The sequence below is a fragment of the Pipistrellus hanaki genome, assembly GCF_964339955.1.
Source record: "Pipistrellus hanaki genome assembly, chromosome: 1".
In the NCBI taxonomy this organism is placed as follows: Eukaryota; Metazoa; Chordata; class Mammalia; order Chiroptera; family Vespertilionidae; genus Pipistrellus; species Pipistrellus hanaki.
Window position 1 is genome coordinate 33918551 of NC_140503.1, and position 144179 is coordinate 34062729.

The following is a 144179-nucleotide window of genomic DNA, read 5'->3' on the forward strand; positions in this document are numbered from 1 at the left end:
TAAAAAGACAACTCTCTATGAGCAATGACTTCATAAGAAATGGTCTCAGAGCAGGTGAAGTGTATCCAGTGATATTCTTCTATCTGAATAATTGGTATTTTTTTACTATTGTCTTTGTTCTCTTTTAAATAACAAAATGACACACCTTCATTTTTTTAAGAAGAAATGAAATCAATGAAACTAACAATTTCAAAAAACAAAATCCTAAAGCAACTTCCTGAAGTTAGCTGGGAAGGAGAAAATTTCCTTCCCAATACTTTCTAATGGCGAGACATTTTCCTCCTTTGGCCAGGTCTAGAGTGGAAACCTAGCTGTGTACCTACCTGGAAGGTAACCATGGGGATGGCGACAACACTGGAGAGATGTTTTAAGTTCCCTTCACTCTGCAGGATGACATGTTATGTGCCATAGGCATACATATTGAATAATTTAAATATTTGTGTATTTTATTTTACTTGCCATGTAGTTCTTAATCCTACTAATCCTATCTATTATATATAAAGTCTTCAACATGAGTGATCTTATTTTGTTTCATCCTAGATGAAAGGAAAAGCATACATCAAATTTGAGGGCCATATGACTTAATCAAAGACTGAATATTAGAATATTGTTTTATTGCCTGTAATCCTGGAGCACCATCTGATTCCCAGGTAAAGTGCTTTAATTAACAATATAATTCTTTCTCCCTTTGAATCTTGGGGTACAACAGCCTGTTCTTTAACCCTCTTTTCCATTGAGAACGATGGTTAGTAGTCCTTATTGTATGCACAGATTTTGTTTGTAGATGTGGGGCCTCTGGGGAGTACGAGGATTATGGTCAAATGGTCCCCATTTCCATTACTTACTTTCATAACCTACCCGAAGACATGGACAGGCTCTCATATCTCCACCTGCGTTTGTGAGTGGTGCTGGAGAGAATCATATATTCCTATATAATTAAAGCCAGTGATAATTCTTGGCCTCCAACTTAGCTGGTCTGCAGCTGTCAGGACTCTACAATTATTTTATCTGTCTTCCAGGCTAGCGCCATCCCACAGCACCTGTTCTCAAGCACTACTTTCTTCATAATCTCCCTCTCAGCAGATATCCTTGTGTTCATTTCACTAAAAAATATTAGCTATTCTCTCAACTTCCACTCCCCTCCCATACCTATAAATGCATCTTTATCTGAACTTACACTTACCTCCTTCCCCCGAGTCTTACAGAAGGATAGATGGGCTGGTTCTTCCAGATTAAAACTTCACTCTTCTCTTGATGCCATTTCTTTCCGTCTCCCTTGGGACCTATCCCATCATTGTTTTCTCTTGAATTTTCAACGTTATCTTTGCTAATTACTGCCTCAGAGTTAATAAATGTGCTACATCTGCTACCATCCTTTCTCCATCGCCGTGAAGCTGCTCATCTTCAATAGATAGCCACTGTCTCCACTCAGGTGCAAGTTTGCTCTTCAACCAATCTGTTGGCTTCCTCCTCAGCTCTTTCACTAACAACTCTCTGGCAGAAGTCAACCATTATGTCCCAAAGGCTAGACCCATTAGACTCTTTACAATTCTCATGTCAATTTATTCCTCCAAGGCATGGGATCCTGCAATGCCCCTTTGGAAATTCTCCGCTTGGCTTCTGTCTTACCACTCTCTTTGCCCTTCTTCTCTGAACATTTATTCTCGGTTTTTCTTGATAACTATAGTCTATAATTAATAATAGTAGTAGCTAGCATACTAAAACATACTAAACATACTTATAACATACTAAAACGTGGCCTATCACGTTTTAGTATGTTATAAGCAGTAGCCCATTTCTTATAGTAACTCTATAAAGTATACAGCATGAATTGGTGGTTAGAAACCAGGCCAGAATTGGGTAACTAGCCTATTCCTGAGGCAATCACGGGAAAGGGGCTGAGTTTGCTCATATTAATTAGGCCTGTTTGAGGCTGAGAGTGAAATGAGCTGCTTCTGATATATATCTGGGAGTGAAGGAATGACTATAATAAAATTAGGGTTGCCACTTACCAGCTTCATGTTCTTGGACAATTTAATATCTCTGGGTTGCAGATTCCTTTTATTGAATGTGGATAATATTACATGCTTCTTATGGTTTTGGAAGGGTTAAAATAATTACTACATTAGAGTGTTCTGTACAAAGCACATTGTAAGCTTTCAGTAAATGTTAGCCAGTCACCCATTCCACCCATCCATCCTCAGCATTTCTGCCACTCCTGTCCTCGTAAGTTGCCAACTGATATTGTCAGTATCCTGCTTAAGCATCTTCAGTGACTCTCAATTGCCTAATAATAAAATCTAAACTTGGGTTAGGGTGTTTTGGATACAAATAAAGGGAAACCAATGCAATATAGCTTTGAAAATATAACGGAGTGAATTAGACCATGTAAAACACTACCAGAGGCAGTGTGTGAAGTTCAGGGTTAGCTGATTCAATGATAATACTGAGAACCCAGGTTTCCCCTCTCTCCTGCTATTTATAGCGTCCGCTCCATGCTAAAGCTGGTTTTCCTCATAGTTATAATATGGTTGCCATAAGTGTTTGGGGCTGTGTGTTTCTTGATTCGTGCTCAGTGAAAGGAAGGGAAAGGCTTTCAGTGACTTATGTGAATTTTTTCCCCCCAGAAACCTTTAGCAAACCTCTCTTGGTGTCTCATTGGTCAGATTTGGTCATGTGTTGTTCCTGACTCAGTCACTAGAAAGAGACTAAATTTCACTCCATATAGGCTCCCTAGGGCTAAGCGTGGGTGAACATTTTTGGAGGCATATGGGTGTGTGGGCAAGAGGTGTGTACTAAATAAAATTACCGGTAAGTTTCTGGAGTGGATGCTGGGAAGACCACATTCTATGTTGACTCCATAAACAAGATCCTCTTGATGATCTTGCCTTGAAGCACAAATTATTTTTGCCACGCACAACTTCAACTCAAAGTATTCAATTAATGATTATTGTATAGATGAATGAATGAACTTTGAACAGAACTACTGCTTGTAGTTCCCAAAATGTATAAGATGATTTTTGATCTCTTTGTCTGTGCTCATACTACTATTGGTCCTTGAAACCATCACCCCAACACACCTAATATTTCTCTTCCTGTCTCTCTTTGTCATACACACACACACACACACACACACACACACACACACACACACACGTCTCCTCATCATTTGCAAAAATGACTTCTCCCTCTTGTGAGTACATTAAGGGTGGGAATTATGTCTTTTTCCTTTTTTTATTTTACTGGTAGATGCATAATACATTATTCTGAATGTATGAATCAAAGATTGACCTTGCTCTACACCTTTTCAGACAGCAGATCTCTCTCTCTCTCTCTCTCTCTCTCTCTCTCTCTCTCTCAATGCCTTAAAACAAGTTTAATTATATAGGACTTCTCATCACTAGAAGTGTCTTCTAGAGTCTTAAGGGTCTAGTCATATATACTAGAGTGTTTTGCTTAAGATTATTTTCCTTAAAATAGTCACTTACAGAAGCATTTGTTATTATTAAAATGAATACTTTGAGGCAATGTAATCAATGACAACACCACACTCCACACACACACACATATGATTAACTGCATTGTTTGGGCTGTAAGTCACCTCAGCCAGAAGGAAATGATTTTTTTTTTTTTAAGTTAACATAGCGGATCTCATCAATGTGGGGACTGAATCTGTGAAACCATTCCAGGAAAGGGAAGTGATTTTGTAGACTTTGTTTGACAGCACATTAAAACACAAAGTATGCAAAACAAAATGCTTGTTTTATTACTTTTTTCCTGAATGAGAAAATATAGAATCAAGACATTAAAAAGCTAGGTTTCTAGAGCGCAAAAAAAACGTGTAATGCTAAGAATAGTGCTTCAGTTTCATTGGGTGTGTAGAGGGTTCTCTAGTCCTAATATATCATGGTTTGTTTCTCAATATGTATACAAAACTCTAAAACCTTAAATGCAATCATAGTAGGAAATAAAAAGAATATGGTAACCAAAATATCTGTAATGTTGTATGTATATACCGTGATGGAAGTCTCTGAGTAATCTATAAACTTCCAGCTTTTTCTCAGAGTTCCCATAGGATAAACCTTTGAAGTTCAGGGAGTGGCTAATGGTTCCTTTGATCTTCTAAGTCTTTTTGCACTTCAGGGAGATTGGAAGGAGGGCAATTTTGCTTATCACTGTACCTATTGTTAAGCAAAAGAAAAAGCAACTTCCTAGATCTATTGAGATAGGCGGTGCAGGTGAGGAATTTTCCCAGACAACTTGTCTGAACGGCTGCTTTTGGTCTATTTCAAGAGGTAATTCTGCCCAAGTTAACCTCTCCCCAACCCACTTCAAGTAACTACAGTTAGTTAGTAATTGCCTCTATCCTAGCCTTTGGTTGTGTGTGTGTTTTTTGTTTTGTTTTTTAATTAAATGTCATTTTTTGTGTACTTGGCATAATAAAATGTGCATTAATTTACTTTCAAAACCATTTCATAAGATAAAATTGTCTTCCCTTGAGAAATATGAAAAACTCTAAACATACAGATATTTGGGAAGTCAAATTTCATATGGTTATAGTTTCTAGTAGTATAGTTTCTAGATTATAGCCTTCTAGTAGCATCTGCATTAAAGGCCATTGCATTATTAAATCTATTCTGTAAAAAAATATTTTAAAGTGTATATGGGCTCTATGAACAAATATTCATGCCTATTCTTTAGTTTTAAAAGTAATTGTTGAAACAATTGCCACACATGAATTAATCTTATTATGAAGAGTTTTGATAGCTCTTGATGTTTTAACAAAAGTAACACATGTTTATTCTAAAGAGAAATACTGAAAAGTTTAAGGAAGAAATGATGGCCCTCAAAAATAATCACAATATATTTTTGATGCCTTTCCTTCCAATCTTTCTATTATGTAAATATGCATAATATGTACATTTCTTTTCATGGGAGATATTAACTTATTTTGCATATGTAGTTTGTGTACTTAAAAAAACTATTATTTTATTATTAATAATCACATTAAATATTTTTACTATGTATTAAGGATTATTTATAACTCTCTTGTGAATTATAATTTATTTACTCCCCTATTTTTAATGAAGATGTCTTTTTTTTTTTAATGATGTCTTTATTTTTCAAAGATTAGAAACAATTGGTCAATAATTCAGAATTTTTTTTTCCATGAAGGGCTTGAAAATTTAATTTGAAAAAAATCTTGAAATATATGCACACATACACATATATCTGTTAACTGAGGGCAAGATCGAAGGGTTCAGTGCTGAATGAAGAACTCACAGAATCAAAACATGTTTATCATTTTTATTTTAATATCCACTTGCATCAATTAGAGTGCCTCTTTAAAGAAAGTTTGGGGGAAGTTCAATATAATCAGACTCTTTCACTTATTCATTTATTTATTCATTCATTCAGTAAACATCTTTTGCTACCCTGTTAGGCATTTTAAGTTGCAAGGTAAACAAGGCCTATTTAGCCCTGGCCCTCCCAGAGCCTACAGTTCAGATGAAGAGAATTAAGCCAGAGATTTTAATGACATATACAATAGAAAGGACTATGTTAGAGAAAGCAGTGCACCTGGCAGTGTAGCTACATTTTCCAAATCAAGGCAACATTTCAGAGACTTGAAAAGTAAGCAGTGAGAGACAGGGCGGATCCCAGAGTATACCAGAGGCAAACCTTGGGAGATAGAGGGAGGGAGGCTACTTAAGTACTAGGAAGCTGAAGCCAAACCATAAAGAGCCTTATCAGCCACCATACAGAATTTAGTTTGTCCCTAGGGGCACTGGGAATCAGTTGAAAGTTTGCTCTTTGACGAGATCATTCTCACTGCAGTATGGAAAATGACTAGAGATGGGAGGTTAGGGAGACCAGAGATGTGTAGATAGGAAGACCAGCTCATTAGCTACAATCTAGCTGAGGAAGTCCTACAGCATGGAAGTGAAATTCTGTAATCACCCTTCTTTTTATTCAGCCATTCATCAAATTTAACTTCTGACCTTTTCTACCAACCTAACACATATTCAGCATGTGATAAGTAGTTGTTTTTTGGTTTGCTCTTTTATATCACCCGTCTATTTTTCTTTTCTTCCAAGGAATAGTGTTGGGAGAAAATTTATCCATCCTAAGGACCTCACCCACTCTGTGATCTAGGGGCCCCTCCACTTATCTACAATCACTCAACTGGATGCTATATCCTGAGCTAGCTGCTGAAGTGCTCGTTGTCTTTACAAAAGCTTTCTGAGCTTGCATAGAAAGTCCACAGAGAATTCCTGATTTCCATAAAAAGGGAAGTACCTGGATTCTATTCTGCTAAAGTTAGGAACATGGAGACTTCCCCCCATTATAACAGCAATTTATATTCAACATAAATATGTGAAAAATATAATATAGACACGTGAAAAATAGAGAAAAGAAATCACAGCGCTGTTCCCAAATGACAACCACTATAATATTTTGAGACATTTTATTTCAGTCCTGATTTTTTTAAAACTTAACATCATAATATAGAAAATTTTTATTTTAAACATTACATTAAAAATTTAATAGTTGTGAATGATTCCACTGTATGATTGTATTCCGATCTAATTCAACACATGGCCACATTTAGGTTGTTACTTATTTTATGCTATAAATTATGCTATGATGAGCACTTTGGGCATAAAATTCCTTGGGTACTTAAGATTGCACTCTTGAGTTAAATTCCTAGAAGTAAATCTAATAATACTTTTTTTTTTAAAGACTTTTATTATATATTGCCAGTTTGATTCACAAAAAGATGTACCAGATTTTTATTTTTACCAGCAACACTTGAAAGTACCTGCTTTAATTAGGCAACATTAAAAAGAAAATTTTGCTGATTATATAAACAAGAAATTTTTACAAAATAGTTTAAAATGTTAATAGTATATTTCTATCTATACTAATAAAAGGGTAATATGCTAATTAGACCAGGAGATCTTCTGGGAGACCGTCCGGACATACTTCCAGAAAAAGTCATGGTGGCAGGGCTGTGGCAGAGGGGCAGTCAGGCTGGCAGGGAGACGGGGGGGTGGGGGGGGAGTTAGGGACAAACTGGCTGGCAGGGGAGGCAGTGGGGGCGAGCAGACTGGCAGGAGAGGGCAGTGGAGTGAGAGGCTAACAGGGAGGCAGTTGGGGGCAAGCAGTTGGGGGTGAGCAGGCTGGCAGGGGGTCAGGGGGGTTATCAGGCCAGCAAGGCGGGGGGCGGGGGGCAGTTGGGTGCAAACAGGCTGGCAGGCAGAGTGGTTAGGGGCAATCAGGCAGGCAGGCAGGCAGGTGAGTGGTTAGGAGCCAGTGGTCCTGGATTGCAAGGGTGATGTCCGACTGCTGGTTTAGGCCTGATCCCTGTGGAGCGGGTATAGGCTGGGCTGAGAGACAACCCCCACCCTCAGTGCATGAATTTTGTGTACCAGGCCACTAGTACCAGTAGCTATAATAATTAGGTAAGTTAAAGTGAGAAACTGATTGCAAAAATATCAATACAGACCTATGCTAATAGACTAATTGGCTGCATCATAACTTGATAGTATGGGTATCAGGGTTTCAGTATTCCTTGACATTATTTTTAAAAAAAATTAATGTATTTACTTCTGTGTGAGTCCACATTTTCTTAACTTTAGGCCATAGTTTTCTATAAATTAATTATGAAATTTGAAAGAATAGAGTGTACACAAACCCAAACACTAACATTAACTTGTGATCTGTATGATTTCAAATGTATAGCTTTGAAATTCATTTATTAGTTAGTTAATTTTAATTGGTAAAGTTAAAAGTTGAATATTAAATTGTTAAAATAATGACTTAACTAAAAAAACACAAGAGGGCAATCTTGCACAACTGTAAAATATGTTTGCATAAGATAAAAAAATTCAGTATTTTTAATCAACTGTGATTTTGTTCATTAAACATTTAAAGTCATGTCATATTATCTTTATATTCACAATGATAGAAAGATGACTTTTCAAAAAAATGTAGAATCAAAATCCATACAGTAAATTTTACATGTATTTGAGATATAGTGTGTGTATGTGTATATATATATATATATATATATATATATATATATATAAAACATATTTTTATTGATTTCAGAGAGGGAGAGAGAAACAACAATGATGAGGGAGAATCATTGATTAGCTGCCTCCTGCATGCCCTCCATGGGGATTGAACCTGCAACCTGGGTATATGCCCTGAAGGAGAATCGAACTGTGACCTCTTTGTTCATAAGTCGTGCTCAACCACTGGTTGGGCTGAGTTATATTTTTTAATCCTGGAAAGAAATGAATCTATTTTCCATTGACTACTGCATATTACCTGACTTCAGTTTATAGAAAAGCAAGGAAATAGATCTGCTATAGAACAAACACTATTAATATGTATTTTATCCTGAACTCACTATATATATATATATTTTTTTTTTTTCAAAATGAAAATAATTTTTTTTTCTAATTAGGAATGTGTGATCCACTAAATCTCAATGAAAGAGACTATTTTTTAAAATAAAGAAAGTAATAAATTGCTAAAGGAAGAGCATGGTCTTATGATTAGATTGGGTAACATGTATGATCTTTTTCATACTTTAACTGTCTTTTTAAAAAATATGTTTTTATTGATTTAGAGAGAGAGGAAGGGAGAGGGAGAGAAATATTGATTGGCTGCCTTCTGTACAACCCCTACTGGGGACTAAGCCTGAAACCCGGGCATGTGCCCTGACCAGAAATCTAACCTGCAGCGTCTCAGGACATGGGAGGACAACCAATTGAGCCACATTGGCCAGGGCCATACTTTAATTTTCTGACACTTGAATACAACTATAATTTAGGTTAAATCGCTGGAATGAGAAAGTGGGAAATTTAAGACAATTGCATGTACTTTTGCATATGCAGATTCTCAGATTTTTATTTCATCTACAAAGCAAAGAGAGAGATAGCATCTGTGTCATCTTACTCCCCATACTCCCAAAGTCCACCTCAAACTAATATGGAGTTTAGAGTGCTAACCAAGATAGAAAAAAAAGAAATAGATTTTTTTTAAGCATTCTGGTAAGAGAAAGCCTTAATAATTCTGTGATCAAGTACCTGACTGGTTGTTAGAAAAGCAATATAGCATAGTAGTTAATCACATGGAGTTTGACTCTTCAGTTTCTTCCACACTAGCTGTGTGACTTTGGGCAAGTTCTTAACCAATCTGTGCCTTTTTTTTTTTCTTTCATAATGCAGTTATAATAGTACACATCTCATGAGACTTAAATGAATGTATAAAAATAGGAATATATATTAGATTGGTGTCTGGTACAAGATAAGTTTTATATAAATATTTGCTGTTAAGACTAAGAAAATCTCTAATGGAAATAAGAACCTAGATATCAGAATCTGAAATATAGATGGGAACCCTATTGGATTAATTGAAGAATCAGCAGAAAGAAGAAAATTTAGATAATAACCATTTTCAAGCTACACTTAGCTCAGAGTTTTCCCTAAGTTCCTAGGAAGAAGGAATTGACAATTAGCAATAGCAATTTATTGAATGTTGCAAGAGTTTTGCTTATGTTCACCATGCAGAAAAACAAACCTACTTTATCCTCCACTATGAAAAGTAGTCATTCTAAAGTACTCTCGTTTAATATTCATATTCAGAAGCCCATGAGGCCCCGTGCTATTATTGACAGGATCTGAACCATTAGGTATTATTTGAATGGTGGATTTATGATATGGGTTTTCCAAGAAAGCAAATGAGATGCGTAGCATCTTATAGAAGGAGGTACTTTAACAAAGCTTAGTTCTGTCATATGCCACATGACTTGCAGTGGAAGATTCTTCAAGTAGGTCATTTTCATATTATGAAAATAGTCTCTCTTCTAAAAAAACAACATCACACAACTGAAGTTAGAAACCCAAGACCTATGAGTTAGAAACCCAAGACATATGGGGGAACAAAAAGATTAACTGGATAAAGGGTTATCTCAGGGAGCTCACGATTTAATACAGAAAATGTAGACAAGAAGACATGCTCTTAAAATATTATGAGGCTGTAGGAAAATGCCAGGGTTTATCTTTAGACAGACTGAAATTAGGGAAGTTTTAATGAAGTAGGTGTCAAATGAACGGGGCCTTAAAGGACACATGTATTAGTTTCCCAGAGCTGCTGTAACAAAGTACTACCAACTAGGTGGCTAAAACAGCAGAAATTCATCGTCTCTCAGTTCAGAAAAATAGACATCCAAAATTAAGGTGTTGGCAGAGCCATTCCCTCTGAGATTCAGGGTGGAATCTTTCCTTGCCTCTTGCCAGCTTCTGTTGATGGCCAGCGATCCTTGGAATTCCTGAGCTTATGGCTGCCTCAGGCCAATCTCTGCTTCTGTCATCACATGGCTGTCTTCATATCGTCTTCCCTCTGTGCATATTTGTGTCTGTGTCCGAGTTTCACCTTTTTATAAGGGCATCAGCCATCATGGATTAGGACCCAGCCAAATGACCTCATCTTAATCTGACCATTTGCAAAGACCTTATTTCCAAGTAAAGTCACATTCACAAATACAGGGGCTAGAAGACTTCAACATATTTTGTGAGGAAGGGGGGAGGAATTCCATTTTAATTCATAACAATGGATGAGATTTCAATAGAAGAGAATTGGGGTGGGGGAGGGGTAAGGGTAGATATCCTAGGGGAAACGAATAAAATGAGTAAAGACTTGTGAAAAGGAAGCATAGGTCATGTCCACAAAACATCAAGTACTTTGCCCAGCATTTATTGATTTCAGAGAGGAAGAGAGAGAGAGAAAGAAAGAGAGAGAGAAAGAGAGAGAAACATCAATTATGAGAGAGAATCATTGATGGGCTGCCTCCTACACACCCCCTACTGGGGATTGAGCCTGCAACCTGGGCCTGTGCCCTTGACTGGAATTGAACCCAGAACCCTTCAGGCCAACACTCTATCCACTGAGCCAAACCAGCCAGGGCTGTCCAGCTTTTTGAGAGCATGTTCAAGTAAGGAAACTGGGGGAGAAAGTCCAATGCCCATTAGATTCTCCAGAGAATGGGCAATCACTGAAGCTTTCAGTTAGAGTGCCGTGTTACATCACTGGTGCCTTAGGGAGATTTTGCTGTAGCTGGGTGGACAATAAATTGGATGAAGAAACTAGTGGAGGCAGGAAGACTAGAGCACGAACTATCGCAGCTGCCTCAGCGAGGTCAGGCAGCACACAGTGAATTTGTAAAGACAATGGTTAGACCCTCTCTAGCTGGAGTACAAAAGTGCTGCTTGCTCTGATTTGAAATTTTTCCATAATCCAGAGGGATCACCCTGCCCCATCAGAAAAACTGCTCGACATATACTCATCTGTTTCTTCATCTGACTAGGTTGCTTTAAGAGTGTCGGGATTACACTTTGGCAAAGGTTGCATATGTTGCTCACTCTTTGGTAAGTCTTTGGTAGGCCTTTCTTTCTGCTTTTCCCTTAAGCATTTTCAGACTGACTCACCAAAGCATCTTGGGCCAGAATATTAGATTTGGGGTGAAAAGCATCTTCTTCTTTCATTTGATTAGGAGCTTTGTTCACACCTTTTGCTCAAAAGAGTATAAAAGTGGGTTAATGGCCAAAGTAAGCAGCACAAGCCAGGTAGATATTGTCTGCATCTGTGGAGGAAGCCTTCACCCACTGTTTACCATTGTGCTTGCCTGCCTTAGGCATATAATTAGAGAAAACAAGAGTCACCAGAAATAGGGGAAAGGTACCATTATATTTAGGAGCAGGGGCATTGCACATGTCAAGATGTCCTGCTTTCTGCTCCAAGGAGAAGAGGAACTGGATAGGAACAAAGCATCAGCCATCCTCTAAGACAGCATTTCCCAAAATGTGGTATGCGTACCCTCAGGGGTACGGGAAGAGTTTGGTGGAGGTACGCGTTGCACTGGAGTTTGGTGGGGATATGCACTGCACCATGCTTAGCTGCGCCTACTTCTACGTTCTCATGAGTATGAGGGGTACTCAGCGTTACAAAATTATAGAAGGGGTCCACATATGTCAAAAGTTTGGGAAACACTGCTCTAAGACTAGGTAGTGTTCCTATCTGGGCTGTTTCTATCAAGAGCCTCAAATACATTTAGAATCTTCTTGGCTCTTCTTTACAGAGAAAGCTGTTCTTGGCCACATCTTTCTCAGCAGTTTATCTTCAATGCCAAGTAGCCAGTTGGCTTGATCCCAAGTTGCTTCTGCTGCTAGAACATAATACAGTGTGCCAACGCACAGGTAGGGAACAAAAAGAGCAAAATTTTGTAAGCATGATATAGGTTACCCTGAGCATGCAATGCTGCAAGTAGTTGGCTGATAGTCAAAGGCCACACCATTTTAAAAGGAGGAAACCTTGAAAAGGCAACTTAAATTGAGAGCCAAATCTCAGTGTGAATGACTTGTTTTAAAGCTATTTTGTGTGTGAGGCTAGACACCGCGTATCTTTCTGTACAGTGTAAATGCTCAAGTTATGCAATAGACCCAAAAGCTATTGTCCATAATGGCAGAAGTAAATTCAGTAGGCTGAGTTCTAATCGCAAATATAGCATTTATAATCCAAAGGTGGTCCTGGTGCTAAAGCTGAATTCAAAACAAAAATTATGCTAAAAATATTAGTATCAAGCTTAGGACTCTTGATTATCTTATTGCTTGGATCCCCTACCTTTTCTTAATGCAAAGTTACAAATACTAACCCAGCTGTATTCGTTGCCCTCTCCAAGAGTTAGAAATCAGTTTTTCAGAGAGCAATTTGACTTAAGATAGAAATGGCTTTGTAGACACGAATCTACAATTTATTCATTTGTTCATCATTTTTAGCACCTTTCATTGGTGGGAGTTTAAGTATACCCTAGGGTCTTCAATTATATTTTATTTTATTCAATTATCTTTTAGAATAAACAAATGCATGAACATCTTAACAGCAAACATCAGTTTAGAAAAATCTATACAAGCCATGTTTGTTTGTTTTTAAAACCATAAATAACAACCATATTACATTATCCTTGTCTTCAAGCAATCTTGTTAAGCTAAGATTTAAAGTGACTTAGATTAAAAAAAAACAAAAAAAAACTAATGGAAATATATCCATTGTGGAGGAAGGAGTAGCAGATATAATAATATTTGAAAAACCATGAAAGTAATATAAATGAAAAAATTATTTATGAAAACAGGTAAATGGCTGTTTTTGCTAGTGGTCAAATTCTTGGAAAATTGAAGCTATTGTATGAAAGATAACTGTGTGGTTTTGCAAGCACTCTATTACTCAGAAACAGCAGAGGGTTTCTGCTTAATAGGCTGCAGGAGCCCAGAGGCAGCGGATGATAGTCATGGAAACACCATCCCTGGGACAACTGGGTGCTAGGAGGGGCAGTCAGGCCGCTAGCGCAAGGCAGAAGCAGACAAGCATGTTAACATGACCAGTCATGTCCCGGCCTCTCGGTGTAGCTACTTCTAAATTGAATTTTGCTTCTTGAGTATGTTTTTTCACTTGGGAAATTTAAAGAAAGACCAGCAAAAGAACTTCCGGTGTTGGCATGTTTTAGACACTATGTGGAATAAATAAGAATCCTGAGGACTCAGGCATTTAAATCGATTCATCTGCTTTATTCCTCAGGGCCTTGATGGTTTTTTAAAGCCTGATCTTGGTTTTATTTTGTAAAGTACTTGTTCCTCTGAAGTTTTATGTGAATGCTACCCACATAGCCATAAGGACATGACTTCAAGTATATGTGATAAAATTTATCTCTTGAAAGATAGTACTTTTGTAAATAGTATCTTTCCTCTTTTATAATGATAAGAATCTGGAAAGTTTCCCAAAAATATGTTTTTCTATGTCATGGCTTCCAGCAAGGATGATTATGCTTATTATACTTTACAAGAGGCAGAAATGGAAATTGTTGAAACAATTTGTTCAAATGATCTAACAAATTCACAATTGAGCTATAATTTAACCTGACTTGCTAGGTTTCTACCTTAAGGATTTTTGCTGCTGTTTGTTCAAATAAAAGAATATCGATTTTAAGGCAATCACAACTGAGATGTAGTTCATATTTCTAATAATTTTCTCAGTAATACTGTTTCATTTCTCACCTGGAAGTAAAAGCATGTGCAAATGTGTTTAAATTATGTATTTTGATAGTACAGTTTCTAGGTTTTCATAAATTAAAAAAAAAAAGATGGAGGCTTAGTCAGGAGTCAAAACAAGAAATTTAGGATATTAACATAAAAGGTTCTTTTTAAACTTTTAATTTCTTGGAGAAATAGTAAAGAGAAGAAATCACAGTCTCAAACAGATAAAACATAATATTGACACTAACTTCAAAAGTTAAACAAATACCAATATTTCTATCAAATAAATCAAAGCAATGGGGTTTATTTAATTAGCTAATTAAATTTTTAAATTTGAATTTGCAAGTTACCTTCTCCACTGACTAGTTCATTTCCTTCAGGTACAGTAATATTTATAGGCATAGATTATTTATGATGGATAATTATCCACATATATATATTTTACTAAGATAAAAAGGGGATAAAATAAATTATGCTAGAAAACCTCCTTGGAATACTATAAAATTACTAAGATTATGGTTAGAGTTTCATTTTTGTGGAGCAGGTAAAAACAATTTTTTTAAAATTACTAATTGAAATAATACACTTTTTGAGCAAAAACTGAAAGCAATTGCATAATTTAGCATAGATAAAAAAATAATACCTTTATCAAAAATTCTAATAGAAAAGTTAAATTTTATATTGATCTTAACATTAATAGCAAATATATGTTTAAATATGCATAGCTTATTATTGTCAAAACCCCTAAGCAATTGAAATGCCAGAATAATTCGAATGACCAGTCGTTATAACACGCATTGACCACTTGGGGGCAGACGCTCAATGCAGGAACTGTCCCCTGGTGGCCAGTGAACTCTCACAGCCAATCTCTTGTGGCCCGTCTCCCCTGGTCCCTCACTGCACCAGCCAACCTCCTGGCAGGCCCTGGTCGGCAGCCAGCAGCTGGCAGAAAGGCCCCAGCAGGCCCTGATTGCCAGCCAGGCCTAGGGACCCCATCCATGCATGAATTTCATTCCAGGCCTCTAGTAAATAATAACAAGAAAAGCATCTTGATAAACATAAAACATGGTAGAAAAACACTTAGATAAAAAAGAACATTTGTAGTTCTATTTTATCAAAGTGTTTTCATATTTATTATATCACTTTATTCTTGATTTTAAAATAATGACTTATTTTATCCCTCATATGTATTTGCATAATTAAAAATCTCTTTAAAAAATACCTTTCTAATGAAGAAAAACCAAACAGCCTCTTCTAATAATTTTTTAAAATTTAAATTAATTATCAAAAGTTGTTTGTTATTCACTTTTGTTTTACAGTCTCTACTTTCCCTTGTTTTATTCTCTGAAAATACTGCCACCTCAGGAAAGCATTTATCCTCATGATCAGAATTATTTTATTTTTTTCTTTCCTTTTCCAATTGAATAGGACTACTTAACATCTTCCTTGGCAATTATGGCATATTCTATTATACTACCAAACTTAGTGTTTTATAACAAGATATATTGTACCACTCATATTATTTCCCATAGTTCTCTAATTTGTATTTTTCATTCAGAACATGGATGAGAGATAATAAAGATTTAATAAGGAATCAAGTCTAAAATCAATTGTGTCTGCTTTATAATAAAGATTGTATCTGTTCTAATTTCCTTGAAGACATCAGAAATGCTATATTTCACATTTTTATGGTTTTATTATAACTTCTTCTTGGTTGAAACAGCTTTAAGTGTGTGGCAATATGTACTAAATAACTAGTATTGTAAGCAAAATATGTTATTTTCTTTCTTTTTTCCCCCCTCAACAGGTTTTATTACATAGCAGATAGGGTTCAACCCTTCTCGGCTGCTGCCTTCTTCATGGCTGCAAGGACATTGCTCAGCTCCTTTCTCTTCCTCTTGGCACAGATGTGTGTCCCCACCCTTTTCTTGATCAACTTCAGGGCCCTCTTGTCCTTAAGAGACCTCGAATAACGCATAGTGCTCTACTCAGAGAGGACAGAGCCACACACTTCTCGGATCATGTCCTGTAAAAACTGGACGTACTTGGTGAAGCACCCACAGCAGCGGCTATGCCTCAGCTTTCTCACATTCTTGGTCACCTTGTGGCCCTTATTGAGGCCCTGGGCCATGGGGTAGTTCTGAGCCATGGCTGCTACTGCTCAATGGCTGCTGGGGGGAAGGGAAGCAAGCAAAAAATATTCTTACGCCTTAGGCTCAGTGAATAGAGTGTCAGCCTGTGGACTGAAGAGTCCCAGGTTCGATTCTGGTCAAGGGCATGTACCTTAGTTGCGGGCATATCCCAGTAGGGGGTATGCAGGAGACAGCTGATCGATGTTTCTCTCTCATTGATGTTTCTAACTCTCTATCCCTCTCCCTTGCTCTCTGTAAAAAAATCAATAAAAACATATATTTAAAAATATTCATAACATACTATCAGATGAATTGTCATTAAATATCTGTATGAAACCAGAGACTTAACAAGATGATAATTTGTCTTATTTTTATGCTTCTTCATTTAATGTTTCCTTTGCCAAAACTAACATTTTGTTTATTTTTGTGACACTTTTACAGAGGCAGATACTTTGGAGATTTTACTTCTCCAGAAATATTGGTTTTTATAAACTCTTAGAACAGGTGTTGTGTCTACTGGCTTATGACAGGACAAGTTATATGAATTTATAATCTCATCAGTATTATAATACCAATTGTTCAAGATTTGTGCATTTTGTATTCTATATGTTCAGTTGTCTGGTCATACTCAGAAACTAGATTACCTATTACTTTATTCCTAAAGTCATCTTGTGTGGGAATTATACAGTTGTGAATTTTCATAGAAATTATTTGTGACTAATGATTACCTTTTGCTTCCATTACTGCCATTGGTGCCCCAAACATGTCTCATGATGGCTGTGATGGTCCATACTGAAGAATTGTGTGATTAACCATCGTTGAGACAAACACAGTCATTTTTGCCTGTTTCACATTTAATTGGACTCTATGAATGAATTACTAACCACATGTGGATTATTAAATCTACTGTGACACAGCTGTGCTCTTGACCCTTTCACACTATATTTTCTTAGCAAGTTGTGGGACTAAGCTATCAGGACACAATTTAAGAGAGTAATAGTTGCAAGGGTAGTCATTATAGTACCATAAACTATTTAATATCTTTATATGCTACAGTCACAGACAATATTTCAATTGTCTTAATTAATCCAGTGCCATTTCCATCTTGTTCAAAGGAGAAAATAGATCTCATGGGAATTCTTTTGACTGTTCACCTGCCACCAGCTATTAGCAGATTAGAACAAACATTGGGAAGTGGTATGTCATCTAAGTGAACAATAGCACATTTTTTTTTTTTGGCCTTTCTAACGTCAAGGGTATTTGAAGGTTGAATTTTGAAGAGAGTGTTTTATGAACATAAAAATAGACAGATACTTGACTGGAAGAAGGATCTTTCAACCACAGAACTACAAATCAGATAGAAAGCCTAACATGACAGACCAGTTCGCTTTGTGTCTGCTTTCTCAGGGTCCTGAGGGCCTCCCCCACACAGAGACATTTCCCGTTCAGAGAGGACTTGTTATAGAAATGCCCATTGGAATTGTGAACAGTGACCAGCAATTTTATCCTACTAACTGACATAGAAGAAAATCCACAAAAGGGAAGTGATGAAAGAGGTGTTTTTTTTTCTTTCCACAATTTTATATTCCATATAGTACAGAAAGATGCAGATTTCATGATGCTGTTCCTGCTTTGATAAATAACAACGTAATAGTAGTTAAATCATTTTATAGGTGATTCTCTGGAATTTTTCATGCCCCCATTACATAATAGGGATTTGCAGAAATCATGCAACTGGCCTTTATTTTCCCTTTCTATTAAATGGGAAGAATAATGGGTGCCTCTTTCTTATATAACAAGATGTTCTATACATGTTTAAGAAATGAACCCTATAGCCGACAGTTCTTAATATCCATAAGTAGCCCTAACCGGTTTGGCTCAGTGGCTAGAGCATCTGCCTGTGGACTGAAGGGTCCCAGGTTCAATTCCGGTCAAGGGCATGTACCTTGGTTGCGGGCATATCCCCAGTGGGGGTTGTACAAGAGGCAGCTGGTCGATGTTTCTCTCTTAACGATGTTTCTAACTCTCTATCCTTCCCTTCCTCTCTGTAAAAAATCAATAAAATATATTTTTTAAAAAAGATCCATAAGTATCTTATTATTCTTGACATCCATAAGACTAGGTGAAAGAAAATGCTTTCCCCCTCCCATTTAGTTCTTATTGTAGAAAGCAATGATATATATTTTTTAAGTTGACATACCATCAAAACTGGCAGGAGACACTCAAAAGAGTGGTCTTGTGAGGATTAGTATTACGAGTAAACAGTAAATGGATAATTAAGTTTGGGTTGTCAAAGGGTTATGTGGGAGATAAAAGTGCTAATTTTAGAGGCTGTGGCTCATTCCACATGCCTCCAGAAAAAGGAAGCTGCACTTGGGTTTAGTTATTACAGAAGGAATTATTTTTAACAGTTGTGTCATGCCTCGTTGTATAGTTCATTAAAAAAGAGCTCAAGCTGAAAGTGGAAGCCTGCGGAATAAAATCTCCATATGAATAAGCAGCCACACAGACACGGAAACCAGGGCTTTCCATGCCCAGCGCCCTGTCTTCCTGCCGCGGAGGGTGTTCCAGGGTCCAGGGGAGGAGATGTGGCCAAGCTTGAGCTGGACGCAGGTTCATCCGCTCCTCCACAGAGAAGGAACAACGTCGGGAGTTCGCCAACCCTGGTTTGGGGTCCCCCGCGGAGACTGCCAGTCGTTTGCAGGCTTTTGTCTATTCTTTGTGTACTGCTCGACTCAGCTTGAGCCAAAAGAATCAGCAGCTAAAGCCGGAGCCTACCTTTCTGCAAAGAGAGTAACGTTTGATGTGTCTGGACATTTTTGTAACTCGCCACTCCTACCCTGAGCTCCTGCTGCCTCAGCAGCACTTCTCACATGAAAGTACAAGCCTCAAAAAAAGGGTACCTTCCACGCACTGTTCCTCCCATCGAGGAGGCAAGCAGCCAGTCTTTTCTGACAGCTGGCTGTCCATCTGGTGTTTGATGTGGGGCAGAAAAGCACGGTGGGGTAATAAGGGAGACGGATGTTTCTCTAGGTGACAACCCGGAGTTCCTGAGAGCAGGCTCCCCCAGGCTCCCTGCCCTTCTGCCCTGCGGGCTTCCTCTCCCCACAGGATGGCAGAGCGGTCTCAGTGTAGTGCAGCCAAGCTCTCTCTATGGACTCACCTGGCTTTTTATTGATTTGCAATTTCTTGATCACAACAAACGTTTCAGTCACTTTGTTATGCTGTTGTTAGGCTGTTATGCTGAATGCCTTGGAAACGTTTTGTGTGTGTGGTTGTTTTTTGTGTTTTTGTTTTTCTTTTTTAAACTCCCAATCTTTTTCTATTTTTATTTGTGCCTGAAATTCTCCTTTATTTTTATTCATTTGTGAACATTTCCTAGCCTCTCTGTTCGGGAAAACGAGGTGGAATGTGTATGCTAGACAAAAAAGTGGTCACCTGGCCAACGGTTGGGCCAAAGATAGTATTTTAAAACTTTGATAACCTTCAGTTTATTATGTTTGAAATTTATAAATAGTTCAAATATCAGCATAACATTGGTATATTATACAAGTCCAGTTTAAGAACTGTTGAGACAGAAATCTTCTCAAACAACTACATTAAAAAAAATTGTTCTTGGTGTCTACAAACATATTTTGCCCTTTTGACAAGTAATAAAATGTGAATAAACATGAATTATTCAACTGTTAGAATTGTCTGAATTCTCTGATTACTGTGAAAATGACTACTTTTAAAGCAACGTGAATACCAAACTTACAAAAAATGAATCATGTATACACTTTAAACATAAAAAATATTTTAAATTTCATTTTCAGTCTTAGCCTGTGATCTGGAGATAAGTATTACTTAGAATTGATGAAAGAGAAACACCCAAAGGCTGTAGCTTGAAAAGGAACAACTCCTCTGAGTGTGATTATTGGGAAATTTATTACAGGAGGAAGGAGAGGGGCAGCGCAGGAGCAGCCATTGTCTTTGGGATGGATGAGCATTTTGCTGCAAAGATGTCACCAGCCTTCTTTCTCTGTTTCTTTCTATTCCTCCTCACACTCTCTGCCCATTGGCAGTGAGAGCACAGCCATCATTATTAGCCATGGCCTGGCATCTAGTCTCAGAAATCCTTTCGTTCATGAGACAGGAGAAAGCAGTCCAGAAATGGCCAAACTCAGCCAGGTCCATCTCTTCCCCACCTCCTCCATTGAAAACCCAATGTTTTTATCCTTTCCCAGGAGACAGAAGGAAACAATGGATTGGATATTCTTGCTGATTGGGAGGCCAAATCGGCTGGATGTTGGGGGATAGCAAAACTGAAAACCTGCTGTGTTTGCTATCAACATGGGAAAATGACTGACAAAATTTAAGGTTTCCAGTAAGTGAATTGAGGATACTTCTTGGGTGTAGGGACGTGCTGCTTGCTTTATTTAAAATGAAGGGGGAAAAAAATCTTGTTTTAGGAAGCACAGTTTTAAGAGGCCTAATGAGGCATTATAATATGTAAGTAAGTAGTTTGAAAGGTAAATCGAGGAAAGGCATGCAGTGATTCCTGTTCCCTGTGCTCTGGTCAGAAAGCCTGTATTGTCTGCATCTACTAAGCAGTTCACTAGTTTGCCCCATCATCCAATAAAAGCTGAAAGATAAAGAAGCAAAAACAAAACAAAACAAAACAAAGACCAAGAAAGCAGAAAACTTACCACCACCAGAGATGTTTTTCTTCACATTTTGAATTCTCTCCTTAAACTGCCTTGGTCTTTTATTTACTTTTCCAAATCCTCAGGTAAATTGCTTTTAATCCTTTGTCCAGAGTTTTTATTTCTATTCAGTGGGAGAGATCAAGTTAAACATAGAGTGTGATTATATGTATATGTAAAAACATATGATTACATATAATACTTTTTTTTTTTTTTAAAGACCAGAAGGTCAAAATTATTATCTTGGCTCTTTTGGACTGGTGAGATTATGTGTTTTCCCTCTGTTTTCTATTTTCTAAATGTTTCATAGCACACCTTCCTCAACCCTTCAGGTTTAATCATTTTCTTCTGAATCTTTGGTTAGCTGAGTCTTTTCTAAAGGATCATGTTGTTTACAACCATTAAAAACCATTAAACTCTGTACCAGCTAGATTGCTTTCAGCTGCAAGAAGCAGAAATTACCAACTCTGTGGCTTAAATAATAATGAAATATATTTCCTCACATAATGAAAAATCCACAGGAAGGTAGCTGCAGGATTGGTTGACTCTGCAGCTCTATCTTATCACCTGCCATCCTGATGCTCGGCTGTGGCCTCCAGCCGGTTTCCTTCGTGGTTGCACAATGGCTGCAGCAGCGCCAGGAATCTCCTCTAGACATAACACAGAGAGCTTAAAATGAGCCACCTCTTTCCTTGAATTAGTGTTTGGTTTGGCTGTAAATGACAGAAACTCAAAATAAGAGTAGCTTCAGTGTGGTACATTTTTTATTCTTCCATACATGTTCTTCACTCCCAAGGTCATTCATGATCTCATGTGGTTATTTCACCTCCAGCTATCACATCCACATTCCACAGAGCAGAACAAATAAAAGGAGAAAGAGAAGGTAAAGGGCACTTGTCAGTTACCTAATGAGGAAGACTCCCGGGAGTTGATACACTGCATGTCTGCTTTTCTCCTATTGGTCAGAAGTTATCAGGCCTAAATGGGCTACAAAAGAGGCTGAGAAATGTATTCTTTATTCTGGATTATCCACGTACACAGGTGAACTTTCTACTACTATGGACTAAATGGAACATAGTGGGGAGCAACAAGCAGTCACTGCCACATGCTTGTTCCTCTCAATAAACGTTCTCAGAAGCCATCAATAGATGTTCCTTTTTGTTTTATTGGCCAGAAGAGTATTGCATGCTCATGCCTGAGCCAAAATCCTGCCAAAGGAATGGTAGCCCCATAATTAGCTTATGTCAGTCAAGATTTGCCGTCTAGGCTTAGGGTTAGGGCCATCCTTCTAGGCAAAAGGCAGATGGCAAATAGATACCTGAGCAAAGTCAGAATTCTTAGGGAGGAGGACAGGGTGTAGGAAAAGGAGGGCCCAGAGTGAAATTGGTAGGTATACTCTCTGTATGGAGTACAATAGTGTCCATGTTCCTGATTTCATTTTAGGTGCTATTGAAATGTTTATCTGTTATAGCTCCTGTCACTGCCCCCATTTCTTCACAGCTGCGTATGTTGAGGATGAGAGAAAGGAGTGGAACAAAGGCCAATAAAATTCAGTTATGCTAGTGGCTCCCTCAATATGTATACTCTCCTTCTACCTAAGAGTGCATTTTAATTAAGTTCTGAATGTTGAAGTTATATTTATTCAGAAATACAGATCAGCATTTCTGGGGGGGGAAAAATGTGTTCCTATCTTTGGCCGACTAGGAGTATCCCTAAAGAGAATAAAACAGAGCAAATAAATTGGCATTTATAATTTAGGACATTTTGTTAGTCACATCCACTCTCAATCATTTTTTGGGGGGGAAAGAAGCCAACATATAAAAAAAGGATGAAAAATATTAGATGGAAGAAAATGATGATGAATGAAATCGGCGAAAGAGAAACATAGGGCATGTATGTGAGAGGGAAGGAAGAAGCTGTGTGATTTTTTTTTTCATGTTGTGTTGCTATGGTAATGAAGCAAAATTGGGCTGATATTACTCTGTTGGTTTTTTGTTTTTTTTTTGAGGGTCCAAATATGTGCAAGCAATGATAAATATAAATGCCAGAAAGATGATGCGTTCCATCTGTACAACCCTTATATTCTCTTCTTGTAGTCAAACTACCAAAAGAAAATCAGGTTATTGAAAAATTAAATCAGATAAGATTTAAATGTGCATGCAGCCTGGTCATTCAGGTAGATCCCTCTCTTTCCTGGACAGTTCAGACAGTCAATTTCCAGTTTTGCTACCATATAATTTACGCTATATAGTTTACTTTCTAAACACACTTTCCAGATTACTTTGATCGGAATTACGGGGATTCCTAATCGTGGTTGGTTTAAGTCACAGGTGTTTACAAAGTCTTGGTAAACATACTTCCTCAGATGGTTGTTCGTGTTCACTATATGCAGATATCACTGAGATACTGAACAACTGTATTCTTCATTATCACCGTATTCATCAATGATCTCTGTTGGATTGAGCATTTTAGCAGGGAGAACTAAAAGGGTTCAGTCTATTTACTAAAATAAAAAATAGAAATTTAACTTGAAATTATTATTTGCTGGATAAATATTTGTTGAATACTTACTGGGGGGAAAAAAAAGTGTAGTAAATCATCAAACCCAAGAACTATAGATTTCCTTAATAGTATGGAAGAGCATTTTAAGATTGTGGTAACCGTCACTGACATCTCCTGAATTTTTTAAGGGGATAAAAGAGGTTTAGGCTCAAGAACCTAAACCTTGGGCCACTGTAAAACTACTTGCTTTGGGACTGTACAGAGGTGGTTGTGGGCAAGTCAGCTGAGCATCACCTGAACTGAGACATTCCAGGAAGTTGTGAATATTCAGGTCTCAGTCCAAGGAATCACTCAGGAGGGCCATGGTCCACCCTAGGCCTGGTCAGTATCATCTGTGAGTTTCTCATGATCCTGTACAGACCCACAATCAGACCAAATATGTGACCTTTGTGGTCCAGACTGGATAGGGAAGGAAGTAAAGTTGGGAGGAGGCTGCTACAATGCAGAAACGAGCAAGGGACTGGGGACCGGAGTCGTGGATGAAGGTGAAGATTAGGTGAAGTCTGTGTGTGAGATTGAGAGTGCTGGAGATAAATGTGGGGTGAGAGAAGGCTGTGATGGGAGTTTCTGAGGTGGAGGAATTCCAGAAGGATACATTTTCAGGATGTATTCATGAGAATGAATTCTTGTTCAGAAGGTAATGGTGAAGGGGTGCTAAGGGTGACTTTGCATAGCACTGTTAAATCCCTCGGGACATAATCCTTCCATGAAATGATCCTAGAGGGGCTGCCAATCAATCTAGTCCACCTTCTTGGCCACAGAGTTGGGCATAGCATCCAAGCCAATAAGAATTCTTCCAAGGATTTTTCAGTACTTCGTTAGGCAAATGGGTGGCAGAGAGAAGAAGGACGTTTCTCTCTTGGGCACAGAACAGTGAGTATGTGGTCCTGGGACCTTGCTTCTGTTCGCTCTCATATCTGTGTCTCGGCCTCTAATCTCTCCTTTAGCTTCTAAAATCCCTTTAGACAGTTCCATCTGAATGTCTCCTTAACCCACAGCCCAGACAGCATTCTTTTTTACCAACCCAAATCGATCTTCATCAGCCATCTACACTAGAACATCATACTTAACATCTCCCTCTTCCTCACCCTGAAACCCAATCAATCACTAAAACCCTGATTCGGCTTTATGAATATTTACAAATTACTTCCCTTCTCTCTATTTCTACTGCTATGGCCTTGGAACAGATCCTTATCACAAGCTCTTAACTGGTCTTGCCACCAGTCTTAAAAATTCCAATCTGTTTCTTCCTGTTCCCACCGGCCCTCACCCTGAGTAGAATGAGCTTTTTCCTTCAGCACTTCAGGACTTGCTCCTGTTCTCTCTGCAGTCTTTTCTCTGGACACAGCCCTGCTTTCCAGCCACGCTGAACAGCTCACAGTTGCCTGAACCATACATGTGTTTTTCCCTGCTCTAGGCTTTAGCTCAAGAGCTGCTTACTTTGCCTCAAATACACTTTTCTTCTTCTTCTTTTTTTTCTTGGAGAGCTAACTCCTGTTTATGTTTTAAGATGGGACTTGAGTGCTGCCCCTCCGGGCACCTTTTGGTGACGTTTTTCACCATTGCCTCCCTGGTTGAGATCCTCCTGACATGCTCTCACAGCACTGTGGCAGATGTTAGGTGAGGACTCGCTGCCCTATATTGTGAAAACAACTCTGTGTGTCTCTCTTCCCCACTAAGCTGCAACTCTTGGAGGGAAAGGCTTGAGTTTTATTCAAGTCTGTATCCCATTTCTTGGCTGGGAGTCTGACACATAGTAGACCTTTAATAAATACCTAAGGACAAATAAATAAAGGAATAAGTGAATCCTGGGAAAACGCATTGCTAGCTTTGGTTCTCTGATTCTACGAACCTGTTTTCTTTTTGAGCAATGATGATTCTATGGAGCACTCCTAAATCACTTCTTGTCTGAACACTGCATCTTCATTAAAATTTATTTTGCCATTGAACTGGAAAAATAGTCCAATGTCTTCATTTTTACAGATGAAGAAACTAAGGCAGAGAAAGGAGCAACACACTCAAAGGCTCACAGCTGGGAGACGCCTGGGCCCCTGTGTCTTGGACCCAGTACTTGCTTCCCAACAACTAAGCTGCCTGCCTGGAGCAACTGAAATTTCAAGTACTTTTGATCTTGTTTCTTTGAGGAATGTGTTCAGTGCTTCTAGCCTCAGGAAAGGAACACCCCCACCTGCAGATGACTCTCAGTAGATATTTTGCTTCTATTAAAAGAATTTTAGTCCCTATTTCAGGCCAGAGAGTTACATAGAGTTCCTTACAATTTGCCTGCCCCTGACCTCCTCCACACACTTCAGAAGCTCTGAGGAGGGAAACTCAGCTTCTCCTCTTCTCTGTCTGGGGGTTTGAACTTGGCGCTGAGATAGGACTGACTTGGTTGGGTAATGCACCTCCCTGTTAAGTGTTTAGAAAAACCATTCACAAGTAAGTCACGAATCAGAAGCATTTGGTGCTGGAGGTGGTGGGATGGGTGTTCAGAAAGTAAAGTGCAAAGCTGAGAGATGTTTCCATGATCATTTTGCATAATAATTTAGACTCCTTTTTCAAGCCAAATCTGGTTTTAGTGCTTGTTTCAATTTCCTTCTTTCTTCCATTCTCTGTCTTTGCCCCATCTGCTAAAATTACCTCTCCTGATTTTTCTCCAGGTTAGTTCTCTGATCACTGTACTCACTGCCTGTGGAATTTACACACAGTTAGCAAGTCAGCTCGACTGAGGTTTTCAATATTTGATTCATTTGAATTGCTGGATTCAAAACATTGTTGGGCTTTTTACATTAATTTTTAAATGAAGATGCTTTATAGATGGTTAGTCTGTCAAATTATTGCCTTTTGTAATTTCTACGATGTTTCATGTTTCTTCTTGCAAGTGATTGTTTTGGATATTTGCTCTCCCTCCCAAAAAAGGAAAATCGACAGAAAAAGCCATAGCCTGAACACTAAGTGGCAAACCGATGACGAACTTTCCAATTAGCAAGGCTTTTATAGGTTCTACTTTGAACCATAGATTGCATACTGTGTGTGTATGTGTGTACACATATATGTACTCATCCGTATGTATTTGTATACAAATGTGTAAGTATAGCCACCATGCATGCTTGTTGGGGTGTCATATCAAAGCACCCTCAGAATCATTCTCTACTCATGACAGGAACAACCTCGAGCTCTGAGGAAATTCCTAGGAAGCTTTTTTGTGTCAAGTATTTATCACAGAATTTTAGCTTTTTAAAAAAGAGGGCCCTCTAGATATTTCCTAATGAAACCTTTGAAACAAGGTCCTGTCCACTTACAGTTGAGAGATAATAAAAATCGGACTAGGTAATGAACCTGAGCTTTATGATTACACAACAGAGAAGAAATGGTTCTGGAACTTGAACCTGAGCTTTATGATTACACAATGGAGAAGAAATGATTCTGGAACTTGAATTCCACCGCGGTGTTGCCTGCCAGGTGGAGTCTGAGCACCCTCACATGTTCCGGTCCCCCTGCCCGTCCTTCCCTGCAGCCTCCGGGAGAGCCTCCCAAGCAGCCGCCAGCTTCCGGTAGGGGTTGCTGTTGTGTAATACAAGGCCCATTGTTCTCACTAGAATTTGGTTATCGTTTCAGATCATTTCCAACCTTTGCCCTTTCCCAGGATTTAATCTGTTTAAATTGATATTGGTTATTTGCTCTTGAGTTTACTGTGAATTTAATCTTATGTTACTGTTTAATACATTAAAGTACTATTTTGGTTGCTGCCGCTGCACCGATTAGCATTAATTTCCCCCAGAATGTGTTCAGAATGCAGTGAGTTTGTTTTGGAGAATGTATGATAATTTCATTGCTTTAAAAACAGTAAAATATTTAATTACTTTATTAAAATGCATGAAGTGAACTTTGATGAGATCAGTTCTGAAATCAAACTAAGACTTTCAGAGGAACTAAAATACTGGCTTTAATATACAAACTTTGCCTTTAAAACTTTTATTTTTCTGCTGGTAGAGATGCATTATATTTGCATTTTTGAGCCTGAATAATTCTAATTCCATTTTTATTGTACAAACCCAAGAGGAACATTTACTTTGTTTTCACTGATTAGTTATACAATCATTCTTTTCAGATACTGCATGGACCATCAACCATAATATTATATTCCTTGCTAATACATTTTGGCAAAAGTATTTACATGAAAACACAATACATAAATGTAATGACTTTCTCAAATGAGTACATTGTTGCCATGAAGCAATCACCTTTATTTTAATACAAGTAAAATTCATTAAAATTTTCTCAATTAGCAAAGCGACTTTTCCAAATGAACTAGTGAAGGAAAAACATTGTCTGTTTTATCCTAACCCAGCTGATTTGCCTTTATTACCAGACGCCTATTTGTGGAAGGGAAAAAAAAGAAAAAAGTGTTTAATTTTAATAAACTTGATGCAATGCTGACTCCCAGAGGATTAGGTATGGTTCTGATATACTTAGTTTCTTTTTGGTTGGTTTCAAAGTAAAAGTTAGATTTGAAAGCAAAATCCTTTGAAGCAAAGATACTACCTTCAAGACTCTCTCATGTTGAAAGAAGGAACTTGGAGACCCAAATGAATAAATCCTTTGAATTGCAAAACTTAATTTTAACAAAAAAATATTTTATTTTTCCCTTTCACTAAAATGCTTAAATCCCATCATAAGTCTAATAACCAGATTCTGGCATTTGACATAGTCAGTTGAGTTGAGCCTTGTATCTATAAGTACAAATGTAGCTTTTAGGGGACAAATACAATCACCTTTGAGTTCACATTTATGTACTATAGATTTCAGATTAATTTATCTTTACTGTCCCTTTCTAAAGCAATTTTTTTTTCTAGTGTTGGTTATTCATTTTATGTGTAGAGTGAAAACATATTCTCCCCATTCCCTTTATATAGGTTTTAAAAATGACACTAGCTATGCACACACTGAATGACTCAGAGTGTGGGATTTAAAATCTGTTAGTTATTCATAATAAAAATGCAAAGACTAAGCAAGAGTGCTAACTATCCTGTATATTTATGGGATTCCTGCTCTTAAAATATTGAATAGCACTGAATCTCATTTTTTGAAGGAGTACCCATTTAGCATTCTTCAGATGGATTATAAAATGTTAGTTAAATAACATTGCTAAGGGGAAAAGGTTAAAACTGAAAATTCTAATTTTTAGTTCTGTTTTTCTAGGATAAGGGACAACTAATATAGTCTCTGTCTAGTAGCAAGGTGTTAAAATAAAGTTTACATTAATCCTGAGGTAATATCTTTCTCTTTCCCTGGTATTAAATAACTTTTAAATTAGGGGAGGAGGGGAAAGTCCTAAAATAACCACAAGGATAAATTAGGGGTATGTGACATTGTCTAATAAAAGGAATCAGGCTCCTTGGGAAAATGGCTGCTTATAGGGCTGAGGCAGAGACTAATTAAGGTGAGCCTGGAGCATCCTGTAGTACCTGAGAGTAAGGAAGTGCTCAAAACACAAAAACACAAAACATTAGGCATGTTAAAGAGAAATAGGAGTCAACCTAAAAGAACTATCAATGGACAAACTTGGAGCACTTCAGGCAACAAAATAAATAAGATAGTCATAGATTATAATCCAAAGTATAAAATAAATAGCCAGGAATCCACAATTGAACAAACAAATAATATATAAGGGAGAAGAGGTAAATCTTCTCTAAGGAAAAATTCCAAATAATTTATGTAGCTATTCAGCATTCGAAGATTTAAAATCTGTTAGTTATCCTATATAATAAAAGGCTAATATGCAAATCAACCAAACAGCAGAATGACCGGTTGCTATGATGCACACTGACCACCAACGGGCAGATGCTCAATGCAGAAGCTGCCCCCTGGTGGTCAGTGCACTCCCAGGCTGGGGAGTGCCATTCAGCCAGAAGCCCTGAGTCCAGCTCACAGCTGGTGAGTGCAGTGGCAGTGGCAGGAGCCTCTCCCACCTCTGTGGTAGTGCTAAGGATGTCCAACTGCCATCAGTTGGACATCCTGCGAGGGCTCCTGGACTGCAAGATGGCACAGGCCAGGCTGATGACCCCATCCCCCGCAACTGAGTGCAAAAATGTCATGTACCGGGCCTCTAGTTCCTAATAAAAATGCAAAGACTAAGTAAGAACCATATATATTTATGGGAGTCCTGCTCTTAAAATACTTAATTACACTAAATAATCACAACTTAACTCTTCACTCCTTGTGTCAGGGCTGTGCTTAGTGAATTGCTTCTGAGATGTAGCGTGGAGAAAAGCGATGTAGTGGCTTTACCATGGAGAAATGTGGCATCAGCTAGCTCCCCAGGTGGTCAGGGGGACATCACCAATGAGAAGCCATATTGATAGCATGGAGCCCTGATATGGATGTGTAAGAGAATGATATTTCACCTACATGGCCTAGTCTAACCATGATAACAAAATCAGACAAACCCAAATCGAGGCACATTCTACAAAATACCTAATCAGTACTTCTCAACATGACCAAAGTCATTAAAAACAAGGAGAACCTAAGAAATTGTCACAGACCGGAAGAGGTTAAGGAGACATGATAACTAAATACATTGTGATAGCATGTAATATGAACCTAGTACAGGAAAAACTTAATGAAGCAGAATAAACTATGGTGTTTACTTAATAGTCAAGTACTGACAATAACTTGCTGGTTATGACAAATAAATTGCTATAATATAAGATGCTAACAATAGGGGAAATTGAGTGAGGTGTGTAAGGGAACTCTCTATACTATTTTTTGCAAGTTTTCTGTAAGTCCCTGGGGGGTATTGTAAAATAAAAAGGTTTATTAAAAACAAAAGGTATTTATTAGTAAGATTGTATTTCTGTTATGTAGGATCTTGGTAGATTTTGGGGGAGTTGAGGGTGGGGAATTAGGAAAATGTGACTCAAAAACTACTCTTCCTTTGAAAAGCATACACACCCTAGCTGGTTTGGCTCAGTGGAGAGAGCGTCGGTCTGTGGACTGAAGGGTCCCGGGGTTTGATTCTGGTCAAGGACACATGCCCAGGTTGTAGGCTCGATCCCCAGTAGGGGGTATGCAGAGGACAGCTGATCAATGATTCTCTCTCATCATTGATGTTTCTATCTCTCTCTCCCTCTCCCTTCCTCTCCTAAAATAAATAAAAATATATAAAATAAAATGAAAAAGCATACGTGATTTGTAAAAAATGCTCCCATCCCATACTCATACCCATGCCCATTTCACCCACCTGTATCTTAGTGATTAATGTAAATTGGGATTGAAGAAGTTTATGTTTTATATTAAGCTGATGGTTAACATGATGGATGTGTCTGATCATGTGAAATATAGGCTAGAACTGTGATTCTGACTTAACCTAGCCTGACATCTGATTACTTTTGTCCTGTGGACTCCCTTTGCCTCTCAAATGTTTAGGATCCTCCGTTTATTGGACTCCCAAGTTTTTTTCTTAATTCGCTTCCTCCCTCCACCCTTTTTTGTGTGTGTGATGGAGGAAGGACCTCCTCCAAAAGTTACATAAAAAAGAGTTCAGAGGAAGCAAGTCTGTGGGATGCTGAATCTCTAAAAATGTCTCACGTGATATTTTGACTGAGCCTAGAATTACAGGATGGAAATTATTTTCCCTCAATTTTATAGGCAATACTCCATTCTCTTCTAGCTTCTTGTGTTCTCCTGAGAAGTCTCATCTGATTCTCAGTCTTGATTGTTTTATACCTAATCTATTTTCTTCCATTGGAAACATTGTGAATCTTTCCATTATTCTCTGAGTTCTGAAAGCTCATATTTATAAGCCTATTATAAGTCCATTTTTATTAATTGTAATGAAACTTTTCAATGTGAAAAGTCATGTTTTTCATTTAATTTTCATTTATCACTTTCATGAGTGTTTTTCTTGGTGATTTCTACCTTTCCATTTTTCCTGTCATCCTATTATTCAGGTATTGGGTCACCTATATTTCTTTAATGTTCTTATGATTACTTATATTTTTCATTTGTGTTTTTAAAAATATCTAATTTCTGGAGAGTTTCTCAACTTCTCTTCTAATTCATATATTGAATTTATAATTTCGATTATTATACTTTTAATTTCCAATGATTTTTTAAAACATTTCTGACTGTTCCTTTTTAATAGAACCTCCAGTTTCAGTGATGCAATCTTATATCATTTCTCTGAATATTTTAATGATAACTTTTAAAAAGTTTCCATCTCCTTTACAGTCTTTGTTTCCTCTAAGTTGCCACTCATCTATTTTTTTTCTTTTGTTCATCTTGTCTTTTGTGTTGGAGATTTTCCTTAGATATCTAAGGATTCTTACTTACTTAATAACAATTAACAGTGGATCACTTGCCTGGCTGATATGGCTCAATGGTTGAGCATTGACCCATGAACCAGATCATGGTTCCATTCCCGGTCAGGGTACATGCCCAAGTTGCAGGCTCCATCCTCAGTGTGGGACATGCAGGAGGCAGCTGATCAATGATTTTCTCTCATCATTGATGTCTCTATCCCTCTCTCTTTTCCTCTCTCTGAGATAAAAAAATAAAATAAAATAAAGAGTGGATCACTTAAAAGCTCAGTGAAAGTTCTTTGTTAGCCTGGGAGGCTTGATAATTATGGCTCTCACTGTGGAGTGGTTGGGTGGCTGTTTATGAGAATTCCACCTCACATCAGTATCTCTAGGTCATTTATCTTGGTGGGGTCATATTTCAAAAGAAGAAACTTTCCCACTCTTGTGTGGGTGGTATGAACCTCACTGTCTGCTCTCTTGGAGCCAAGTTGGGGAAGAGCACTGGCAGTGGTTTCAACATTTAGTATGTATACATACTTTACTTAATCCTCTTTTCAATATAGTGGCCACACTATTAACTGTTCCTAGAGCCCCCAGTCCAGAGTCCCCCCCCCCCAGCTATCTAAGGGAATCTGGCCCCAGTTGTCTGCCAGGTAGAAGAAGATGTGAATGCTGATTTTTTGCTTTCCCCACCAGTGTCTCTGGTTTATTAGGTAAGATCCTGTTGTCCTGCTTTCCAGCTTCCAACGTTTTATTGCTCTTATTTCCTTTGAGACTTGCGCATCTTTTTGTTTTTTGTGTGTTTTGTAAGGGTGTCAGAGGAAATGTGTAGGTTTAATCTGTCATCTTTAGGTGGAAGTTCAACATGCCTTTATTGACCACCTGCCTGGACTAGATTGTGCTGCAACAGCAGGGAATACACAGATATTCTGTTAGTAATGTAATTGAATCATTGTCAGGTCTCAGTTATGACCTGAAAATCTAGACTTAACCTTAGGAAGGACTGAGTAAATCAAAATGCTGATTTCCCCATGATCGAGAGCCAAATTAAATGTGGAAAGAATGCTGGTGGATGCAATAATTAGGACAGAATGAGCAAGAAAACTTTTATATAAATACTTTGTGTATTCAGATTTCTACATGCTGTAGTATTTTTTCCTTCTTTTTTTTCTCTATCACTGTTAGACCAGAGGAAATTAATGAAGAATATGGAAAAACGAATGATTTCCCCACTGCCACCCCTGAGCAATGTCCAAGACAGTTTTAGAAAAATAATTCCCCATGATTCAAATGTATTAAAATGAAAGCCACACAATCAAATGTCCATAGGAGCCACACTGGTACTATATTCAGTCACATCACAGGGAAATGATAGTACATAATAAGAATATATGGCAAGAATCCTTTGGCCTCAGAGTTGGGGTGACTGTAGGAAGCCAAAAACTGTAAAGAGAATGCCCTGAGGAAGTGAGTCCTTGCTGCAGAACTTCAGCCTGATGTTGCCTCTGGAAATGAGCAACCCAAGTTTTCTATGGAAACCAGAAACCTATAGTTTAATATAAAGTATGAAAATGAGAAATTAGAAGATGAAAATTAAAATATTAATATGAAATAATCCAATTTAAAGTTTTATTTATTATTATTTTTTAATCCTCACCTGAGGATATTTTTTCCCATTAGTTTTCAGAAAGAGTGGAAGAGAGAGGGAAAGAAAAAAGAAATATTGATGTGAGAGAAGCACATTAATTGGTTGCCTCTTGCCTGGGCTGGGGAAGAGCCTGCAACCAAGGCACATGCCCATGACCAGAATTGAACCTGGGACCTTTCCGTCCACAGGCTGATGCTCTACCCACTGAGAAATTGGGTAGAGCATCAGCCTGTGCACCCCAATTTAAAGTTCTAAAACATTATCTAATAGTTTTAAAAATGTTTAAGTACTGTACAAAGAAAAAATATTTGTAACCAAATTGAATTGCAGGTCTTTCATTTACAACCTATACCAGAGTCTTCATTTGCCCTGGGTTCACTTTTCAAGATCATATAGCGTTATTCATAATTTTCATGGCAAATGTAATCCCAAATGTTTGACGTTAATCTCTGGAGAATTGTTAAAATTGGGAGAGATGGGGGTGGGAGGTGGGGAGGGGGAGAGAGAATTACTAAAAAAAAAAAAAAAAAAAAAAAAAAAAGTCTAGAAATTCTGTAGGCTCTTTGCCTTGGAATGAAACTATTTCCTCATAGAGTTAACCCAATTCCTCACAACCAACCTGCATTCCCAAGGTGCTTCTGATCAAAATGGATCCTGTAATACTATCTAGCTGCTTGAAGGAGTGAAGAAGCTTTCTATCCTTTGATAGGAAGAGGTTGACAAGGTGTATATACTATTAGTTGAAAAAAGCAAAGTGGAAAACAATATGTCTGTCTAATGTATCTCTACTTTCCTCTACTTTGTATTAAAATAGAGGAAAGTAGAGATACCATTTTATAATAGCTTGTATATGCATGAAGAAAATCTTTAAGGTCACATAAAAAAATTAAGAATATTAATCTCTAGGGTGGAAACTGGGCAGATGGGACAATCTGAAGAGGAAGCTTTCACAATGTAACCTTTATTTCAGGCATGCTATCACTTTGGTGAAAAGTAAAATTTTAAAAATATTTTTTATTTCAATCATAAATTTCTATCCAATTAACTTACTGTTGGCTATGTATTGGGAGAGTCCAGGCAAGGTAGCTAGAAAGGCATGGCTGGATAAATCAGAACTTGTTTTTGTTCTCTGTCCCTAACTCTCAGCTCCTTGGTGTTGGCTGCAATCTCTCTTGCAGCAGATGGCTGCCCTGCAAGGTTCAGGAAAAAGGGCCATAAGATGCATGAGTCATAGGCTTATATTATTCTGATAGCTTGCCAAAGAGGAAGAGAAAGCATCTTTCCTTCTCTGGCAGTGAAGTCCCAAGAACTCTGGACCAACTTGGGTCACATATCCTCCTTGATCCCTAAACTTCATTGTGCCAGGAGGTAGGACACTCTAATTGGCCAGGCCTAGGTCACATAGGGATGGTGAGGTTGGCCTCACTGAACCACATAGAAAGAGGAGGAATATTCCCCCAAGCCAGGGGTGATAGGCAATGAACACATCCTATCTAATAAAGAGGGAATATGCTAATTGACTGCCCCGCCCTCAAAATGGCGGCACCCACAGCCACAAGATGGTGGCACCCAGCCCCCTCAGCTCCTTCAGTCCCCCAGTAGCCCAGGGCAGGCCCAAGGTGCAGGCAAGCCTTGGATGGAGGCTGCCCAGCCACCCAGGGCCACCCGAGGCTCAGGTAACCAGGGCCGGCCAAGGCTTGCTCTGTCAGCAGTGGCAGCAGGAGAGGTGTGATGGGGCATCACCTTCCCTGATCGCCAGGTGGTCTCCCACCCCTGAGGGCTCCCAGATTGTGAGAGGGGGCAGACCAGGCTGAGGGATCCCCCCTCCAGTGCATGAGTTTTTATGCACCAGGCCTCTAGTATCTACTACAATATAATGCTAAATGTGTTTAAAACCAGAAGAAACCTAAATTGCTCTGGCTCAAACCATTATGTCTAGAATTGCTGAAGAACTCACTGAACCACAAGATGCTAGAGAGATTGAAAATGACTGTTAACTATACAACAGTATGTTCTCCATTTACATGAGTTGTGACGTTGAAACTGGAATATGACCTCTTTCTCTAAGACCCTGCCTAATTAAAGTTGCTGTTACAAACTGATAAACACACTAGCTCCTTTCCTTCACAGACTGTTTATTCCCTTCTAGTATTAGTAGTTTTTGAGTCTAAACTTAAAAGATGAGACAAAGGAAAATTTTGGCCGAAGAACGAGTAATATAAGAAGCTCAGATACCAAAAATGCTGAATTAATCTCCACAAAGCTGCCACATTTTTAGAAAATAAAAACCTCGGGCAAGCTTATTAAAAAGTCATCTAATCTGATGACTGAAGGCAAAAGGGTGTTCAGTTAGCGAGTTACCTGACTCATGCATCTTGCAGCTTTTTCAGAACCTTGGGAGAACACCCCTGCTTCACGAGAGGACGAAGGTACACTCAAACATAGCTGCGCCACTTGATACCCTTGAAACATCAGTTTCCTCATGTATAAATGGAGATGATAAATTTGTTTTGCAAAATTATTAGGCGTTGTATTAGTGCCCTCTTGCTGTTACAACAAATTGCCATAAACTCAGTAGCTTCAAACAACACAAATTTATTTTCTACAGTTCTGGTAGTTAGAAGTCGAAAATAGGTTGGCAGAGGTGCCTTCTTTTTGGATTCCACGACCCACAGGCTGAGAACCGCTAGCAGGGTCGCCTAAGACCATCGGAAAACACAGATACTTACATTACGGTTCCTAACAGTAGCAAAATTACAGTTATGAAGTAGCAACAAAAATAATTTTATGGTTGGGGGTCACCACAACATGAGGAACTGTATTAAAGGGTCACGGCATTAGAAAGATTGAGAACCACTGCTAGAGGGAGAATCTATTTTCTTGTCTTACACAGCTTTTAAAGGTGGCCCAGATTCCTTGTCTTTTGGCCTCACACTCTGACTTTTGCTTCCTTTGTCTTATCTTCTTTTCTGACTGTAACCCTCCTACCTCTTTCTTATAATGACCCTTGTGGTTATATTGGCCCACGTAGATCATTAATAATAATCAAAATCCACACCTGCAAGTTCCCCTTTGCTCTATAAATTAACATACAGGTTTCAGGGACTAGGACATGGACATCTTTGGGAGGCCGTTATTCTGCCTATTACAGTGGTACAAGATGAAGTAATGTCTGTGACATTCTTAGCATTGTGCTTGCCACATAAAAGATATTTGACCAATGCCAATTTTCAGTTTGTAAGTTTTAACAATCCAGATACTTAACTATGCATTAATTCTTAGGTGTTAAATATCCTAATGGGGATGGAATACATAATGTTATAGTTGTAATTTTTTTTTTTTTACATTTATGAGCTCTGTGTACTGAACTTAGAAGATAATTTCTGTCCAAAAATAAAGGACAGTCCTCAAATGGAACAATTTTAAACAGTAAAATAGTCAACATGCAAGTTCTCTCCAGTTACTCTGTAACGAAGACCAAATATAACACACAGGTTGTGGAGAGTTTTCAGAGAACACGCAGTGTTCTAAAGAGTGTTACACCTTGATGGGAAAGGGGTTATTTCATTGTTATGTGGTAGGAGGTCAATATTTGGCCATATAGCTGTTAGTGCTTCAACAGATCTCCTCATTTGTATTTCCCAGGTTCCCAGGATGACCTAGTATTCCTCTTTTGGGGAGGGTCCTGCTGGCCCCAACCTGTACTCAGCACAGCCTACTGGCCCTTAATCAGAAAGGTGGATGCTGAATTTCTGTGTTTTTCTCCTGAACTCATTATACCCTAAGGCAGTGGTCAGCAAACTCATTAGTCAACAGAGCCAAATATCAACAATACAACGATTGAAATTTCTTTTGAGAGCCATAATTTTTAAACTTAAACTTCTTCTAACGCCACTTCTTCAAAATAGACTTGCCCAGCCTTGACTGGTTTGGCTCAGTGGATAGAGCGTCGGCCTGCGGACTAAAGGGTCCCAGATTAGATTCTGGTCAAGGGCATGTACCTTAGTAGTGGGCACATCCCCAGTAGGGGGTGTGCCAGAAGCTGCAGATTGATGTTTCTCTCTCATCAATATTTCTAGCTCTCTATTCCTCTCCCTTCCTCTATGTAAACAAAATCAATAAAATATAAACAACAACAACAACAACAACAACAAAAACCAAAATAGACTTGCCCAGGCCATGGTATTTTGTGGAAGAGCCACACTCAAAGGGCCAAAGAGCCGCAGTTTGCCCACCACAGCCCTAAGGACTTCACAATGGCCAAACAAGGCTCCCCATCACTCTGAAGAGGGTTTGTGGTGGCCTTTGAGAGCATCTCCAAAAGATTCATGAAGCTCAGTTCATATCTCAAGAAAGGTAAAGATTAAGGCTCTGCTAATCTTAGTGAAAAAATTAACACCCATGACACCCAGAGGGGTCAATCTTTGCAGTAATGAAGTTTATATTTGGTATGATGGGCCATCCCTGGTACGTGTTCTTTGTGGTTAATAACAGTCTTTGCTTAGTCGTCACTCTCCTAGGAGGGAATGCTAATGTAATACTCACTGGGTTTTCCGCTGCTGGCTGGGAATTATCGATAGGTCATAAATAAACCACCACCTCATAGGAAAGACAATAAGATTACATATACTCCTACAACCTCCAATTACAGTTAAGAGCAACAATTATAAGGTTGTACTCCTAGAGCCACCCTGGGGAGAAAATGAGAGGAAAATGTTCCATTAGCTTAATGAAGAGAGCACAGCAGAGTCACAGTTGCTTTTTCTCACTATTAGTACCTATGGTGTGCCCCAGCACAGGAGGTGCAGGGGAACAATTAAACTCTCTCTGACAATTAACCCCTACAATGTACGTCCCCTGAACCTGAAGGAGATATTTCAAAGGATCACATTTATATGTGTGTGTGTGTGTGTGTGTGTGTGTGTATTTTTTTTCACCTCTTCCCTATCAAGTTTGAGTGAGTCCTTTGCTTGTGGGAATGGAGGGAGTTGGGACCAAAAGTTTATTTCACAGGTGACTCTGAAGGATTGTTGGCAGGCTTGCTAGAGAGCACGCATGAACGGAATGGCACCGTGTGTAAAAGGCAGGGTTAAGAACGATGCAAGCAGAGGAAAGTTCATGCCAGCCTCGTATAGGAAAAGATGAGTTGGATTCATGTGAGTAATCTAGCTTCAGCGTGCCTATGCTAGGAAGGAGATCACCACAGGGAAGAAATGATACTTGTGAGGGCTCTCCAATCGCCGAAGGATGAGGTGTGCTTCCTGGAAGGCCTTGTGTTAAGCGGGAGATGTCCTGAGATTGGGGGCCCCATGCTCAGATTTTGGCTCCAGAGTTCAAGCTTGTTACATTCCAATTTCTTTTCTACACGATGGAGATTCCGAACCTCCATGGGTTACTGGGGGGATTAAAGAGAAAATGGCTAGGGATTCATTGATGAATGGAAAGTGCTTAACGGATGTTAGTTATTATTATCTTAGCTCAGAATAAACCTAGATGCTGAGGTTGTGTGGTGTAAGGAAATATGTGATAATGTATACTCTCAAGATTTCCTTCTAGGATTTAGGACTTAAACTGGATTTGGGTGGTGGACAGTGAAAAGTTACTTGATTGCACTTCCATTTAAGCAGTAGAGATATTTGTGCCATTTGAAGATGGCTGAATTGTTCTCCAAATTACTTATAAATATTTGGATAAATGTGGACAAACCAGGGGTCTCCCCCCGTCCCCATTACTCAGAGCACAGGGAGTTTTGCTTGAATCAGGACTCCATACACACAGCCAGATACTACTGATCTTGATCAGGCCAGTTCCCTCCTGTGCACCTGTCAGCACAGTACCTCTGGACCAGGACTGGTTCAGCCAGGAATCCTCTCTCTCCATCCTTCCCTGGAGTTCACACCTCCAAGAATTGGGCAACTTCTCAGGATAAACCCTCAAAGCACCCTCAGAGGGGTTTCCTGTATTGCAAACTTCCAACCTCTGCCTTTCAATACATTACTGATAGAAAGCCAAAAAAGAAAAATGGCAAGTCCAATAGCAGACTGTACCTTATTGAGAAACAGTATTCTCTAGGATAGAATGTTTCAAGTATTATTTATGCTCAGTGTCTTGATTTTGCTGGTGTGTCAAGAGGTTAGTTGACAACTGTAATTAGGCTTTAGATGTTCTGTGAAATTACTGTAGTTGTTTTAAAATCACTTACGTTGAGCCTGGCCGCTGGGGCTCAGTTGCTTTGGTGTCATCCCATGCACCAAGAGGTCACAGGTTCAATTCCCAGACAGGACACATTCGTGCCTGGGTTGTCGGCTTGGTACCCAGTGTTAAAGTGTGCGGGAGGCAGCTGGTCGATAGTCCTCTCTCAAAATTCAACAATAAGAATAACAACATAAAATCATTTTGTTTGTCTCAAGATACGGAGTTTGAGAAGAACAAGCACTGCTCAGTTACACCTTCACCTGTTCTTGTGACAGAAAGGACCAGGTCATGTCTCTTTCCTGAGTTGTGTGGGTGCTGCTATTCACAGCACTTGTTGCTGTTTTCCTGATTACCAGAAGGCTCACTCTCACCTCTGCCACCCCCTCTCTGTGACAGTTATGCATTATATTATAAAAATTGTTCACACTTCCACCCTCCCAAACTCTTCATCCTTCATTCTTCCCATTTCTTCTTTTTTCAAACTCCAAAGACTGTATCCCTGCCTGAAAGACTTTTATTGTTATGACTTCGTTAAATTAGCATTTGTAAGTCAGATGGTAAGCTGAAGGTTCAACAAAAGACCAAAAGGGAAAGTGAAATGGAGAAATTTATTACTCACAGGTCATGGAGGAGGGACACGGAATGCCTTGAGGGGCCACAGGGGTGGGGGTCGGGGGAAGGCAGGGTACAGGTAGAGCAAGCAGCAGAACCTGAAGCTCATCTTTATTAAGGTCCATGGGTAGAGCACTTTGGGGTTCCCCGGCTAAGACATGATCAGCCCATTGAAACCAAAAAGAATGGGGTTTGGGTAAGCTCCATGGGATCACTGAGAGAGTCATATCAAGGATTTAGATTTACCTTGTGACTCTGAGCTGTTATCTAGGGCAAGCACTTAAGGGAGGGGCTAGTGTCAGTTCAAGTCTCCTGCAGGGGCTAGTGTCAGTTCAAGTCTCTTGGCCAGACCAGTGGATGCCATGGCAGCAATACTATTGAGTAGCTTAGCTGAACACTCAATACCTACTTATTAGGTCTTTTTATTTTATTTTTTATCTTCCTTTACATAGGATGATCTCCATGGGAACAGACACTTTTGTTTTATTCATTGCTGAATTCCCAGTCCCTAATAATGCCAAATACAGCAGATGCTTAATTGATAGGTTAAATGAAAGAAGAATCTGTGGATAGAATTTATCAAAATCTTTGTGTGTGTGTGTGTGTGTGTGTGTGTGTGTGTGTGTGTGTGTGACCCAACCAAGAAAATTCTATAAGGAAAAGATTTTTATACTTCCATAACTTTTCTTCCTAACCATGAGCTTTGAAATCACTGACACACCATGTTTTCTCTATTATTAATAATTTGTATTCTCTCTTTCCCAAAATTACATGGCTACACATGGTAAGATTTAGTTTATGTAACATTTGGTACATCTACCTATCTATCATCTACTATCAGAAGCAAAGAAACTGAAAGGGACCTTAGAGATCATCAAGCATCTTGCCTTGTTCCTGCATTTTTCAGCTGAGGAAATTGACAATAAACAATGTAGTTGTGTCAGGCTGGTGTGGCTCAATGATTGAGCGTCGACCTATGAACAGGAGGTCAAAGTTTGATTCCTGGTCAGGGCACATGCCTGGATTGCGGGCTCGATCCCCAGTGTGGGATGTGCTGAAGGAAGCCATTAATGATTCCCTCTCATCATTGGTATTTCTCTCTCTCCTCCCTTCCTCTCTGAAGTCAATAAAAATATATATTAAAAAATAATGTAGTTGTGATTGCCGAGCTACCAATGCTGCCTGAATATTGAGTTTTTTGCTTTAATTTTATGGCAGAAAGATCTCCTGACTTTATAAAAAAGATCTGAAAAGATGCCCTCATCAGGATAGAAGCTCCCATAAGCTCAGGAGCCCTAACTCCCTGTTTGCAACCATAAGGTAGTCATTTCCTGATTACCAGAAGTGGACCACATGAGTAAGGAGTCCCTGATGTAGTATAATCTGAGAGGTAGTATGGTGGCCCTAACATCCAAAATACAGAATACTCCCAACGTCAGAAATTGCACCACTGGCCTTTGTGCTAAGTTTTACTCACTGCAAATCCTCTGAGTAGTGAGACACACACAGATTTCTACAACTTTTGTGGGGACACAAACTTCAAAGTGATCTCAGAAATCTAGGATGACAGGAGCAGTGAGATTCTAGGACTGGGAAGGAATCTGCTCAAAAGTAAAACAAAAAGGCTGAGGGTCCATTGCCCACTTAGCCAGCTCTGAATTTCCTTTCCAATCAAATGTTCTGCTTCGTTTTTTAAAAGGTCTTTAAAGTGTAAATAGTGGGGGTATAGGGCAGAAACAACCATGGTGTGTAATAGCACTGGGATGCAGGGACAGGGTTATTTAACAATTGCTAATTTTATTAATGGATAGCACCCTCGGAGCTTCTCACTAAGTGGACATTGATGGATAGGTAAAGTGGGCTTTGAGATCGGTGAGGGACCACTCTGGGGACCTGGCACAAAACAAAGCAGGTTTTGTGGGTGGAGATGGAATTGGAGCAGGAAGCCCTGTGTTGAAGGCAGGGTGGTCCTTCCTGACGTAGGCAATAGGAGATGCACTTTCTGGAGAGAAGGTAAGCAAAAAATGAAACGGAACAACAACAACAAAAAAAATGCAACGGTCATGTGCCAAGAATTCTAAACAATGTTAGTTATGAAACAATCCTCTTCCAAACGATCCCTTATTAGTCTAAAGTATAATCGGTTACTGAGGCTATTGTTGAGTTGAAGTAAAATATGTGGAAGTTTCATATTAACACATTTTCATAACTTACCCTTTCATAAACCTTGCATCTTGCATGTAAGTTAATTTGAAGAATTCCCAGTTACACCATTAGCCCCTGCATTGAACTCAGCGGCACCCATTTCTTTTCAGAGTAATAACCATGGTCGATGGTTGACGCTTGCTTTGAAGCCATTTCTATCTCCAAACTTTTTGGTACTACGTAATTCTATGTTTAAAGGGTATATTTGAAATTAACAGTGTAGCACAGTGATGTGAAAGATGAAGAAATAGGATTGAGTTACTTTGGTCATTCTGGGCAGATTTGATTACAGTAAGTGAAATAGCATGCTAACTTTGAGGTGTGATGTTTCCATTTGAGAAGTGTAAATTTTATTTCGAAGCTCAGATCTTTTACTAAATTTGATGTTTTATTGATAATTATGTCTTTTAAACTAACAAGTAATATTTTGTTTTAAACTAAAGAGAATCTTCAGTCAGGGATATGATTGAATTGTCTAAATTTTACCTTTTGCAGATGATTTAGTTTTATTCAAGTTTACTTATCATTTACTGTACTGTTATTATGCATTACTGTGACAGACCAATTTATAGGTATAAATTCATCTCCTTTTTAAAATATATTCATGTAATTTAAGAGTATTAGTATATTATTATTTATTTTACTTTGAAATTATTTTATTTTGCATTGTTACTGGCATGATTATTATGACGTATGTGTATACATCACATGTATGTATATACACACATATGTTATACAATATATATTACACACACTTATACACATATGCATTCAACAAAAGACAATTTTCACTATCTGCACTTGTTTCCTAGTTACCATTCTTATTGGTTTCATGATTATTACTGAACATATTGTCATGTGGAGGTGATTGGTCTTAAAAAATAACCCACTCTGGTTGTCAAATACTCTAGGTATGCCATGAACATCCACTATACCAAGATCTTCTCCTAGAATCTGTAATAACTTGTTGCAGAATTGCAAACATACCCGCACTTCGGTAGATTTTTCTAGTGATTACTAAGCCAGCGACGGGCTTTATAAAAACACGTTTACTTCCATTTTTAACTGTATCAGCAGATAAGAATTCTTATTATTGTAATTAATTTGCCTTTACTGGTTAAATTAACATTCAGCTTTTGGGGTTGCTGTGCAATATACGATACTATTTTACCTACTGTGTGTTCAAAGCAGTCTTGTCACACTACCAGCATGCTGCCATGAAAAGGCTTATACCAAATAGGTAAATACATGTCTCTTATGGATTAAAAGGGGGTAATTATGCCAGCCTTACTGCATTTGTGGGTGAATGGCTCAAAATAATAGAAGTGAAAGTGTCAGGAAATATTTAGCATTGAGTACAAATAATCACAAGACTGTCATAAGCATGAGAATGTGCCATTAAACACAATTTTCAGTTTCTCTTGATAGAGTATTCAAATTAGAATATAGAAACACATACACAAATGATCTTTATTTTTCTTTCATTGTAAGCAGTCCCAACCCTGTATACTATAGGTACAATTGCTATAATTTTCTTGTCAAAGTAGATCTTTGCTACAAAGGACTGCCAAATTATTATTTTTATTTAAAAATTTATCTTTATGCTTTATACAAACAGAACCCAAATAAATCCTGATATTGAAAATATTTGGCTTTCTAGACACATGTATGATTATGCTGTGTGAGGTGTGCTTATTATTGAGAATAATTTGAAAACAAACACACTAGACCTTGCAACTGAGCTTCTAAGTATTCTCTTTGGTTAACCACGTACTTACTCAATGATTCAGTCATTGTGTCAAATCTCTCTTTGTGAATGACCCGCAAGCCAGGTGGCATATTTTTCCAAATATTTGATTTCTTAAAATTGAGCTCCATGAACATAAGATGGTTGATTAGGTTAAGTAAAGTAGTTTTTATTTAAAAAGAAGAGGCAATTTTAAGGCTCATTTTCTTCTGTAGCTTCTAAGTTAGCTTGGAAGGCTTTGGCAAAGAAAAGTTCCTTAAATATTTTCTAGCTATGATGGCTTCAGAAGTCATCTCTTGTAATTTGAAAGACAACCTATTTAACTACATGAAGTGGTAGAATTGTTAATGTTAGTGTTATTTACTAAAAAGTAGTCAATGTTTCTAATGGCTTATATTAAAAAATCATTGATGTAAAGCAATGATTGGTAGAATAACAAAATTAGTTGTGTTTAAGGAAGAATGAAATGCTTAAAGTTAGAAGTCATGAGGGAAGTGGCAATTGGTTTCAGGATCATAGTAAATTTTCTCCAATCTTTGTCTCTTAAATTTTGCCTAGCACACTTATCAGTGGAAGGCTAATAACACTACTTTGCATATACAATTATTCTTAACCTTATTCCAAAATAACTTAAAGAAGCTAACAATAAAAGATATTAATAGTATATAACATCAACTAAGATCAATATAATAGGATAGTATAATACAGTAGGATACAATAGGACTAGAAATTGAAGCAAAGGGAAAATGAAGAGAATAGTAAAATGAATACAATACAAAGATAACAAAACATGCATATAAAAATGTTCTGGAAAAGGTCAAATAAAGGTCAAAATTTCCGCTCTGTTTTTAGTTACCAAAGCAGAGAAGAAAATCACCCATTTTAAGAATATACATGTGTGTGCATTTTCTGTGTGTGTGTGTGTGTGTGTGTGTGTGTGTGTGTGAGAGAGAGAGAGAGAGAGAGAGAGAGAGAGAGAGAGAGAGAGAGAAAGAGAGAGAGAGAGAGAGAGAGAGAGAGAAAGAGAGAGAGAGAGAGAGAGAGAGAAAGAGAGAGAGAGAGAAAGAGAGAGAGAGAAAGCAGGGGGGCTGATTAGTATAACTAGTTAAAAATCTAAATTCGACTTTGCCATTAACACAAACTTTTAGTTTCTCTGTGTTGTAGTAAATGTGGGGATTTAATACTTCTCTTTTCCTCATGTTGCTAGCACATTACAGAAAAATGGAGTGTAAATAATTGGAACCTACTTCCAGTTCCTAATCTTTTAAGAAAATAGAAACAGTGCCGGGACTGGTTTGACTCAATGGATAGAGCGTCGGCTTGGGGACTGAAGGGCCCCCGGTTCGATTCCGGTCAAGGGCATGTACCTTGGTTGCGGGCATATCCCCAGTAGGGGGTGTGCAAGAGGCAGCTGATTGATGACTCTCTCTCATCGATGTTTCTAGCTCTCTATCTCTCTCCCTTCCTCTCTGTACAAAAATCAATAAAATATATTAAAAAAGAAAAGAAAGAAAATAGAAACAGCTCATATTGTATTCCAGAGAAAGTCAAAGGGAATGAAGAAGAATCACCTATGTTCTATTCACTTTATATGTGCGGTGTCAGTTAATTCAACACCAGTCTTATGGAGTCAGATTCTTATTTTACTTACCAATGAGGACCTTGGGTCCAAGGCTTACTTGAACAGAAGTAGCATTTGAACTGTATCTAACCCCAAGTCCAGGGTATATTTTCCACTGCTTATTAACCCCTCTCAGAGTTTTATTGAAAAACTGTCTTAAGTGGCATAATGAAGTTATCTCTATTTCAAATGCTCTAAGCATCAATCTTTGACTTTCAAAAAGTCCAGGATAACCTTTGTGTACTTATATGAGTTTCAACCTTTGTTAGCAATATAGCACCTGAACTATTTATTTTACATGTATTCATTTTTAAATACAAGGAAACTTTATGTCACTATTAAAATGTTAATCCAGTGTGTTTGCTAGAAATAAAATGAAGTATAAAGAGAAGTAACTATCATATAATAGATATGACTCCATGCAGCCCTTAGGAATCTCTCCGGCACCACCAACTGGGCATGTTCAGACCTGGGAAGTCAGTAAGCTCCTCCCCTCCTTGGGTGTAGGGGCGTGGTCTTCAGCATGAGTTTGCTTAGGATCAGAGGGGCTCAGCTTTCTGGTAGGTGAAGGAATATGCCCACTGCTGTTAGGAAACCACAGTTGCAACTTAGAGTACTTTATTCAATAAAGTTAATTTGGGCAAAAGGGCTGGTAGAATGAAACAAAACCAAAATGTCCCTATTCTATGAGAAGAGAACAAATTATTTTCAGATCTTTTTAGCATTGCTAAGATTTAAGTGTTCTTGTTCTAAAACTTCAGATTTCTAGGAAGCTAATTTGACAATTCAAATAATGTTTCATTAAATCAATAAATCAAGTAATCTGATATCTAAAAATGTTGTCAACTAAATCAATATTTTCTATTATTCTTAGAAAAACTATTTTAAGAGAACCCAAGGGATCAATGGCTGGGACTTAAGGCATTTCTATTATCTTTCATATTATGAATTCTAAAAAAGCAAGCACTTAATCTTTACATTTCCCCCCCAGAGCTTAATACAATACATTACATAGTATATTACATAACAAATGTGTATGTCGGAATATTCTGTATTCATTTCCTTACCAGACATCAAATTCAGGTTTAACCTGGTTTATTTTATGAAGAAATGACTTGCACTCATAGTAATTAGTTACAAATGGCACACACCATATCTTGGACAATATAAAGAAAAGCCTTCCAGAAGTTAATTGAGCTCTATTAATAGTTGGTGGGTTATTAGTGCATTTGTTCTATGTTCCTGTGGATGAATTTCAGTTTTGTTCAATCCCATTTTTGGCAGAATATGACTATTTTTTTTCAAACCTTATTTGAATTTTGAGTAAATGTCTTTTCCATGAATAATGATGAGTTGTTAAACTTGAGCAAACCTTTATAGAACACTCACACCCACTTAATTTTATGGATGTTTTAACTCCAAGCAATAGAGTAGGCATTTTTGCAATATAATGCACAGCTGAATATTGAAAACCAAGGTCAAATGGACAAGTCATATAATTTTGATAATTTGACAGCATAACTAATTATAGACAGAACAGTTGCATGTAAAGGCCATCCTTAAACTTAGATATAGAAGGGAATGAGTATTGATTGACTACCTATACAGTTAGAAGTTACTACCATTTAATGCTTACAATAACCCTATGAAGCTGGGAGGAAAGTGATGACCAAAGATGGTAATTTACCGGGAACCAACCAGCTTGTAAATGGCAGAGCTGGGATTTGAAATCAGGCCTGTATGAGTTGAAAGACTGCATATTTCATCTATACCATTCTGCCTTTATGGTTAATGAAAATGTACAAATCAATCACAATTCTTGGATACTGGCAATTCTATTTCATCGGTATACAGAAATCACTGAGATGCTGTGGTGTTCTGGAGCGAGGAGGGTCGTATCAGGTCATATTATATTGAACAAAATCAGGATCCACTCGGGTGAACAGTGGAGAGCTCACAAAGCCATTGGACAGTGAGTTCCAGGAGGGAATTTCTAAGATGGGAGGACCAAATGCTTCAAAGTTCACTGAAGCATAACTGCAAAGATGTGACCTTTGATGGGCAGCCACTGCAGGCCTCAGCTGCTCCTGGCCTAACAGGATGAGCCAAAGCTCTGCAGTGTCTGAAGAGCAGTGTCATAGTGCCACATTCTCTGAATAGTGCCAGAGATGGCAATCACAGGGCAGAAATCACCTGTGCTGACTAAACCACTGTTTGCACAATGGACTTTTTATACAAGTGCATAACAATCACTCAGACATCACTGATTTGCTTTAGGTAGAAAACAACCTACTTTGTCACATATTTAGTATTTTGCTACTTTGCTGAATTAAAACTAAGCTTCTTTTGTGTTCTCAGGGCACTGAGAATATAACCATGCAAACATGAATGTCATCCTCAAGTCAAAATATTGGCATGAGGAGTGTTGAAAAGTTTAATATATATATATATATATATATATATATATATATATATATATAGTGTTCTAGAGATTGCATTTTTCTTGTTATACACACACGTGCATGTGTGTATGTGTGTGTGTGTGTGTGTGTGTGTGTGTGTGTATAACTGATTCAAGGCTAAGAATGTGTTCCAAGGTAGAAATTCTACCACATGTAAACCATCCTAAACAAAAATTTAGTTTATCAATTGACTAAGCATAATATACATTAGATTAACAGATTATATAACAGCTCATTTATATAGTTTCCTCATAATCCTATTTATACATCCTATTTTCTTCACTGGTAATAAAGAGGTAAATTTCATACTAGCACATGTGAACATGCATTCATAATTAGAGACTAAGGGAGGCAAAAGGGGGAGACACAGTGAGGAAGTACATTTTATAGGTAGGAGTGCCTCATATTTCTGTGTATACTTGGCTGGAAATTAAATATGGTATTTATTTTCCTTAGACGTTTATTTTTTGTAAGTTCCCAAATCTCAAACATTTGTTAGAAAAAATATTCCCTTGCATGCTCATACCAAATAACACTAGAGGCCTGGTGCATGAAAATTCATGTACTCGGGGGGAAGGGGGGTCCCTCAGCCCGGCCTGTCCCCTTGCACAGTCTGGAAGCCCTCAGATGAGAGGTGATCCAGTGATCAGGGGAAGGCAATGCCCCATCACAGCTTTGCTGCTGCCACTGCCAGCAGCACAAGCCTCAACCGCCCTGGTTACCTGAGCCTCAGGCAGCCCTGGGTGGCTGGGCAGCCGCCATCCGAGGTTTACCCGCACCTCAGGCTGGCCCTGGGTGGCTAAGGGGACTGGGGGTCTCTGGAGCAGGCATGTGGAGCAGCTGGGCCCGCCTGGGGGTGGGTCTGGCCTTGACACATACCTGCAGTCCTGGCAGGGCTGAGGGCACTGAGCACCACCATCTTTGAGGGGGGGGCAGCAATTAGCATATCCCCTTCTTATTGGCTATGGGTGCCACCATCTTTGCAATGCTATGAGGGTCAATTAGCATATCCCCTATATTAGATAGGATGTTCAGGTTTCTGGGATTTGCTTGTCAGGTAGACTACAGAGATATGTTGGCCCTAGGATGTCCTTTTTTTAATCTGCCTGGAGAACCTCAAGCACCACTTATTTGGACAATTTCTGTATTAGCAATATCTAGAACTCTCCTGTATTACAATGTTAATATATTCCAGGAGTTATACCATTCAAAATCAGGTATAATTGTTTTGTCTACCTAGGTCTGGAATTGCATATAATAGAAGCACAATAAAAATTTAACATTTATTATGAGCTTTTATTGACCAAATTAGAGGCCCAATGCACAAAATTTGTGCAAGAGTAGGCCTTAGCAGCCACAGCGGCTGACTCAACCCCTCCCTCATAGCTGTGGCTGCTGCCTTGATCCCAGGGCTGCAGCCTCAGCTTAGTCTGGAAGGACATCCAGGTCATTTGACTGTTCGGTCTAATTAGCATATTACCCTTTTATTATTATAGATTAGGATTTCCATTTCTTTTAAAATATATATATTTTTATTGATTTTGGAGAGGGAGGGAGGTAGAAACATCAATGAGACTCATTGATTGGATGCCTCCTACACACCCCTTACTGGGGATAGAGCCCACAACCCAGGAATGTGCTCTTGACTGGAATTGAACCTGGGACCCTTCAGTCAGCAGGCTGATGCTCCATCCACTGAGCCAAGCCCAAGCAAGCCAGGGCAGGGTTTCCATTTCAACTAGGTTACTCAGCAGTTTTTAATGCCAAGTCATGCCTTGTTTGTGTTTAGGCCTTTTAAATTAAATAAGATGGCATGTGCCATTTTAATATGTATAAGGGAATTACATATTATGGGTACAAAGCCACTGATATTCACATTAGTTAAAAAGTCCTCTTGCTATGTACGATTAGTTAACAAGTGATAAGTATCACTAACCACTTCTGGTTACTTCCTTAGCAAAGCAGAATTAGTGGCTTGCCATTTGCTTTTAGATTTAAATTTTTTTTTTTTTACATTATGGACAAAGATTGAAGTTCCTTAGGAAAATATTAAATATTTAAATATAAACTGATACACAGATAATTCATAACTTTAAAAATAACTTTTATAAACTCTTCTATATTTAATTAATATGATCCTCTGTAAATATATTATTGTAAGGGTTAATAAAGTGGCTGGTTAAAAGGTTCTCAGAGACTATTGCACGGACTAATAATCTTTGCTGTGACAGGATTTTTAGGCTGAAATATTTAAGATTATGATTTTATTGTTGGTGAATCTCAATTAGTTCTTCAAAAACTAGTCCATAAGAGATTACAGAATACCTGCTAAGAGACCAGGTGAAAAAAAAAAGAGACCAAATAAAAAATGGTACTTTATCTTCTCTATTAAGTTCTATACTTCTATAATATGAGTAATTTAAATTGTTCATTTTAGATAGGTGCAAGCTTAAATTCTTTCTGAATTTTTAATTAACTTGCCTATTTTATAATACTTACTAAATTTTTAGAAGTCAGATTGGCATGCATGGTTTCAACTGTTGTCTATTCTCGTAAGTTTTTATGAAGTAGCTTAAGAAAATTGCTCACAATTATCAAGCTGTTTCTCCAATGAACATATTATATATTCAATTACACACTCACTTCAGTAATTTCACAACTGTCTTCCTATTTGCTTAATTTTCAGCTGATTATTTCTTATGCACTGTAGTTTCTAGGGGAAAAGTTACATAAAGCATTTGGAAACCCTTGGATTGCTTCTCCGCCTTTTGTGAAAGATCAGGTGTGGAGATAAACAGAAGGTATATTTAATGAGTTTGGTTTTTTTTAATGAGATACATTTCCTGGGGACAGAAATCTTTAAGTAAGAAAGTATTAAGTTTGATATTTATGTATTTTGAAGACAATCGACAAACATTTAAGTTAAATGTTACTTATTCTCCTAAAATGTACAAATTATTTTTATTATCACTCATGCAATGTAATAGCAGGGAGGACAGTAGGTTGAAGTTGCAACAAGTATTCTTTCAACACTTCAATAAACACAACGTAAACACTCACTTTAATAATGTTTCCTTTGTTAACACCAAACTGCATTTTTTCCTTGCCTCTGGCTGAGCCATGACTAGCTGAGTAGCAACAGCAGAGTGCTGAAAGAATTTTTCAACAGCAATTTGCTTGTTCTAATTTACTTTTCAAGGTTGATGATCAGGATCACTATGTTCTTGCAAAAAGATCTATTTCTATTAATGTGATCCAACCATTCTTCTTGTTATCATACTTAATTCCCCTGGCAGCTTAAGTGGGTCAGATGTACCACTAGTGCTCAAGTTCTACAATTTTATATACAAAATGAAGGCTGATCTCCTTTAGAAACAAACCTATTATACCAATTGAGAAAGACAGGTACAGAAATGAGAAATTCAGATGTGAAACCTTTGCTCTTTAGATAAGAAATACTCTTTCTAGTCAGTAGACCTATGCAACAATAATGCCAGAACATCATCTATTCAATCCTAATTTTGTTTAAATACGTAGATCCTAAGAAGCTTGTGTTTGTTTGTTTTTATGAACACAATCATAACTCACCAACAAGATTAAGAAACAGAACTCATGTAATTTAAAAATTTTACACATTGCATATTAAAAAAGTAAAACTTATTTCAAATGTATTAATATTCTAATTATGTAATGGGAAGTAATGTTATTTTCTGTATCTTCAATAAATTTCAAAATAGCTAAATTTTCCCAATCTTCTTTCTGTGAGGGACTTTGTATTAGTTCCAACGTGTATAGTTCCAATATTCAAAGAGCCCTAGCTAAGTGATTTGTAAAATTCAATGGTATTATTTCACACTAAATAAAATAGGCCAGGAAAAAAAACCTCTTCCTTCAATCACCAGAAAATTAACAAAGTTAACAATATAAATAAAACAGATCACATTTATACAGGTTATGCTACATAAAGGGAAAAATCACAGGGTTTCAAAATAAATATTGCCATTAATTATCTTTTTATAACCTGCAGAGGGCACTCAAGTCCCTTGGGAGAAAAAGTAAAAATTTTAAGAGGGATAACTATTTTTTTACGAAACTATAATTTAAAAAGACATTTAAAGAAAACATACATTTTGACTTTAAATTTTAACGGATTATTAAAATATACAGATTTTCACATATCCTATTGTAGAACCAATTCATCAGGTGGGTTTCCATCCCAGGGCACCCATCAATTTGTAAATGCTAAATGCTGTGCATCATACATTAACACTACACTGCCAACAATTATGCAGATGAGCCAGGACCTTAGAGAAATCAACCTGGACCTCAGAGCAGCCTGCTTATAAGACAATAAACTAGTCATAGAGATATGGCCTTGCACTGCTCCAGGCTATATATGGACAATATTATCATACCCATAAATTAGTTGAAGGAAAAAATTAGAAGCTAGCTGAAGCTCATAAAAGTTTTAATCATTTGTAAGAGTGATCTCATGAGTTCTTTGGAAATTTTTATGTTAATGAACCTCTTCATTACTATTAACTAACACTGTGTTTGGAGGAAAGATATTTGGATTATTTCCTGACATGACACTAACATATTTCATAAGAAAACCCACCAAATCATACACACTAACATATGTATTATATACATTACATATACATGCGTGTACATATGGTTTATATAGATTGATACATATTTCAAAATATATTGCAATATTTTATTAGCTAAATATTTACTGTATAGTGAATTATTAAAAATTCTACTTTCTTAGCAACATAGCCTGGGGATCCTGCCTTTCATCTTATATTTTTTCTGATCCTCAATTTCTGTGATTAAGTAACTGGCTATCAAAAGATATTTGAAAAGTTTGGTTACTAAATTGAAACTGATATCCAGGAAAGTTAGAGGTACTTTTTTGAGTCATTGTTTCAATTTAGAAATTGGGTCACAGAGACTTTGGACCAAAATAATGTATAATTACATAAATACATAACTTGTATTGCAAACTGCTAGTAGAATGAACAATTATAAGCATTTAAAATGCTCTGTCTATAATAACATTAATCACTAATAATAACTTAAACTACATGTGGAAGAGATCTGCACATTTGATATCTTGCAAGATAAATTTTAATGATGTTTTTAAAGATGAATTTTTTGAGAAACCCTAGCACAAAACACTTCGTAAAATTTTATTCTTAAAATATTGTGGAAGATTCCAAAGAATATTTCAAAGGCTTAAAGTTATGGAAGAAGAGGTACACAGTTAAATGAAAAGGAAGGTAGAAAAATAGTAAACAATGTTGTGGAAAATGGTTAGTTTGATAATTTAAAATAATTACTTCGAAGCATTCTTGTAATGGCATCATTTACCTTTCTTTATGAACAAAAATCTTCATTCTGAAGTGAACACAATTACTCTTATGATGGGAACCTAAGTTGTTTCCTCAAGAAAGGACAAAGTTAACAAATAAAGCATTGAAATAAAAGTCTTAAGATGAATACTTATGTATTACATGTTCTGCAATTGGATTTACCACATAGCATGACCTTTTTAAATGGGAGGAGGCTGTGAAGAAACCATGCAATTTAATAAAACTGAAGGATTTCTCAACCTAAATTGTAGCGACTGCTTTGATTTGGGGGCTATCTCAGGGTCAATGAGTATATTCTCAAGTACATGAAACAAAACTAGAAGATATACTTAGAATGTAATCTTTCTTCTTTTTTTCAAAGCCTATGTTTCCTAAAATCATTGTTAGGCAAAGCAAAAAAGAAATGTTTGTTCTATTACGTAAGAAATAAACTTCATTTGGTATTCAATTGACTTTCTAACTTAGCAGACAGGACTTTACATCTTCAAATACTGAAAATAAATTGCATTCTTGGCCCTTGCTTTAAAAGGTTAGAGAGAATAAACGCACACCCTGGTAGTGTTCTAGTGATCTCCCTAATCTCAGTTGCACTTTGTCAGAACGAGGTAACTGGTAGTTAAGTGAAATACCCTAGATCAAAGGGGGATTAATCACCAACTGAATCCTTGCTGAATAAACCTGTCATTCAAGAAAATTATTTCCACTGAACTTAGCAGAGGATTGAAGGTATTTGCATAACAGGGACCAGCGTACTTCAGCCAGGTTAAAAGGTTCAGAATTTATCCTATGTTTAGCTTTTTGCCTCCTTTTCCTTTCAGCAGCATGGTACAATGGTTTCTAATCTGATAATACAGCTAACTATCTAAATGATGTCAGAACAGGAAAGTATTGCAAAGTTTGGATGAGGGATGGATCAATTTCACTTTCAGTAACTCCTAAATCTGATTTGTTGGAATTTAAGATGTAATCCTAAAAAAGTCCCTTAAACCTGAGGACTGTTTATTAACATCCCTTTCCTGACCTTTGTCTTAGAAACAGCCGTTCTGCTGTGGAAGCGGTCCCTACAGAGGCTCTGGATGCAAACTCCACCTCCTCCCTCCCAGGGGTGGTACAGGAGTCTGTGAATGGCTATAAAGTGGTTTGAAATACTATAATAAAAAGGAGAATATTAGCTGTTGTTATTAAGTACAAAATTGAAATATTATAATAAAAAGGAGAATATTAGCTGTTGTTACTATGTACAAAATTGTGTTTCGAGAGTCCTTAAATTATACAATACATAAAATCACAATAATTTCAACTCAAATATTTAGTTGGTGTAAAACACTTACATTTTATAAGACAGACTAATGTTTAACCAAGAAAACATTTTTAAAGAAATAATTCTCTTAAGAATTCCTGACAAGGCTATTTACTTCAAACCTGATATTTAAATCAATTATTTTACAGTAAGAAAGTTAAAAAAATGCCCACCTCTGTAAAGATACTGCTGTCTTAGAAAAGTTTTAAAAATATTGTTTAGAAAAGAAGGGTTTCCCCAAAATCATGAACCAGCTTTTCTGGAGCACATTTTCAGAAATTTAACAATTTTTGTACCGTTTGGGTCTACTGAAGAATAATTACCTATATGATAACAGATTTTATAATCATATTTTGCACTAAAAAGGAATTTAGCAATTTTGTATCTAGAGTAGGTCTGATACCATCCAAATCTTGGGAAATAGGTGCTCATATTCACTGCAAACACAAAACATCTTTCAAGTAAAAAAATGCAAAGAATAGTTATCAAAGAAAATGAATAAAATCCATAGTGAGATAATTTTTTAGAAAATGATTGAAGTTTTAACCCAAGAAAGGACTCTTAAGAGTGTCTTATAGCTTAGAATAAGAACATGTCAATCACGATTAAGCTTCTGGATCGGAATCCCTTTGAAATGCAGCTGTTTCTTCTTTAATTGTGGCAGTGGAGTCTGAAGAAAAGAAAGATCCAGCCTTAAAGATGAGTAAGGAATACAAAATAGCTCAGGATTAGTTGTGGAGTTCAAAGGTCGCTAATTACACTAAGGAGTTCCCAGACACAGGGAAAACATTAAACAGGTCACCTACCAAACGGGAAGCAGACTTTGTCCTCAGAAATTATCCCGAAGTGACAGGTTTCTAGACAAAATCAAAAGCATCACAATGTGTCCAGCTGATCTCAACGGGAGTTGGTTTTAGTTTTGTAGCATTATGTTAGAATGGAATGGCAACAGATGGCCTTAGGTTGCCCATGGCCCCACACTTTTCCAGTCCTCCCTAGATTTTCCTCAGGTTTCTAGAAATGTCAAATCAAAGCTTCACTGGTTTTTCTGATTGCTTATAGAGTTTGCCCTAGGGAATTATTATTCTGAATCTCTGCCTACTCACTAGATAAATGCCTCTTGTCTATCTTAGTGTACTTTGCTAAACATTTATACAATCAAGATGTCCCAATGGCTCCCTTAATATTAACATAAGTTAAATGGTAAGCTTTCCTTGAGTTAAAGAGGGGTCAAATGACTAAAGGGGAGTCATTTTTTTCTTTTTAAAGGAAGGTTTTTACTACTATGATGAAGCTAGACTAATAAGTTAAAGTCCTGATCAGGTAGTTATTCTATTTCCTGTGTTACTAAGGATAATTTTAAAGAGAGAACATTATGCCACGATAATGCCTTGCAGAAAATATGAGTTTATATTGAGGAGGATTGACCTTAAATGAAAAAAATCACATTTCAAATCCTAAATTTATATGCAATATCCCTTCAAACTACCATACCGGTAATTCCCTTTCAAGGAGTTAGCACCTTTTTCTAAGCTTTTCCTTAAGAGACTCATTAAAAAATAGAAACTAAGATATAATTTATTTGTATACTAACCTGTAATGTATATTTTTTCATAACACTTCTAATTCTGTTCCGTGAAAAAAAATTGACATGGATTAGGATTTGAGGATCTTGAGATTTTATCTTTTCATGAACGGTCACTTAAAGTCCAACTTGACAATGAACTGCTTTGAAAACAGAATGAGACATATAACTGTCAAGACAGGTAAAGATTAAAGAGTATGATTAGATGATTCCCGAGGAAACTAAGATAATGCTAATAAGAAAGCGATAATGACAAATTTAAAGAAAATATGCTATATAAATTTTTACCTGAACTTATTCATTAATGAACTTAATAAAACATGCAAAAAGCAATATAATACCTAAATTTATCTTTAAAAATTTGGCTGTACACATTAAGTGATCACAAAACACTATGCACATCTTCTGAAGATATACACCCCTCTTGCTGACACTCAAAAGCAAATTGTTATTGTGGCAGACAATAAGCTTATCTGAAAAGTAACTCTAGAACAGAAATAAATACCTTAACTAGAATTATGCAGATTCTTTATAAGTCAATTGGATAGTTCTGGTTAAGAACAGTTTACTGTTTAAAGAATCTGGCTTTGTTTTCATTGAATGCTTTGTGTGTTTTTTTTCTCAAGAGATTTACAGTTGTTCCTAATGTGGTCTCTGGCATTCTGTAACAACACAATGTATTAGAAGCTTGGTACTCAGGTTTGGAGCAGCAATCCATCAAGAGTGGCTGCCTGCAGGTCTGAACTGAAGAGGAACCTGAGCCTGTATCCACGAAGCTCAGTGGAGAAAAAGGGCTGCGATTGATTAGTCATGTCTGCCACAGGCACAGGAAGGAACATGTGACAGGGTAACTCAGGACTAGAATCACACTGGTTTATGCTCTGAATCATAGTTGAGAAAAATCAAAGGGTAACAAAATTGGAGACATTAGTCTTGAACGTACTTTTTTGCCGAACTATGTCAGACAAAAAACATCAAACAAGAGCATTTTTATAATTAAATCATTTAATGTTTTCTCATTCATAGGTTATATGCATACATATTAAAAATAAGATTATGATTTAATTTAGGCTATGTTACTATTGTACAAGCCTTATTTAAACACAAGATAATTACAGTAATAATGACCCATATGTCACTGGAGCAGGAGCTTTAGAATTCCAGATGTAATAGTCAGAAGAAATTAGTTTCCGGTCTGAAAAATAAAAGAGATAAGTTATATTAACAAAAATTCAGTAAGAGACAGGTATTTTAAAGTTGTGGAATACAATTATTTCAAGGAAGGCAATACTTTGAAATATTCATTTTAATTAGAGTTTTTCAAGGCATTATTATAACTCTTTTATCACTTCAAAAATTTGGTTTCACTAAAACATTAAAATAATCCATGTTTATTTATGTCAAATTAATGCTAAATCAGATACCCCTCCACCCCCCATTTCCCCTAAATTTTGTTTCTATGGATCATTACTTCAAGTACAAAAACAGTAGAAAAAATTTTATTGGTTTCCCTTTTGTAACCTCTTTACCAAGGTCCTGATTAGGATTATATAAAAATGGAAGAGTTAACACATAAAATACTTAGAACTGTTCCTTGCATACAGTAAGCAATACAGGTTAGCTATTATTATTTAAATTAATATTTTGCATTCAGTATTCCATAGATACATTCTAAAATATTGGTATGTTTGAATTTAGACAAAACCACTGGTTTGTCCAAACTGACATAACTATACTATGCTTTTACACACACACACACAAAAGCATTATGAAGACCATTCCACATATATCATCTCCTTAAAAAACAGCTCAAAAAAATGGTACCAGAGAAAACAGGAAAAACCTTAAGTAGATAGAGAATATGACAGTCTAATTAAATTACATAGAACTTATTATTGTCCTTAACAAGTAATTGCTTTAGAATCCTGGGGTAAATAATACTATTATTTCCATTTCACAGATGCAGAAACTAAAACTTTGAGAAGTTAACTAACTTGTCTAAAATTACCGATAACAAACTGTCTGAGCTAGACTTAAACCCTTGTCTGTCCAACACCAAAGCCCCTGTGAATAACCCCTGAAAATAAAAGTGTGTATTATAAACAGAGCAAAATAAATCCAATTTTAAAGTCCATCTCTACACCAATTCTTGCCCATCCAGATAATTTCATAAACAGAATAAGGCAGAGGACAATATGAAGTATACTCTTTCACAGAATAGGATCAGGCCAGAATTTTATAAATTGGGATTATTCCCTGATCTCTTTCAGTTACATTTTAATTTTACCTTAGGTAATAACTATATAACATCATTTTAATTCCCTCAAGTTAGTATGAATCTATACAACTTACGTGTGCTTATTTTTGGTTTTCCTGATGCAAAAACTTGAACTGAATGCTGATCCGCATAACACCCAGTAAGTGTGTAATCTAAGATCCTAAAATGAAGCTAGAAAAATAAGAAAAATGTACTTTATTGAGGTGAATCTTTGCTAAAAATAAAAGGTCCATTTTTTCCCTTTAAACAATTTTGGAAATTTACTTCAAAAAATTCACAAATTTTAAATCACAAATATTGAAGCTGAATATTTTGTGTGTGCGCACATGTATACATATAGACACACCATTTCCCCTTTGCATTAGGGTCATATCCTTGGAAGACTGGCATCATGAAATCCTTCACATATACTAGGCACTTCACTAATATGAACTCTGACCCAAACTGCAAGGTATCCTTATTGTACAAAGGAGAGAACTGAAGTTGAGATTAAAGCAATTAGAATCCCAGCATGTAAGTAGCTGAGCTGGCACTTGAACTCAGACTAGACTGATTACAGAGCTGATGTTCCTTCCTCTATGGCAGTGGTCGGCAAACTCATTAGTCAACAGAGCCAAATATCAACAGTACGATTGAAATTCCTTTTCAGAGCCAAATTTTTAAAACTTAAACCATATAGGTAGGTACATTGTTATTAACTTAATTAGGGTACTCCTAAGCTGGCCTTTGCTAAAAACTCAAGGGGCCAAGGGGCCGCAGTTTGCCGACCACTGCCCTATGGTGTCTGGTGTTCTGGATATTCTCTTCTACCTCTAAGGATATGTGGTTGTGATATGTTTAGATCATAAATCTTGTACATGCAGAAACGTATATAACTTCTACCAAACCACAAAAATACAATTACAAAAAGAGAAACACTAGTTTATTCTGGTGTTCAGAAGAAATGAAATGCTCTATTTAATTTTCCGGAAAAATTGAAATTTAACTTTTATATAACTAAGCTTAGAAGTCACCCCTTCTCTCACCTATAAAACAGTTATAAAATGTAATCCACAGGTCTTGGATTTTAATCGACAATATATGTCATCAGTATAAATGCCAATTATTATGTGGGATTCTAACAGCAAGGGCCATTAGTACCTTCTCTGAAAGCATAGCCCTGGTTGCCTGAGTCACAGTGATATGCACGTTAACTATGAAGGTTCTATATCTTATAGAGCTCCAGTAGCCTTGGTTCACTTCATCTTTGCTGCTAAAAGTTCCTGATTTTGCAATAACCTGATAACTTTTCTATACTTTTTTCTTTTATCTCCCTTTCTTGCAAATTTCTCCTACTTCCTAACTTTCTCATTTTGATTACCAAACTAACTGATCACTTGCATGGAATGCAATTTCCAGATCTTTGCAATGTCTTTCCTGTTGCAATTCAAATTATCTCAATAATAAAGGGCTTTTAATTGTTTAGCATAGTTCTGGATGCTGAAAGTTATGACAAGGTTGATTTCCAAAAAGCTATATATCATAAAAATAAGTCTATTTAGTGAACACAAATATGTAGTACATGCTTTTGATTAAACTACATCTGGTTAGGTGATGGAAATGAATAGAAAAGTCATAATCCCTATCTTTGAAAGACATACAATGTAGTAACTAACATCCCAGATTTTTTCTGAAAAGTATCTGGAAGCAGGAATTTTTATATTAATCCTTGAAACAAAGCTTGTGGACATAGTTGAAATTAAGACAGAAGAAATGAATGGCACAAGTGTACTTCTGACTTCAGAAGTACTAATGCTTTTATGTATGGATTTCTATCTCTCTTCTTTGATACTATTCTATTTAGCTTTTCCTGTTACTTTTTTGATCACTTCTTCAATTTACTTCATTGGTTCTTCCATATCTTTCTCCTTATTTTCTCTTATCTTTTTTTATTTATTTATTATTTATTATTTTTTTAATCTTATTCCTCTGACTCGACTATTTCTTCTCCATGGATAACTCCCAAATCCTATATATAGTTGAGCTCTCTTTTGAGAATCCTGCTCCAAATTTTTAGCTACATTCTGAACACTTACACTGGATACATTGCTATCACCAGCAATATTCATGATATGAAGCCTGCTCCCTCTCAACTTTCTCCACATCAGTATTTTTTTCTAAGTACTATATTGACCCGCTCATCAAATATTTATTATGGCAAGTATTGGACTAGATGTTGGTAGTAAAACAATGAGTGAATGAGACTCACATGGTCTCCACTCTCTTGGAGCCTCAAGTCTTGTTTAAATTACATATATTTTTAATAATACCGTCTTTGACTTAAAAGTACTTGTCTCTATATTTAATTAGTGACCAAGGCTTTATGTTTATTATAATTCCTAGAGCAGTCTCTTCCTGTATTCTCATCTGTTCTCTTTCGGTGACACTACAGGAACTCAGCATCATTAACTTATACCTTTCATCTGGAATACTAATAATAGAGCTAAAAAATAGTTTCTTTGTCTATAGTTATTTTTTTCCTTTTACCTTCTTCACATACATTCTAGCTTAATCTTCATAAAGTATCACTTTCTGAAAGACCACTCCTCTACTCAAAAAAATTATGACATTTTCTAATAAAGGAATAAAAATTAGAGTGGAACCCTCTACAATCTACACCTAAATCATGTACCCATCCTTATGTGCTACTATTGTTCCTGGCACTGGTTAAGGATGCTTTGTTATCCTTCAATCTTCTATGTCATCTCTTTAATTCATACAAATGTTAATCTTCATGGCTTCACATTCATGCTTATCTGGGCCTCAGAGTTTTGTTTAAATTCCATTTCTACTGCAATACTTTCCTTGACCACATTGATCAGAAGTGCTCACTTTGTCCTTGAAATACCAAAAGTTATTAGCACTGATCAATTGTTGACATGGATTATTGAAAATAACTCTAGGGGAAAAGGACTACATTTTACATTTTTGGTATACAAATTTCACATGTGATAGGGATACCTGTGCAGAAATAGATTAAGGTGAGGTGTTTAGGTCATACTTACTTGCATCACCTTAAAAAAGTTTTACAGTATTAACTGAAATAGAAAGTTACTAACACTAAACAAAAATAATCTCACAAAAATAAAAAAAAGAACAGCACAGACAAAAAGAAAAAAAAACCAAACACACACACACACACACAAAAAAACACCCCCCAGAGTTTTAAAAAAATGGCTAGAAAACATTAAAAATCAATTATTGGGTCGGCAACTAAGTAATTGCGGGTTTCACACATATATGGCTTCAGTTGAATTTTTAGGTTTGCAGACGTAGTACAAATGTAAAACACATTTTGTTATTTGATAGTTGGCTATTCAGCTGTTAATCAGTAAAAAAAGTTTTTTGATCTGTTTTGTAGTTTTCGTTTGGCGTTCGTTGAAAAATGGAAAATCAAAAGGAACATTTTCGTCATATTTTGCTTTTTTATTTCCGCAAAGGGAAAAACGCATCGCAAGCTCATAAAAAGTTATGTGCTGTTTATGGTGACGAAGCCTTAAAAGAACGGCAGTGTCAAAATTGGTTTGCCAAATTTCGTTCTGGTGATTTTTCACTCAAAGATGAAAAACGCTCTGGTCGTCCAGTTGAAGTTGATGACGCCCTAATCAAAGCAATAATCAATTCGGACTGTCACAGTACAACACGTGAGATTGCAGAGAAGCTTCATGTATCACATACATGCATTGAAAATCACTTAAAACAACTTGGCTATGTTCAAAAACTCGATACATGGGTTCCTCACGAACTGAAAGAATCACAGTTAACGCAACACATTAGCAGCTGCGATTTGCTAAAGAAACGTAATGAAAATGATCCATTTTTAAAACGACTGATAACTGGCGATGAAAAATGGGTTGTTTACAACAATATCAAGCGGAAAAGATCGTGGAGCAGGCCAGGTGAACCAACTCAAACAACATCAAAAGCTGATATTCATCAAAAGAAGGTTTTGTTATCAGTTTGGTGGGATTACAAAGGAATTGTGTACTTTGAACTCTTACCACCCAACCGAACGATCAATTCTGATGTCTACATTGAACAACTAACGAAATTAAACAATGCAGTTGAAGAAAAGCGGCCCGAATTGACAAATCGAAAAGGTGTTGTATTCCATCATGACAATGCAAGGCCACACACATCTTTGGTCACTCGGCAAAAATTAATGGAGCTTGGTTGGGATGTTTTGCCACATCCACCATATAGTCCTGACCTTGCACCATCTGATTACTTTTTGTTTCGATCTTTACAAAACTCCTTGAATGGTAAAAATTTCAATAATGATGATGATGTCAAATCGTACCTGATTCAGTTTTTTGCTAATAAAACCAGAAGTTTTTTGAACGTGGGATTATGATGCTGCCTGAAAGATGGCAAAAGGTCATTGATCAAAATGGGCAATACATTACAGAATAAAGTTATTTAGTTCCATGAAAAAATTGTCTTTGATTTTTAAAAAATCCGCAATTACTTAGTTGCCGACCCAAGATATATGTAATTTAGAAGCAAAAGAAAGGTTTCTAAGGGAGTGAGCCATACAAATACATTTACCTTTAAATATGCTGTGCCCCCAATACAAATGTGGTCAAATGGCTGCTTGTCATGGCTCTTGGCTCCAAAAGTTACAGTTCCAGAAAGACTAATTTCCATTGATTTTGGGAACTTCTGACCTAAAAACAAAAATATGCCAATCAAATATCGTAAATTACGTAGATTCTAAAGCAAATGGATGAAAAATAATCAATAAACAAAACCTGGCTCACCAATAATCCAGATCAATAAGCTTTTTTCTCGAAATACTTCGAGCTGGCCAAAACTAACTTTGTACTCCACGTGTGTGATTGGACCTCTTTAAAAAAGGACAATACAAAAAAACAGAAGAAAAAAAGATCACAGATATAGCAATTTTAAGAAATCTAAGTCAAATCTTGCTACTGTTACTTAATACAAAGGTAGCATAAAAGCATTTCTATATTCAAGCTGGCAGAATAGAGTAGAACAAATAATACTATATCTCAAAAAATGCCAGAAGCACAATAAACATTATGGTGATGACATATATTTCATTATTGATTCTAAAGATAAATGTAAAATAATATAGAATATTATTAAATGTAAAATAATATAGACATATTAAAACTGCAATTTTACTATACACTTTGCAAAGAACTATGCTGTAGAATAAGTTTAAAAGTAGAACTGATGAGAAAGTACAGTTGACCCGTGATTAACATAGGTCCCTACAACAGTTCAAACCTTTGTTGTCCACAGGTCCACCTTTTCAATCTATTGTTGGGAATCCCCAGGCGTGGAGGGTCAAGTGTAGATAAGTTTTTGAGGAGCCAAAAGTTACACATGGGTTTTCCACTGTGCAGGGTTGGTAGCTCAACCCTCAACTGTACAAGAGTTAACTGTAATCTTATGATATGATTGATTTAATTCACCAAATAGTCGATAGCAAGGCTTGTCTTATGTAGAAAGAAATTGCTAGAAATAAAGCCAGGAGTGAAACACTCTCTGAGAAAGCTATGCTGGCTTATGTTTATATTTATTAGCATGTTTAACCAGAAAAATAAAGACACATTTAAGGCAGAGATTATTTCTATCACTATGTTTTGGTTCAGAATCGGCATTCGTTTGAATAGCATTAAGAAAAATCTAAAAAGTAAGGTTAAAAACAAAGACAGTTCACTATAGGGCAGTGGAAATGTACTAAGGAAGGCAGAAATCATGGCATCATGTTATTTTATTCCTACCTATTGTAAAATGGTATATGAGCTTCACAGAATTCAAAATTATTTTTCACACTTTCATGAAGTTTTAAATTAACTGTTATTTTTAGTTGTGCTTCTTCCTCTTTTATTTGATAAAAGCCCAAAATTGGTGGGACAGGAACCTGGAAATAAACATATACAAACTTATATAACTGTCAGGTTAATGGGTTTAAAATATCAATGGCAATTGAGAAAAAAATCTTGCAATAATATATTCATTATTTAAAGATACATTGTTAAGGACTAATGGGTTACTCCAAGTTGTTTATATAATAGATGATGGAGCTACATTCATTGTAAAGGCAAAGATTCTTCCATCTCTTTCTGTTCTCAGAGATGAGAAAGGTGCCTGATGAAGGTGTGCAATTCATTTTTGCATTCTTTTTCCTACTCTTGCTCATCCAGGTCCCCCTCTTCAGGCTCTCTATGACCTGCCATTTAGGACAGACACTGACACTCTGCCCACAGTTCCTGTTGCCCCATCTGTATATTGTGACACTGCACCCCACACCCAGCTCAGCAGTAGCTTACCAAACTGGTCATCAATAATTGATTGAAAGGGAGACAGTCTGTAAGTTGGGGTGAGCACATCAATATTTCTAGTACATCTGAAATAAGAAATAGGAAGGACCTACTTTTACAGTGCACGTCCTAATACTGGAGGACATATGCAAGCTGAGAAAGCTAGGTGGAAGAGGAGAAGCAGGGATGAGACCGACAGTGTAGACCTTGAGTATAAAGTAATTTTAATTTCTGACTGTAGTTTCAGTAAAGCCTGGGTCTACTTCCTATCCTTGAATGACAATGAGATTGCCTTTTGTCTTCTCAAAAGTAAATTCACTTAAACTAGCTTGAGTAGGTTTTTCTGAACCACTGATTCACAATTATAAGAGACAAATGGTAAAGTGGGTTTTGGAATCTGGAAAATTTGGGTTCAAATCTAGGCTCTGCTACTTAGTAGTTATATGACCTTGTACAAGCCACTGAACTTCTCCGAGACTCTCCTCATCTGTAAAGTGGGGATAAAAATACAAAGGTTTTGAAAGTATTAGAGAAAATACATGTAAAGTGCCTAGGACAATGTCTGACACAACAGTTTTTCAATAAGCAATAAACAGCTATTAATGATATTATATATTTAATAACCACAGCTGCCAAGGATTAAAGGCATTTTTACAAGTTCGTGGTTCAAACCATCATTATACCAAGATCTTCCCTATGACTATAAACTCCTTATTTGGGAACATTAAAAAAAAAAACTCCATGACTTTGAAAACATTAAGTGGACACCAGATAAGAGGCATCTTATTCAAAGAATTGAATCTTCATTTTCATTCATCTGGTAAATGACTCATGAAAAGTTCTCCTTTGGACCAAATGTATGAATGATCTGCAAAGTCTCAACTTTTTCAAGGTTGTTTACCTGGGAAGTGTAGTAACATAAGTTGAATGACTCTAAAGGTGGAGTGAATGGAAATTTGTAAGGTCCACTGAATGCAGAATCATCCATTGTATCAATGCTACTAGAAGTCAGAATGGCAGAATCAAGAGAAGTCACACAAGGATGAACCAGAATATCCTGAAGTGGAGATCCATTGGTAGGGAGACTCAAGCTGATGGTAACATTTGGCATGATTCCTTCTAAATCACACTGTAATACAAAAGGAAAATTATTACCAAGATCTTAGAAGCAAACATCTTCTGGGCAAGACTTTCCTCAATTTATCTGAATCATTTTCCACAACGTAACTCACTTTTCTCTTAAGACATTGCTCTCTTTGCTGTCTGTTCTCGTTAGTAGTTCTATCATGCTCTCAGACACTCAAGCCAGAGACTAGGAGAGCCTTCCTGGAATCCTTTGCTTTTACTTTCAACCTTTAAAAAGCTATATTAAACCCAGTGACTTCTCTCCATTCTTGTTGCAAACACACTGGTCAGGACTTTACAATCTTGGTCATAGTCTTGTAAATGTATTTAGTTTTGTTTTCCTCTAACCAATCCACCCTCCATTAGTGTCACTATCTTAATGAAACATAATTTTAATTATACTGTATCCATGCTCAAAACCTTTCAGTAGTTTCCTCTTAGCTTTGTATTACTTTGAAAGCCTTTCATTATTTGGTTACCACTTACATCTTACATCATTTTCCACCCTGCAACTAATGCTGTAGACATAATGAATTCTTAAATAAATCATAATATCCTATACCTCCATGCTTGTTATGTGCTATTCCCTCCAGCTACAATCTTCTTTTCTCTTTGTAACTTCAGTTCATGTGATGCTTTGGGCCTTACATTCTGTATTGTCAGCTCCACAGCCTATCTCTGCAATGTAGAGAAGCCCAAGGTCTTTTTTCCTATGTGGTCTGTGTTAGTTTGCCAATGAGAGGTAATGAGAGACTTGGAAGGTAGAGGGGAAAAGGAAGTCAGTTTTCAAGGAAGGTCATGGAAGCTAGATTCGACAGCTTCACAGACCTCCGTTTTTCTTCACATCCTTAGTGTCTAGCACATTGCTATGCATAAGAGACACCCAAAAAATATTTGCTGAATGGATATAGTTTTCTAATTATGGAGTCTACCTTTGTTTTCCATTTTAATCTGAAATATTTTACCTTTTACATTTTATCTATTGACATATATATTGTGTATATATATATATATATATATATATATATATATATTCAAGAATATATGTGCTATAAAATGTAAATACTTAAAAAGTAGGCAGGCATATAAAAAGTACCATGCATAACTAGTGGCTTATAAAGGTCTTTCAGTGACAGTTACAATAATATCAATCACATTTGAAAATAAAAATGCTATACACTCTTATTATAATACTTAAAAAAATATATTTTAGTGCTTTAACTTCTATACCATCTGTCATTTTATCTCCATATGTGAATTAGCAAGAAAAAAAGTTTTGTTTTTTGACAGATATTTATAAAGATAACAAAGTATGCAAGTATTAATAGCAAATACTATTATAATTTTTAAACAATCAATTTATATACTTATTTAATTAGCTTCTAATATTCTTACAGGGATCAGGAAAATGCAGCCATTATGGAAACTACCAACAAATTATCCACTTCCTAAGCATTTAAAATAACAGATCACCAGTCATTTATTTTAGAAGAAATCTTTGTACCACCCTTTAAACCCAATCTGGCATATGTAAACGTGGGCTTTTAACTAGAAATTATAAAAACAGAAGGGTCCTAGGAAGTTGATTTTAAAAATAAGCAAAAAATTTAAGAATTAAGATTTTTTTTCCAAAGACATGGAAAATTAGCAGTAAAGTGGGGACTAGAACTTCAGTCCACTGTTTTTTGGTTATCTACCAGGACTAAGATAAAATGAAGATAATTACCTCCATTTACAATAGGCTTCAAAATACAACTTAGTATACTAAGCTTCTGAAATACTTAAAAAATGTTTAGCTAACATACAATATATACTATTTACATACAACTTTAAAGAAACATTTATTATGTGGATTAAAGTACAGCCATACGCTTTTTACTTTTAGAAGAAAGTTTTTTTGAAGAAAGTTTTCCATAATTTGTATCAGACAAAAAAATAGAAATCAATCTAAAATTCCAATACACAATAAACTAGGGTCAGCTTATTAATGAGCTGAGACATTTAAACACCATAGTATTAATTATTAGTAAATTATATATAACACTAGAGGCCCAATGCACAAAATTCATGCAAGGGACTCTGCCCTCGCAGCCCTGCCTTGCATGTTTGGAAGGTCATCCGGAAGGTCATCTGGACGGTTGTTCTGCTGTTTGGTCTAATTAGCATATTAGCTCTTCATTATATAGAATATTCCCTACTTATTGTCACAGAAATATAAGAAAAAAGATTTCAACTGTGTTAAGACTTACAAATAACTCACAAACACCTCAACTTTGGAGCTATTTATACTTCTAATAAACTTAATAACTGCTATGTATTTTTTATCATGATGGAAGTGAATTTAAACATATACATTCGTAAGTCACTTTAATGTAAAAGGGAAAAGGAAGACCCAATTTATCCCACGATGGTTCTACCTCTCTGTTCTTGAAATCTACTTTTATTTATAGTCAATATTAAGTTTGTGTAGTCAATATTAAGTTTGATATATAAAAGTTCATATTCTTAAGTACAGAGAATAAAGGAAGATAGAAAAATAAAGGTACCTGAGAATATTAATATCCACTTGTAAAAATTGTACTTGGAGGTTTTTATTTAGATCATTATTCAACATGGTACTGATCACTGCTATCTATTATTATTTCTGTTGACTTTTCCTACTTTCTAACCAGAGGACCCCATATTAACTCATTACTTGTTTAAATAAATCAAGAGCCTTTCAAAATGGCTTTTGATATTAAATCTGAGGTTTGTTTAGAGAAAACGGAAAACAGATATGGTGGTCTTAAAATATTTTCACAAATTATTTAACTCTTTTAAAAAGGTGAAGCCTAATTCCAGTCCTTGAATGCGAACCAGACTTAGTGACCTGTTTCTCAACAACAGAAAATGGTGGGAGTGAAGCTATCTAGCTCCAGTTTTGGTAATAAAAAATATAGCTTCTACTTGTGCCCCATGTCTGTCTGACTCTCTCTCTCTCTCTCTCTCTCTTTTAAAAAAAATATATTTTATTGGTTTTTTACAGAGAGGAAGGGAGAGAAATAGAGTTAGAAACATGAGTCATCGATCAGCTGCCTCTTGCACGCCCCCTACTGGGGACATGCCGCAACCAAGGTACATGCCCTTGACCGGAATCGAACCCGGGACCCTTCAGTCTGCAGGCTGACACTATCCACTAAGCCAAACCGGTTTCAGCCCGATGTCTGTCTCCTGTCTAACCATTTGATCTACAAAAAACTAGTCACTAAGTTGTGAGGACATTCTTAAGCAACATGTTGAAAAGTTCACATGGAAAGGAACTAAGACCTCCGACCATAAACTAGTCATTGTGAGTGAGATGTTCTAGCCCCTATCAAACCTTCAGGTGATTATTGCTCCAGCTGAAATCTAGACTGTAATTTCATGAGAGACTCCATATCGGAAGTTTCAACTAAGTTGCTCCTGAAATACTGACCCACAGAAATGATAATAAATGTCTTTGTTGGGACAATGGGGCAATTCATTATTGTAGCAAGATATAACTAAGGAATGTAAAAAGATAATTTTATCAAATTTGATATGAATTTAACATCTAGTGACTGCTGTTTATGATAAAAATCAACAATCTATAATAATCTATAATAATAAGAGCATAATATGCTAATTAGACTGGCCAGCCTAATGACCTTCCTGAAGTCCCTTTGGATGTCCTTCTAATCTAGACAAAGCTGGGGATTTGAGGACTGAGGCGGCGGCTGTGAGGACTGAGCCCCTTGCACGAATTTCATGCATCGGGCCTTAAGTGCCATATAACAATGTAAACTAAAATCAGTAAATGTTACTTTTCTCCATAGGTGTTAAATGGTGTGATAAAACAAGTACCAGAGAAAAATCTCACCTTGCAAGTGACAGTTCCAACTACTTGCCATGTATCTGCAATATCCTGTTTATCATATTGCATAGATTTTACTTTTTCAGTGATAGAAATAGAAACTTGTGGTTTTCCTTTGTATGTCCCAGCTTTCCAGGCTGGCTGCTTTTGTGGACGAGTCACAGAAGCAAAATTGATGCTATCCAACGAATTCTGTAAGTTGGCATCTAATACAGTTCCAAAGGGGCAAGCCTGTAGAAGCAGGTCAGGCAATTGGCTCAGCTTTGTATTTAGCTCAGTATCAATTCTTTGACTCGAGTAAAGAAAATCCTGTATCCCAAAAAGAAGCTCAAAGCCTTGTGAAATTGCACTAATGCTAATTAGTGCTGGACGAGGAGATAAAGTTTGTTCAACTAGTGGAACACAAGCATATACTATGCCATTCTTCAGAAAAGCAACAACTGGCCAGAGTTCTTCACCTCCCACTTTAAGTCCATACACAGATGTTTTATTGATGCGAGAACAGCTATCACGACTCTCCATGAAGTCCTTATCTTCACCCAATAATCTAAGTTCGAAGAGTAATGATTTAAGAAAGGGACCATCTTCAGGAATAGGCACATAACTTGTTCCATTGAAGACTTTGGCTCGTTTTTCAACAGTTGGAAACCGTCTGCAGTATGGAAACAAAAACATTAAAAATTATTCTTCCAAGTAAAATAAAAATGGAAGACCCCAAAAGCAAAAAACAAACTAAAAACTGAAGGTAAATAGTAATAACAAAATACACAGTAACAAACACATACACACCCACGAAAACCATAACCCCAAAAATGTTATATTGCTTGTTAAGTTCTGACTATAGTAACGAACTGTTGCATAGTTGGTATATTATCTCAAATGATAAAGTATCATTATCTACTACTAAACATAATTTAATAGTTTATTTTTTTAAATAGGTAGAGAATATGGTTCTAATTTGAAATCCTAGTCTCTTGGCCATTGAGATTCCCACTTGATAGGCAAGGAATGTGTACCTGGCCACATTTTAGGAATCTATAAGAACTTTACTTTCTGATCACAATTTAGTAGAGTAGGATCAAAGGAAGTGGTTTGATTTAACCCTCTACAATTTTTAGTTCACTAGTTGAGATGATAAAATTACAAGAGGAATATTCTATTCTATTTAACCTAGAGTGAATAACAGGTACCCCAAGTTTTCTTGCCAATCCCTAAAAAACAAAAAAAACATTTTAGTAATAATGGTTTACCTCTCTGGCCCTCGAAGATAGTATAAGGTAATAAAAAAATCTGAATAATCCTTTATGATTTGCATGCTCTAGGTTCAATGGTAAGTTACTAATTCATCCCCTTTTTGGGGGGTGGGAATCAGAAAAGAAGGTGGTTTTGTTCATTTATAGAAATGTTAGATCATATTTTCTTAGTTAAAAACAATATGTGCTTTCTCTATTCCTTACCTCTCCACAATCCAAACAAAATCAATCTCTTGGCTATTAACTTCTGTGTAAATTACCTAACTTCCCCAAGTCTTTTTTCTTATTAGTAAAATAAAAAGGTGGCTAATTCTCATTAAGTATCAAGAACACACATTGGCCAAAATAAATTTTTTTCACTAATTCTACTAATAAAACATTGATGTTTACTAATATTGTTTAAAATGAAAAATAATATATTGAAATGTATCAGTGTATTGGTGATCCTTATTCATTTACCTTCTGATGCATTTTCTTGGTTGAGAAAGGGAAAGATTTAGTTAGCATTCCAGTAATGTTGTAGGTGGATACCATTTCTTTCTCTGAGTCTCTGGATAAGAATAGTTGAGAACTTTGGACTAAACTCTACTACAAAACATAATTTAATAGTTAATTAAATTATTAGAACAGTACCTTACAGTCTAGTTACTTAAAGGATAATCAAAGTTCTTCTTAAATGCAAGAATCTAATGACTGAATGTAAACTAAGAAGTTAATCTGGGACCTTTACAATGCTTCAATGTATGCTCAATAAATATTTTTGTTGGATGATTCAACTTGCCATTTTGGATTTATTCTAGGCCTTTTCTAAAATGGTCCTACAACTATGAGGTACAATAACAACCTTAGTCAGACTTAACCTGATACTATTACTAGTATCTATCCGGACAGAAAACCTCTAAAATAGAATCTAAATGAAGTTTCTTTTGTGGGGTAAAAGCAGTTAGACACAGGAAAGATCATTTATCTTTTTAAATATTAAATTATGGTCATTATTGTTTGGCATATATGTGGGTAATATGTTAGAGCATATCTGTTTAGCCCTACCACTAGTCCCAACAAGTCAGAAAACTGAAATAATAAAACTTAACTAATTCATTCAACAATACAGAATAAGTGACAAATCAATTATTTGAACCAAACTTGCTGCCTCCATTAAGATGTTGAAGGGCTCAACTAAACATATCTGAATTTTCCTTCTGAAATATTCTGAGCTCAGTGGGAAAAAAAATTCTGAAAACAAGCATGACTTCTTCAAGGAGGTTATTTTTGATAAGCTACAAAGCCACAATTACAAATACAGTATGGTATTGGTACAATAACAGCCAAGTAGCAGAACTAAGACAGACCAATGGTTATATGGGAAACATAATAAACCATCAATAGCTCCACAAATCAATGGAGAAAATATGTATTGTTTGGAAGACGATGTTGGAAAACTGGCCCACTGTATAGAGAAAAACAAAAGGGGAATCCTAAATTAACACCATATCCAAAGGTGGACTATGGATAGATTAAAGATGTAAATATAACAAATAAAATGACAAAGTTAAGAGAAGATAATGTAAGAAGATATCCCTCAAAGTACTAAGTACTTTGCTTGCAATAAACTTAGTGATTTCTCTTCAACCAAGGGCAACATTAATTGGCAATAAATGAAGAGAAAATATCTGTAATAGCTTAAAAAATGACATAAGACCAGTATTTCAAGAATACACAATTAACTCCTGCACATTGACAGAAAAGAAAAAAAAACAACAGCAAGTCTCAAAGAAAAAAAAAATGAACGAAGAATATCTATAGGCAAGTCACATAAGAGGGAATCCAAAGGGTTAACATTCATTGCTACACAGAGAAAATCAAATGAAAATAAAATACTATTGTGGCAAAAACTGAAAAGGAAAGAAAGGCGATACAGGGACCCTCATTGCTAGTGAGAGTGTAGACTGGAGAAAGTATTATTCATTTGGCAATATTTAGTCAAAATCAGCTCAGATATGCCCCATATACCTTTTGAGGTTATCTACCATAGCACTGTTCTGATGGCAGAGTTGGAGGCAACCTGGGATACATCACTCCGGAAGAGGATAGGTAAATATCGAAGGTGTAAACCATGGATTACTACAGAGCAAGTAGAAGTAATGACTTAGACCTCCACTGTCCAATATAGTGGCCATTAGCCATATGTGATTAAACATGAAGGTAAACAATATTGAGTTCCTCAGTTGCTATAACCACATTTCAAAAGCTGCATGTGGTTAGTGGCTATAACATTAGGACAGATTTAGGACATTTCCCATGTCCATCACTGCAGAAAATTATATTGAACAGTGCTGCTCAAAATAACAGGGAAGCTTCTTTAAAATAATGCTGAGAAATCTGACAAATGAAAGGGAATGAAATCGAAGGAACAATGATATAATTTGAAAAATGAACACACACACACACACAAATACAAAGATAGCGACAAAGATATGTTACCTATGAGGCAAGGAGAATGGCAGAAATAAAGATACCCAAGAGAATATATTAAAAAAAAGAGGAATACTTTGGATAGAACAATGAGGCTAATAAACCATACTGGAGAATATTATTACCACCTTACTTAAGGTAAAAACAAATGTAAGTCTGTATTCTGGGGGGAAATGGTAAACTCCAACCTGATGCTCCTTAGTAACAAAAACTGTTTAGGTTGCAAAGCGGGAATCTTTCATGTCCACATTGCCAATCACTTTTCATTTAAAATCACTGTCATCTTTATTTGCTTCAATCTCACTTCACTACAGAGCTTTCCTCAGAAAAGAATGAATTTGTTGGCAATACATAAACTGTCAATAGCCACTAAGAATAAAAGGTGAAACAGATTATTCAATTGCCACCCACATTTTCTAAAGTTATACAGTACTCTTCGCAGTTATTTTGGTACATGTGGAAAATTCTAGAAATAAAACCAGATCAGCTTACACCATCTAAGAAAAAGTGAATACAATGTAATTTGGTACTTTTTCCATTTTCTTCAACAATTAGGAGAGTTAAACTATCTGAAATTTTCTAGGAATGAAACACGATATAACAGTCTGATACTGCTCAGCAAGGATTTTCCAGAAGAATGAGTTAAAATGCCATTGACTGATTTTTTAGTAGTGCAAGAAAAATTGTATTACGTGTTCCCTTCCTTTCATCTCCACATCAATACTAAGCAGGTGCAGTCATTTTAGACGTAGTACTACTAAATAACAGTTAGAAAACACACAATACTTAACATGTGCCAGGCATCAACCCATTTACAACACTATGAGTTAGTATCATTAACATATTCCTTTAACAGGTGAACTAGAGGTTAAGTAATTCGCACTAGGCTTCGGATCAGCGACACACTGCATGGCAAAACTGTGCTCCACGACCCATTCCTCCGACTGATCGTCCCGGAGGATTCAGACTCGCATTTACCTGGAGAACCTGACCGTGCCGCAAAGGGGAGTTCCGGGTTCGTGGCTTATGAGCCACACCGCTCGCTGAGCCATGGTACGCCGCTAGTGCATCAGGGCACCCCTAAGGCCGCCACGGAGGAGAGCGCAGACCTGCTTTCTCCGATGGGTCCTTAACAGAAGCCCGAGTTTCATTCCTCCGAGCTGCCTCCTGCCCCACCACGAACAGGTGCGGCTCAGCGGAGAAGCGAGCGCCTTCAGATGCAGTGACTTAAAAAAAGCCTCTGAGTCCGTCCCGGCCAACACAGGCCGCGACAGAGTTCTGCGAATCCGCACCTAGAATCCCGAGAATTTAAGAAGATTCCCCAGCAACCCCAGGACTGGCTTCCTCTAAATCCCACTTCCGGGACGGTGGCCCGCCAGGACCAAGGTTCCTCGCGCGCCCAGCGGCGAGCCTTCCCGCGGTGCGCCGGCCGCGCGCCCCTCCCGACTGCGGCTCCGGCGCGCGCGCAGCTCCACTTCCGGCGTCGAGGCGGTGACAATGGGAGCGGCGCGGGCGGCGCCGGGAGGCAGCTGACAGGCGTCTGCAGCTTCGCTTCATGGCCGCTCTCCTGCCCCGCCTGGGCTCGGAGGGGAGCTGGGGAGCCCGCGGCGTCCGGGGGCCGGAGCTGGCGAGCGGAGCGGGGACCTGTGCGCGGCGCCGCTGAGGCGCAGCATGTGAAGCCGAGACGGCGTCCTGCGCGAGGCGAGCCTCCCAGCCGGCCGGGATGGCTGCGACGGCCGAGCTCTTCGAGGTGGGTCCCGGCGGGGTCTTCGGGGAGTGGCAGGAGGCCCGCGGTACCGGCTGCGAGGTGGGCGGGCTGAGGAGCGGGCGTCCCGGGGCCCAGAGCACCCTCGGGAGAAAGGTGCACAGCGGACCGGTGGGGTGGCGGCTCCGGGGTCCGCCCGGGCGGAGCGTGAACTAACTGGGGGGAGGGTTGGCTGGGGGGCCGGGATGGGGTGGCCGGGATCGGCGTGGGGTGGCCGGCCGGGAGGGGAGCCTGCAGTCCTGAAGGAGAGGAGAGGAAGCCTGGGAGGCTGGGGTGCTGGGAGACGAATTCGGGGAGAGCGGTGGAGGCAAGGGCTGGCTCGGGCGCGTAAAGAGGAGTCAGGAGCCCCAGCTTGGGCCGGGTTGGGCCAGCCCGTCGAGTCGCTGGGACCCTCGAGTAATTTTCTCCGGACGGACGCATTAGGGCTCCTCCTTGTTTGTCATCACCCCCTTAGTCACTGGGATGGCGCTGACCTGCTAGCCCGTTTCCCCTTACTTTAGAAAAGGCCGAAGTATTGTTTTAGGTGGATGAGAAAGGCCTGTTTCTTAGTCCGTTAGACTGAAGGGGGGCCACACTAAAATGAACATTGCTGTGCCAGCCCCAGAGAACTGGTGTGTGTGTATTATGAAACCACCCACCTGCCGGCCAGAGAAGCCCTCACGCGTGAGACCCGGAGCATTCTGATGGGCTCCTGGAGAGTTTTCAGTCTCTAGAACTTAAAGTTTAATTTCGTGCAATCCATTGTGAGAAGCTGTGATGGGTGAGATTATAGGATGGGAAAACTCTAATGGGAACCACAAAACAATGAAGCGTAAAAAAGAACGGATCTCCTTTTGTGAAATAAATGGAAACGGAGATAATGAAGAAAGAGGAAGGAAAGACCCTTTTTGTGTGTGCTTGTGTTTCATATTGATGAACAAAGTAAGTAATTGAGAAAACTGCAGTTGACTAGAGAATTTCTGAGTGAAAAGTGGATCCTTTTTCTGTTTAAGGTTCAGCATTTTTTTTTTTTTTTTTTTTGGCTTAGAGTGCAAATGCCACAGTTTTTATAACTGGGAACTTTTCACATTTGTTACTGTTACTGTATTTCGGGTTTCTGTCCGCTTTGGATAGATAATGCTTTTGAGAGGAATAAGGTGCCATTGTTATAATAAGTTGGAATAAAAATAGTAAGTTGTGAGAGAAGGATCTATAGTTACAAGAAAGAATTTGGAAATGCTAATTACATTTCTTTAGATTTAAGTGATGAGAGATATATAGCACATTAACTAATTCTATCTGCTTATTGATTGACATTCTTTTTGCTACAAGCTTTTACTGTGTGTTGTTGGGAAAGGTACTAAAGTAGTTCTTTTACTTTTTACATCTTATAAAGTTAGAAAACTATGTATGAAGTTGAGATCTTTAATTTACCTAATAAAATACTCGTCTCGCTAGCTTTTAATAGAAAAGTTATTTTGTCATACAGTTCATCATGCATTAGTCTTTGAGTTGGTGAATATTGCTTGGCATTCCCAATTATGTCTCTTTTTTTCTTTAAACATTTGACCTTGAGTTCATATAACTTATTTGAAAGTATTTGATTTCTACTCCCATTGGTGGGAAGGGGAGAAAGAAGAGAAATACATATTTTGCTTTCTAGGGTCCACCATTTAGTAAAGTAGTTAAACCAAATTAGGGTTTAACTTTACTCAGTGACTCCAGTTATGTTACAGCTGGTAATATTTACTTATGATAGAGCAATGATTTTCAACCAGTGTACTTCTTATTGTAATAATTTTAAAAATACACATTTTTGTTGATTCCAGAGAGACAGATGGAAACATCAATGATGAGAATCATTGACTGGCTGCCTCCTGCACACCCTCCACTGGTTATCTAGCCTACAACCCCGCCTTGCGGGAATCCTGGTTCGTAGGTTGATATGCTCAACCACTGAACCACACCAGTCAGGCTGCTGCTGCAAAAAATTTAATAAGCAATACTTGACTAGTCAGGGGCACTGACCTCTTTTCCTGAGATTGTGAAAAAAAAGAAAAAAGAAAAATGACAACACAATAGCTATCCACTGTGAATGAATCAAAATTATACCTATTTTTTTGTCAGATCAGTAAAAAATATAACAATTTTTTGTTTTCCACAGAATTTTAGTAATTAGTTTATGTGTGCTGTGAGATGGAAAAGGTTGAAAACCACTGCTGATAGAGACCAGCAGGCCAGAGGATTCATAGAGCAATCTTAAACATGCTTATGGATCTTAACTCATGTGACTTTCTTTTTTCTGACCATATGTAGCTGCTTGTTTCATCATTATGAAAAACATTATTACATTAATAATTACAATGAAATGTTAATAGTCAGATTAAGAAAAATATTTATCTTTTCAGCCCTATAACAGGCTCTACTCTTGCCTAAGTTCTCATCCCTAATTGAAAATTGGTCTCTTTGCTTTAGAGGGAGGAGAGGGATTTAAAATACCCCACACACAAACCTTAGTCATTGCTGTTATTTCCTGTTCCTACTTCCATAGAATCTAGGTTGTAGGACAAGTCAGGGAATTTTTTCCTCTTGCTTCCTTTTCTTAGTCACAGCTGGGGAACGTGAGAAGCAGAGGTCAGGACCTAGTCAAGGATATTTTGTTTTTATGCATCCTGATTTTAATGCACTACCCTATTGCCCCGAAAATAAGACAGTGTCTTATATTAATTTTTGCTCCCAAAGATGCGCTAGGTCTTATTTTCAGGGGATATCTTATTTTTCCATGAAGAAGAATATGGCACACATTTATTGTTAAATGAAAATAAAGGAAATTTATTACCTGTATACGGTAGTTGTTAACACAAACCAGACAAACTGTGAATCCTACAGTATCAAGAATTTACTCATTTATTCAATGACAATCATGTCATCATCTTCTGGAACATCATCATAACAATCCAATTCCTGAATTTCCTGGTGAATTTCTTGTGACTCCATTTCTTTCAGAATCAGTGGACCAAATCTCTCATGTTTAGCCTAGGGGGGCCTTATTTTCGGGGGATGCCTTATATTTCACTCAGAAGGAAACCAGTAAGTAGGTCTTATTTTCGGAGGATGTCTTATTTTCGGGGAAACACGGTATTAAGTTGAATTGTGCATTCACTTTTCCATGTTGAGAGAGGTCAAATCAATGCAAAATTATGGTTTAAATTCATGAAATCCCATGTGTTAATTGTACTTCTTTTTAAAATATTATTGATCCCATGAGACTGCCTTTTTTTTTTTTTTTTTACAAAAACACCTTCATACAAAAAAAAATCAACTGTAGGATATTACCTTTGTTGACAGAAATGATTAGTAATAGATTATTCAGTTATTTTAATAGTGAGTATCCTGGAAATACTATTTTCTTCTTAGTTTCAGCCCTTGATGACAAATCTTTTGAAAGGATCTATGTGTATATTTTTAAATGAAACACCTCAGGATGGACATTTTGGCCAGGAATTCCTGTGTGGTTTGGAGTAATTATTCCTCCACATATAAAGAAGTAGCTGGGGCCGAAACCGGTTTGGCTCAGTGGATAGAGCGTCAGCCTGCGGCGGACTGAAAGGTCCCAGGTTCGATTCCGGTCAAGGGCATCTACCTTGGTTGTGGGCACATCCCCAATAGGGGGTGTGCAAGAGGCAGCTGATTGATGATTCTCTCTCATTATCGATGTTTCTATTTTCCCTCTCTCTTCCTCTCTGTAAAAAATCAATAAAATATATTTTTTTTAAAAAGTAGTAGCTGGGGGTAGTAAGTTTATTTTTTATTTTTTTATCCTATTATATATAATAAAAGCTTAATATGATAAATATCTGGTCGATGGGTCGGCTGTTCAATCAAAGTGTAAGATGCTAATGATATGCTAAGGCCACTCAACCACTTGCTATAATGTGCACTGACCACCAGGGGGCAGACACTCAACCAGTTGACGAGTTGCTATGATGTGGACTGACCACTAGGGGGCAGATGCTCTAACCAGTAGGATCTGGCCAATCAGGACTGAGTGAGACACCACATCCTGGCGCACTCCCATAGTTCCTCCCCGGCTGGCCAACCTCCTGCATCTTTCCCTAGCCCCATCATGCACCTGTGGGGTCCCTTGGCTTGGCTTTCACCCTCTTGCAATCTGGGACCCCTCAGGGGATGTCAGAGAACCAATTTTGGCCCTATCCCGCAGCCAGGCTGAGAGAGCCCACTGGTGTGCACCAGGCCTCTAGTAGTTACATATACATCAACATTTTGATTTTTTTATTTCCCTATCTTTCCCACCCACCTCCCCTTAAAAAAAACAGGTTGTAACATTTTAAAAACCAGCTTCACAGAAAACATCTACATAGGAACAGTGTCTAATACTTCAGTTACACTAACAGTATGATACTGTTTTAGTTCAATAATTTTCCACTAACAAACATTTTTTCTACCTATTACAATCCCCTTCTTTTTTCCTATAAGACAGTGTTTCCCAAAGTGTGGTTCTCATACCCCCAGGGGTATGGGAAGAGTTTGGTGGGGATATGCACTGCACCGTGCTTAGCTGCGCCTAATTCTACATTCTCATGAGTACGAGGGGTACTCAGTGTTACGAAAATTATAGAAGGGGTACACATATGGCAAAAGTTTGGGAAACACTGCTATAAGGTAACTAAGGCTCAGCAGAAATAACCATTAGGTTATAAGCATCCTTCTCTCTCCAAAAGTTGCTACACATTTATAGAATTTGTGATTCCCTTAATGCTTTAAGGTTTTGATGCCACATTGTAGATAGTGCTTAGTTATGGAGAATAGGAAAAAGCAAAACTAAAATAAGGAGGTATAAGATAAATCTTTAACAACCTATTTTCTGGATTCTTTAGAGGCTTTTAACCAGGATCATACATAGGTTTCAGTCTTTTAAAAATATATATATTTTATTGATTTTTTTTACCGAGAGGAAGGGAGAGGGATAGTTAGAAACATCGATGAGAGAGAAACATCGATCAGCTGCCTCCTACACACCTCCTACTGGGGATGTGCCGGCAACCAAGAACCTTTCAGTCCACAGGCTGACGCTCCATCCACTGAGCCAAACTGGCTGGGCAGGTTTCAGTCCTTATGGTGTGAAAAGATCTATGGTCTCATACATTTTTTTATGTTGACTTCTACATTTTGACTCATCTAATTAAACATAGTAAGACACATTTACAAGAGTACATATATTTCCTTGTTCAGATAGATCTAAAGCTAATTTATGTAGGAAAACAATGATACTAAAAAAGTCTAATAAACTTCAGGTTATATTAGACTGAGACTTTCCATAATGAGGTTCTTTACAGTTAGAAGCAATCCTGGAAAGTTTGCAGTGGATGGGAAAGTGTATTAAGTGCTGTGTACCAGGAAACATACAGACTGAAATTTTTTAATCCACAGCAGTTAGTACAGAAAACATAATTGCTCTCTCAATAATCCTTTCTCTTTGGTGTTTTTGAATGTATTTTATTTCCTCTTGACTAAAGTCTGGGTGCCAGAATGCAGGAATATATTTCTTATAGAAAGGTGCCTGTTTAATGCCAAATGGAGGTCTATCCATATAAAAGCTGTGAGGTAAATCATATTCCCACCATTTTCTTTTGTCAAATTATTCAATTTTAGCTACCTCCCTAAAAATGAATGTCAGAGAAGAATATGCTTAGGAAGGTACTGTTGGGAGTAGCTAACCTCCCACTTTCCACAATGGCTGTTGTGAAGGTTGGGTAAGAAAAGAGAGTAGTCTACCCTGTCCTTCCCATTAATCATTAGATACCTAGAATTAGAGTCTATTCAGTTGTTAGGCAGAGTAAATTGGGGGGAGAACTGACTGTGGAGAATAGCTTATTTCTTGCAACACTGTCCCTTTTGATGAATTCTCTATTGAAGTCCTTGTTTTATCCACAGGGTCGGTCAAAGTGAGTGCTCACAATACATATTCTCTGTTGTTGATTGATGGGCCTCTTGGATAGATATTCAGCTTGTCAGGACAGGACAGTTTGGTTGAGAAGGCATTCCTTTCTCAGGTCTGGGCTATGTAACTTGTACTACTTTATCAATCAGAAGTGTAGGAGATACCTGAGCAAATGGTGAATCTTTACAGTGATGTAGTTAGGAGTTTGTTAACTGCCTTTTAGAAGTCAGTGTAAGAGTAAGTGGTGTTGATGGGTTCAGTGAGGTTGTTTCCTTAACTGAAAAGTCAACCAGCCACAGCAACAACCAGAAACACATGAATCAGGGATCTGTTTTAGGAATTCAGGGATGGGAGTGGCTCTACTCAAGGTTCGGCTTAACTGTTTGGTGGCAAATTACAGTGCTCTAGTTAGAGTGTTGTGATCTCCAGAAAGTCAGCTGGGACTTGTCAGCGGCTTTTGAAAAGGTGGGACTCCACAAGAAGCCAGCAGTGGCCACTCAGGAATTGATTCCAGTTCGGGTACACAATGGGAGCAATGGGAGACCTATCTCTCGAAGTATATGGACCCGTGTGCTTGGATCTTAAGAGTTTAGCATGATATAACCAAGAATTAGGATTTAAAGGTTTCCAAGTAGTTGAGTATTTTAAAAGGCACTTAACCTCCCAGGCGAGACCCTCCAGAGGTGTCAGGTTGGGCACCACAGGGTCCTCTTTTTCAGAGGAATCCCACTCTTCCCAGAACTCTCATTTTGGTAGTTAGTGTTTTCTTCTTCCTCATTTTCTGATAACAATTGAAGCCAGCAAAACACTAACCCTGGCAAATAGAACAAGAGATGAAAAATACTTTCAACAAGATTAACTTGCCTATTGCTGAGTCTATTACACACACAGTATGTCTTAGGCTTGCACCACTAGCAGTTCTTCGAGATTATGTTGTATAGTCTTCACTTACATTGAAGACATCTCGGTTCTCAGGACCAGTTCGGTGTGTAAAAAGTTAGTCTCTTACCAGTGGCAGAGGTCAGAGTCTCCTTTATATCCTGGCTACCCAAGAAAAGAAGGGGTCCTCATATAGGCAAGCTGATTTTCTTAGTGTGGTCTCAGTTGGCCTTGATACTGTGAAGAGACACTGTGTCCTCTGTTTTGTTGTCAGGGATATTATATCTACTTGATAATGAAAAGAAGCTCAGTGGTTGGCTTCATAGTCAGCTGGTGCAGCAAATTTTGTGCAGGGGATGGTGGGATGAGTTTGTCAAGGACATCTGGTGTGCACAGATCTGACGTTTTCCATAAATGGGGCAAATGCCATTGGAAACTGGTGACTTACTTGTTGGATTATCTGGAAAGGTAGCCTTAACCTGTAAGTGAGAAGACATGTCTTTATTTTATTGAGACAGGAAAAACTGTTGGCTTTTAATTCTTCTGTCCTCTTATATTTTTATTATTTTCCTTTCAACCAAATTAAGGGAGCTGACATGCCTTTTTTTCTTTCTTTCTTTTTTTTTCTTTTTTCTTTTTTTTTTTTTTTTGCAGGGAGAGGGAGGTGTTGTAACACATTGTACTGGATCTATTTTGGTAAAGATGTTCTAAGAAAATATAAAAGTTTAGTTCAGTATCTCAGAAACAATGTTAAATTAAAGATTTCTGTTCCTGTTCAAGGGCTTGACATCTTAATTTTTAACAAATTACTACAAACCCCATGCTTTTCCTACAATTGATAGCATATATAAGGAGTACAAAATAAAATCAGTTTAATTGAACTATCAGTAACCAATTACTTAAAGTTGAATTTAATATGATAGTGTCTTAGCCTGTAGTTGTTTACTTCAGTTCTTGTTTTGGCAATTTTTGCTTTTAATTACTACTGTAGTAAAATAGAAGGTGAAGATACACGTTCATCTGGTTTATGAAATTCTAAAAGATTTATCTTTGGACAATCCTCTTGGGAGGACTTGGTCATTTGGAAGTCTTAAAATTTGTTAATTTTGGCTTGTAAATGCCTTTGTAGCAAGGTTGAGTATTAGAAAGTAAATTATAGAGATTCACTTAGTTTTATAAGCAGAAAGATTTTTGTTTAATTTTTTTTTTGCTTTTTTGTAACTTCAATTACATTGAGATCAGTAACTGATTTATCTTAAACTTTTGTAGTAATTTGATTGCCTCTGAAGATAAAACCTGTGCATTGTTTCCAGGACACTGTTCTCTCCTAATTTTTCCTCTTCCTGCACTGTTCTCTCCTTCTTTGTTTTTGTTTTGTTTTGTTTTTGTGTTTGTTTGTTTTTGTTGGATCTTTTCCCTTTCTTTCTTCAAATGCTATTAAGTTTCTCTTCCTTCTGATCTCATCCAATTCAGAAGTTTTAAATAATACCTTTAAAATCATATCTAGCTTCAGTTTTGTCCCTGTAATAAATACAAACTTATTTTTCAGACTTGTATATTTAACCAGAGGCCCGGTGCATGAAATTTGTGCACTCGGAAGGGGTCCCTCAGCCCGGCCTGCGCCAGGAGTCTGGGAGTCCTCAGGGGGTGTCCAACTGATGGCTTAGGATCATCTAAGCTGTCAGTTGGACATCTTTAGTGCTGCTGCGGAGGCAGGAGAGGCTCCTGCCACCACCACTGTGCTTGCCAGCTATAAGCCCTGCTTCTGGCTGAGCGGCACTCCCCTTGTGGAGTGCACTGACCACCAGGGGGCAGCTCCTGCATTGAGTGTCTGCCCTCTGATGGTCAATGTGTGTCACTGCTGTTTGGTCGATTTGCATATTCACTTTTTATTATATAAGACTAGAGGCCCGGTGCACAAAATTTATGTATGGAGGGGTGTGTCCCTCAGCCTGCCTGCTCCTTCTCCAATCTGGGACTGCTGGCTTCTAACTGCTTGCTTGCCTGCCTAACTTACCTGATCACCCCTAACTACCTCTGCCTGCCTGGTCACCCCAAACTGCCCTCCCCTGCTGGCCTGATTGCCCCTAACCTCCTCTGCCTTGGCCCCCGCCACCATGGCTTTGTCCAAAAGGACGTCTGGAAGATGTCTGGTCTAATTAGTACAGTGTTTTTCAACCGCTGTTCCGCGGCACACTAGTGTGCCGCGAGATGTTGCCTGGTGTGCCGTAGGTGCAGACAAGACAAGAATTTTATAATTTTTCACTATTTTGTTTACTTAATATTTCATAATAAAGTAATTATAAAATACTTTCTTTGTGTTTATTTGATTCCTATTCAAGAGAATTACTTTATATATAGTCAATATAGGCACAGAGTTAAATTTTTTAACATTTTCTAATGGTGGTGTGCCTCGTGATTTTTTTCATGAATCAAGTGTGCCTTTGCCCAAAAAAGGTTGAAAAACACTGAATTAGTATATTACCCTTTTATTAGTATAGATTGACTCTGTACTGGTGCTCCAGCTATGTCTGGAACACAGGCTGTTCCAGTGTTTTGTAATACTGGCAGCTACTGGGATATGTGGTTTATAATATGACCAGTAGGTTCTATGATCATGTCCTTTGCTGTAAAATGGGTTCATTGGTCTGATGTAATATGCAGGATCTCTCGCCAGGGGAACAAACTCTCCCTCTGTGAGAGACAAACCCAACTGGAGAATGTTTTTAATTTTGGTAGAATGAACTACTTTTTCACAGTGGAAAGGGTACAATCTAGTCAACTCGCCACCATGAAGCTGATCAGTTTACTTGGAGGATGGGGCTGTTTTAGGGCTTAGAGTTGGTCTCTGTCACTGTTAGATCTTTGGCTTTGACAGTAGCTGAATCTGCCTTGGTGAGTAGGACCTCATGTTGTTGGGGCCATGTTGTATCTGTACTATGTTTGCTCTGTCCATTGTGCTAATGCTGGGCAGAAGCTGGCTGATGTGAACTGGCAGAGGCATTTTGTCTTCATTGATTCTTTTTCCGTGGTGGATGTCTGTGTTTTAGGGATGTTAACAAAGGTCTTATTTCTTCATGCCCATTCCCAAATATCCATCCACATGACTCTGCCCAAGACTTATCTTCATCTACTTCATCTTCATCTATGTCTTCTGATAGCCAGGCTCTTGGCTGTTGTCTGTGAGTTCCATGTATATTCTAATCTCAGGTCAGTTCTCTGTCCACTCAGGAGACAGGTATGACCAGGTATGTTTCCCTAACCTTTGCCTATTGGGAAGATAGTTTTCTTGCCACTGAATTTCATGGCTTCTCCTGAATGAGGTTGTAATTGCAGCTGCTATTCATTTTCAGTAGACATATATGCCTAGCTAACTCTCCTTGAACCAAGCGCAGTATATTAATGAATATTGTATTATATTTCCATCTCTCAACTACCTACTGAGTTATAACAACTCACTCAGCAATTTTATTTATTTATTTATTTATTTATTTATTTATTTTTTTATTAAAAAATTTTTTTTATTGATATTTTTTACAGAGAGGAAGGGAGAGGGATAGAGAGTTAGAAACATTGATGAGAGAGAAACATCCATCAGCTGCCTCCTGCACACCCCCTACTGGGGATGTGCCCGCAACCAAGGTACATGCCCTTGACTGGAATCGAACCTGAGACCCTTCAGTCTTCAGGCCAACGCTCTGCCCACTGAGCCAAACCAGTTATGGCCTCACTCAGCAATTTTAATACTGAAGTTTGTGCATGCACTTCTATTTACTTATCACATACTATTGTTTTTTCCTACTTATTAGACTATGAATTTCTCAGTTTGTATTTATATATCTTTTTAACCCAGAGCTTAACAGAGTGCTTGATACTGGAAATTGTATTTTTCAGTTAATGTTTATCAATGAAAATGTTTTTTTTTTTTTTTTAACTATGATTTAAAAATGAAAAATTTTATAGATAAAAGTTTAAACTTGAATGACTAGCTAGTGCTACCAGCTTAAATTATATGCTAAGTGGGGGACAATATATATTTATTTGCAAGAGGGTAGTGTGGAAAATATATAAATAATTGTGTACTAGTCTAAAAAATGCATTATCAGCTGATGGTGATCATTTGAATATTTATTTATTTTAAATATATTTTTATTGATTTCAGAGAGAAAGAGATAGGGAGAGAGAAACATTAATGATGAGAATCATTGATCGACTGCCTTCTACATGCCCCCTAGTGGGTATTGAGCCCACAACCCAGGCATATGCCTTTGACAGAAATTGAACCCGGGACCCTTCAGTCTGCAGGCTGGCACTGTATTCACAGAGCCGGCTAGGGCTGAATATTTATTTATTTTTGGATTGGTCCTTCTAATATTTTTTGGTTTGTTTTCTAATTAATGTTCTTTTTTTTCATGAGAAAATTCAGAAAATAACTTAATTTTTTTCATCCTTCATTTTATTTAAAATTTTCATAACATGATTTTAATAGGAACATCGTGTTTCATCTTACAAGTTTACCATAACTTTTCCATAATGATTTCGTTGAATATTTATGTAGACAATTTTATTCAGCAAACATTCTATAAAAAGTTTTTATCTGTTTTTCCCTTAAAATTTTAAAAAGGAGAATTACTGGGTTAAAGGGTAAGAGCATTTGTAATATTGTTGATATTACCAAAATATTACCTCTTGCCTCCAAAAATATTGTACCTGTTAACATTTATAATAGTAATGAGAATATGAATTTCAGTTTACCCTCTCCTGCATTACATATTATAATTTTTGAAAACTTGGTAACTTTGTGAGGATAAAAAAAGTGAAAGTTTGATTTTTTTGTGAAATTGCATATTTTTTATGTTTCTTGACCATTTGTATTTCTTCAATAAATTGTTCACTTTTCTGTTGGGATGTTTTAACTGGTATTAGTAATTTAATTTCATTGGAAGTTCTCATGTAGTAGAACCTGTTTCATTTTTGTAGGTGTTTTTAAGTTATCTTCTCTGAAAAAATTTAAAAGAACATGTATTTTATAAACTAGGAACCTTTTGTGGCAGATGAATATATTGAACGTCTTGTATGGAGAACCCCAGGAGGAGGCTCTAGAGGGGGATCCGAATCTTTTGATCCTAAAAGGTAAGTAAAATTTTTTTTTCATAGGCCCAATCTAGTGCAAATTTGTGTTTGAAATAGATGTGACTATTGGAATTTCTTTTAATGTTCATATAAAGTGGTTTAAAAGACACAAGCAGCCGAAGCCAGTTTGGCTCAGTGGTAGAGCGTCGGTCTGTGGACTGAAAGGTCCCAGGTTTGATTCCCGTCGGGGGCATGTACATTGGTTGCAGGCACATCCCCGGTGGGGGGTGTGCAGGAGGCAGCTGGTCGATGTTTCTCTCTCATCGACGTTTCTAGCTCTCTATCTCTCTCCCTTCCTCTCTGTAAAAAATCAATAAAATATATTTTAAAAAAATAATGAAAAATAAAAGACACAAGCATTAGAACTTTGGTTGATTTCCCCCTTTACATTCCTTTTATTTTAGAGAAGGACTTTAACTGGTATGAGGAAAGGGGTTTTGTTACATAATAAGAATTAACATTTCTTCCAATTACTAGTAAATTAGAATTGGCAATAAAAACATGTTAAATGTGTTTGTTGTTTTAAGTATAGTTGCAAATTGGGGAACAGAAAGTCACTGAACCCTAGAATGCACAATATGATTTTTATGTTGTACATTTACCTTTTGACTGTTTCTTTGAAATTGGTTTCTATTTTGGAGGTTAATGGAGATTTTAGGTGAGGTTTTCTTTCATGTCAGAGATAATCCCTAACAAGATACTATAGAGAAGATGATCATCCTTAGTTCAATTCAAGTTTATTAATACATTACAATTCTAAATGAACTGATTACCGGTAGTTACTAAAATTAACCATAGGAGGATTGATACATATTCTTATTTTCCTTTATTAGGTTATTAGAAGAATTTGTAAATCATATTCAGGAACTCCAGATAATGGATGAAAGGATTCAAAGGAAAGTAGAGAAACTAGAGCAACAATGTCAGAAAGAAGCTAAGGAATTTGCCAAGAAGGTACAAGAGCTTCAGAAAAGCAATCAGGTAAATATTTAGCAAAGCAATGAATAATTTATATATAGACTATAATATATTTATTTCCTTTCAGCTTTTAGTTCTTAGTAAAAATCTAGTCAAAGGAGATTAATTGTTGAGGCTTCTCTCTGAGTTCTCCCATATCATGGGATAAAATGTTAATGGATTGTTATCAAATACTCCTGGCAGTGGCTTACTATTGAATGTTGGTTTGGGATCACAGTATTCCCTTCTTAGGATGGGGTGCTGTTCAGTATATTGTGGTCCTTGCTTCTCTATCATTGCAACCTTTCAAGAATGATGCTTCAGCAGACCTATATCTTTAAGGGCTCATTGTTAGCTTGGATATTCAGGTAGTCATTTGCATTCTCATTTAATCATAAAACAAAGTAATATCAGACTATTGCCTGGATCAGGTTTTTCCCCAGAGGAAACTTGGCCTGGAACATTTCACAAAAGTCATGAATTATGTGCCCTAATAAGAATTACGATGTAACTGTGGAAAAAGTGGGTGCAGAATTCTTCCTCAGTCCATTTTGGAGCAAAAAAACTAAACTGGCCTTGGGGCTAAGTAGATCAAGCTTCTTAGTCATTCTTCGGCTCCAGACTGAATCTGGAACCTCCAAACTCCTTGCACAAACTCCTGATCTAGACTTGATTGCCCTTTGTGTGTATATAAATGTGTAATTTAAGGAACCATGTTTAGCTCTGCTGCTTCCCAGGGACTATTTATTTTTTAGCATTAGACATTAACAGACTGATCTCTGCTCAGATTTCATTTACTTAGATTCCTTTATTTAAGCATCTATGGCCGTGAGAAGATATTTAAGGAAGTCAATAATTTACATAAGATAGAAAATATGTTTTAAGTAGTTAAATTGATAAATTTCAGATACTTCTAATGCAATTTTCCCTTCATAATAATAATAATGGTATTAATGGTTTAACAAGTTCTTGAGCCAATGTTCTCTACAAAATATTAGCTGTGTAACTTCAAGCAACTCAAGCTTTTCTTCTTAGTTTTTTCATCTGCATATAAAATAGATTGTTGGAAGGATTACATGAATAAATACATTAATATGCTTAGAATAGTGTCTGGCATAGAGGATGTCCTTAGTATATGTTTGCAGCTTTTCTCCTCAATTTAAGGTTAGGAAAAAACTGTCATACTAAATTACCATCAATTTTATTATTGGCAATTCTAAGGCATTCTAAGGTGCGTAATTTTTATCTACCAGAAGATAATCAGTATACCATGGGAAAGGGATATTCTAGGAAGTAATATACATTTTCCTCAGTAGAACAATTGTAATCATTTCTGTTCTCAAAGCTGAGCAAAAAAAAAAAAAAAAAAAAAAAAAATATATATATATATATATATATATATATATATATATGTACTTTAATTATAATATTATCATTGCTCCTTAAATATTAAAAATAATGTTTGTTAAATATATATTTTTTTTAATCAGTGTCTTTTACTTCTAACATGTTTTTAACTCTTTTTAATGTAATAGCAAGTGAGTTGTTCAGATGACTGGTCTCTTTGATACTTAGTTCATTGTTATCAAAACCATTATTTATGAGTTAAATGGTACTGGGAAACTTTGTTAACAGAATGAATAGTAACTAGTTTTGCTGTTTTATTGATTAGTAAATATATTCATGATAAAATGTGATTTTAATAATTACAAGGATAAAATTCTGTAATTTTGTTTAAAAATTTTCAGATTATGTGTTTATCTAATAGGCATGAATCATTTTTGTAGATCATCTTTTATGTAACTTTTATGTTATCTTTAGTTATCTTAGTTTGAGAGTAGTGATGAGTTAGTAGTTTAGTTCTGATACGAATTATAAGTTAATTGGGTGCTGTCATTCTATTATAAGTAAAAACTGGGTTCTGTCATTGTATTTTATGCTTATGCATATTCTTTTCAGGTTGCCTTCCAACATTTCCAAGAACTGGATGAGCACATTAGCTATGTAGCAACCAAGGTCTGTCACCTTGGAGACCAGTTGGAAGGGGTAAACACACCCAGACAACGGGCAGTGGAGGCTCAGAAATTGATGAAATACTTTAATGAGTTTCTAGATGGAGAATTGAAATCTGATGTTTTTACAAATTCTGAAAAGGTGAGCACTGTTGAAGGATAAAAGCAAATTATAGCATTAATAACAATGTTCTAATTATAAACTACAGTTGTTACTTTCCAGAGAAGAACTTCAAATCACTGAGTAGCTGACTTATTGTTCTGATGTATAAATTAGTACACTAGCATACAGATTGCAGATGAAGTTTTTATATTCTAATTTTTAAATGAATTGGCATTTTTTTTCATGAAATTGTCTAGTATGTGTGGTTTAGAAATGCTGAGGTGACTATATTAATGAGTGTTTCTTTTCTGAAATTAACTTTTAATATTAACAGAATTTCTATAGATTTTGAATAGTTACATTTCATTGGATGAGGATGATCTGACCTAATTATTGAAAAGTTGAAGTGGCATTTTTGTTGTTTTATTCACTTAAAGTGGGATATATGCAGCAGGATAATAGGAATTATTTTCATTTGTCTTGTTTACCCTTTTTTGGATTTATAAACTTAGAAGAAACTTACACTTCTGCTTTTATTAATTAGTTGAATTTTTCAGAGTAAATGAACTATAGGTTTCATTGGGAAGGTGATTATGGCATTATGAAATCTTAAGATTTCAGTGACAGAAAAGCAGATGTGTATGCTTTATTGACTTATTGGTGATACCCCAAATGCATTCCTGTTGCTTAAAAAGTTTTATTTGTTGAGAATTTAGAAGAAAATTGTTTAGGTGAAGGTCTGCTTGCATACAAGGGGAATATTACTATTTTCAAATATAAAAATGTTTTTTTACATATATATAAGGGTTTTAAAATAATTATTGCTTATTTTTTTAATAGATAAAGGAAGCAGCAGACATCATTCAGAAGTTGCACCTAATCGCCCAAGAGTTACCTTTTGATAGGCAAGTTTATTTCTCAAGAGATAATTTGGATATATGGTGTAATTTATAGAATAAACTCGTATTTTTCCCCTCTGTGATTTTGCTCATTAATTCAACAAGAGTGTATTGAGTACCTCTGTATAAGGTACAATCCGTACTAATAAAAGAGAAACATTAAAATTGACCATCACGCTGCTACACCCACCAGCCAATCAGGAGCGAGTGTGCAAATTAACCCAACAAAGATTGCACTGGCCACAGAGCTGGAACAAACAGGAGGCTTGGGTTGCCCCCCAGTGCTGGAGAAAGCCAAGCTTTCCTCCCACCCTGGCTGGCCCTGGCCTCTGCTCAAGGATACAAAGTTTCACTTATAGAAGATAGATAAATCTCAGATACCTGTTTCCAGCCGCCCCTGGCCTCCACTCAAGGAGATGCTAGAAAAAAAAAAAAAGAATAAAAGGGGCGCTAGGAGCTTGGGTAGCTGGGGGGGTGTGGCCAGCCTGCAAATAGCCATCAGCCCCTCACCCAGGTTGGCCAGGCACCCCAGCGGGAACCCCCACCCTGAAGGGGGTGTGGCCAGCATGAAAACAGCCATCAGCCCCTCACCCAGGTTGGCCAGGCACCCCAACGGGAATCCACACCCTGAAGGGGGTGTGGCCAGCATGAAAACAGCCATCAGCCCCTCACCCAGGTTGGCAGGCACCCTAGTGGGGACCCTAATCCTGAAAGGGGTGTGGCCAGCCTGCAAACAGCCCTCAGCCCCTCACTTTCATAATCAGGACGGGAGGAAACAGAGTTTAAACGTGGGACCACCCAGCTGCTTTTTCCTATTTCTAGATGAGAGTTCTTAAGTTTTTAAAAATCTGCGACAACAATGAAAAGCTGATGAAAGCTATAAAGTTTCTTCGTTTCACACAGATTGTTGTATACAATTTTATGTAGTTTTTATACTCATTAGCTTATCCGCAGTCTCTGGGGAGTTCAGTTTAAGAACCCTTGTTTTAGTTGAAAGGCTTAAGGCCATCTAAATCAGGTATTAATAAGTTTTATCCCAAAATTAACTTTCCTGAGATGGAAATTTTTGCATGATTTCCTTTGTCCTTGGAATGTCAGACACTTTAATAAAATATTGTTAGTAGTAGTTCCTGCATTGTGAATATCTGAAAGAAATATAACAGAGAATATATCTGTTATTCTTTTGGTAATACTTGGAAGATCCTCTGGTACAGGTAGAATATAAATGTATTGCTATATTTAAAGCTTGACCATATATCGCAAGCATAGAGAGTTCCCTACCCACAAAATATATTTTATTTTACTCTCAACTATGTCCTCATAAAGGATTAGCAGTAATGGTCATCTGTCACTTAGATATTATTAATAATCTCATTCTTGCCCAGAATGAGAGTAATGATTTTTAAAGTGACCCACAAAAATTTTTCTTTTAACTTTATCTCATTTCATACTTGTCCCATTTATTAAATGGGTTAAAATGTGCAGCCCATGATAGGTGCATAATAATTGTTGACTACCTCTCCCACCCGTCTCTATCCTTTCTATTATATGTTTCTATAAAACATGCATATACTCATCTCTTCCGTTTCTCAATTATACAATTGCATACTTCTATTACAGTTTTGTTTCAGCCTCTCTGCCAGTTCTTGGAGGTTAATATATATATCCTAATCAGATTTAGTTTTTTTTCACAAAGATTCACAATACCTTAAGTGCACTGTGTGATCTGCATGACTTTGATACAGTTATAGCTCACATAACGGCATTTTGGCCTTCCACAGACTGCATATATGATCCCATAAGCTATTGTAATAATGGAGCTGAAAAATGCCTATCACCTAGAGACATTGTAGCCATTGTGATGTAGTGCAATGCATTACTCATGAGTTTATGGTGATGCTGATGTAAACAAACCTATTTTGCTGCCAGTCATATAAAAGTGTAGCACATGAAATTATGCAAAGTACATAATACTTGATAATTATAATAAACAACTATGTTACTGGTTTATGTTTACTGTACTTTTTATCATTATTATAGAATGTACTCTTTGTACTTATAAAAACATTTTTCAGTAAAACAGTATGCCTGGTTACATTAGCAATGGCCTCTCGTGTCTCGGGTTTATTTGGTCTCTTGATGGCCTCATTTTTTCTTGTGGTTGATTCTTTTGTTGTTGTTGTTATCATTTTTTAATATATTTTATTGATATTTTACAGAGAGGAAGGGAGAAGGATAGAGAGCTAGAAACGTCGATGAGAGAGAAACATTGACCAGCTGCCTCCTGCACACCCCCTACCGGGGATGTGCCCACAACCAATGTACATGCCCTTGACCGGAATCGAACCCGGGACCCTTGAGTCCCCAGACTGACGCTCTATCACTGAGCCAAACCGGTTTCGGCTCTTGTGGTGGATTTAATCTTTTGTTTTGTATGGTAACATGCTATACAGGCTTGTAGTTCAGGAGTAATAGGCTATATACAATATAGTACAACAATTGAGAGTCAAATTTTTTTAAACTTAAATTTCTTCTAACGCCACTTCTTCAAAATAGACTCGCCCAGGCCGTGGTATTTTGTGGAAGAGCCACACTCAAGGCGCCAAAGAGCCGCAAGTGGCTCGCAAGCTGCAGTTTGCCAACCCACGGTACTAGGCACGTTGCTTGGTCCTTTTTCTGGCTTCTACACTAGTTTTAAAATAACTCATTTGTATATACTTTTTCCTTTTTAAATAATATTAATTGAACTTTTGGGAAAAAAAATCCCAACGGAGGGAAGAATATGCAAATATCAAGTGAATTTAAAATACCAATGAATATGACTAGAGGCAGTAGCTCAGTGATGGGCTGGCTGGATTGTTAGTGCCTCATACAATTCTTCGTTGTTTGACAATTGGTTATTCAATGTGAGTTTCCTAAATGAGAACCAGCCACCCCATCTGAATATCCCAAATTTACTTTTGTTACCTGGCATGCTTCCTGTCAGTACTATCTCCCTTTTGGCTTTGTCTTTTTCTTCCTTCCTTATTTTATGATCATATTTAGTACAGAGGACTCAAATCTATCCCCAAACTCAGTTTCCCCTTTCATTAATATTTTACAATAGTACCATTGCTGTGGTATATTTGTCACAACTAATAAACTTCATCATTGGTTTTTATCTTTCAGATTTTCAGATGTAAAATCCAAAATTGCAAGTAAGTGGGGTTCTATTTATTTAACTGTTTTGAACAAGCAACAAATTACTTGGGTAAAAGAAAAAAAATATCGATAGTAAGGGGAGAGATAGTGGATCATGTCATCCTTCCATCCTATCCTTGGCTTTGATTGCTTTTCCTTGAAACAAACATTACCAATTTCTTGGGTATTCCTCCAGAGTATTCTATAGGTAAATAAGCCTAGGACATAAATCATGTATATATGTGTAAAATTTAGTTCTATCATCCTCATTTATTTTAAAATAATTAGTAGCATTCTGTATAAATAGTTTTTACCTTTTGTTTTTAATTTAACAATGTATCTTGGAGATTATTCATAAAGGTATCTCTAGAGTAGGTTCTTTTTAAAAAAAACACAAATTAAGTTTATAATTCCTTACATAACTAGTTTGATTTTTGCCAATTTTTGTATTATATTTTAGGCAAATCATTCTAGGTCTCTAGACAGACCACTATAGTTCAGGCACCTGTGATAGCCCCATCACTGTTCATGAGGCCATTTTGTATAGAAGGTTCAAAGAACTACCTATTTTCCCAAAAGTGTTACGTTAAGGATGACACAGGTAGTTGGACTTCCTGCCCTGTATTTGATCACTATAGATAAGTCCAAAGTTCAGTTATTCACTCAGAACCAATAATAGCCTCAAGATATAGTGAATCAAATATTGCATATTATCTTAAGGTAAAAATTGGTATTGACTCCATTATTTTGTTTAAGGCAAAGGCATCTGAACTCAAAAATTTCTGTAATCCTCCTCACTCTTTCTGCACTTTCAAGTTTAAGATTTTTTCCTATCTCAGAGATACCATCTCAGAAATATAAGCCATTTATTGATTTCCCCCTGTCAGTTGCTTTTAAAGTAACAGTGGTAAATAGCAGTCAGACTGTGGGAGTTCAGCTGTTTTATTTGGGAAGATAGGGAAGATGTTCTTGTCTTGAAAATACAGATTTATATACCACAGAATAATCTAGAGTCTAGATTCATTGTAATATCTTACTGTTCGTAATTTTTCTAAAGAGGGCTAGATCCATAGTCATTATATTTATAAATAGTTCCTATACTAGCAAATAGCTTGCATACCTTGTTTGTCTCATTGACTTTCTTTTTATTTTTAGGTAAATACCATGATTTAGAATGCCAACTGATTCAGGAGTTTACTAGTGCTCAAAGAAAAGGTGAAATCTCCAGAATGAGGGAAGTAGCAGCAGTTTTACTTCATTTTAAGGTAAGTAGTAAAAATTAGTGTTCAAAGCTGGAGATTATATAAATTTTATATATTATAATCTCTGATTTTTCCCTATCATGATAATTTTTGTTTTGAATAATCTTACTGTACATTTTATATCTTTCTCTATAAGTTATGTTAAATTTTAGGTGTTTATTATTATTTAAATAGGGATTTTATGTTCTACTAGAGTTTCAGTGTACAAAATACGTGCACTGCGGGGGAGGTCCCTCAGCCCGGCCTGCACCCTCTTGCAGTCCTGGAGCCCTCAGGGGATGTCTGGCTGATGGCTTAGGCCTGGTCCCTGACTGCTTAGCACTGCCACAGAGGTAGGAGAGGCTCCTGCACTGCCACTGCGCTCGCCATCCGTGAGCCTGGCTTCTGGCTGAGCAATGTTCTCCCTGTGGGAGTGCACTGACCACCAGGGGGCAGCTTCTACATTGAGTGTCTGCCCCCTAGTGGGCAGTGCATATCATAGCGACTGGTTATTCCACTGTTTGGTCAATTTGCATATTAGCCTTTTAGTATTATGTTCTATAACATTAATATTTTATAAAGCACAAATATATATATTTGATATCATATATCAAGCTATGTATGAATTTTTATATAGTTTGCCATTGAAAGCCATATTCTTTTGTCTTCTTGATTTATAATGTATTATTCTTTTCAGTCAAGCATGTTATGAAATAGGTCAAAAGCAAGAAGACTTGATCTTAACCCTTTGCACTCCGAACCATTCTGGACATTGGCTACCAGCTACTCGACGCTGCTTTGCAGCGGAGTGCGTTGAAATAACTCAATTCCCCGTAATCACTAATAAACTGCAATGTCCCCTGAGAGGGGACATCCGAGTGATATGCTAGAATTCCGATGTCCCCTGAGAGGGGACAGCGGAGTGCAAAGGGTTAAGTATCTAGTGGAATGTAGGAACCACAGAGTAGGTAGAATGTGACTAGTAAAAGACAAGCTAAATCCAGAGGATCTCAGGTGATAATACAAAGGAATACTCTATTATAGAACTGTCTTCTTGGAATTTGAACTACAAAGATAATCTCTGTATGAGAATGCATTTCTGTAAACATAGTGCTTGAAGAAACAGTGTTTCCTTTAGTATTTTTTTTTTTTTTTTATTGATTATGGTCTCACATAATTGTCTTTATTTCTCCATTCCCATCCCAAATCCCTCCCTAGATATACCCCCTCCCCCAACCCCCGTTGTCCATGGCCACTGGCTAGGCCCATATGTATGCACACAAGTCCTTTGGTTGATCTCTTCCCCTTACCCCCATCCTCCCTTACTTTCCTCTGAGGTTTGAGAGTCTGATTACTGATTCTCTTTCTCTGGGTCTGTTTATGTTGTTCATTATTTCCTCTAGATATGTGAGATCATGTGATCCAAGAAATACCCTTGTAAGAACCTAAACTGCAACAAGCCATAATGGTTATGCTGAGAGGCAAATGAATCAGTCTGTAGTGAGTTCCTTTCTGGGCCAACAGTTCTTTTGAGTCCCAATTTCAATGCCAGATAGTTCCTTATGTGTACATGCCAGCCATGATATTTCAGATCTGGTTGGTGTACAAATGGTGGTAATGCAGGTCTGCCCGTCTCTGGTTTGGTCCTGGGAGTCCTTCAGCAGCCTGCAGTTGCTGACTGCTGGTATGCTGAGGTGTAATATGTTTCTTTATATTTATGTCGGATTAGGGAAATATAAGCCATTTGTTGAACTTTTCACTTAAGTACCATATCTAAGTATTAAGAATGGCTCTTGAGCCCTAGCTGGTTTGGCTCAGTGGATAGAGTGTTGGACTGTGGACTGGAAGATCCCAGGTTAGATTCTGGTCAAGGGCACATGCTCGGGTTGTGGGCTCAATCCCCAGTAGGGGGCATGCAGAAGGCAGCCAATCAGTGATACTCTCTTATCATTGATATTTCTATCTCTAGTTCCCTCTCCCTTCCTCTCTGAAATTCACACACACACACACACACACTAGAGGCCCAGTGCATGAAAATTCATGCACTGGAGGAGGGTGGAGGTACCTCAGCCTGGCCTGCACCCTTTCACAGTCCAGAAGTCCTCAGGGGATGTCCTTCTGATGGCTTAGGTCCAATTCCCCAGGGAGGCGACCAGATGGGTTATCAGTGGACAGGGCTGCCCCCTTCCCCCCACCGCCCCTCCACCGCCACTGCTCACTGTCCCCCTCCATCACCATTCCCTCCCTCTGCCTGCTGGCACACTCCTTGGCTGGCCTGGCACCTCTTGCTCGCCGGCTCGGCTCCCCACCAACTGGTCATTCTACCATTTGGTCGATTTGCATATTATACTTTTATTATATAGGATTAAAAAAAAAAAGAAAGAATGGCTCTTGAGAGACATTATACTTTACTAGAGGCCTGGTGCATAAAAATTCATGCAGTGGAGGCAGGGGGGTCCTTCAGCCTGGCCTGTCTCCTCTCACAGTCTGGGAGCTTTCAGGTGAGAGGCGACCCAGTGATCAGGGGAAGGCAATGTCCCCATCGCACCTCTGCTGCTGCCACTGCCAGCAGCGCAAGGCTCAGCCAGCCCTGGTTACGTGAGCCTTGGGTGGCCCTGTGCAGCTGGGCAGCTGCCATCAGTGGCTTGCCTGTGCCTCTGGCTGGCCCTGGGAGGCTGGGAGGCTGAAGGGACTGGGCGACTCTGGAGGCAGGCACTCTGCGTGGCTGTGCCCCATACCTGATGTTCTGGTGGGGCTGAGGGGACTGTGCCATGTAGTGGCTATGGGTGCCACCATATTTGAGGGCATGGCAGTCAATTAGCATATTCCCTCTTTATTGTCTCTGGGTACTGCTGTCTTTGTAGGGGCGTGATGGTCAACTAGCATATTCGCTTTTTATTAAATAGGATATTGATTACCTTACTTTTTTAAATGGCTGATTTGTTAATTAATTGGCAAAAAATCTCATTGTAATTAGCTTATTTAATTATTTAAACACATTGTATTTAAATGGATTTCATTTTTAAAGTAAATTTCCAGAATGTCAGTTAAATGCAGCTCTGTCCACATTCTTGCAAGGGAAAGCAAATGCTTTGAATTCAAAAGAGAACAGAAGGAAATACATATTTCTAAAACTTTTTCTCAAGATCTTGAATTTGTTTGTATGTGTGTGCGCATGTTTTAGAGTTGAAGGAGATGACTAGATGGTGATTGGGTAAAATGACTATAAAGAACTCAGATATACCTAAATTTTCTTTGAAGTCCAACAACTATTGGCCATTCATTGGGACACAGACATAGCTTTATTACATTACATAGGTATACTTTCTTATTGAGATTATTATTATAATGTAACAGAACATTGATAATATATTTCTTTCTTCTTCATAGGGTTACTCCCATTGTGTTGATGTTTATATAAAGCAGTGCCAGGAGGTAACATAACAGTACATTTTTTGGATTTCATTTTATTATATGCTAATTTGTGTTTTAAAAACCATTTAAAAATTATGTATTCACTATGTAAAATGCCTCTGTTATTTAGGGTGCTTACATGAGAAATGATATATTTGAAGATGCAGCAATACTCTGTCAACGGGTGAACAAACAAGTTGGAGATATCTTTAGTAATCCAGAAACAGTACTAGCTAAACTTATTCAAAACATATTTGAAATCAAACTACAGGTAATTTTAAACAATGACTATGTATTTCTTAAAGCAATATCTGATTTTTGTTCTGCGTTTTAAAAGTTTTTTTAAATATTAGTTTACTGTCAAATGACCATAGGAATAGAAATCTACTTATTCACTGAAGGGGGAAAGGAGTGATAGTGTCATGCTTTTTAAAACATGTATTGTTGCCCTAGCTGGTTTGGCTCAGTGGATAAAGTGACTGAGGGACTCTCTACATCAATGTTGCTCTCTCTCTGTCTCTTCCCTTCCCTTTCACTCTCTAAAAAAATCAGTGGAAAAGATCCTCGGGTGAGGATTAACATCAACAAAAACAGAAAAAAAACAAAAACATGTTTTGTTGAAAAAATATTCTAATCACTTAAGTGTCATAAGAGCACATGTTTGAATTTTGTTTACCAGTATGTAGTAGTATCAATTGTAGTAACAGGTTATACTATGGTAGCCTCGAATTTTTATTTTTATTGGGTCCTCACCTTGACCAATAGATGGCATTTGTGAAGTTGAATAAGAATTACAAATGCAGTCTTTAGAATTTTTTATAATATGGTGCTAACATGAAAAGAAAAATAAAAAACCACACAGGAATTTAATTTATAGCCTATATTCCCATAGCATTATATTTTACGGCAACATTTCCTAAACTATGTTTACCGCTGGATTAAGATACATTAAATATGTTTGTTTTTAATAAACAATTTAGGGCTTTTAAATAACCTTTAAAAGTACTAATATCTATTTCTCTAGAAATGGGAGTGAAATATACAGCATTTTCCAGTCTTAGAGTAATGCCTATTGATGTCTCAAGAGACAGTAATGTTACCAAGACCACAGATTGGTAAATGCTACTTTAAGGAAATGCTTATATTGGTATAAACTCAGGTTTTGTTTGTTGTTGTTGTTGTAAATATACTTTATGAGTCAGGATAAGCCATTTTCAAGAAAAAAGGTATTTTGAAATTCTTAATGCTTATTCCCATGACTGATGTAGATGGACTAGTAAATATAGCGGTAAAATTTTAAATCTATTTTTTTATTGGTATATTTTCTATTAATTTCCTTTGCCATTGAATTGTAAGTCAGAAAAGTTTAAGAATGTGGAGTTAATTTCAGAAAACTACATCTTGAGTATGTATTTTAATAATTACTTAATTGACAAAATGTTGACTTTTTTTTTTAGAGTTTTGTGAAAGATCAGTTAGAAGAATGTAGGAAGTCTGATGCAGAGCAGTATCTCAAAAATCTCTATGACTTATATACAAGGTATATTTTTAATTAATATAAAATCATAACAGATCTTAGATTTTAATGTGTTTTTGGAAAATGGGGAAGTATTCAAGTATTTTTGAATAATAGTTTGGCTGATAGCAATGTGTCTTTTAACATTAAGTACTTGGCTTATAGACTAGTATTGTACAAAAGTAGTATGCTTAGAACATTAAGGGTATTTTGCTTTATATTAATGCATTCTAATGAAATATAAAGCTTTGTTTACATTGTTTGAATTAAGACTTGAGAATTTTGTTTTTAATTGTAAACTAATTAACTGTTCTTTAATTTTTTTCTCCAAGAACTATTATAATTATATTTATCTGCAGTTGAAATTTTAGAAATTAAGGAAGTTACAAATTCTTTTTTTTAAATCTTTACTGTTGAAAGTATTACATATGTCCCTTCATTTTCCCCTTCAGCCCACTTCTGCCAGACAAATTCTTTTAAAAATGACAATTTCAGCCTTAAGTCTAATATGAGAATCTTTTTTTTTTTTGTAAAAGACAGTGTTAAACTTAGAAATATATGGAGTTTTTACCCAACCCTATTGTTATTCTTCAGTCATCACTTTGAGAGGCAAGTTTTGAAAAATAACCACAATCCAAAAGTTCTTATAAATAACAACATTATTATGAGTCTATTTTCAACAATGAGAAACAGAGATTTAGAGAAAAGTCCACATGGACAAAGACCAATGAGAATGAACAGAGAGTAGACCCCCTCAGTATTCTGACTCCTGTACCATGTCATGAATGGCATTAGAGCATACTTGAAGACTTTCTGCCACTTGTTGCCATTTCTAGACTGGTTGGTTGCCTTAGTTTCCTCTCCTAAGCCATCACTATCAGTTTATGGCAGTTTCAAAACCATAATGTTCAAAATATTCATCCTACTTTATATATAATCCTATGTAAGCTGCTTTCTGCATCCTAATAAGTACATTCCCAAGCTTTAAGAAATGGTGGTTTAACATAGTAAGCTATTAAATTCACATTGTAAAAATATATATATTCCTTACTATTGTTATTACACCTAAAATATATATTAATCTTTTTTCCCCCTCTTCCATGAAAAGAACCACAAATCTTTCCAGCAAGTTGATGGAGTTTAACTTAGGTACTGATAAACAGACTTTCTTGTCTAAGCTTATCAAATCCATTTTCATTTCCTATTTGGAGAACTATATTGAAGTGGAGATTGGATATTTGAAAAGCAGAAGTGCTATGATCCTTCAGCGCTATTATGATTCAAAAAACCATCAAAAGAGATCCATTGCCACAGGAGGGTGAGTGTTTATGATTAATAAGACTAAAGATATTAAGAACTTTATTATATTTGGACAAAGTTGTCAAATATTGAGTCATCAGAATTTTCTATGAAGAACTCTTTTAATCCAGTTTGTTTATAACATCGATCAAATCCCTTGAACCATATGTTAAAAATGACCTAACATAATATGATTAAAATGTAAAGCAGAATACCAGTACTATAAAGAGTTCTATAGATTTTTTTTTTTTTAAATTTCAAACTCAGTAAAGTATTTCAGGTTATTAACTAGGAAGCAATTATTTTTTTGTTAAATATTACAGGTGTGAACAAAAACAGTCAATATATAGTTCACATTTTAGGTACCCTGAGCTTTCTAATGACTTGTACATATAATTATTTAATTAATATCTTAAAACTTGTGATTATTCACACACCAGAAGATAGTGATTTGCTGAAAGAATTGGTGGCACCTCAGTAATCCGGATCTCAACTATCTCAACTATATTTGGTTTTACTATGTACATTAAGAGGGATATCTAGAACCCAGTTGATTCTAGGATGAAGCAGAATGACTTCTGTACAGCCATATAACCAGGGTTCAGAGTCCATATATATACACACTCAAGTCAGTATCTTATTTCCCAGTTTGTTGTATATTAAATAATGATCAGGGGGAGGTTATAATTAGGAATAAAAATTGACAGCTGAAAGGCAGGAGCAAGTAAAGGAAAAGAAAAACTAAAGAACAAACATTTTTAAGTAAATTTAGTTCACAGTAGTCTGGAGCTACATATTCTAGGATAAAAAAAAATCTAACCTAATGATACCACCATATAATAAATGTTCAAAGTGACCCTTTTGTTGTTAAGGAAAGCTAAATTATGTTGAACAACTCTTGTTTAATAATGAAGAAATGTTTATTGGCTTTATTATAACTATTATATTTAAATTGTTTAATATATTTTTAAAATATTATATTTTAAATTTTATTTTAAGCAGAACCATTTAGTTATCTGGAATACTAACTTATTTGGAGTAGCCCACTTCCTACAAAATAGAACAAGGAGCTTTTGGCTATTGAGTCAGAATTGTAGAGCTGAAAGAGCCTTTGGAGATCATAACTCTAAATCTCTTAATTTTTCAGGTGAAAGTCTTCTGTTTAGAGATTTAAGGCTCACTTCTCTTCAGAACTAATAATTGGAATTAGAACTTTTAGATCTGGCTATTGGTCCATTTTTTTTATTGTTGTTGATGTATACTAACTTTGAGAGTACTTGAAATGAAAATCTATGTATAGTGAATTATTCTTTTTTAATTGGTTAATATGATGCTCTAGTATTCAAGATTTGAAAGAGAGAATTAGACAACGTACCAACTTGGGGCCAAGTATCGATACTCATGGGGAAACCTTTCTATCTCAAGAAGTGGTGGTTAATCTTTTACAAGAAACCAAACAAGCCTTTGAAAGATGTCATAGGGTAAGAGTAATTGTAAATTTATTTTATTTATACATAGTTGTGAATTTTAAGTTTTGCCTCATTAATACTAAGATATAAATCTGCTGTCTGATTAGGAAGAACAATTTTTTTGTAATAAAAATATATAGGATTTTTGTTTTAGAGAACAAAATTACTTTAAAATTATTAGCAGTGCATTTACAAAAATGTTACGGTATGATACACCTAGGTGGGTGATGAGTATATTTGGTACAGTAATATATTTAATTTTCTGAATACTGGAAATATGTTAAAATATTTCTAAATATAGTCCAACATATATCTCAGTTCGTCCAACATGTAGCTGTCAACATACAGGGTGGGGCAAAAGTAGGTTTATGGTTGTGAGTAAATGAAACAGTTTATTCTTGTGTTAATATTTATTTATTATTGTATTATTTTTCATACAAACAACTGTAAACCTACTTTTTCTGTATCCCATAATTACTGTTTGAATCATAACAGCTCTAAATCACCACCTTCTGCCTGGTAATTCACAAGATTAAAATTCAGTTCAATTCAAAGCAACCCAATCCAACAAATATTATGCATTTACTTTGTTTCAACTGCTGTGTTAAACATTGAGGATATAAATATTAGATATATACACTACTTTTTAATAGTATGGAGAAAGAAATTGGACATGTAAAGAATTGATGTAAAGTATGTTTGCACTACTGTGACCAAAGAGGAAGCAACCAGTTCTGCCTGGTTAAGGAATTGAGAAAAAGGAAAGGTTTCATATGTGGGTTTACTATGTGCATAAATACTTTATGGCAGAAACCAGTTTGGCTCAGTGGATAGAGCATCGGCCCGTGGACTGAAGGGTCCCGGTATCGACTTCAGTCAAGGGCATCTACCTTGGTTTCGGGCACAGCCCCAGTAGGGGGTGTGCAGGAAGCAGCTGATCAATGTTTCTCTCTAATTGATGTTTCTAACTCTCTATCCCTCTCTCTTCCTCTCTGTAAAAAAATCAATAAAATATATATTTTTAAAAGAAGTATTTTATGGTACATGCATTTTTATATTTTATTCTCACCTCAAGACTAGGCTATAAATACAATTCATATTTTCCTACCTTACAAATGAAGAAATGAGGCTTTGTAGGGTTAAATAACATCTCAAAAGTTCACTCAACTAGGAAGCTAGGATTTGAGCCTTTCATATTTTATAGCACATCAGTTTATTGATTTCCCCATTCCATCTTCCAATAAAATAAAGAGTGCTTTTTGTTTTGAGTATTGGTGGCTCAAACTTTTTTGACCATACCCCCCAATAAGAAATGCACTTTACATGTCAGCTCAGAATATGTGTATGTGTGCGTGTGTGTGCATGTGCATGTGCGTATTTCATGAAACTATATTTGGTTTTACTGTGTACATTAAGAGGGATTTTATTATGCTTTACTTTCTATTGGTTCTCCCTTCTCTCTTTCTTCTCACAATCCACTAGTGGGATTGCAATCCAGGTCAGAAGAACATTATTGATCTAGTCTAAGCCAGGAGAGTTGTAGGGAAATATGGAGCATTTTATGTATGTGATAGAGGCAGTGGAAGTGGGAAAGAAGAAGTGTAAGTTATTATTTTGATACCTGCATACTGATTACATCTTATATAGAGTTGATTGCTAAAAAAAAAAAAAAAAAAAAAGTTTCCTTTTTTTTAAGGTAGACTTGAGGAGTGATGTATTTGTTTTTTGTTTTTAAAGCTCTCTGATCCTTCTGATTTACCAAGGAATGCCTTTAGAATTTTTACCATTCTTGTGGAATTTTTATGTATTGAGCATATTGATTATGCTTTGGATACAGGACTTGCTGGTAAGTATATTTGGGCTATAATTTGTATTAAATTCCTTTGATCCTGCTAGGTTAAATTATATCATGTTTTACATATATTCAGCTCTATGTTGAATTGAGTTCACTGCAATGAATAATGCTTTTTGAGCTATAATACAAGGATTTGTCAGATGCTAAAAGCTATACAAAAACCCAATTCTCTCATATTGCTCACATCAAGCAGGACAGGTTAAAATTCCAGAAGTGAAATGACCAAAATATATTACAAATTCTTAAGAATTCTATACATGTAAACTCTTTTCCTAAAGGGTTTTTCTTTCCCTAATTTACACTGCTCCTGGCATGTATGACTATGCCAGATTTTCTGCACATCATTGAATACTTTTATTGAAAAATTAAATAATTTAGTAGTTAAAATAGGAATACATACCTTAATTTTCATGTCTTTCATGAATAGCAAGGATTAATATTTCCTACTTGTATATTGATTTTACTTTTTTCTCTTATAAGTTTATGTTGGAGCCTTTACTTTTCTTATCAGTGGGTGATTTTTTCTTTTGTGGGAAATTAAAGCACCTGTGATTTTCATTTTTAAAACTGAAAAAATCATCATCCTATAAAGATCTCTAGGTATTTTTATATCCTTATTTTCTGCAAATATTTTTCCTCGTCTCTTATGCTTTTTATTTATTTTTTTCCCAAAGCTTTATTTGTTCTTAGATAATACAGCATATTTTGGATTTTACTTTTTTAAAAAACTGAATGTATTGTGGTGACATTGGTTCCTAAAATTATATCGGTTCAGGTATACAGTTCTATAGAACATCATCTGTGTACTAGAGGCTCAGTGCATGAAATTCTTGCACTTGGGGGGATTGTCCCTCAGCCCAGCCTGCACCCTCTCCAATTTGGGACCCCTCGGGGGATGTCCAATTCACAATCCGGGACTGCTGGCTCCTAAACACTTGACTGCGTGGCTGCCTGGTTGCCCCTAACCACTCTGCCTGCCAGCTTGATAGCCACCTAACTGCTCCCTGCCGGCATGGTTGACACCTAATTGCTCCCCTGCAAGCCTGGTCACTCCAACCTGCTCTCCCCTGCATGCCTGGTCCCCCCCAACTTGCCCTCCCTTGCTGGCCATCTTGTGACAATGTGGGGGTGACCATCTTGTGACACGAGGATATGAGAGTCAATTTGCATATTACCTCTTATATAGGATTGTATTGTGTGTTCATTACCCCAAGTCAGTCTCTGTCCATCATCATTTATCTCCCCTATAACCTCTTCTATCCCTCTTCCTTCCCCCACCCCCAACTTCTTCCCCTCTGGTAATCACTATACTACTGTTTGTATTTGTGAACTTCTTTTTATTTTTTTCTCTTTGCTTAATCCCTTCACCTTTTTCACCCAGTCCTCAATCCTCTTCCCTTCTGGCAGCTGTCAATCTGTTCCCTGGAAACAGAAGTATTAGGGTTAGAGGGACCTTAGAATTTATCTATTACTATTACTCTTTTATTAAAAAAAAAAAAAAAAAAAAAAAAAAAAAGAAAAGAAAAGAAAAGAAAAGAGGGCATTGAAATTTGGGAACAGTTAGCTATCTTTTTGGGGACCAGAATGTGGAGTAGCCTGAATACTATACTGAAAATTTATTTTGGCCCTAGCTGCTTTGGCTCAGTGGATAGAGCATTGGCCTGAAAGGTCCCAGGTTCGATTCTGGTCCAGAGCAAATGCCCAGGTTGTGGGCCTGATCCCCAGCAGGGGGTGTGCAAGAAGCAGCCAATCAATTATTCTCTCTCATCATTGCTATTTTTATCTATCTCTCCTTCTCCCTTCCTCTCTGAAGTCAATAAATTACATTTAAAAAAATTTATTCTGTGAACGGTGAGGAGAATAAATATTTTTGAGGCAATAGTGGAGAATATGGTTAGTAAAATGAGTAAGCTTAAATATTTTGCTGTTGCATAAAAAATAAACAGATTTGAACCACAAAGCTAGTTTAAAAATTATTTTAACTGTTATCATAGATAAAGAGACCTGGCTATAAGAAAAATGGTAGAAGTGTATTCATGGCTTGAGTGATTCATTGGGCACAAGAGAGTGGGAAAAGGAAGGAACAGGTATAGTTTAAGATGATGCATTGATTGATTGATTTTTTTGGTTTATCTTAGCAAATAATGAAGATTGTAGATGGTGAAAATTTGAGCATAAAAACTTTGGATTAATTTTGTTATGGTTATTAACAAGTTTAATTTTACTTTTCTATGAACAAAAATCATTGTTTTTTTTATTAAAACAGCAGTTACTTTTATTCATGTTGTATATACAAAAAACTACATTTTTTTTTTTTTTTTTTTGCCAAAATGAACTTCTTAAAGTATGATTCTAACATATACACACATGCCTTCCAATTTTAGGAATTCCTTCTTCAGATTCTCGCAATGCAAATCTCTACTTTTTGGATGTTGTGCATCAGGCCAATACTATTTTTCATCTTTTTGACAAGCAGTTTAATGACCACCTTATGCCACTAATAAGGTTAGTCAAATTTTCTTTGGTATTTCAATAAATATAATATTCTATAATTTTTTTAAATATTAAAAGTAATACATGTTCATAGTAACAAAAAAGGTGTGAAATTAAAAGTAAAGGTCCTTTGCCTTCTTCTTTGCCTCTTATTTTCTCTTCTGTGGTATTCATTTTGATTTGTTTGAAAGACTAAATCTCATATCATAAACCTATATCTGATGTGAAAGAAGGTCTCTAGCTTGTACCCACTTGTAATATAAAGACATTCAACACAAGAAACCAAGATGGCAGCCTAGGTAAGCACCTAAGCTGCCGCCTCGCACAACAATTTCAAAACAACAACTAAAAGACAGAACGGACATCATCGAAAACCACAGGAAAGCTGGCGGAGTGGGAAATCTACAATAGAAAGGAGAGAGGCTCACAGGTCAGGGGAGCTGCAAAGCGCTGAGGTAGGGAGACACGTGCGCAGAGAGGAAAGGTGGCCGAGTTGCCTGGCTGGCGGGAGGGGAAAGGAAGCCCCTGACTGCACTGAACCCCAAACCCGGCCGAAACCCTGTAGACCCAGGCTCCTACCGGTGGAGTCTAGACTGTAGAAAGGCACCCTGAAACTCAGAGAGTGGGAGACTCGGTGGAGACAGGAGCTGCAGTGGGCAGGGTCTAGAGTCGTTGCGAGTGAGTGTGTGCAGAGAGGTCTGACCACAGATTGCCACAGCTGCTCCATAGTGGAAGGAGTCGGAAGCTCCTGACTGCTCTGAACCCCAGTTCCGATTGCACTGAGCACTGAAACCCAATTCAGGGTGAGCCCCTGGAGCACCCACGCTCTTACATGGGAAATCTGGACTGTCAGGAGGAAACTCGGGGAATCCGTGGAAGGCAGAGGTCTGAGGTATGTGCACAAGGACAGGTCTGATGGGAAGCCAAGACTGTTGACCCAGCCTTGAGACTGCCCGATCCGAGCTGAGTGCAGAAGCTTTTGCAATTTTGCAAGTCTGATCCTATAAGACTGTCTCCAATACAGAAGGTATCCCGAAGTATACATAGCTGATACATCCAATTGGCCTGGAGGTCAATTCCTCCTAGTGATACCAACAACAATCAAGACTTAACTACAACAAGGCTGTACATGCAGTTCACAAAGGGGAGCACCAACAGTGTCTACCGCAGGTAACTTGGGTGGCTGACCCACCGGGCCATATAGGACACCAAACATACAAAGCCATCCTATCAACTCAGGGAAGCAGCAAAAATGCCGAGAAAAGGAAATAGATCTCAAACAAGAAATGGAGGAGAACAAAAGACAGGATAAAGAGTTCAAAACCACAGTTATAAGGTTTTTCAACAGTTTCTTAGAAAAGGCCGATAAATTTAACGAGACCCTCAAGGATATGAAAAAGGACCAGCTAGAAATTAAACATACACTGAAATAAAAAATATTATACATAGACCCATCAGCAGACTAGAGGAACACAAGAATCAAGTCAAAGATTTGGAATCCAAAGAGGCAACGGACACTCCTCTGGAGAAGCAAGAAGAGAAGAGAATCCAGAAAGTTGAAGATAGTGTAAGGAGCCTCTGGGACAACTTTAAGCGTACTAACAGCAGAATTACGGGGGGGTGTCAGAAGAAGAGAGAGTGCAAGATACTGAAAACCTATTTGAAAAAATAATGTCAGAAAACTTCCCCAACCTGGTGAAAGAAATAGACTTACAAGTACAGGAAGGGCACAGAACCCCAAACAAAAGGAATTCAAAGAGGACCACACCAAGACACATCATAATTAAAATGCCAAGAGCAAAAGACAGAGAATGTTAAAAGCAGCAAAAGAAAAGCAGGTAGTTACCTATAAAGGAGCACCCATACGATTGTCAGCTGATTTCTCAACAGAAATCCTGCAGACCAGACGGGAATCGCAAGAAATATTCAAAGTGATGAAGAGCGAGGACCTACAATCAAGATTACTCTACTCAGCAAAGTTATTCAGAATTAAAGGGCAGATAAAGAGCTTCACAGATAAGAGAGAGCTAAAGGAGTTCATCACAGCCAAACCAGTATTATATGAAATGCTGAAAGGTATTCTTTTAGAAGAGGAAAAAGAAGAAAAAAAAGAAAAATTATGATCAACAAAGTTCCAGGCAGCCAGCAGCACTGTCAGGATCGTGCATGTGGCACTGGTTCATTGGTGCTTGGCCTGTCCTCTGGAGATTGTATCTGCAAGACCACTAAGGGAGCCAGTCCCCAGTTCTGTCCCGCCTCCACCACTGATTGATTGAAGTCTGAGGGCCGGGAGGAGGGACCAGGCGGTCTGCCTTCCACCCACAGCTCATCATTCACTGCTGCCACTGATTCATCAGAATACCCTGGTTCCCCTGTTAGCCATCCCCTGATCAATGGAGCCTACTGTCCGGTCATCTGTCCAGTCATTTAGGTCGTGATGGCCCCTGGCTTTTTATATATATTAGGATACTAAATACAGTTGATCCTTGAACAATGTCGGGGTTAGGGATGCCAACCCCCCTAGCTTCTCACAGTAAAAAATCTATGCATAACTTTTAACTCCTCAAAAACTTAACTATACTAATAGCCTATGTTGACTGGAAGCCTTGCTGATAAATAGTAGATTATCACATATTTTGTACATTATATGTATTATGTGCTGTATTATATTACAGTAAGCTAGAGAAAAGAAAGTGTTATTAAGAAATTATAAAGGCCTGGCTCGGCATGGCTCAGTGGATGAGCATCAAACTATGAACCTAGAGGTCATGGTTTGATTCCCAGTCAGGACACAAGCCCAGTGTACGTTTGATCACCAGTGGGGGGCATGCAGGAGGCAGCCGATCAATGATTGATGTTTCTATCTCTCCCTATACATTCCTCTCTGAAATCAGTAAAAATATATTGTTTTTTAAGAGAAAATACATATACAATATTTATGGGGGGGAAAATCCATGTCTTAATGTACCCACACAATTCAAACCCATGTTCAAAATCTACTTTACTACTTATGCAATTTTTGGATTTGAAAGCATATTAAAACATGTATGTGTATAAATATATATAACAATACACATATGAATATGAAAAACTTAGAATTGTAAGGCTACTAATGTGATTTTTTTTTTTCTTTAAACTTTCAATAGCTCTTCTCCTAAGTTATCTGAATGCCTTCAAAAGAAAAAAGAAATAATTGAACAAATGGAGATGAAATTGGACACTGGCATTGATAGGCAAGTTACTAGTTTTACTTTTTCTCTTTCCTTTCTAAAAATTATAAAAAATACAATTATAGTAGTATAAAAAATGGTTTTTAGAAAAGAAAAAAGTCTTAATTTTACCATCATGCTATACCATTTGACTTTATTATTTTTGTTAGTTCCCTAAGTTTATTATTTCTGGAAGCCAGTATGTTTATCTTTACTTTTAAACCAGATTCAGTTAAAAAAATTTTGTAAACCACCCCCCCCCCCACACTCATTCTTTCTCTCCTTCCTTCTTTCCCCAATGGTATGTAACAGAGGATTTTATTTTCATTTAGAATTTTCAGGCTTATATCTGAAATACTTTAAATAAATATACTACTAATTTTCTAAAGGTAATTTCCAGTAAGTGAATTGAATGCAAATTCTATGTTCAAGATATTTTTATAATGTTTATTGTAATTAATTACCTATTCATAGTATAGTATAGTGGGTCTTTTATTTTTCTTTTGAGATCATGGTGGGCATATATTTATTGATGATTATAATAGCTGCTATGTTTCAAGCATTTACTATGTGCCAGGCACAGTGAAAGAATCTTTGCTTGTATCATTTCATATATTAGGTTGGAAATTCATTTTACAGATGAGGAAATGGAGGCTTAAATAAATTGAGTAATTTACTCAAGATTACTCAGTTAATGCTGGTAGTGCTAGGACTCAAATTCTTAAGCCCATTGTACTAAATCTGGGCATATCTTTATCTTTTATTGTAATTCTACTCCTCTCCTATTCAGGAAAGCATGTTTGAATACAAGTTTAGTTACTGTGCTGTTATAAAGAAAACCTGGAATCCACTTCATTTTATTATAAAGTAAATGATTTTTAATTTATTAGTACTAACAACCTTGCAACTCACTTCCCAGTTTTCTTCTAAGATCAAGAACTACCATAGATTATGTAATAACAAGGGGGTAAAATAAAATTGAAGAATAAGACGAAAAATAGGATGTTACAGAATTAATTACTGAGATCAGTTTACTAAAGAATTAGAAGAATCCTAGAAACTGGTCTCTCCCTTTGTTTTTAGTCAGGACCATGTGAGATTATACATACATAAAACTTTTTTTTTTTTTAATATATTTTATTGATTTTTAACAGAGAGAAAGGGAGAGAGATAGAGAGCTAGAAACGTCGATGAGAGAGAAACATCAACCAGCTGCCTCTTGCACACCCCCTACCAGGGATGTGCCTGTAACCAAGGTACATGCCCTTGACCGGAATTGAACCTGGGACCTCTCAGTCTGCAGACTGACGCTCTATCTACTGAGCCAAACCGGCTTCGGCTAAAACTTCTTTTAATAAAATTATAATACACATTATGTACATGATAATCAGTACTTAAAGAATGCATGTGCTTTTATAATTTAAATCCCTTATACTAACTTGTTTCTTCTTGCTTTGCCTTAGACTGCCTGAAAATAATGTTTGAGGAAAGTTGAATGTGTTAAGCCTTCAAAAGTATAGGAAGTACAAATTTCCTAGTTGTCTTCTTAATACATATTAGGTCATTTATTTTCATCTTTCCATGTAAGCCTCAGTCTCAGAGTATTTGCATTAGTTGTCTAATTGAAGGCAAAGTGGTCTGTGGTGGTCTTTTGAATGCGACCTTCAGTTCTCCTTTACTCATGTATGGTTAGGCCAAGAGGCGAGCTCAGCATTCACCTGCATCCCGGCTGATATTTTCAGACTAATATCTATCTACTGCTAGGCCCTTTGCCTTCGAAGCTCACATCATCTGCCCCCTCCCTCCCACCTTTTTTGTTGTTAATCCTCACTTGAGGATATTTTTTCCATTGATTTTTAAAGTGGGTGGGAGTGAGCGGGGGAGAGAAAGAGAAAGAAACATTGATGTGAAGAGACACATCAATTTGTTGCCTCCCCTACCGTGAGCAGGCCCGGGGATAGAACCTGCAACCCAGGTATGTGCCCTTGCCTTGAAATCAAACCCCCTACTCTTTGGCTGACACTCTAACCATTGAGCAACATCAGTCAGCGCTTCCCCCCACACTTTTTTTTTTTCTTTTTTCTTTTTCTGTTATCTCTCATACCAGTTTCCTAAATTTATTGAGGCTTTGGGTATCTGATTCACAATTTTATTTCAATATTAAGTCTTAGGTTATTTCCACTTCCATGTGTGTAACACAATCATTTTCTTGATCATCTCCACTTCAGCTACCCATTTTCATATCCTGCTCAACCTTGTTATCACTGGTAACAAAAGCTTTGAAACTGAATAATCCCACTACCTTCTCTTTTTTCTAGCTGCTTTCTGACCTCAGCAGGAACTCCAGCCCTTAATATTGTCGTCATTTGCTAATCTCTTCTTTTTTTTTTTCTAGCTTTACTTTTTTAATTATTGTGCTTAGATTGCTTGATTCATCCTTGAATTACTCTCATAATTACCCTAAAGTTCATTTTATTTAACCATAGCTATCTTAAATATTCTAAACTCTGGATCAGTGCAGTCTTTTTTATTCTCATAACTAGGTGACTGATCACTATTGGAGAATATCACATAACTCAAACATTATTGAGGTTCTTATAAACCCATGCTAGGTGTTCAGTATCACTTGTCCCCAGCCTCCTGCTTGTCTTTAGACTATGAAACTCATGTTCTTCTCACCTGTTCTTCAAAATTTAGCCATTCTTCTTACGCTGTCTATCTTTCCCCTTTTTTAAGCATTATTTATATATACTTGTTGAGGAAGTATGTATGTACAGGCTGCTAAGATTTTTAAAGATTTAAATGAAGTATTGGGTGAATGAATCTTTACCCCATTTTTGAGCAGGAAGCTAATAAAACCGAGAGTTTTTTGACATCAAGATTTTTTTGAAACCCAGAGTCTACCAATAGTAAAATAGTTATTTGTTTCTTAAAATATATTTTTATTGATTTCATAGAGCAAGGGAGAGAGACAGAAACATCAATGATGAGAGAGAATTACTGATAGGCTGCCTCCTACTGGGGACTGAGCCCCCAATCCAGGCATTTGCCCTACCTAGGAATCAAACCATGACCTCCTGGTTGTTAGGTTGATGCTCAACCACTGAGCCATGCTAGCCGAGCAGTAAAATAGTTTTCTGATGATATTAAATTAAGTAACTTTAATTTAGCCCTGGCCAGGTTTCCTCAGTGGTCAGAGCGTCAGCCTGCACACAGAAGAGTATTGGGTTCAATTCCCAGTCAAAGGCTTGTATCTAGGTTGCAGGTTCATCCTAGTCTATGTATAAAAGCCTAAGTAACCAGGGGCCAGGTGTTCAATGCACAGTCCATTCCATGGAAACATGGAATGGACTGGTGAATCTCAGAGGGAAGTGGGGAGGGCGGGAAGAGATTAACCAAAGATCTTATATGCATACTAGAGGCCAAAACCTGCAGGAGGCTTGGGTTTTCCCCAGCGATGGAGGAAGCCAAGCTTCCCGCCCGCCCTGGCCTACCCTGGCCTGACTTAAGGCTACAAAGTTTCAATTATAGAAGATAAATAAATCCCAGTTACCTGCTTCCAGCGGGCCCTGGCCTATGCTTAGGTCGCTGGGAGGCGTGGCCAGCCTGCAAACCATTACAAGCCCCTGCCCCACTCCTCAAGGAACCCCCACCCTGATCCAAGACACCCTTCAGGGAAAACCAGCTGGCCCCCACCCTGCACCAGGCCTCTGTCCTGTATAATGAAAGAGCAATATGCAAATTGACTGTCACTCCAGCACACAAGATGGCTGCCCCCATGTGGACACAAGATGGTTGCCACAAGATGGCCAGCAGGGGAGGGCATTTGGGAGGGACCAGGCCTGCAAGGGAGGGCAGTTGTGGGCGATCAAGCCAGCAAGGGAGGGCAGTTGGCGATTAAGCCTGCAGGGGAGGGCAGTTAGGGGTGACCAGGTTGGCAGAGGAGGGAAGTTGGGGACCACCGGGCCTGAGAGAAGGGCAGTTGAGGGGGATCCAGGTCTGCAGGGGAGAGCAGTTGGGGGGGAAACCAAGCCTGCAGGGGAGGGCAGTTTGGGGGGACCCAGACCTGCAGGGAAGGTCATTTTTTGGGGGGGGGACCAGACCAGCAGGGGAGAGCAGTTAGAGGTGATGAGGCTGGCAAGGGAGATTAATTAGGGCTGACTGGGTTGGCAGGGGAGGGTAGTTGGGAGGGACCAGATCTGCAAGAGAGGGCAATTGGGGGAGGGAGGGGAGGAGACACCAGGCCAGCAGGGGAGGGCAGCTAAGGGTGACCAAGTTGGCAGGGGAGAGCAGTTAGGGGCAATTGGTCTGGCAGGAGAGCAGTTAGATATCAATCAGGCTGGCAGGGGATTGGTTAGGGGGTGATCAGGCTGGTAGGCAGAAGCAGTTAGGGGCAATCAGGAAGGCAGGCAGGTGAGCAATTGGGAGCCAGCAGTTCTGGATTGTGAGAGGGATGTCCGACTGCCGGGATCGGGCCTAAACGGGCAGTTGGACAAGGGGTCGCAGATTGAAGAGGGTGCAGGCTGGGCTGAGGGACACCCCCACCCTCCTGTACCCAAATTTCGTGCACCGGGTCTCTAATAAATAATATAAATAAGTTAAACAGATCAAATACATGCTGTTCTCAATTCTCTAGGACATTAAATTGTATGATTGGACAAATGAAACATATTTTGGCTGCAGAACAAAAGAAAACAGATTTTAAGCCAGAAGATGAAAACAATGTTTTGATTCAGTATACTAATGTGAGTAAAATTATTTGATATGCTAGTAAGAATATCTGCTTTCTTAATACTTGTGTTAACATTTTCATTGGTGTATCTAACTATATTCTATAATCTGTTTCTTTTTATACTTAGAGATTAATAAGAAACTATATGTATTTTCTCCTTAGCTAACATGATACACATTTCTATGTAATAACTGTAGAAAAATTTTACAGGCCTGTGTTAAAGTCTGTGCTTATGTAAGAAAACAAGTAGAGAAGATTAAAAATTCCATGGATGGGAAGAATGTGGATACAGTTTTGATGGAATTTGGAGTACGTTTTCATCGACTTATTTATGAGCATCTTCAACAATATTCCTACAGTTGTATGGGTGGCATGTTAGCAATTTGTGATGTAGCTGAATATAGGAAGTGTGCCAAAGACTTTAAGGTATGTATTCATAAATATCAAACTTGTAAATTGGTTCATGAACATCTGTCAGATCATTAAAAATCTGCACTGACTTATCATTTATGTAAAGTTAATAACTTTTGTTGATACTATAATGCCATATAACATTTCCTAACTGAAAAAAGTACTCTAATTATATTTCCAATATTAACACATTTTTGCTTCATGTTTTATTTTAGACAAAGTTGTATTTCTATTCCACAGTCCAAATGACCTTTTTGATTTCCATAACTAATGATGTATATGTCACACATCAGCAAAATGTGTTTCTTCTTCATGCACATCTCTCTGAAGTCACTTTTTCTTAAGGTTTAAATTAAGAAAAGTGCTAAATAATGATAATTAGTTCTAGTCCACAAAAGCTTAAATGATTGTTACTATTGAAGAAAGTTGACAAAATATGTATCTTTTCAAAAAGATTATAGTTAAGTTTATGTAATGACTGAAATATTTGAGTTTTAACACTTCAGGAGCTTTTAAAAATTCTAATATATTAAACTGTCCCACATTAGTAAGTTCTGACTAACAGTTATACGTGAGAAGAATTTACAGAATAATTGTAAAACTAGAAATTATTTTAATGCTTTTTTTTTCTTATCTCAATTTAGATCCCACTGGTGTTACAGCTTTTTGATACTCTGCATGCACTTTGCAATCTCCTGGTAGTTGCCCCAGATAATTTGAAGCAAGTCTGCTCAGGTGAACAACTTGCAAATCTGGACAAGAACATTCTTCACTCCTTCGTACAACTTCGTGCCGACTATAGATCTGCCCGCCTTGCTCGACATTTCAGCTGAGGTTGAATTTATAAAGGAAATGTATTGTAATTCAACAGAACTTGGTTGATAGAAAGAAAGCACAGGAGATTTCTTACGACATAGCCAACACTTTATGGAAAAATGACTGTTTGGAAAAACAGCAGCCATACCCTGGAGATTTTTTTTTTAAATTTGGACTACTAGCCATATCTTATTTTTCCCCTGAAGTTGATTTTTAGTACTGTTCTTGAACATACAAGTTTCACATTCTATGAAACTACATTGTCATGGTTTTCATCCTGGAAAATCTTAGTGTCAGAAGGCAAATGAGATGTTACCCAGTGGTCCAGCTCATATTCTGTAACGTATTCCACTGGGAAATTTCACCATATATTTTATCAATTTTAATGACCTTTTCCACAGGTGGTTATTAATCAAGTTATTTTAGGTATTGCTAGAGAACTTTGTTCCTCAAAAGGTTAGTAATTGATTGATTGGATTTTTTTCTGAGGTACAACCGTAATACTATTTGAAAGAAAAAGTTTTACATTAAACTAAAACGATGAGATGTTTTATGTAGATATTAGGTATGGATCAGAATTTATCTGCCTCCTGGGTGAAAAACACACACCACAACTTAAAGTTTACTATTTCTTATTTGGTAGACAGATTTTAAGTCATTGCTAGTAAGAAATTAATAAAACTACCTTATTTTATATTCCACTTAAGATAAGGTGGAGGACCTTAACATAAGGACCATATTTATTCATCATTTTAATATTATAAGGGAAGTAAAAAGGTATAATCTAAATGGTGTATATGAGAAATATTGACAATGTTTAGCAACAATGCAATTCTTTAATATTTCGGTGTAAATGCTAAACTGGAATAAGATGGGATGGCTAAATATGCAGATAGTCTTCTATTTTAAGAGGAATTGGGAATTAATAGATAACATATATTCTAAGTCTGGAGATGAGCTTTGCAAAAGCTAGTTGCTTTTCAAATCAATAGCTTCTGTTATCTTTTTCAAGGCATTTCTGAACCAATTCCTAGTGAATGTAGTTATTTGAATTGGCTTAATAAGGTGACTTAATAAATCACTTATAAAAATTTAAACGTCCAGTGGAAATTTAGGAAGGCCATTACTCTATAAACTTGCTCTCTGAATTCTTAACCTTGTGTAATTTCAGCTTCCATTGTATTCATAGTCTTACAGGAACAGATAAACTAATGTTCAACTCATTCTTGGCATTTTTTCTCTAAGTAGGCTTTTTGGCCTAATTTTGGAAAACTACTTTTCTTATAAGAATGTTTCTGAATGGTCATCCAGTTTACCTAAACTTTCAGGTTTAGAACTAGCTACTGTTGTCTGAATTTCCTTCTTTTTCTGTTTAGCCCAGTGTTATCAAAGTAACAAGAGAAATGTTATCAAGGTAAACAAGAGAAATGAAGTATGCCATTTCTTACTAAAGCATTTACAAAAATTGTGGCAGCTTTAGAAGGTTGTCTAGTTTTCTGTTCTTTAGCCAAGGGAGAGCCAGAATAGGTTTTGGATACTAGAGAAAGTTATATGCTTGTACTATTGCCATTTTTAGAAAGCTCTGATGTGAATTCAAATTATACCTCTGTTACTTAAAGCCAACAATTTTAAAGCAGTAGCTTTACTGGCCATTTGAACTCTTTGTATACAGTGTCAATTTGTAAAAAATGGGGAGGAGGGACCTCAAATAAAACATGAGAGAAAATTTTAAGACTTCCAAGACAGAGAAGTGCTTCAAATTATTTTGTTTGGATTAACTTTTTAAATGTACAGCATATACCTGTTGCATAGGTATTTTGTTTATTATTTCCATGTTTGAGTTCTCTGCAGTATTTCCCTTTATGTCCATTGACAGGGCAGTGACAAAACTCTTAAGTGAATACTTAACTTAGAAGTGTTAACATTAATGCTCAATAAACAAATTCCCTGCAATTGTTTTTTTTTTTTTTATTTCACTTCATATTTTACATTTAAGAACTCATACTGAATTTCATAAATTATTTTCATTTAAATTTTTAAGATGTTCCTTAGCATACGTCCTCTCACTTTCTTTTTTAGTAGAGAAATACTTCACTATATAATCAAGATTAAAAATTTCTCCTGAACAGATTATCTAAGAAAAAGAATTTTTTGTTATATAAAGCAATGTGCAGTCTTTTTTTAATTTTTATTTATTTTTTTATTGATTTTTTTACAGAGAGGAAGAGAGAGGGAGTGAGAGTTAGAAACATCAATGAGATTCATCGATCAGCTGCCTCTTGCACACCCCCTACCGGGGATGTGCCCGCACCAAGGTACATGCCCTTGACCGGAATCGAACCTGGGACCTTTCAGTCCTTAGGCTGACGCTCTATCCACTGAGCCAAACCGGTTTCGGCGCAATGTGCAGTCTTCATATTCCAATTAAAAAAAAAATTTATATTCACAGCCACTATAAATTTTGCTCAAAATTTATGCTCAAAAGAGATGAGTAAAATGTACATGGTACATAGCAATAATGGAGTTTTGTATATTAGTAACTTTAACCAACATTTGAATAAGGATAATCTTTGCAATTTTCTGCAGTTTCACATGAGTTAACAGGCAATATTTAGGTAATATTTTGAAGTTGAAAATATACACTAAAACATTGAAAATTAATTAGTTTTCTAAAACTTGAGTATATTATATTTGTAAAAAATGGTACAGAAAGTGAAATACAGAACACAAGTTTTAAGAAAGAAGTCTAGCCTAGTCAGTGTGACTCAGTTGTTTGAGTGCTGTCCCATATATCAAGAGGTCAATGTTCTATTCCCAGTCAGGGCACATGCCCAGATTGCCGGCTTGATCCCCAGTATGGGGTGTGCAGGAGGCAATCAATTGATGTTTTTCTCGCTCCCTTCCCTCTCCTAAATCAATAAAAACAGATATAAACTTTAACTGGTTTGGCTCAGTGGATAGAGCATCGGCCTGTGGACTGAAGGGTCCCAGATTCGATTCCAGTCAAGTGAACATGCCCAGGTTGCAGGCTCAATCCCCAAAAGAGGGCATGCAGGAGGCTGCTGATCAATGATTCTCTCTCACACTGATGTACCTATCTCATACTGATGTTCCTATCTCTCCCCCCTCCCTTCTCTGAAATCAGTAAAAATATATTAAAAATATATATATTTAAAAAAATAAAAGACCAGACTTTCACCAAAAAGAAAAGCTGCTAACTATCTTAGTTTATGATACATTTTAAGCCATCTTCCTTTCTTTTAAATATTTAAATTTCTGATTCTTAGTGAAATAATTTAATTATCAGCCAGTAGATTGATTCAAAGCGGAGAATGTACTTCTCCTTTATTTTTAATTTTTAATTTTTGTAATACATTTTATTGGTTTTTTTATAGAGAGGAAGGGAGAAGGATAGAGAATTAGAAAATTCGGTAAGAGAGAATCATTGATTAGCTGTCTCCTGTGCACCCCCCACTGGGGATGTGCCCATAACCAAGGTACATGCCCTTGACCGGAATTGAACCTGGGACTCTTCAGTCCGCAGGCCGACGCTCTGTCCACTGAGCCAAACTAGCTAGGGCTGTACTGCTCCTTTAAAATACCTTTTTCTTATCTGTGACAAATATTTAAATGTATCCAGATAAAGAGATACATGTAATGTATTTTGTTCCTGAAATACCACAAAGCCCTAAAGGTGGTCATGTTTATAAGGCAGTGCCTGAGGCATGAACTTTACGTGAGAGTAATTAATTAAGGTTCATTCAGTGCATAATTTGTTAGTGACTTAAAAAGCTCACATCTGGTAGTTACACTTTTTTAATGCAAAAATATTCTGCATATTTCCCATAATTTGCCCAATTCACTCACAAATGTGAGATGCTTTCTGGTAGCATACTCAGTTCGGATTTCTAATGGAGAATTTCATACCAAATATTCTGTGCTTTCATCCACTTATTTTAATTATATTCTGTTCCTGTGTATTTTTTTTCTGCTTGAAAAAGTCTGTCCTTAGTTTGGAGGAAAAGACCAACCCGTATTGTTAGAATAAATAATTCTACATAAAGTAAAAGCAATTTTTAAATTAATAAAGATAACTACAGCTACATTTATTGATTTAAGTCCCATGCACTATACAAAGCCCTTTGCATATAGTATTTGATTCCAAAGCAGCCTTGTGGGTTGGGTACTTCTATATCCATTTGACAGGTGAAATACCTAAGGCACAAAAAGGTTAAATAGAGCTGTTCAACATGTATATCTAGTAATAGGCTGAGATTGAAACGTCTTTCTTGCTCACTCTATGTTCTATGTGCAGTTCTCCTAATGTAACATTAAATAGATCCTTTTTTATAGGCTCAATCATTTTGGTTAATCTGATTTTCCTTTCATCAAATGTTTATTTCTCATTGTAATGTTTAGATTATGAAATTGACATACAGTATCCAATTTGGTATTGGGTTTTTTTGATGCTAGGCAGTTAACTGTAGGCTTAACAAAATTGGTCATAGTTTTTAAATTTGTTTTTTAAAGTTTTATAAGTGGTCATGAAATTTTAATTGAATATTAATTTTGTACCTAGTAGAAATAGTTCCATAAAAACTCTCTTTAGTGAGTATTTTACATAATCATAATACTGTTTCTGCTTAATCATTTTGTATTAGAAAGAGTCCAGGTATTTTTGTATCATATCTTGTAACATGGGAGTAAATGACAACTCTTCTCTTGGGAAGATATGAAGAAATCAGGACTTATGCCTTCAAAAACAGACTCTTTTAGTGTCATAAGTTTGCCAATTCTGTTAGTGCATTGGTGGTTCTTAAGTGGCTAATGTTGGAATGAAAATGTAAAGGAAAATGTACTCAGTTTATTAAGAATAGGTAGTCATTTTTATGTATCAAAATAGCATGTTTAATCTTTTTAAAATATGCCTTAACTCTTAACTTTAATTTCTGCCACTGATCAGTTCTTTTTCTTTTCAAATTTAGGGGAGAAATAGCCCCTCACGAGCATATGAGAGAGAAACCTGATATATTAGAGTAAGAATTTTAATTGCAGATTTGGAGCAGCTAGGCAGATAGCCGTGGGCTTAACAAGATTGGTATTTTTAAACTAGGTCCTGTATACTTTAACACTAATGTGAGAGCAAACAGTAAACTTCATTTCTTATGATTAATGTTACTTTTGGGGGGAGAGACAAATAATTAACCACACTTGCTCATTTTCTAAGTGGTTTAGAAGGTTGCAGTTCGCCACATCATACAAAGCCAATTTAAATATGAATATATTATATCATGCTCAAACAGCAAACAACCTCAGAGGAAAATCATTTATTCAGAAGGCATAGATTTGTGCTAGACAGCAGTGATGCATTACAAATATATAATTATTTGCACTAATATTTGAGCAGGTGGAATGGATTAGAACATGGTCAACATTATGCTGCTGATAACATGTATTTTTCTATATTAATATGTACTGTGCAACATGTATTAAATTTGTCAATAATTCATTTTAGCCAAGATACTAATATTTATATTAGCGTGTTGAAGAGACGGTATCCAGCTGAGCCATTTTTAATTTGAAAGTCTGAAGTTGGAATTAAGTTTACTTTCAAAAACCATTTAAATTATATTATAATCACTGGAAGGTCAGTGCAACAGATTTATCAGTGACTAGTGACTAATAGGAAGGTGCACAGAGGGTGAAGAAGAGGAGTAGAAATCTGGAATAAGTTTCACTTATAGCTCAGATGAGTGACTTCTACTTCAGCATTGGCAATTTAAAAAATATACATATTTCATTGATTTTTTTACAGAGAGGAAGGGAGATGGAGAGAGAGTTAGAAACATCGATGGGAGAGAAACATCGATTAGCTGCCTCCTACACACCCCCTACTTGGGATGTGCCCGCAACGAAGTTACATGCCCTTGACCGGAATCAAACCTGGGACCCTTCAGTCCGCAGGCTGACGCTTTATCCTTTGAGCCAAACTGGTTAGGGCAGCATTGCCAATTTTAAGTGAAGAAAAATGCTTATTCCTTCCAGAGTATCTTCATATTAATAAACTAAGCCTGAAGATTGGATGGAACCAACACCAAGGAATTACTTTCCAGTGGTGGACTCTCAAATTTTTTAGATTAAACTTGGAGACGTAGGAAGTGTTCTTGATGCCCCTGTTATATTAAATAGGCTGGTGCTTTTGAAAGACCATCCCTTTTTTTGCCTGCCTATCATTTTGACCTTTATACTGTGGGTAAATTTGAACTCTTGGTGTTTTATTGTGGCAGCTCTGTTAAATCTGTAGCCTTTTGCTATAGAGAATATTATCCAAAATAGGATCTGGAAAATGCTGATCTAAAGAAAACAGTGAAACTACCTCTAAGTATGTTGCTTGCAAATGCTGTGTGCTATTTAGAGGATTCATATGAAGTTATGTGAAAAACTTTATAAGGAACAATACTAAGTGCCTCTATAGTAGGATTCTCCAGTGGGATGTATTTTTAATTTTTGCCACATGGGGGAGATGTTATTTTTATAGTAATACCTATATTTTTGTTTGATTTTAAAAATTGAACTCACATAGCTTCTCTCGACTGAACAGCACCAGTGAATATGTCACTATCCTAACAGGATGTATGTGTAGGTGTGCGCGCTTTTGTGCTTGTGCTGATATTTAAATGAGATTCTGAAAGTTATTTGTGAGAAAAATTTGGGGCAACTTAATGACAAAACTAAAACAGTTTTGAAGAACGTGTGCACAGTGGACACGGGTTGAACAAAGTTCATCATAATTAAAGTTACTTTTGTTTTTAGAGTTATATATCTCATGAATTCCTTTATCAACTCTTAAGAATCTGTGGATTGGTTCTCTGCATTCCGCTTCTTAAAGAAAAAATTTAAAACAGACTCAAACTTACAGACAGGTTGTAAATACAATACAAATAAAAATGTTCCACTTTGAGATTAAGTTGCTCTCATGATGCCATAACACCCTTTGGTACTTCTGTATTCCTAGGTAGAAGGAATTCTGTATAACCACAAACAACCATCAAAACCAGGAAGTTAACCTTTCTCCCATGTAATCCTCAGACACATTCAAGTTTCACTAATTGTCCCAATAATGTTTTGTAATGATTCAGTTCAGAATCATGTGTCACCTTAGGGTGGAGGCTCTTTTGTTTCTTTCACTCGGGAACAGTTCCTTGTCTTTCTTTGACGTGAGTTACCCTGGCACTTTTGTAGGCCTGCTATTTTGTAAAATGCCTGCCCCTAAATTTGGATTTACTAATGATGAGAATCCAGTTGTGCCTTTTTGGCAAGGATATTACAGAAGCAAATTTGTGCTCTCATTGCGTTCTGTCAGGTAGTACACAATTTCAATTCTCCTCATTTCTGACGATGTTCATTTTGACCAGTTGGTTAAGGTACTACATATCAGGCTCCTTTTCTGTAGATGTAGTTTTTCCCTCTGTAATTTTTTTTTTGGGGGGAGGGGTAGTTTTAAGCAATCTATACATATCTATACACATATAGAAGCCTAAGTGACCATTAGGACCAAATGACCAATCGCTATGATGTGCACTGACCACCAGGGGGGGCAGACTCTCAATGCCGGATCTGCACTCTGGTGGTCAGTACACTCCCACAGCCAACCTCTCATGGTCCTCCCCCCAGCCAGCCAATCTCCCGCCGCCCCTTCTCCTGGCGCGTTGGAAGTGGCCCCAGTGGTTTTGTGCCATCAGGTGTGAGTGGAGCCAGAGCTCGTGCCATCAGCGTGTGGGAGCAGCAGCAGCAGGAGTGAGGCTGCCGGCCAACAGAGGACCGGGGGCCACGGCGGGAGGGACGGGCAGTGGCTGGAGGATGCACCGAAACCCGTCCCTCTGCCTACCGCAGCCTTGAGGCCCCCAGTTCCTTTTAAAGTGCATGAATTTGTGCACTGGGGAGGGGGTTGTCCCTTCAGCCTGGCCTGCACCCTCTCCAAACTGGGACCCTTCTGGGGATGTCCAACTGCCTGTTTAGGCTCGATCCTGTTGGACATCCCACTCACAATCTGGGACCGCTGGCTCCTAACTGCTTGCCTGCCTGCCTGCCTGATTGCCCCTAACCACCTCTGCCTGCCGGCCTGATTGGCCCCTAACTGCCCTCCCCTGCCAGCCTGATCGCCCCCTACCTGCTTGCTCCCCTGAACTGGCCTGATCTTGCCCCTAACTGCTTGCTCCCCCATGGCAGCCTGATCTCACCCCTAACTGCTTGTTCCCCCTCACCGGCCTGATCTCCCCCTAACTGCTGTTCACCTGCCAGCCTGATCACCCCTAACCCTCTCTGCTTTGGCCCCCACCACCATAGCTTTGTCTGGAAGATGTCTGGTTGATCTGGTCTAATTAGCATATTACCCTTTTATTAGTATATGTGTGTATGTATGTGTATGTTTGAGAGTCTGCTCCCCTGGTGGTCAGTGCACATATTCTGCTTAATATATCAATTAAGATATATTGCTCCTAATAAAAATTTAATTAACATTAGCAGAGATTTGTGATTTTCTAGTCATTGGATTATCTATTATTTCTTTTGCCTCTTTAAATTGTCGCACATTTGGCCAGTGGGAGCTCCTTCAAGTTGGCTTCTGTGTCATTTTGACTTGCTATCAACATTTTATTAAGCTCGCTCTTTTGTGCACACAGGATTTTGAAACTCATCTTGTACTTGCCTTGTCCAGCTCTGGAGTCAGCCATTTTTACATATTTTAGTGAAAATTGCTATTTAGAAGCCATGATTTGTGCATGAGATGTGCTTATTATGATTGGGATGTCACTGCCCTCACTCCTCAGGGCTTTGTGTGTGTGTACAGCACAAACATGTATATATAATATTTTAAAGGTACCTTTCTTTGTGTGGTACCTTTCTCACCCCATTTAAACTCCCATTGGGTTTTTCTTCTTTCCACTCAAGGAGGATTTCAGCAACCAAAGCTTTGGCTTTAGGATAAAGTTAGAATGAACAGAGTCATTACAGAAAACGTAGAGATTTTTAAATTCTGAATAAAAATTACTCATAATTCATTTTTCAGAAACAACTGTTTTTGGTGTATTTTTCTTTCACTGTGGTGAGCAAATTAATAAAGCTGAATTGAGAAGGTTAAAGTGTTCATGCCCCAAACATGGAATTTATATTTTGAAGGCATTAAATTTCAAATGCATACAATATGTTGTTCAATAATGTATCTTTTTGCTACTATTAGTAGTAATTAATGATAGAGAACATCAGAGAAACTGATTGTGTGAATGGAAATCTGACCATTAAGGATTGAATACCAAGAGGATATTTTTACTAATAAAGTTCATTATTCAGTTGTTTTATAAGCCAAAAGATAAAAATACACTTAAGATCGACTTTATGTGAGAAAGGAGTCTAAATCTGGATTGTATTTAATGCACGTAAACTTTTTATGAACTGGGAGTCTACATACATGGGCATATTACTCAACTCTCAGTTTCTTTATTAGGTCTCAATAATCATTGCTAGGACTAAAATTCTATAATTTTAAATGCAGGCTTTCTATTAAGAACTTATAGTGATGTCAGAAATAGGTTAACTGGAGAAGTCATATTTGAACCAATTGAGACTATCTGAGAGTCAAATCCTCCCACAATGCTATCAGCCTGCAGTGACCATATACCATTGTGATGAAGAGCTAAGGCTCTTGAATCAAAGAAATGGCAGATATATGCATCTTGGCTTTGTTACTTACTAATTATATGACTTTGTGCAACTATTGTAAAGTGAGGAGAAAAGACATTGTGGTCATTTATCATCCTTACCACTTTTATTACTTTTTTGAAGGTGCTTCTATTCCCATGTGAGATCACTTCATTCAGTCATTCTTCATCTAACAAACATTGAAATTCTTTTTTTCTTTTTTTTTTTTTTTTTTTTTTTTTTGTCAGACACTGAATTAGAAGGTAGGGATATTACGGTAAATAGAAAGATCCTGCTTTCTCGAATCTAACCTAGTGAGAGACTTAATGTATACAACAGATTATGATACTGTTTAATAAGTGCTATAATAGTAGCAAGAAACCAGGTGCTGAAAGAGGCCAGAGAGTTATTAAATTTGTGGGCTAGTTAGGGTTGGGGGTGGTAAAGCTGGTAAAGTTACCTCTTATTAAACAATTACCAAGTGTCAGGCGTCTTGCTAAGAACATATTCCACTTAAGTCTCCCACTGGGTCTTAGGTGCTATTATTCCCATGTTGCAATTGAGGGAACTGAGGCACAGAGACATTAGGTAACCATAGATTTAGGGGAAATATCAGTGAGTGAGGGAAGAACATCTATTTTCTTGCCAGGAGAAGTTGGTTAAGGTCATGTAAAAATTTTTAAACTGTATGTCTGGCTGTGGTGGCTCTGGTTGAGTGTCTACCTATGAACCAGGACATCACAGTTCCATTCCCAGTCAGGGCACATGCCCAGGTTGTGGGCACAATCCCTAATAGGGGCCATGCAGGAGGCAACTGCCGATCTATGATTCTCTCATTATTGATATTTCTATCTCTCTCTCCCTGGCCCTTCTTCTCTGGAATCAATAAAATATGTTTTAAAATTTTATTTTTAATCTGCATTTTTCTCAGTAATGCAAGAAATGTGACAGAAGAAAAAAAAATCTATGTCCCCATCCATGTCTTTGGAACATAGGGGAGTGGTTTTGAAATTTAAATAATACATTATTTGATGGATGTATAATAATTGAGTTGTTTTTAAAGTGCAAAAGAAAAAAAAACTTCCTAGCATTTCAGTGTATAGATACAATGTGTAGACTCAAAAGGAGTGACAGCTGGAGTCAGTCCTTTAGAAAGTTTAAATTGGGAAGTATATACTAGATCACTTCCTATAGTTGGACTGTTTACAAGCTAGGAATGCTTTACATCTTGATTCCCACTTTGGAGCCAGAATTTTCCACTTAATTCTGAGGATGTCCGGTAGCTACTTCTTGGAAGACATTGTAGATCTTGATATACTGGAGAACTGTAACTTAGTTCTTAGCTATTATACTTACCTGTAATCCCAAAGAAAACACGTTTATCTCATCAAGGTTAACAAAAATGACTCCTTGACAATGGTAGTGGAAAAGTGTACTTACAAATTATGGATATTCCACAACTAATTTTCTTATGTTTAATGGATCTCAGGTATTTGAAAGCATATTTTTGGGTCTTTCAGAAGGTTGACATAACTGGGTTGTCTAAAGCAGGCTACCAGTTAACCAAAGGGTTAGCAAAATTCTCTAGAGGTAATTTATTTCTAAATCTGAAAGGGAAAACACACACATATTGTCATTCTTATATTTCAGCTGCTTTTATTCTGCTTCAGCAATATTATTAATGTAATAAAATTATTTTTGATCAAAAGAGCATTTATACAATATTGAATATTAGAAATTTATGGATACAAATGTCATTAAAATTCTGAAAAAATTTAATACAAATTTTACTTTCATCAGTAAAGAGGTCTTTAAAATATATTTTAATAATTTGATTTTTCTATAAAGATTATATCAAAGTAAATGGTAGTCACACATAACCCCAGGATGCATGTTTACTTAAAGTGCACATAGAAATTTACAAAATTGATTATGTACTAGACTGTAATGTCTTAACAGTTATAAAAATATTTGAAATTAAGAGTATGTGCTGTGATTACAGTGGAAGTATGCTAGAAATAAAAGTTTACTAAAACCTTTTCTTATGTTTGGAAATGAAATAATTTCTAAGTAACTCAGCAGTAAAAAAAGTTGCTATAGAAGTTAGAAAATATTTGAACTGAATGGTAAAAATACAGCTTATCAGAACTTGTGGGAGCCAGCTAAAGTAATGCATAGAGAAAAATTTAAAGCTTAAATGGACATATTGGAAAAGAAACAAAAGGTGAAAACAATTATTTAAGTATCCATTTTAAAAGCTTAGAATAAAGTGTCAAAATAAACACACATAGGAAATAAGGAAAATAGAGTAAAATATAAAACATACAGGAGGAAGGATTAGTAAAAACTTGTATATCCCACATATGGTGGTTATAAGGGTCTTGACTTTTTCTCTCTGAGTTAGCTTGCTTAGCACCATATTCTCAAGATTCATCCATGAGTTGCAAATGGCATTTTTATTTTTTCAACAAATGAGTAATCGACAAAACTCATAGACCCAGACAACAGTACTATGGTTACCAGTGGGAAGGGAAGGGGAGGGTAGTAAAGAGTAAAGAGGGTGAAATATATGGAAACTAAAGATTTTATTTTGGGTGGTAAGCACAATGCAATATACAAATGTACCATACATAGAGTTGTACACTGGCAACCTTTATAATTTTATTAACAAATGCCACCCCAATAAATTAAATAATTAAAAGTTGGTTTCCTGAAAAGACTAATGAAACTGGTAACCTCTGCCAGAGGTGAGTGATCAGAAAAAAAGAGAAAGCACAAACAACCAATATCAGAAAAGAGGGAAACTTACGTTAAACTCAGCTGCTCAGGTCCGCCTGAGGCTCAGGTAACCAGGGCCGGCCAAGACTTGCACTGCCGGCAGTGGTAGCAGCAGAGGTGTGATGGGGCATCGCCTTTCCCTGATCACCAGGTTGCCTCCCACCCCTGAGGGCTCCCGGACTGTAAGAGGGGACAGGCCAGGCTGAGGGAACCCTCTCCAGTGCATGAATTTTCATGCACCAGGCCTCTAGTATAATAAAAGAGTAATATGCAAATTGACTCTAACAGTGGAATGATTGGTCACTATGACACACACTACCACCAGGGGGCAGATGCTCAGTGTAGGAGCTTCCCCCTGGTGGTCAGTGCGCTCCCACAGGGGGAGCTCCACTTAGCCACAAGCCCAGCTGATGGATGTGAGCACAGGGGCGGTGGCAAGAGCCTCTTCCGCCTCAGCAGCAATGGGGGCAGTGGGTCTAAGCCATTAGTTGGACATCCCCCAAGGGCTCCTGGACTGCCAGAGAGATGTTTGATTGCCAGCTTAGGCCTGATCCTCCAGGGAAAAGGCCTAAACTGGCAAGTGGACATCCCCCGAGTGGTCCCAGACTGGAAGAGGGTGCAGGCTGGGCTGAGGGACCACCCCATCCCCGAGTGCACAAATTTTCGTGCACCAAGCCTCTAGTATGTATATATGAATCTTGATTCCCCCTACTTAATACAATACACAAAAGTAAGTTCCAAAAGGATTATGCAGCCAAATGTAAAAGATAAAGCTCTTAGAAAATAGTAGACAAATATCTTTATGATTGTATAGGCAAAATATCTTTGCAAATAACAAAAAGAATTAACTCTAAATTGGATTAAATTAAAATTAGAAACTTCCAATCACACTAAGGCATGAAAATGAATGGGCTTTGCAATTAGGAGTGAGAGAGAATAGAAAGTCTCTGAATCTCTGGGGTCTAGAGATTTGAGACCTAGATTTAAAGAAAAATGAAGATTCTTGAAGAAATTGTGGTGGGAGTTTAGTTGAAAAGGCAAAAGAGTAAGAAATATTTGCGCAATGCAGAAATTTATAAGATTCATATTTAAAATATCGATATATGAGAAACATCTACAATATTAAGAAAAAAATATTCCAGTAGGAAAATGGGCAGGCAATTTGAAGCATAGTTTATAGAAGAGGTTACCAAATGCTCAGTAGGAATATAAAAAGGTCCACAACCATATTGGTTATCAGGGAATTGCAAATTAGAACCATCATAAGACACCGTTACACATTCCCCAGAATGGCAAAAATTAGGAAGCTTTGATAATTCCACGTGTTGGCAAAAGTGAGGCAGGTGGAATTTTTAAAAAATATATATTTTATTGATTTTTTCACAGAAAGGAAGGGAGAGAGGTAGAGAGTTAGAAACATTGATGGGAGAGAAACATCAATCAGCTGCCTCTTGAACATTTCCTACTGGCGATGTGCCCACAACCAAGGTATATACCCTTGACTGGAATCCAACCTGGGACCCTTCCGTCTGCAGGCCGATGCTCTATCCACTGAGCCAAACCAGTTAGGGTGAGGCAGGTGGAATTTATATATATATACACTTCTAGTGGGAACAAAAATATTGCTCTTTGGATAATTATTTGCTATTTTATACTGCATATGCATACCCAGTGATTCCACTCTTCTCCTTTGAGGGGAAGGAAAGGAGGGTAATGTCTCAAGAGCGTAGCTTCTGGGGTGCCGTTTACTTTCCTGGCTACAGATACATGAGTGTGTTCACTTTGTAATAATTTATAGAGAAGTACATTTATAATTTGTGCACTTTTCTGAATTTAAGTTATATTTTAATAAAAAGGGTATTTGAAAGAAAATAATTGAATGTAACAGAGCTACTTCAGTTTTATATTCATAGCCTTTAATGGTGCTGTTAAACAATACTGTAGAATTCAGAGGCACATTTTCTAGAACTTTCTGAATTGTGCTATTGGTTGAATATTTAACATTGTCTGACCTCAAAGGATAAGACCCCACTATAGTAATTTTTGTGTAGATGGATTAAAACGTGTATATATGATATTTTTTCTCTTTTCTCATTTCTAAAGTAATGTATACATGTTATAAATACTTCAATCATTACAGAATTATGCAATGTGGTATAACTAGAAGTATGAAGTGCTGTGTACTCCTGCTTTACTGGCTTGGTCTACAAGAGGTCAATTAAAAAAATATTAAAATGTTACATCTCCAGTCTAATATCTTTAATTCCCCCCAGTTAAGGTCCTAGTGGTTAATAAAGCTTTACTGCATGCTTGGGGATAACCAAAGAACGGCTCCAAAAGTGATTTAGTCTGCCATTGGCCCTGATTTTTCTCAGGTTCAAGAGCCTGAAATTCAATATCAGGGACCCTGTGGAGTTTCTATCAGGCTCCCAGATACTGAGGCCAATTTAACGCCCATGAACAAAACTCTCCAAGAACTTTCATGCTCCAAATCCAGACTCAAAGAGGCTCTTTCTGCCCTACCCCCACACTCCTGACTCCAAAGCCCATTTAGTTTTCTGCTTTAAAATGATTGAGAGAGGGAGTGGAAGGCTAGTTACAGTAGAGTAGACTTCTCAAAGCCCAAATTAGTTTATTTTAATAACATTACATTGGAACAGTGAGAGTCCAACTAAATCTACATTTAGGAAAAGCATTTCTCCAATGCTTCTTGAGCTCAGCACAGTCAACACCATATCTAGTCACTAAGCAGAACCTAGTGATGATAATTGACACTCATGGAGCTTTTACTTTGTGCCGGATGTTATTTTAATAATACATTCAATCTACACAAAAACTCTATGAGGTATGGTAACATTGTCATCACCTTTCAAGGATGAGAGAGTTGAGTCATGAGAAACCTAATGTAAATGCACCCAGGTAAGGGCAAGTAGAGAGAGGCTTGAGCATGGGCAGTCAGACAGGAGTACCTGTACTCTTAACCACCATGTTACATTTCTTGCAAAACCAGCTGCTCAGATTATATATAACATCTGGATTTGGACTTAAGATGACTTCTCATGTTTCTCCAAGATCAACTGATGAACTCTTAATTCTGTGTAACAAAAGATCCCATTCAGGAAAATTTCCCCCAAACAAAGGGTGCACCTCAGAATAGAATGGATTTATCTACTACCAGAAATCCAAACTACCCAGCAGCACGTCCCACTCCGGAGCCAGATCATTTCACAAAACAAACCAGAACACTGAAAAGGTGAAAAATCCCAATACTGCTCAGAGCTCAACTCTGTTAAAAGTCATAGCATGGATTTTGATTGGTGTAGCTTCTCAAACTTGTTCTTTCACTTAAAGAAATCCATACTTTTCATACTTTCATATGCAGCAAGTTGATATTGACATGGCTCTCCATAGCATGAGCAGAGGTTGGAAGTACCTGAGCCAGCATAAAGAACTGAGGGAGTGAGCCTTTCTTTTGTTATTTAGAGCCAGTGGATAAGAATTGCTAAGCCAGTTGGTAATGTTGCCTAAATGTGGGGCAAGGCCACACCCAAAGCTTAGTTCAGGTTCAAAGATGGGCCATATATCAATAGACAACGTGGGCCCATTTTAAAGTTATTTTTACACAACTAACCTGCAAATGAGCAGCAATACAAGCATGTGAGTGGAGTGGCCCCATGCCTCCCTTGCTCTTCATGGAAGGGTGCTCCATGTTCAGAAGTCAACGCACCACATGTCCAGTGAGGAATCACCACAAAACTCTACCTCAGCGATTTTCAACCATTTTCATCTCACGGCACACAGAGACTAATTTACTACCATTCTGCTGCACATCAAAAAATATATTTTTTGTTGATCTGACAAAAAAATTGGTATAATTTTGATTCATTTTTTAAAACTTAACAATCTAAAGGAAAAGAGGGAAATAGGTATTGCATATTTTCAAAATTTTTGCAGCACACAGCTTGAAAATCACTGCTCTACCTCATAGAGTTTTATTAGTCTAGGATAGAGGCCCTATCAGCACTTGAGGGTCCATTTTATCATTCAATTCAATAAATATTTACTGAACACCTACAATGTTACGGGCACTGTTAGGGGCACATGGGATGATGCATCAGTGAACAAAGTTTTACCCAAACGAAGGGTGCACGTCAGAATATAATGGATTTATCTACTACAAGAAATCCAGACTACCCAGGCTGGCAGGGGAGGGCAGTTAGGGCGACCAGGCCAGCAGGAGAGGGCAGTTAGGGATGATCGGGCCTGCAGGAGAGGCAGTTGGGGGCAACTAGGCCTGCAGTGGAGGGCAGTTGGTATTGAACTTACATTCCAGCAGCAGAAGCCAATCAATATAAGTAACAAACAAATTCTACAGTACATGAGAAAATAACTGCTTTGGGGGAAAAAGAGATCAGGATGTAGAGAAAAAGAAGAGATGGCAGGAGTCATTCTCATTTTAAATATGGAGATGGGGATGGTGGGGCTGGCTTTGTATGTGTGCAATCTCTGCAGTTGCACAAGGCCCACGCTCAGAAGGGACCACACTTGGTTTAATATTCCACTGACATCTTGGAATTCTTAATGACTTCATCTTTAAACTTATGTTTAAGTGAAGTGTGATGGGATAATAGAGTACATGTATAAGCAGAGGAGATATGTAAAATTTGCATGTCTGCCGTTTCTGTGGTGATACTAATTAAAACTGCATTGCATTGGTATATTAATTTGGGGAGAATTAGAATTTTTAGAATATTAAGTGCTTTCCATCCAGGAAGACGGTATGCATATCTATCTGGTTTTACGCCCTTCAGTGATGTTATATAAAAGGTGGGGGCAAAAGTAGATTTAGAGCTGTTTGTATGGAAAATAATACAATAATTTATATAAATAAAACGCCAGTGACCAGAACACTGTAACAACCAGAACAACCGGTCTCTATGCCACCCACTGTGGCCAGTGAACTGGCCCAATGGGGGAGTGGGGCTGGCCAGCCAACCTCCTGCAGCACCTCTCCCGAGCTGGTCCTCCCCTGATTGGCCTGCAGCCCCTTCCCCTGGCTGGCCCCGCCCCTGATTGCCTCCCACAATACGGGATGGGGTCGGCTGGCCAACCTCCTTCAGCCCCTCCCCCAGACTGGTCCCAACCCTGATGGGCCCCCACCACCCCAATGGGCCCGTGACCCCTCCCCCCAGCCAGCTCTGCCCCTGATCACCCCCCCACACACACACACCAATCTGGGGTGGGGCTGGCCAGCCAACCTCCCATGGCCCCTCACCTGGCTACTGACCCCTGATTGCCCCCCTTTCAGAGGGGGGCCGACCAGTCCAACACCCAAAGCCCCTTCCCATGGCTGGACCCATCCCTAATCCCCCTCCCCCCAACCTGAATTGGGGGCAGGGCCCACCAGCCAATCACCCACAGCCCACAGCCGGCCTAGCCCTGATCAGCCCCTGATCATGGCAGGCCGGCTAGCCAACCTTTTGCCACCATCTCCTCCCAACAGGCCAGGCCTCAATCTGCCCCGATTGGGGCTGGGCTGGCCAGACCCCACCTGTGCACAAATTTGTGCACAGGGTCTCTAGTTGATCCTATATAATAAAGAGGTAATGTGCAAACTGACCCTCACACACTCGCACAGATGGCCACCCCACGTGGTCAAAGATGGCCACCACAAGATGGTTGATAGGGGAGGGTAGTTGTAGTTGATAAGTCCAGCGGGGCAGGGCAGTTAGGGGCAACTGGGCCTGCAGGGGAGGGCAGTTGGAGGCAACTAGGCCTGCAGGGGAGGGCAGTTGGTGGGGACCGGGCCTGTAGGGAAGGGCAGTTAGGGGTGACCAGGTCAGCAGGAGTGGGCAGTTAGGGTGACCAGGCCTGCAGGGGAGGGCAGTTGGGGGCAATAAGGCTGGCAGGGGAGGGCTGTTTGGAATGCCCAGGCTGTCAGGGGAGGGCAGTTGGGGGTTACCAGGCCAACATGGGAGGGCAGTTGGGGGCAATCAGGCTAGCAGGGGAGCAGGTAGGCAGCAATCAGGCTGGCAGGGAGTGGTTAAGGGTGATCAGGTTGGCAGGCAGGTGAGCGGTTGGGAGCTAGCAGTCCCAGATTGTAAGAGGGATGTCCCACATTAGAGAGGTTGCAGGCTGGGCTGAGGGACAATACCCTCATCCCCAGTGCACAAATTTCGTGTACTGGGCCTCCAGTAAATATAATACAAGAATAAACTTTCATGTACTTTAACTGTAAACCTACTTTTGCCCACCCTGTAGATATTTTCTATTTAGGCTCTGCACATTTCTTTCTTATTTATTTGAATTTAAATTATATTTGAATTTATTCTTAGGACTTTTCTGGGAGCACAGCAAGGCATATATATATATTTTTCATATTTCTTTTTGTCTTTTGACTTTTTACCAGAATAATTGAAAAAGTTTTGGAGAAACATACAACTACAAACAAAATAGTGTATTGTTTTCTGGCACACTATTTCTAACTGTCTTTTGCTTGCGAGTGTATTCTTCTCAGTTAAACCCAATGAAATAGGATAAATAATCCCTTTCAGGGGAAAACAGAGAGATCAGTGAGTCTCAAAGTGAGTGTAGTAGTGGACAAGACAAGGCCAGCCCTGGCCATGAGAACAGGCTGCTCTCTGTGTGGTTACTTGTTGGGATAGCCATGGTTGTCAACAAGACCAAAGAGAAGTAGCTCGAGAGGTCAATGACCCCATGGCCTCTTGGGCGGGGTCTACATATTTACCTTTGTCACCGATGGTCAATGAGGACTGAATGCAAAGATCAGCACAAGCAGGGACCACAGGGGCTGATGTGATGTGTGGTCCAGGCCAGGGGAAATGGAGCTCATCCACATCAATGAGCTGTAACTCTTATTGTAAACCACAACGGACACATTTAGTCAGCAGAAACATTTTTCACCAGCCGTGTAGAATGTGCAAATGCACGGAGTTTTTTTTTTTTTACCTAGCAGCTAGGTAAAAATTAAGAGTAAAGTCTGCAAAACAGCAACAGCATCATGGCAGAAATAAGAGGGCATTCTAGACTACAATTAAGGGGACACAGATAATTGGTTTGCTGCCATAGTCCGACAGCATATTCCTGGAAACACTGTACCTCACAGAAGGCAATCAGCCCAGCAAGACAAGCCTGGCTCCCAGAGGAGACAAAGCAGAGAGGAGGTACAAGACTAGGCCTGAGACTGCTTCTGTCCTCTTTGGACTATAGGTAAATACCTACCCTTGGGGAAAATGAATGGAATATAGTGAATCAGTGGTGCCCAAACGAACCAGTTTGGTGGACCCACAGGACATTTATTCATATAGATGTAGTTTTCTTGGCAATTTATCCCTTTTGATAATGGCCAAGGAGATCATTTAGATATTAAAACACAATAGAAACAAATGAATCTTCTGCACCCAGCTAAATTTCAAGCCATGATATTGGGATCTACCAGAACATTTCATTGTCAGTCCCCTGTTTTGTACACCCCTGCAATTTTGAGGTTACCAGAGAGTAGGATGGAAGCTGTTGCTTGGCTCAAGAATGGCAACACTATGATTCTTGAGCATTCATTTTCCCCACTGAGCATTGTGCGAACCACAGGCAGGGAAAGAGTTAAGTGTGTCCAACTGTATGTATGAAATAAGAAAGAGGGAGAAAGAAATGGTACCAGCATATTTTAAAACAAAAGACATGAAAATGGCAGCTCTTCTGAGTAGGAAAAAAATTTCCTTTTCATACATACTGACAGCCAAAGGGGGTTATTATTGAGAATATTAGTCAAGTTACTGCCAGCTTCTGCTGGTACTCATGTTTAAAAAGAAACTATGGAAACCAAGAGAAGGAATATTAATTAAGTTCAAATTTGGAATGTCTTTGCCAAGAGTGGATGAATAAATTCAATGAAGCAACCTGTTGGGTTGTAATTCAGTGTTTTGTTAGCAATTTAATAAAATGCTGAACTTTTCATAAATGAATACTTTGTTCTAATAATCTTATTAAAAGGTTATTTCTTGATAAGATTAGTGCTGGAATGTGATTTTGTTTTAAATTAAAAGAACTAGTATATATTTTATTTTTTATAGTTTTAAATAACCACAGGAGTGATCATTACTAAAACATGTTTAATACATTTACATGTTAAAAATAAAAGGCACAAACTAATATAGATAAATAAATGGCTTTCCCATTTTAGACTATCAGTCTCCCCTCACCCCTAAATGGAGAAACCTGTTATTAATTTCTTGGGAAGATTTTAGAGATTGTTATTTGGACAACTCTTTCATACAAATTCACAAAATCGGTTGCTTGTTAGACCTGTTATAACTCTTTTTAAGTTTCCTTTTATAAATTTATATATAAATATATATTTTTATTTTTTTAAAGTATTTTTATTGAATTCAGAGAGGAAGGGGGAGAGAGAGAGAGAGAGAGAGAGAGAGAGAGAGAGAGAGAGAGAGAGAGAGAGGGAGAGAGAAACAATGAGAGAATAACTGATTGGCTGCCTCCTGCACATCCCACACTGGGAATTGAGACTACAACCCAGGAATAGAACTGTGACCTCTTGGTTCATAGGTTGATGCTCAACTGCTAAGCCATGCCCGCCAGGCTATAAATAATATTTTTAATTGAATATATATATATATATATACACACACACACAATATATACATATACACACACACACATATATACATACAGGTGTGTGTATATGTATGTGATATATATATGTGTATATGTATATATATATCACATATACACACACACACATACACTTATATACATATATATATTCAAGGCCCTTCGGTGATTACATCTTTGGGCTATTACTCACTAAGAACGCATGCCATAGAAAAGAATATTTTCTAATAGTGAAAGTAATATGGATGTCTAGAGAGGGTAATGCTAATGAGAGAATACAAAATGGAAAAATTATTCACCTGAGTAAACCTGGAGAGGTTACAAGTAAAGCTTCACTGGTCATTGCAGGATTTAAAGGGAGTTTCCACTTTACAATGTGAATATGCTTTGGTTGTCTTAGTTCTGAGACTAATTTGCTTCTTTCTGGCGGGGAGCATAGCAGCGTTGAGAAAACACTGACTAAACCGAAAATCAGCTCCATTAAAATGTGAAGCTGTGTTCTAAACACAAGCATAGCCTGCGAAGGGCTCTGAACCCTAAGCTGCATGCCTTGCTGAGTTTATTCCAAATAGTCAACAGCAGATGGTAACAATGCACTTCTCATCGATGGTAGGAGGGAGGCAGTCTTGTTTCAAGTAATACTATTTCTGGGCGATAATCCAAAATGCACAGTAGTCAGAAGTTAAAAGGAAGCTCTTGCTTTTAGGTTTTTAAAATATATCCCTTAATCCTGGGTGATGATTGACAATCGTGATTTATGAGGGGCCTCTCTTTAATCTGGCAAGTTTGATGTTATTTGCGTATCTAGTAGGGCTTTTATTCAACTAAAACTAAGTGGAAGTCTGTGCAATTGATGCCGCATTTCAGAATTGATTCCTGGCCTGGTACTCTATTTACAGATTAGTAAGTACTCAGGATCTGTCTTCCTCCTCATCTTTTCAAAATGTAAAGGCTCTAAAAGGCACATTTACAATTAAAATGTTTCTTACTGGGTAAGACTATGACCAGGAGATGACTTTTTTTTCCTCTATAATAATTTAGTTTATTGAGGAAAGGAGGAGTTTATAAAATTATAATTGTCCTGATTTGATTCTAAAAATATAATGTTAGCTACTGGTATTTGCAAGGATCAAAATGTCAGTTCTGGCTTCATTATAATTTTAGTGAATCACCTCCAACCCCCCTCCTCCTGTTACAAGTTTTCTAGTGAAGCTTTGGTAAGAAACAGATCAGCAATTCAGCCATTGCGTGCCTGTTGTTTCACCAGCTGTGACAACAAATTGATTTAAAAGCATGCATTATTAAAATATAATTAATTAAATCATAAACTCTGAAACAAGCTGCAACTAAGAAAAGAAAATGCACAGGAATGAAAGTTATCAGATGCATTTTACAGTAGTCAGAGTTGTTTTTTCATGAAGGCACTTAAGCCCTGGCATTAATGTCACCGTTACAGTTGCAATTAAACACAGCAAAACGGGCTTATGAGAGGTGACAAAGAGCTATATGTGAAGAGCAAGTAATTTAGTGTTTGACCTATGTTCTCATTATTAGGTATTTAACTAGAGGCCCAGTGCACGAATTCATGCATGGGTTGGGTCCAGCCGGCCCAGCCCCCATCATGGCGAATCAGGGTCGGGCCTGTTGGGAGGAGATGGTGGCAGGTTAGCCGGCTGGCCTGCCATGATCGGGGCCCAATCAGGGTCAGGCTGGCTGGGGGGAGGAGCTGTGGGTGATTGGCTGATGGGCCCCACCTCCAATTGGTGTGTGTGGGGGACAATCAGGGCAGAGCTGACTGGGGGGAAGGGCCTCAGGTGGTTGGCTGGCCGGCCCTGCCCCTGATCTGGGTGTGGGGGCCGATCTGGGGTGGAGCTAGGTGGGGGGAGGAGGGCTGCAGGAGGTTGACCAGCTGGCTTTGCCCCCTATTGGAGTAGGGGGGTGATCAAGGGAGAGCAGCATGGGGGAGGGGCTGGGGACCAATCAGGGTGGTGGGGGCCCATCTGGGGTAGGGCTGGCAAGGGGGTGGAGTCACAGGAAGTTGGCTGGATGGCCCTGCCTCCTATTGGGGTGGGGGGGGGGCAATCAGGAGTGGAGCTGACTGGGGGGAGGGGCTGCAGGAGGTTAGCCTGATGGTCCCACCTCCTATTGGGGTGGGGGGATGATAAGGGGTAGACAAGGGAGGGGGGATGCAGGCTGATCAGGGGTGGGCCGGCCTGGGGGAAGGGCCATGGGGGCAGGTTGGCCAGCTGGCCCCACCCACTGATTGGGCCGGTTCGTTGGCCGAAGTGGATGTCATAGTGACTGGTCATTCTGGTCATTTTGGTGTTCTAGTCGCTGGCTTTTTATATATATAGATTATCTAACTTTGGGAAATATCTTAAGAAGTAAAACATTCATTTAACAATTTTGGAAAATCCCAGTTTTATAGACAATCACAGTTGAGTACAATTGTCAGTCCCCCTTCCACACTTACCTTATTGGATTGCAAAGATCTGAGGGCTGAAATATACTTCCCAGCCTGGCTGCTGGGAGCATAAAGCACTGAGACTTTCTTGCAGCCTCTGCAGTGGGGGCATGTGGCACAAAGGGCTACAGGCTAGGTCTGTTCTTTGTAGCTGCATCCTCAGAGCTTTCTTCTTACAGAAACCCCAGTGATGAAATCCTGTGTGTTTAGAATATAATCTAACCTAATAAGTGAATGTTCATAATACCTCTTCCTGTTAATATTTCAAAAGCCCATTTTTGCTGCAGAATCATGTGTTTTAATATTTAAAGGTTAATAAAAAAATAGTATGCAAATTCATATTGAAATATCCATTGCAAACAGCTATTAAACCCAAATTTCCTTTTTGCCTTTGGACTTACACTTTCTTGCCAGTGAATGATTGAGTGATTGCAAAAATGGAAACACTACTTTCCTTCAGCTTTGCTCAATTTGTAAGAATTGCATAGGTAACTCATCAAGTCTTAATGATGATTTTCTGAGAAGGAGAGTAGGTAAACCTAAGTCTAGGTTTTAGCTCACACATTAAATATCAACCCTTCAGAATGCCAAATCCATGGAAAAGTCAAGGGCCTTGCTCTCCCATCAGTGATGGCCATGATCTCAGAAACCTATCCTGTCATGTAGCTTTCCCTCTGCCTGGCATGCCCGTGCCCTCCCTACCTCCCACCCTCACGTCGCTGTCTGCACTCTTCCTTCGAGATGCTGCTCGAATGTCTCTTGTGCCATGAAACTCTTGCCTCTCTCTGCACTGCCAGGGTGCTTCCCATACACATTTTCGCAGCAACTCTCATCGCTAATTATTTATTGTCTATCTCCCCTTACCTGTAAGCTCCCACAGCCTAGCACAGCATTAAAAAATGATGTGTTGACTGATTGAACTACTAAATAGATGAATAAACAACAATGATGGGTGAATTTGCTCATGAGATAAAGGTGTCCAGCACTCAGCCTACCAGCTAGTTAGTACACACCTCGTAGCAAAAAGTCTCTGATGTTCATTCCTCTTACTGAATAGTTATTGTGTTCAGCACTTTAATGAGTTACTCATTTATGGTGATATGCTTATCTGTATTTTACAGAGGAGAAAACTCTGAGGCTTAAAAGGAATAAATCACTTGTTCAAAGGCATACAACCAGTAGCTTGCAAAGTGGGGGCCCACATTCGTGTTATCCTTCGAAAGCCTGAGTGCTCACCCTTATCAATGCTGTCTTTTTCTGCAATGGGCAGTCAATGCTTGTTGAGTGAATGAATGCATGGATGAATGAATTAGTGAATGAATGAGTATCTCTGTATAGGAGGAGTTTTGGTAAGAAGTAAAAAGTTATAATAAGATTAGTGACAGAAATATAATTAAGTGCTCAATAAATGGCAGTGCTATTGGCTTTGTTATTTATCATAAAGAATACATGGAAACAACCAACCCAAATAGCATCAGTGGAATCTGACATGGAATGAGGGCTGGAGTCACATATGTGAGCAATGTGGATGTTGAAAATATTTGTTCAACATTTGTGTAGTCAGGAGGGGTCAACATTGACAACAGTGCTTTTATTTTCTTCTGAAAGGTCACCTACTTCAGTAGAAATGGAGCTATGCTACATTTTGCCTTTAAATTAGGAGGTATGCATAGAGACCTGAGTTCCCTGGCAGGACATTTTGTGGCATTTTTTTTTTTTTATCACTCCCAATGTAATGATCCCACAGGCACTTGTCTGGTTGGTTCACCCCATAATCTGGCTCTGTGTAAAGATGGAAGTTGTTATGACAAGTGCCAAAAGAGATCACAAGTTCCAGGTGATCCACTTGGCTCAGAAATTCTCAGCTTTAGTTTTGAATAAGCTCATTTGTGGAGTTTTAAAGATCTTAGAATTTCTGATTAAGGAGACCTGGAGAGAGCTGTGTATATTTTTAGGAAGCTCAGCTTATGTTCAGAACTAATGAGGCAAATATGGAAACAGTGTCTGGCATATAAATGTAAACATAAATATAACTCTAAATCCTATATAATAAAAGCCCAATGACTGAATGGCAGGACTACCAAAACCACCGGTCGACCAGTCGCTATGATGTGCACTGACTACCAGGGGGCAGACACTCAATGTAGGAGCTGCCCCCAGGTGGTCAGTGTGTTCCCATAGGGGGAGTGCAGCTCGGCTGATCAGGATGAGCGGAGCTCCCATAGTGGGCTGATGGAACCCTGCAGGCCATGTCCCCCACCAGTGCATGAAACCCATGCACCAGGCCTCTAGTAAATTATAACTATAAATAATATAAATATAAATATAAATATAAATATAAATATAAATATAAACTTTTCTTACTCTGAACCCTCTTAAACAGGATTGCAGACAGAAAAAGGGAGCAGATTTATTTCCAGCCTTATTTGAGGGAGAAAGTCACCTGACTGTGGATATGCTAATTGGTTACACAGATAGAGTTCCGTAGTTTACACATTTGGCTTTTCTTTGGAATAACCCCAGGGGAGTTAAAAAAAAAAAAATAACCCGAGTTCATTGGCAACACATTTCTGTGGTATTATTAGAGCTCCTAATATGTTGATGCTCTGGGCTCCCATCCCTAGAGGCACTGATCTGATTGCTCCAGGGTGTGGCCTAGGTATCAGGATTTTTTAAAGGCCCCACAAAATCTAATGTGCAGAAGACTTGAAAACCATGGGTCTAATTGAGACTATTGCAGATGTCTGACTCTCTGGCAATGTCCTATCAACAAAGGTGTCCTCTGGGGTGAAATCTTCTGCCACTACTAAAGTCTAACTCCTAGAAGGCAGGTCTTTGTTTCAAAGGCAAAGAGACAAAGAGGCAGCGAGTATGGCTAAAATGTAGGAATATAGTTTTCTAGAATTTCTAGGTAGGATCTCAGGGAGCATTTGACCCTTCTTCGTTTTATACTGCTGCTCTCCCTTTATTCTCACTAGGAAAGCTCTTGCCCTGAATTTGACTTCCTAAGCTAAGGTGGAGGCTGGCCAACAGGCATAGTCCATTTGGAATCAAAGATCTCAATAAACATGGTTATATTGGGCCCTAACTGGTTTTGCTCAGTAGATAGAGTATCAGCTTGCAGACTGAAAGGTCCCAGGTTCAATTCCGGTCAAGGGCATGTACCTTGGTTGTGGGCACATCCCCAGTAGGAGGTGTATAGGTGGCAGCTGATCAATGTTACCCTCCCATCGATGTTTCTCTCTATCCCTCTCCCTTCCTCTCTGTAAAAAAATCAATAAAATATATTTAAAAAATGGTTACATTGGGTTATGACTTGTGTGGTAGATTGGTATATGGGCCACCTCACAAACGTCCAATTATTCACAAGTGCCATGTTAAAAGTGAGGTGCAGAGCCCACAAAGC

General features: G+C 37.5%; 2 protein-coding genes and 2 pseudogenes across 6 annotated transcripts; 1 reads left to right on the top strand and 3 right to left on the bottom strand.

The window, feature by feature from the left end:
* Positions 1 to 15876: 15876 nt before the first annotated feature.
* LOC311616453 (large ribosomal subunit protein eL36-like) lies at positions 15877 to 16448 on the bottom strand (annotated as a pseudogene). The gene has a single exon. The product of its transcript is annotated as a large ribosomal subunit protein eL36-like (transcript).
* Positions 16449 to 57527: 41079 nt separating this feature from the next.
* Positions 57528 to 75332, bottom strand: AP5M1 (adaptor related protein complex 5 subunit mu 1). Of its 2 annotated transcripts, XM_084895028.1 has the most exons (9): positions 74844 to 75223; positions 71853 to 71981; positions 70147 to 70792; positions 66046 to 66273; positions 64605 to 64744; positions 63612 to 63697; positions 63400 to 63518; positions 58887 to 58983; positions 57528 to 57729 (listed from the first exon to the last, which is right to left on the bottom strand). In XM_084895028.1, the coding sequence occupies exons 3-9, from the start codon at positions 70660 to 70662 to the stop codon at positions 57647 to 57649; spliced, it is 1269 nt and encodes a 422-aa protein (XP_084751154.1). In that variant the 5' UTR covers positions 70663 to 70792; positions 71853 to 71981; positions 74844 to 75223; the 3' UTR covers positions 57528 to 57646. The 2 variants fall into 2 exon arrangements, with proteins under 2 accessions (XP_084751154.1, XP_084751153.1); XM_084895027.1 differs by lacking the exon at positions 71853 to 71981 and having other exon boundaries at positions 74844 to 75332.
* An 11-nt stretch (positions 75333 to 75343) lies between these two features.
* EXOC5 (exocyst complex component 5) lies at positions 75344 to 119142 on the top strand. Of its 2 annotated transcripts, XM_084895006.1 has the most exons (18): positions 75344 to 75615; positions 87489 to 87583; positions 88417 to 88564; positions 90500 to 90694; positions 91496 to 91560; positions 94723 to 94751; positions 95890 to 95999; positions 99366 to 99410; positions 99520 to 99660; positions 100847 to 100929; positions 102014 to 102223; positions 103544 to 103685; positions 105411 to 105519; positions 107913 to 108033; positions 111168 to 111254; positions 115867 to 115975; positions 116173 to 116388; positions 117018 to 119142. In XM_084895006.1, exons 1-18 carry the CDS (start codon positions 75589 to 75591, stop codon positions 117204 to 117206), a joined length of 2121 nt encoding a protein of 706 aa, XP_084751132.1. In that variant the 5' UTR covers positions 75344 to 75588; the 3' UTR covers positions 117207 to 119142. The 2 variants fall into 2 exon arrangements, with proteins under 2 accessions (XP_084751132.1, XP_084751133.1); XM_084895007.1 differs by lacking the exon at positions 111168 to 111254.
* On the bottom strand, positions 81755 to 82947 carry LOC311611781 (DDB1- and CUL4-associated factor 16-like; annotated as a pseudogene). The gene is made up of 2 exons: positions 82899 to 82947; positions 81755 to 82385 (listed from the first exon to the last, which is right to left on the bottom strand). The product of its transcript is annotated as a DDB1- and CUL4-associated factor 16-like (transcript).
* Positions 119143 to 144179: the final 25037 nt, after the last annotated feature.

Excerpts from the sequence above, each read along its gene's own strand:
- AP5M1 (XM_084895027.1), bottom strand. The coding sequence starts at position 74,917 with ATGGCTCAGCGAGCGGTGTGGCTCATAAGCCACGAACCCGGAACTCCC. Across the intron at positions 66,274-70,146 it reads TTGGAACTGTCACTTGCAAG|TGTGATTTAGAAGGAATCAT; the intron begins GTGAGATTTTTC and ends TTTGTATTACAG. Across the intron at positions 63,519-63,611 it reads CTTATTGATCTGGATTATTG|GTCAGAAGTTCCCAAAATCA; the intron begins GTGAGCCAGGTT and ends TTTTGTTTTTAG.
- EXOC5 (XM_084895006.1), top strand. The coding sequence starts at position 75,589 with ATGGCTGCGACGGCCGAGCTCTTCGAG. Across the intron at positions 90,695-91,495 it reads TTTTTACAAATTCTGAAAAG|ATAAAGGAAGCAGCAGACAT; the intron begins GTGAGCACTGTT and ends TTTTTTTAATAG. Across the intron at positions 108,034-111,167 it reads CACCTTATGCCACTAATAAG|CTCTTCTCCTAAGTTATCTG; the intron begins GTTAGTCAAATT and ends AACTTTCAATAG.